The sequence below is a fragment of the Microtus oregoni genome, unplaced genomic scaffold, assembly GCF_018167655.1.
Source record: "Microtus oregoni isolate MIOR12 unplaced genomic scaffold, Mior012 000013F_ref0000133, whole genome shotgun sequence".
Taxonomy (NCBI): domain Eukaryota; kingdom Metazoa; phylum Chordata; class Mammalia; order Rodentia; family Cricetidae; genus Microtus; species Microtus oregoni.
In genome coordinates, this window is record NW_024543072.1 from 32,006,343 (window position 1) to 32,150,521 (window position 144,179).

The 144,179-nt window shown below is 46.0% G+C and overlaps 1 protein-coding gene and 1 long non-coding RNA gene across 2 annotated transcripts; one reads left to right on the forward strand and one right to left on the reverse strand.

Moving 5' to 3' along the window:
* Positions 1–10,414: 10,414 nt before the first annotated feature.
* On the reverse strand, positions 10,415–99,033 carry Fam78b (family with sequence similarity 78 member B). The gene is made up of 3 exons (XM_041662939.1): positions 98,129–99,033; positions 22,114–23,009; positions 10,415–13,520 (listed from the first exon to the last, which is right to left on the reverse strand). Exons 1-2 carry the CDS (start codon positions 98,389–98,391, stop codon positions 22,487–22,489), a joined length of 786 nt encoding a protein of 261 aa, XP_041518873.1. The 5' UTR covers positions 98,392–99,033; the 3' UTR covers positions 10,415–13,520; positions 22,114–22,486.
* A 12,747-nt stretch (positions 99,034–111,780) lies between these two features.
* On the forward strand, positions 111,781–114,947 carry LOC121455288. Its single transcript, XR_005975469.1, has 4 exons — positions 111,781–111,823; positions 112,136–112,199; positions 114,100–114,264; positions 114,904–114,947. It is a non-coding gene; the product is annotated as an uncharacterized LOC121455288 (long non-coding RNA).
* Positions 114,948–144,179: the final 29,232 nt, after the last annotated feature.

Genomic DNA, 144,179 nt, shown 5'->3' on the forward strand with positions numbered 1-144,179 from the left:
TATATCTACACACATCTAGAAAATATTAACTAACATAACTACAAACTTGACAATTATTTATGATTATCCATCAACAACCTATATTTCCTAATTATACATTACATTTTAATAATGAACTACACAATCACAATACCTTAATAAAGATCAGAAATACATATACATATAACAAAATTGACCGTAAATCTCTAACAATAAAGCAAAATCTATACTAATGCAAATTATTCATACCTATATCATATCCCCCTTTAAATGTAAAAGAACATTTATAAACATTTTTTTGGGAATATGGGCGCAGTTATTTCTCTCCAAACTGCTTCCTGCTGAATGGGGGCATCATTAATTAGGTCATTCATGGTATAACCTGTGTGCTAGTTTCATCTCAGTTGGCAGTTGAGCGAAGCAATTTTCTGAAGGTGTTCACACCAACCCTTCAGGAGGGCGTGGTCCATCATACCAAATTGAAATAGAAGAAATGAACAGGGTCTCATCCTCTGTGAAAACAAAATAAGAAACTCCTTTCCAAAGCATCATGTCCTTAGATCCAAATTTCAAAGTCAAGGCATCAAAATATCTATGTTGGATTAGTTCAGCAGCATTTATAAATAAATATCTTTTAGCATCTGTTGCTCCTTCCTCAGCATTTAAATAATTTAAAGAGAGCATAATAGCATACAGTATCAAAATTCTCTGTGTATTTTCCATCTTTGTGCAGCTTTGTTTTAACCTCTATTTTGTTTATTTTTACTTTTAACTCTTTGCTTTTTGAGACAGGTTCTCTGTATCTTTGACCTGAAGTAACTCTGTAGACTAGGCTGTCCTTGAACTCTCAGAGATCCACCTGTCTCTGCCTCCCAGGCATTGGGATTAAAGGTGTACACTAGGACACCTTGAACTCACAGAGAACTGTTTGTCTCTGCCTTCTAGGCACTGGGATTAAAGGCATGTGCTACCACACCTTGAAGTCACAGAGGTCAATCTCCCTCTGCCTTTCAAGTGTTGGGATTAAAGGTGTGTACTACCACACACAACAACTCTCTTCCTTTTTTTTTTGTTTTTTACTTTAAGAACTTCAACTTTTAGCCTGCATATATTTTTAACACACTGTAAATCATTTAAACATTTTCTTTGTCTTTGGCACTCTCTTTACTGTATCTCTCTGTGTTTTTTTGATCACATGAGTCTTTAATTTACCAAGCAATCTCAGTAGGACTAAAGCCGTGGCTTTGACGGCTGGATCCAGCCCATTCCTTAGCTTTCCAGCCTCATGGCTGAGGTACTGGCTGTAGCCATGTTTACTGCTACAACTCTATGGCATTTCAAGGTCCCTGCCAGCAAGCGAGCTTCAGCAGCCTGTGCTTGCAAACCGCACGAACCACCTGCGTAAAAGTGTCAGAGTTTGCCCTGGCAGGACAGCCCAGAAAGCTGGCATTTTTAAATGGCGCAGCTTTTTTCCTGCTACAGCTGAAAACCGAAAAGCACGCCTTCAGCTTTTTGTCAACACCATTTAAGTGTTTCGTGGCAGGACCTCTTAATGAGCTGCAGGGTTTTGCAGCTAAAGCTGAGTCGGGAAGCTTCTCTTAGATGAGAGCGCTTGCTTGCCTCTAGCAAGCAGAGTGCCACAAATGCTTTAAAACCAGAGTTCACGCTGGCAGCACAGCCCCAAGAAGCTGCACTTTAAAATGACACAGCGTTTTTTCTGCTGCTGTTGCCGAATCAGGAAATCTCTCTACAGCACTCCACCTTTTTTTTTTCATTTAATCACTGCTTGGCCCATTTCTATCTAGCCTCTTCTAGGCTAATTCTCACATATTAATTTAGCCCATTTCTAATCATCTGTGTAGCGCGCCTAGGTGCGCTTACCGGGAAGATTCTAGCCTATGTCCATCCTGGGTCGGAGCTTCATCGCGTGCGTCTGCCTGGGAGCTGGGAGCATTGCGTCTCTCTGAGGCGTCTGCTCCCAAGAGGAGAGCTGTGGAGTCTGAGCTCACTTCCTCTTCCTCCCAGCGTTCTGTTCTGTTTACTCCTCCCACCTATCTTCTAACCAATGAGGGCCAAGCAGTTTCTTTTTATTTATGATGAATGACCTGCCTTCATCATCCTACCCTTCTACCAGATGCTAGTTCCTAGGGGTATCCTATACTTCTACCAGATGCTGGTTCCTAGAGGTATTCTACCCTTCTACCAAATGCTGGTTCCTAGGGGGTATTTCAACCCTCTACCAGATGCTGGTTCCTAGGGGTATCCTATCCCTCTACCAGATGCTGGTCACAGGCTCACCTTTAGGCACCCATTTAATGCCTTGACATTTAGAAGAAAGTGCCAGTAGTTGACCCAGTAGGTGCTGTGGGACTGAGGGGGGCAGTCTTCTTTTGTTCTCCTGATACTGGGAACCCGCTGATGTTTTTTTTTTTATTATTAAGAAAAGAAGAAAAAAAAACATAAACAAAAAACAAGTTTCCACCTCCTCCCAGCCTCCCATTTCCCTCCCCCTCCTCCCACCCTTCTCCCCCTCCTCCCACCCTTCTACCCCTCCCCCCACTCCTCTCCCCCTTCCTCTCCAGTCCACAGAGCAGTCCAGGTTCCCTGCCCTGTGGTAAGTCCTAGGTCCTCCCCCCTCCGTCCATATCTAGGAAGGTGAACATCCAAACTGGCTAGGCTTCCACAAAGCCAGCACATTAAGTAGGATCAAAACCCCGTGCCATTGTCCTTGGCGTCTCATCAGCCCTCATTGTTCGCCATGTTCAGAGAGTCCGGTTTTATCCCATGCTTTTTCGGTCACAGTCCAGCTGGCCTTGGTGAGCTCCCAGTAGATCAGCTCCACTGTCTCAGTGGGTGGGTGCACGCCTCGTGGTCCCGACTTCTTTGCTCATGTTCTCCCTCCTTCTGCTCCTCATTGGGACCTTGGGAGCTCAGTCCAGTGCTCCAGTGTGGGTCTCTGTCTCTGTCTCCATCCATCACCAGATGAAGGTTCTATGATGATATGCAAGATATTCGTCAGTATTGCTCTCGGATAGGGTCATTTCAGGTTCCCAATCCTCAGCTACCCAAGGAACTAACTGGGAACCTCATGTTGGGCACTTGGGAGCCCCTCTAGGGTCAAATCTCTTGCTCACCCTAAAGTGGTTCCCTTAACTAAGAATTGTGGTTCCGTGCTCCCCTATCCACCTTTCCTTTATCCCAATTCTCCTGATTCCCCAAATCCCCCCTCCTTCCCTTCTACCTTTTCTCTCCCCATCTCCCCTTACCCCCATCCCACCCCACCCCCAAGATCCTAATTTTCTCCCCGGCAATTGGGTCTACTTCCCTTAGCCAAGAGGATAACTATATGTTTTTCCTTGGGTTCACCTTCTTACTTAGCTTCTTTAGGTTCACCTATTGTAGACTCCGTGGCCCTAATTTATGGCTAGAAACCAATTATGAGCGAGTACATCCCATGTTCATCTTTTTGGGTCTGGGACACCTCACTCAGGATAGTGTTTTCTATTTCCATCCATTTGCCTGCAAAATTCGAGAAGTCATTGTTTTTTACCGCAGCGTAGTACTCTAGCGTGTATATATTCCATACTTTCTTCATCCATTCTTCCATTGAAGGGCATCTAGGTTGTTTCCAGGTTCCAACCTACTGATTGGGAGAAGATCTTCACCAACCCCACAACAGACAAAGGTCTGATCTCCAAAATATATAAAGAACTCAAGAAACTAGACTTTAAAATGCTAATTAACCCAATTAAAAAATGGGGCACTGAACTGAACAGAGAATTCTCAGCAGAGGAAGTTCAAATGGCCAAAAGACACTTAAAGTCGTGCTCAACTTCCTTAGCAATCAGGGAAATGCAAATCAAAACAACTTTGAGATATCATCTTACACCTGTCAGAATGGCTAAAGTCAAAAACACCAAGGATAACCTTTGCTGGAGAGGCTGTGGAGGAACGGGTACCCTCATCCATTGCTGGTGGGAATGCCATCTTGTGCAACCACTGTGGAAGTCAGTGTTTCGGTTTCTCAGGAAATTCGGGATCAACTTACCCCTGGACCCAGCAATACCACTCCTGGGAATATACCCAAGAGATGCTCTATCATATGACAAAAGCATTTGTTCAAGTATGTTCACCGCTGATGTTTTTAAACTGAACTCCCTTCCCCTTACTGCCCTGAGAGCCTTCTTGCTATATTCGGTGGTCTTTTCCTAGTGTGGTGGAGCAACAAGAGCTAACGAGAGGCCCAAGATTTCCCTGTTCACAGCTTCTAGTGTCTACCTGCCTGAACTCAGCTGCTAGAAGGTGCTTTGTTGGCGGGACCGGAAGAGGCCGCACCAGCGTGTGCACTCTGTGAGCACTGGTTCCTTTTCTTTCCTCTGGGCCTCTTGAAATCGGGTCATCTGGTTCCTGAGTGACTCTTCCTCCCATACTCGCTGTCACCTGGGAATGATTCTGATTTTATTCTATCAACTATGAGACTTCCCAGCACTCACTTCCTGCCTTTGGGGGGAAATGAGGATTGTATGGCAGGAGCCTTCCCAGGAACAAACTGTGAAGGGCTAGACTAGGGAGGAAAAATACCATAGCGAACCAGTGGGATTAGTGCTAGGCAGGGCATTTTCCTAAGGATGCATCTCTTTGTAGAGGCACAAGCTAGCCTGGAGTTTCCTTACAAATCAACCATCCTAGAATTGACTCAGAAGACAAGATTTTTTTTTGGGGGGGGGCTGCAGTGTGGGGGCATATCAACCTTTGTTGGCACTTAGCAGAAGAATCAGAGACCCCGGGAGGCCTGATCCAGCCTCAGCACCCACTGTCTGAGAGTCTGAGGACAGAAAGATGCTTGGGTGCGGCCAGGGTCCAGTCTTTGACCACATGACCACAAGCGGGCTTGTGGATGAGTTGGGGAATCTATTGACTCTGACTTGAGTCATGTATATACTCATATACAATATTCTGTCTGTGTGTATGCCCGCTGGCCAGAAGAGGGCACCAGACCTCATTACAGATGGTTGTCAGCCACCGTGTGGTTGCTGGGAATTGAACTCAGGACCTTTGGAAGAGCAGGCAAATGCTCTTAACCTCTGAGCTATCTCTCCAGCCCCCTCAGTGGTATATCTTTATGTTAGTGGTGTTTATGGGGTGCAGATGGGGGCAATGACTGGGGATTTCACACCCAACACGAGGTGACACCTTTAGATACCCATTTAACACCTTGGGATTTAGACGAAAGAGCCAGTAGTTAATCCAGAAATTGTCTGTGTCCTGTGGGTTTCTATTCTGGGTGGGGCGAGGGTGTTAGGAAGGGGGAAGCTCACATTCTCCATCAGTTGCCATTCTCTTCACCATCTTAAAACCGTAACAGAAGCCACCAACAGTTTCACTCGGAGACCATTTCTCTGTCTTTCCACAGTGATAGAAAACAACAAAGACCGTTTCTCGGGAATGAGTAATTGCTATAGCACAGACTCGGCAGTTGGTTAGCGATAAAGACAAAGTCCAGCACTGGGAGGAAAGAGTGCCTTTAGACTACATCTTGTCTCGGGCTGGGATATGGATTTCCAATTTGGAGACTCGGGTCGCCATGACTTTCAGTATCTCCCGTGCCCTGTTTGCTTGTTTCCAGAGTTCCTTCATCTCTGCCTCTCCCCTTCCTCTATCCTGGCCATCCTCTCTGAGAATGAAACCAGCCACTGTGTTCCTTTTCATCTTTGTCTACGGCATGGGCATGCTTCCTTTCTAATTTCTCTTGAAATCTTGATCAGAAGGAACCTGAGTCAGGTGGTGAAGACATGTTATACATCCCCAAGCTGGCGGGATGACAATGAGGCTGACTTACCCCTGTGCAGTCGCATACTCTGCCTTTGGGGAGAAAAGAGCAGGTGACCTTTGGCAGTGCTGTGAAGACGAACTTTACTTTCGTATTTCTTTGCAATAAGTCTGCTTTTTTTTTTCTTTCCCCTTTTCCCCTTTTTTTGCAGTATAATATAATGTTTTGAAGGCTACAATATCTCTCTCAGAGAAACTCGCTAAATTTCAGGACCCTGTCAGAGAGCAGAATTGGTTTTCCTTCTTAGAATTTGTTTCTTCCAAGCCTGTCCAGACGCCGGGCTGTCTTATTTGGCAGCTTAGACGGATGGACTTGGTACCAGCTGCCTTTCAGCATAATACGGCTCTGGTGACTGGAGGAGCAAAGCGGAAGCAGGCTTCTGCAAAAGCACAGTGCGTTCTGTTGGATGCTCTCGGCTCCACTCACTTCTCAGGGAACCGTCACCTGTGAAGTCCTTTGCTCCACTCTTCGCTGCTGTGAGAAGTGCTTAGAGACTCCTAACAAGGGCCATGCTTCCTCAATATATTTAGGGCAATTATGCACATACTTTTAGAAAATACCTTGGGAGTGGGCTTGCTTTGAATCCATGTGAATCAGATAATTAGTTTAAAGACAGGAAATATATACTGTTTTAATTTTTTCTGGCTTGACTAAGGATTGCTTTGGGAGTTTGTGTATAGCATGTTTTAAAACCAGCTCCTTTTAATTATATTTATTTACTTAATGACTCACAGATAGTAGGTAAGTGGCATTTTGAGATAGCCCACGGAGCTGCCCCAAAGCCTCACGCTTGTTCTGTGTCTTATAATTCATATCAGAATTTCATATCTTGTCTTACCTTATGTTTGCAGGGAGCCCATCCATGTTTTACACACCTAGTAAGAAACCATATCGGGTTTCAATTTTAGAACGCTAGGCTAGCGCTCCACCCACTGGGCTACATCCCTAGCCTGGGTTCTCAATTCTAGATCTTCTGGAACTGTGGCTTACGCTCTTTCCCACTGCACTGGGTAAAGTCATACAGTAGAGTCACAGCAGCCATAGTGGGATCCTTGCTCTGACACTCAGCAGATGTGTGACTTTGGCAAAGTCACCTTGTCTCTCTCTCAGCTGCAGTAAAAGGAGTCTCCATGGGTTTCCGCAACAGTAAGAGCAATGAACTTGGCTCTGCTTCGGAATCTGGGATGTGAAGAGCTGAGGCTTCTGTGGCCTAGGAAGCCCATGCCTGCAGAGGTTAAGAGGGAGGCCTGAGGAGGCTAGAGCCATTCAAGTAGTGGTTTTATTTGACAGCTACTTTGAATAGAATCCAGACAGAGTATCACCTGGCAGGAACTTCCCCAGTCCTCTCCTTTCCCCTTACCTGCCCTTTCTTCCCCTCCTATACTTTCTATTTTAATTTTCTTATTGTATTGATTTTCTTTTTCTTCCCCTCAGAGGGACAGATTCTGTTTACTTGGCAGTCAGATAGAAGGGGGTCCTTTCACTCTGCAGGTCACACCAGGAGCCTTTAATTATGCAAATGTAGGCTCCCTTGGAGAAGGGGAGCATGTGGGACAGGGAAGAACAGGATTAATTTGCCAAGGGAACCTGGGGCATTCTGGGAGTCGAGGAATGGCAGCTCAATTTGTCTTTCCAAGGTTTGAAGCTGGGCTGGACATTAGAGTCTCCCAGGGGCCTGGGTCTGGGCTCAGAGCCTAGGAAATATGGTGAGGTGGTTGTACTGGGGAGGGGAAGGGTTCAGGCTTTTGACCTGATGAAATGCAGTCCTGGCCCTCTTAACACCCTGTGCTTTGGCAACAGTGACTGGCCTAGTGGCTTGCTCAGCCAGTGTCCTGACATCCTGACTGTTGTGAACTGCTGTCTGCTTCAGGCCGGAGTCAGAGGAAGCACCGGTTAGCATGAACAGTTGGCTAGATTCTATTTTGGGGAACATGGTGGTGAGTGGGTAAAACAACTTCAGAAAGGGATTGATTGTGTTTTCTGCTATGAGAAGGTAGGAAGGTTTCAGTAATTAGTATGTTACATACTTTATGCGATCAGATTTGTAGCTCAAGATGCTTAGGCGTGTTATATCACTCCCTCATGGAGAATATTCTATCTTTGCGTTCCCAAGTATCTTCTTTCTATGTAGCCAGCTTAGTTCTGAAAATCAGAAACATTCGTGCTCCCTCTCCCAGGTCACCAGAGTTCAATACAAGCTTCAAGGTTCTTTTAAAATGGGGAACAAATACAACTTCTATTTCCAGTTTACACTAACAGTCGCACGTCTCTCTAGCTCTCACGCCTACAGAAGAGCTTTGTACACATACATTCTACAGTGAGACTCATGATGGCTGGGCCACTCTTTGGTGCTTAGAATGAATGAACTAAGGAAAACTACCAATGTCCTTTAAAGTGTGTGTGTGTGTGTGTGTGTGTGTGTGTGTGTGTGTGTGCTGGTGCCAAAAATCAAACGTAAGGCCTTATACTTACCTAGCAGGTGTCCTTTCATGGGTGGTGGCCTTCAGATCATGCTTTATGACAGGGATGATGCCGGACTCCCTTCTCTAAGTTGTCTGTGGAACTGCTTTCTACAGAGTAGAGCATGTGTTACTCTGCTGACTTGGGCGGGGTGGGGCTGTCTTAAAAACACAAATGCTTCGTGGAGCAATGGAGGCTTACCCCTTTAATCCCATAATTTGGGAGGCAGAAGGAGGAGGGCTTCTGGCCTCTGAGTTTGAGGTCAGTCTGGTCTACAGATCTGCAGAGTTCCAGGACAGCCAGGGCTACAAAAAGAAACCCTGTCTTGAAAAACAAAACAAAGCAAAAATGAGTACAAATGTTTAAATCTACTCCCTCATCCATTTGAGTTCATAATTTTGTCTGACAGAGGCGTGATGGAGGTTAGTAGAAACGATTATCTTTTTCTCTTAATCTGTGTCTCCTTGCTTGTGAGGGGGGTTGAGGAAGAGAGGAAGGGAGGGAGGGGAAGAAGAGAGGGAGGGAGGGAGGGAGAGAGAGAGAGAGAGAGAGAGAGAGAGAATGAATATTAATTAATGGCTCTCAGTCTTCTTAAAACTGCTGGCCCCAGAGAAGAGTCATGCCTCTTGTGGAAAATAACCATGACAGATTTGACTAAAAGAGAGAGCAGCTCTTACCTGGATGACACCAGCCACTTAACCAGCCAGCAATGCAAGAACAAGGTGCAGGTGGTTGGGAGAGGTAGGGGAGAGGCCTGGTAGAGCTAGGGACTTCAGTTACTTCCCAACTACACTGACTTCTCAGGATCCAAGTGTATGTTAGGGCTTCACTGCCAACTCTGCCCTTCCACTCTTGCTTAGAGGATATCTGACCTTTTAAAAATTCAACTGTGAGAGAGAAGGCAACGGTGCAGAAACTTAACTGCCTGCCTGGACTCAATCGTTTCAAAATAACTGGGTTTGGGTTAGCTCCTTGGATGGCAAAGGTTCAGCTAAACTTTGTATGCGTGTGTGTGTGTGTGTGTGTGTGAGAGAGAGAGAGAGAGAGAGAGAGAGAGAGAGAGAGAGAGAGAGAGGCTGACCAAGGTACTCTAAGAAGGAGTGGTAGTGAGAAAGAGGTGAAGGGCAATTTCTGTGATATTCTTCCAACTTCTCCTCCCTGAATCAGAGACTAGAATAGTGGTATGGGCTGATTGTATGTTCTCCTCCCCAAATCCAAATGCTTAAATCCTAAGTCCTAGGATGATGATGTCAGAGGTGGGAGAGGTGGGGCGTTGAGAGGCGATTAAGTCATGATAATGGAGTACTTGTGATCTAAATTAGTGCCCTTGTGAAGAGGCCTGAAGGAGCCTGTTCACTCTTATATGTGAGCACAGGAGAAGGCTGTCAATGGACCAGCACCTGGGTCCTTAGCAGACCCTAAGTGTGCAGGGAACTTGATCTTGGACTTCTCAACCTTTAGGACTGTGAGAAATAATTGTGTGTGTGTGTGTGTGTGTGTGTGTGTGTGTATAAGCCACCTAGTAAGTGGCATTTTGTTACGGCAGCCTTAGCAGATGAAGACCAATAATGTATCCTCAGGAAGAAGGGGGAATATATTTCTTTTCCTTGCTCAGAACGTCTATGTTTATTTCTCCTTGTAAAACTGCTCAGTGAATGGAATCTGGTTGCAGTATGTGGCCTTCATTGGCAGAGCTTTGTTAAGTATACAGAGCCTGACTCTTGTGCCTCTCCTCTATATATCCCAAAGCTTGTATGTACCTGGAGCCTTCCCTTGGTTTTATGAAAAATTGGGTACTAAATAATAAACAAAAAATTATTTTATTTTTGGGGAAGTGTATCTCCTTCCTTCTTCCCTCTTCCTCTCTCTTTCCTCCCTCCCTCCCCTTCCCTCTCTGTGCATGTGTGTGCATGTATGTGTGTCTGGGTGCCTGGAGAGGTCTGAAAGGTGTCAGATCCCCTAGAGCTCGAGCTACAGGTAGCCGTGGATCACCTGACATGGGTGCTGGGAACTGATCTCTGATCCCCTTGGAGAGTAACAAGTGCTCTTAACCCCTGAGCCATCTTCCAAACCCTCAAATCCCCCACCTCCTCAGTACTAAATCTTTAAGGACCCAATTAAAGAAAAAAAAATATACTTGTTGTCATTGTTGAATACATACTGTATTTAACTTTTTTTTTAATCCCAGAGAAGTGAGATGCAACATCCACTTGAGTTTATGTAACATCCAAAGACTGACAACTCAGAATTTCCTAATTAAAGTCATTGTTAAGGCACTCTGCAGAGCCAGCTTTCATCTCTTCCTTTGTGGCGTTATTCTTCAAACTGTAGCAGAATACCTGGCTTCTCTGTCTTCAGCGACACACATACATGCTCATGCTCTTAGCCTCCACTTCTGTCCTTGACGACACCAAAAACAACACAATTTTAAGGAAGAAAATCCATTTAGGGGGGAAACAAGGCGAGAGCAGAGAGGACATGTACACATTAATTAACTGATAGGCCAGTAGCAGAAAAGAGAAGGAGCAGGAAGGAAATGGAACAGGGTGCGGTAGACCAGATGGTTGGTGGCCAGTGAAAAAATAGGCTGCATTTCCCAATGAGGTTTAAACTAATTTAGCTGGTTCCTTTTTACATTTTTTTTATTATTTTAAAGATGGGTCCAATGCAAGGGAGGTATTCCAAAATTATGGGATGTGGATGTAGGTAAGTGTGCTTGCTCATGCTCATGTACTTATGAGCTGACTTTAAAGATAGGTACGGGGAAGGGGAGGCTCTAAAATGCCCTCCTGAGATAAAAATAATCTCTCTTACTGGCCCACTTCTGCACCTGGAATTCCCAGCATTCAAGCTATTCCTTCAGATTAAGGCATCGTCTATAGCCCCAATGAAAAGGTAAATGTCACCTAAGAAGTGTAACACTCAACTCTTTAGCACCCACCGACTGAACCGTTTTCTATCAGAGAGCAGGACCCTGAGAGATGGGACTTGGTGCAGGACAGTCTGATTAAAAGGGCAAGACGGCATGGTGCTATGAATGCAGGAGAAATCTACTTGCTCTGGGAAGCTGCTAAGGAGGCGGGGCACAAAAACAGACTCTGTCTATGCTGGGGCACTCTCTTGTGCATACAGCATACACACTCTCTAACACACCCAACAGTTCTTAGACATTACAGCATTCTGCAGGGAGCACTACTATGGCGTTCACTTGGGCCCTCGAGGAAAGGTGCTCAGGGAATCCGCCGAGTGCAAGACAGCACAAGTTCTTGATTGTTTTCAGGTAAAGTTCTATACTGTAAAGTGGAAGTTCAGCATCTTCAAAGGTCCACGTCGTTTATATGAAGGCGGTACACAGCACATACACACACACACAGACACATACACACACACACACGCAGACGCACACATGTGCGCGTGCACGCACACACCCCTTCACTTATATATTCATTGTTTGAGAACTCGTCAACGTGAGAGGTGAGAAGTCTCTAGTCATCTATGATTTGGAGGCTGGAGCGGGCAGGTTGCTGTCAGGTTATTGGGTAAGGGACTGTTGGGGGACAATACTTTCCTGTTACGGATGACCCTTTCCTGTCACCAGTGGGCCCTCGGGTAATTCAGGTTGCTCTGCAGAAACAGCCAACCCTTGGGTTATAAAGACCGGAATAAGCTTTGCCTCAAAATTGGGACAGAGAGGCAGGGAAACCCATGGAACCTTCAGGCTCTTGGAGGGAGGCATGTGTGGTGGTGGTGGGGGGATGTGCAGATGGAAGGTGAACTTGGGCAGGGGACGAGCATTTGCTTCTAGAGGGCAAATGCAAGCATCAGCCTCAGGTGTGACTCTCGGGACCAGTCAACCTTTGGGTCTGCTCAGGTTGATGGTGCCAGTGGGGAGAAGGTGTAACGAGGAAAAAGAACTGGAGCAATGGGGACTCTAGAGAAAGCTTGTGAACTAAAGGAGGAAGGGGTCTTGGAGGTGAACAGGGATGTAGAAGGGTGTTTTTTTCCTATCAACTGCATTGACAAGTTAGAATCATCTGGGTTCCTCAGAAGACCTCGGCTGCTCAGCTCCTTGGAGCCTCTAGGACGGATAACTGAGATGGGAATCAGGTGCGTGGGTTTGAGCTCCTGACCCAGCGCTAACGTGCATCTGGTGTCAAACATTCTGCACCAGAGCGGAAGGAGAGATCCAGTGTTAACAGTCAGGCTGGAGCCTGCTGCTCAGTCTTGCACGGGTTTGTGAAGGAGCAGAAGGGAAAAGAGTGCAAAAGCAGGAAGGGGGTTGGAAGACGCTGACTTTCCGTCTGGTTAGCTGGACCTGTGCTGATTCGTGGGGCTGGATTGCTTGCTACTAGCTGGTAGTTTCTGATCCCATTTTGGGTTGAAAAGCTGGCTGGGGTGGAAGTATTTGGGACTAGGGAGAAGAATTTTCCTCTCTCTTTTTTTTTTTTTGTGGCTTCAAAGAGGAATCATTTACTGTGCTCTGTAGGGGTCGGCAAGACAGATCTGGGGCTGATGTTTGAGAGAGGGAAGTAGATTTCCTGATGTCTAATAAATATAGATCCCATAAATAAATAAATAAATTGGGAAGAATACCAATAAATAAAACAATCAAGAAAACAACATAGACAACTTTTGCCCTGTTGGGGGAAATTCTGCTCTCACTCCACTGATCCTGGTGACGTGAGGGCTGCTCTTGGACATCCGAAGGCACTAAGCCTGTCCATGGTAGGGCGAACAGTTGCCTTCCAAAGACCGTAGAGAAACCTCAGAGGATGATTGACATTGGCTATCCACATAGAGAAGAGTGAGGAGAAGGGGAGATAGATATTCTCCTTGTTTCCCACCAAAAGTGTGGGGTGAGGAGGCAGGCTTGGGAGCCAGGGCTGGGCCGTGTGGGGTCTCTTCAGTCCAGGATGGCCAGCCTTGTCCTTGGGAGGCTTCACGTGGAAGGAGGGGATGAGCAGGAGGTGCGGGCGAACTCGATTTTTCCACACACAAAAGCTGCAGCAGGCACAACTTCCATTTTAACAAAGCTCCTCCATGAGCCAACCAGCTGGCCTGGCTGGACACACGCGGTGGGGAGAGGAGGTACTGGTCACAGGATGGGAGGCAAGATGGCACTCTTTTCAAATAGGAAATCAGCTGTCCAGGGCGTCAGCTTCTAGCGCCACCAGCCATTGCTCATATCCTCCTCCTCAGTGTCTTGCCGTGTGGTTCTGTATGCTGGGCTTGCCTTGTCCTACTAGGAGACCTGCATGTGGACAAGGAAACATGTAAACAGTGCACATTGAGATAGTGGCCAAGGAAACACCATTCCTTAAAAGCAGACATTCATAATTCAAGCTTTGTAAGTAGATTTTCAAATGGATAATAGCTTGAATTTTGTGCAAAGTTCTGAGCATCTTCATCTACACATCTCTATAAAGGAGGTCTGTAACTTTCATCTATTTTTAAAAGATTAAAAACTAAAGCAGTGTGAAGGGATCTCAGGTCACTTGTGTGTTTAGTCCATTGGGAAAGCACAAAGAACTACAGAAATGGGTGGACATTCCAGCAGGGCCCCTTAGAATTCCGGGTGCAGGAACCAGACTGACTGGAGACCTGGGTGTAAACCAGGATTTCTGTCATTGACTCAGGACAATTGCCAAAGCCTTCGTCTTCACTATGTGTCTATATCATGCCATTTGAAGCTCTCAATCAAAGTTTCTTTAGGAAGAAAATATACACCAGCTGGTTTTTTTTTTTTTTTTTTTTTTTTTTTTTTTGTGGGCATGTGTATCTACCACTTAACAGCTGAAGTCCTAAAAAAGTGGGTGGACCCAATTTTAAAAAATAAAACAGAAAGCATTTTTGAATGCACAAAGGGAGCTGTTCTTAGGTAAAGTAGATGTTGTGAATCCTTTTCTTTCTTTCCTGAACTTTTGTTTGGTGTATGTGTGTGTATATATATGTCACATATATGTCAGAGTGCACGTTTGTGTGTGTGTACACTTGTGTATGTGTATTATATGTGTGTGGGTGTATATGTGTGCACCTAAGTGCAGAGGTTACAGGTCTATTTTGGGTGTCTTTCTCAGGAGTTCTACACCTTGTTTTTAGAGACAGGATCTCTCTCTCTCTCTCTCTCTGAGCCTGGAGCTCACTAGTCAAGCTAAACAGGCTAGTCAGCAAACTAGCCAGTGATTGTCCCCTCTGCCACTCCACTCCAACGTTGCATATAGATACATGCTGCCTGTCTGGGTTTTGGTGGGTGTTTGGGATCTGACCTCAAGTCCTCATGCCTGTGCATCAAGCACTTCACCCAGGGAGCCACCTCCCCAGTCACTTGTCTAGATTTTGTGTGTGCTGGACTTGCTCACAGGATCGCTAGGGTGCAAATGTTTTTATAATTCCACATTTAAATAATGTCATTGCCTTTTCTGATTATATATATTATATGGCTTCAGTTTAGGAAGTTATGTAGTCAGTTAAGTAAACTTGTCTTAACACTCTGAAATTAGAAGATAAACCCATTTCATATACAAACAGGGACTTGGTCTAAGATATGTTTTAGAAAGCAGCCCTCTCTGTACCCCGTTCACCAGAATAGCAGCCATGCCTTTTGGCATCTGTAAATGCAGGAATGTGATTAGTCAGAATAGGTCAGAGGTGCCGAGTGTGCCAGACTCTGCCAGCCCTTGGTACCTGACCTGGCAAAGAAGAACAAACATGGTGAGGTGGGGAGGAGGTTGGGTACAAGGTAAGCAGATGTGAGCAGAGGCCTAAGCCGAACTCACAGTCTACTTGGTGATCACAGAGCACACCACACAGATGCTCATGAACGAAAGTCACATCACCATGGAGACTGCCTCACTAATCATGCTCTTTATGATTTATTATTTATATTAATCCATATATCGTTAGTCTATTAATTCTATCATATATTATATAAAAGCAATTTAAAAACAGCATAATTTTTGTATAGAAAATATTGTAAGTGTGTAGTTTACTTTTGTCTACTAGTTTTCCTAAGGCAAGACACAAGCAACCCAGTTAAGTTTGCTCTGTTAAGTGTGCTTTCATAAACACTTGTGGGGTGCACATGGCACTGACAAGGGGCCTCCTTCTTATGCCACAGACAAATACGTCAAGGTCAGCATGACATCAATACGAAATCAGGGCCCAGGAGCCCAGTCCCCTGGTCTCCTGTACCAATGAATAATATATTTGGGATATAGAGAGCTGGGTGGAAATAATCTACTAAAGGCAAAAAGACAAGATCATTTTTTTTTCTGTAACAAGCTCATAATTAAACTGACTGTAAAGCTGTTTACTCTTGTATACAAAATGTCCTGTTTCTCTTTTCATGGATGTACTCAAAGAAGGAATGCTTTGATTTTATTAGTGGCTCTTGGGACTAGAAGTTTTTTTTGTTTTTTTTTGTTTTTTTTTTCCATTTAAGAAGATCCATGGAAGTTTTTATTTTCTCGAGACAGGGTTTCTCTTTGTAGCCCTGGTGCTCCTGGAATTCACCTTGTAGACCTGGCTGGCCTCGAACCAAAGAGATCCACCTGCCTCTGCTTCCCAAGTGCTGGGATTGAAGGTGTGCACCACCACTGCCCAGCAAGATCCATGGAATTCTTTAGGTGAGATAGTCCTTAGTTTTCTGGTGTGTGTGTGTGTGTGTGTGTGTGTGTGTGTGTACATGCGTATGTGCAAGCAGACGAAGGTAGCGGTGGCAGCGTCTCTACCTCCGTTCTTCTGATATGCATGTGCACAGTCTTTTCTCTCTGATTAATTAGAAGTAATAGCCTTCCTTAGCTTCTGGTATGTGAGAGAGTAAAGTGGGAAATAATTTAATTGGCTGTCTTGCTTTCAAAGCCCAGTTTAATGAAATAGTTCTCAGCCTGAAGTGCATGCATTATCCTTCCTGTTATTTTTACAATTAGCGTGTCATTGGATCACATTTGGGTGGAATATTCTAATTGGTTCCTAGGGTGGGGGCACAGCAGATGGAGAGATAACCCGATTGCTGGGGTGTGTACTGTGCTTTCATTAGGACAGTGTGCCTGAGAAGTCTTGTCCTGTCACTTATCTTAGGCATGAGAGAGGGGTCATACCAGTCTCTAAAAATTGTAGACTGTTTGATGCACCCATTGGGTACAGAGATGACTCTGAGACACTTTACAAGGTCCTGGGCTACCTCCCAATGCATGACCCAGTGGCACAAGGACCGCCTTCTATAGTTTCCTATGTGCACTGTCCCACTGAGGGCACGGATTCTGTTTTGCCAAGTATGTAGGAAATACTTGTAGAAAGACGTGCTGGAAGAATGAGCATTTGGAGAATCCCATGATACCTTCCCTGCTTTGCTCTTCTGTGTGGACAGCAGAGAGTTAGAGGTAGATGTGAAGCGGGGCCGAGAGTAAGGAGCAAGCCAGGCACCAAAGGCAAACACCAAGAAGGTTTGCTCTTGCAGGGGCATGTGAGCACACAGGCCTGAGTGTGAGTGCCTTCTTAAATTCTACGTGTCCTAGTACCTTGCTTGCCTCACCTTCACCCTAGGTCTGGCAACTAACAAAGCATCCTGTTCTCCTTTTTATCTCCTCCTTGTTCCAGTAATGCTGGGCCTCAACCAGCCCTCAGTCAGCCCCAGATTCAACAATGTTACCATTTAAATATCTCACAGCACTGTCTGTATCCCTTACAATCCTCAGTAGCACTGGGTTCTGCTTGTGTCTTGGCTCTGTGTCTGGTTCTTTCTTCTTCACTGTACAGTTGTGACATATGTATCTTCCATACCCCCTGGTATTTCTGAAACAGCACTCAGCTGTTTTAAGGATCAACCCACTTTTTCTAGGTAAGCTGAAGACAAACATGGGCCTAGAGGCAAAAGAAGCTCGATGCTTGGCCATGTGTTCCACTGCCTAGAGCCTGGATCTGTATTTGTCTTGGAAAGAGGAGTTGGTTCTTTGAGGGAGCATCCTTTGGCCCAGCTGGGAGAAAGGAATAATTGAGGCATGGAATAGGGACTGGGACAGGCTTAAAGACAACTGTGCAGCGGGGCCAAAAGAGACCATAAAGAAAGGGGTCACTATAGGCAGATGTAGAGAGAAGACAGAACCAGCCATACCTCCACCATTGTGAGATAGCCTGGGATATGTTGTGTATATACAGGGTGAGGGGAAGTACTTCCTCATTTTATCTCCTTCAAGATGGCAGGTCTGTAAAACCACCTGCAAACTTTAAGGACTTAGCCAAAACTGTAGGGACAGAAAGGCCAGTAGAGACCCAAGAAAAGATTTAAACATGTATGTGTGTGTATATATAGAATATATATAAATATTGAATATATATATACACACACATACCCCTCTGTGCTATGTGACCACAAATGAGGAAAATACAGCTGTTCTGGGATGACTTTTGTGGTCATTTCAACCCAGCCAGTTGTGCTGGGATTTTCCATCTGGCCCTGTCCTGACACTTTGCCACTTGTCTCCTCAAGGAGGAGTTTTAGCTACCTACAGGACCATGTGGCCTTCTCGTCTTTTTCTTTTCTGCCCCTGCCTGGGGATAGTCCTCTTTTAGCCAGGTGGCCAATGCTGGGGAGAGCTGAGAGATCCCCAACCTTCCCAGAGATCAGGCTTTGCTCTGCAGGGACTGAATGAGGTTTTGGGTTTCCAAGCTGATGGAACATGAAGGTCGGCTCACCAGCTGCAGCCCATGTGCTACTGATCCAACAAACAATGTCTTACATCAGACAATGCCTCGCTGAGACACTGGAGTGTTTCAGAGATCACGCCAGTGTCTACTGAGGCTAGCCATGGGCTTTGTTATAGGAGAGCATATGCCTAACTCGGGGATCAATGATACCATGTTTCCCCATAGGAATTCCTATAGAAGTGCTTGGGAATGGTCAGATAAACCTTGGCAACTCTCTGGGAAGCTTTCTATAGGCAGATGTCCTACCAGAAAAATGGGGACCAGATGTACTCCAGATCTCAAAAGAAATTAATGACAATAAGACTCTGGGGTAAAAATATCTGTGTGCTTGCTCACTGAGCTTGTTCACTCGGCTCCTGTTCTATCTAAGGATCATTTAGGCTTAATTATAGAGTTCAGGCATTCATTGGGTTTTTGATTAATTTTCTTTTCAGCCTGGAAAGTGTGTGAGTGTGGTAGGTCTTTGTCCGTGCGTGTGCGTGCGGGTATATGTGTGCGTTTATATCTTTCTTTGCAACTCAGTTGGGAGCTGGCTCTAGCGATGTTTAATTGCGCCCTCTATTCTTAACAAGAACACTCAATGTGCCAAGAAGGCCTTGGAAAGCCATTGTTTTCACTGCCTCCGCCCCATGGGCTGCTCCTGGCAGGCATTGAGGGACCGCGGGTGGCAGGGCAGTGCTCAGCTGGGACCTCGGCTATAGGATGCATGCTTCCTGTCTGTCTTTGTACTTGTGTTTAAGGGATTCGGAGACTAGGGGAACGGCTTTTCCTACTCCATTAATTACAAGTGACAGCCACCTCCCCCACACCACAGTCCCTGACAGGCGTTTTTCTGGGCCAACCTCCCTGGGGATTACAAGGCTCTTTGAGGAAGCAAACAGCTTTCATTCTCTCATTTTTAATGACTCCACTTGGTGGGTAGGGGAGGACTACATGGCCGTGCAGATGACAGTGACCTGCCTTCTCCTTTTCTTTCTTCTCCTTTGTGCTAAGGGGTAAACTAAGGGACAGCACCATATAGAGGGAGAAAATGGGGGTTTGAGCCAAAAGGCCCAGTTTGAATCCTGGCTTTTGGCATTTTTCCTGTTTGTGTGCCTGTGGATACATCATTTACCCTCTTTGGTCTCAACTTGCTATTTGTAAGATGAGGACAATAACACCACCACCATCACCACTGAATGACACTTCTTACGATGACTGTGGATGAGAAAACGCGTGTGGAAGCCTTTTGCAAAATCTTTTATAAATCATTGCTATTTTATTTTACTATGCAGAGTTTTTCTTAGACCATGACTTTGGCCTTTGAGGTATTCATTGTGTGTGTGTGGGGATCCAAAATGATTCATTGACTGGAAGGCAGACAGGGGACCAGCCTCCAGCCTCCCATGTGTTGTGGATGGCATCAATGACCTGCCGATGTGGTATGCAATCAGCAGAGAACAGATTAAGGGTTCACTATCAAAACAGCTGTCACAGATAGAAAGTAATCTGGAATATTCCTTTTTTTGACATAACGGAAAGGGTTCTGGACCCGATTGTTTTTAATTTCTCGGCTAATTGATTTGTGGGTGAATGATTCTGGAACAATGGCAGTGTTTCTGGCTGGAGTCGAGGAAAGACCCCAGGTCCCAGGCAATGTGTCTGTATTGTAAGCTGTGGTCTGGGAGACTCAGGCCTGTGCTGATGAGCTTTGTGATCCTGAATAGTTGACCTAATTTAAATGGGCCTCAATTTCCTTGGAGATCATAGACTAGAGGATCTCAAGGGTGACCTCATTTAAGGATTTAAGACCTGATGAAATGTTCTTCCAAATACAGGAGGTTTTAAACTGTTGTGTCACTAAGAAACTATGACCCAAATATAAAGTCCAAATATAGTTTAGAGACCACCCAACTCACACCAAAGGCTCAGAGCGAGTCTGTTTGAAACTGATGTCGTCTGGCATCAGACCCCCGTTCTCAAGGGACATGCAGGCTGATGGGAAAATGCAGGTGACCCCCGGCAGAGATCTCAAGGTTAACTCTCTTCTGTAAGAGAGCCCTTTGTTTGGCAATATCCTGACTAAGCTAAAAGTCAATGATCCACAGACAGAGAGAAAGGGGGTCATCTCCTTGTAAAACAATGGTAACTTTAACATAATTGGCTATTGGGTAATTGAGTGTTCTACCAGGTTGACTTCAGGACTGAGAGAGAGAGTTTAGAGAAGTAACAAATGACAGCGGTAAAGCATATTTGCATAGTGATTTTACCTTTTATAAGCCCTTCTCACATATTTCTTCTCAATTGTTATTACATCATTCCCCAGGAAACCACCTGGGGGTAGTTTATTTTAAAAATCTGAATTGATTCTTTTTAAGTAGGAATAAGCTTAGGTAAGCATGCTGCACCTTGCTTTATAAGTATAGACAGGTCTTTGAAAAGCTATATTTTATGGAAATATAATTGTGTGACTCATATCTTAATGTGCTAGGGACATTTAAAGACTGAAACCTCGCATAGGATTTTTAATATAAACGCTTTCTTATTCATCTGTTGTTACAATTTTAGATGTGGAAAGAAAAATCAGGTTTTCTTAAAGTGGGGCTATGTGGCTTGGATTCCAAGATCAGCATCCACTGCCCCAAATCTCATAAAAGTGGCATCTAATTCAATGAGGGAGAGATTGGAGCTTCTTGTGTCAGCACGGAAAATAAGCAGCTTTAGTCTTCAGCTTGTAGCTCTCTGAGGTCAGCTCTGCCATAAAGAAGGAGGGAAGCATGGGAAAGGACAGAGAAAATAACAAAAATAACAGCTGAATTATTTCTAAATAGAAGAGTCTTTGCAACTCACAGATGGGCATTAATGTGTTGTTATAAATGACTTGCCATCAATTACTAGTCTATGAGAGAGGAGCTGATGGCTGGGGCGTGAAGTTAGTGCTATATAATTTTGAGTCGCATCCTCTGGGACTAGAGCATAAAAGCAATTAAACTACAGTGCATTTTAAACAAAAGCAATGGACAAGCCTTCCCAGTTCACATTCTCTGTCCCCAAACTCTAGCAGGCTTGGGGTCAATGACAGAATCGGTATAATGGCTCCAGACTTGGAATCTCACACTTCTGAAATTAAGCTTGAAGAATTTACTTATTCAATGTACAGCATTGTGAGAGTTCTGTAGTTTGTTCTCCCGGCGAGTTTTGGAACAAAGAGGGCTCCATCTCACAACCTGCACTACTGAGATTAACAAGGAAAGCTCTTTTCTAGGAGGGGGCGATTTAGGCTGAAAGGGTTGGAAATCTTACCACTGTACATACTTGGAAACTCATTAAAAAGTTTTACACAGCTGGATTAAGGACATCTGGCTTCCCACCTTTATTGGCTGGATCTCAGTGATACAAGTTTGCTTAAAGAAAATGCCCAGATTTTCACTAAAGAAGTAAGAAACACTTCCTCCCTACAGCTGGACAAGAAGTTAAAGCTGAAGCTTTGTAAGTATAGTTGAAGTTAACCTATGTGGACTTATGGTGTACATACTATGTGTGTTTAAAGGCCATGGATGAACATTCAGGCACTACTGGCAAGACTTGTTGTTATGATCTCTGAATACTGGTGTGTGAGAATACATGTGCATGCACAGACGTGTACACTTCCTGTGCCCAAACAAGTCAGAGATTAAAACTCGAAAGTATCTTTCTCATTTGTGGAGATGTTCCCGAAACCCTGCAATGACAGGAGGCTGTACATCTTTGTAAACCAAGGGCTGGTGAGGAATCTGTAGTTGTAAACAAAGTCACAGACTGAGGCACTAAAAAACCCGGGAGGGACCCAGTGCCACAGTTACTGCAGAAAACAGGAACTACATAGCCAATACTGTGACTAACACTTAGAATGAACCATCTCTTTGGAACGAGAGTGTATGGAAGCAGCCAGTCTCCACTAGGGCTGCGGAGTCAGCACTTTGGACAGCTCCTAGGGCAGCTCTGAGACAGAGTGTTTACTTGTTCCCCTCCTTCCAGAGAACGTGCTGACGATCTGATCATCAACTAATATTTGATATTAATCTGTAGCAACAACTTCTTCTCTCTCCCCATCACCCAGTATCTTTCACCCAACTCCCCAACACCCTCCAGTCACACACGGGGGACTGTCTTACGAACACCTGGTGTGGATGTTTCCACGCGCGCTTCTAATTGGTTGGGAAGCAGCATCCGCCACAGGCACTGTTTAGTTTCATTTACCTCCCCTGCATCTCACAGGAAAGAAATGGTCAATAGTTCAAATAAAAGAATCATCCCGGTCAGCTGCAAAATATGGCTACTTGCATGGTAATCACAGCAAGTCTGTCAAATCAGTGATTTCTTTATTCCTAAGAGGAAGGGGCTTTTCCTAAGGGTTATGGTTCTACCACCCGAGGAGCAGCTGGACTCTTCACAAGCAGCTGCAGAGGCTGGCAAACCAAGAGGTCTGCTTTGGCTCAGAAACTCAGTTTGGCTCCTGCCACCCCTGGCAACACACAGCTGGGCAGTCCGCTTCTACTTAGGAGGTATCACCACCAGGGGCGGCCCCCGCTTGGGCCTCCACATGAGGACCTGGGCATCATTGGCATTGGGCTTCACGAGTGCGTTAGGGGGGATGGGTTCCATCCGGCTCAGAACCCGGGGCTGCTCCTGCTGAGTCCTGCCCACTAGCCGGGCCCGTTGCCCCAACAGTTGAAGAGGGTCCACTTCAATGTCCACTCTCATCCTCCACTTGATGGTCTGCAGAATGATCTTCTCCTTGGTGGTGGTGTTCATGGCTACCAGCCAGGTGGTAAAACTTTGGTCCCTCTTGATCCTGGTGAGAAGTGGCACGTTGCTGTCACTCACTGGCACTGCCCATGTCACGCTGGGGTAAAAGTTATCATTCATGCTGACGGAGAACCTGGAGATCTTGTTGGTGGGGCCAACCAGGGTCACAGTCTCTGTGGTGTTCCCGTACCAGGGGTAGCTCACCCCGTCTGAATCACTGATGGCTTTTACTCTCCCTTCCCTCAGATCAGGCAGTTCCCAGCTTGACCTGGCAAAGCAGAAGGGACACACAAGAAGAGGATGAATGAATTTTTTTTTTTAAAGTTGGACAGGTGCCCATCACTTTACTAACACAGACAAATTGGGCAAAATGGGAAATTGGGAGGGGGAATTTAGGCCATAAAGTTATACGCTGGGCTGTATCAGGATTAAATGAGAAAAAAATAACCAATCAAATTGAAATTAAAAATAAAACGCAGTTCCAAAGTAAGTTAAATAAAAGCCTAGCTGACCCAATGGAAAAGCCCAAAGGAACATCAATGAGACCACCAATAGTTATCTGCTCATTGGGATGGTTGAGAAGAGCGGTGCAGAGGTCACCCATGACAGGATGCACATTCATGGGGAGAATGTGTTTGAATAAGGTTTGACACCCAGAACAGGTGATACAAAATTTAACTTGAAAGGATGGAACAGAAGGAGAAGAGAGGAGGGGTAAAAGAGGTGAGGGTCAACATTATATTAATTTCTTAGAAAAGCCACAGTAATAGAATATCTATTCAACAGAGCATCTTTAAATTCTACCATGAAACCAAACTAGCACTCAGAAAACAGGTCAAAGAAAAGCCATGATGGAGCACTGGCTACTTTCCCCCTAAAGCTAACATGCTTTGTGGGAACCGCTATGGCTGGCAGCTCACGTGCTGCTCTCCCCTGGGCTTAGTGTCCTGGAATCTTTATCGCCATGATTGTGACCTTGGCATTCTGAGTACCTGTTTACTCTTCCTGTCCATTTCCCATCCTTACACAGAATGACAGAGGAGCACATGTGGCCATTCTTAGCCCACGTATCTCCTCCCAGGGTATGTTGTGTATATCAATGATAATCATAATGATCATGACTGATAGTTACAGAGCACCTACCTCATCCCAACCACAGTGTTATGTACTCTGTTATCACAGTTTATGTTCAAAAGATTCCACACTGTAACTGGATTTTCTTTTCTTTCTGTCTTTTTTTTTCCAAGAGAGGGTAGAGGTTTAAAAGCATTGGTATATATCGTGTCCTATAGATTCTACAGACTCTAAGAGGTTAGATTGTCTTACTCTGGAGTCTGTGATTTTGATCATTGTATCATACTACTTCCAAGTACCCATGGTAAAGAAAACCTATGCTGTACAATGATCTAACTAACAGCCCCTAGCACAGTCATGGGGCATTTGACTGGACCCTAATAGTGACATTCTACGTATTTCCACCCCCGGAACCAGGAACGACAGCAATGCTTGGCAATAATGCTTATAAGTCAATAATTAAAGAATGGTGAGTTTTCCATTTATTAGCTAAGAGGTGATGGCCTTGTTTGATATACAGTTCTTCCTCTCCAGAGATAACAGAAGATCTGGCAGGGCTTACCCAAATGGTAGAAAAGGGAGTTACTTGCTCAAGCTGACACTGATGATGTCTCAGCATCCCCTACTAGGGAACATGGAAACACTGCTGCTTCTGGCTACCCCCACGGTACTTTCTATGCCAGTCACCCCAGCATAAGTGAAGGGAAGGCTGGACCGCCTGGGGAGGAGGTGAGCCCGCAGCTGCAAGAGGCTTTTCTCTTGTCTTCATGCCCTCGATGACTGTTGAGAATAATTGTAGTGTATTATGGTTGGCAGAAGCTAAGTGACAGAAACTGACCTGATACAAAGTCGAAGAGAGCTCATCTTACTGTGCATGCTGGTGTGCTGTGCCAGGCGGAGCCCCCAGATCTATCTGTAGCTCCCAGGCTACCCTCCCTCCCTCCCTCCTTTCCTTCCTTCTTTCTTTCTTTTCTTTTCAAGACAGGGTCTCCCCATATAGCCCTAGCTGTCTCTGAACTTGCTATGTAGACCAGGCTGGCTTTGAACTCAGAGATCTGTGTGCTTCTGCCTCCTGGGATTAAGAGTGTTCACCACCATGCCTGGGGGCACTTCTAATATATATTCCTCTCCTGGCTCTCTTTGAAATTCATGAACTCTTTTTAAAACCAACTGTTGTCACACACATATATATTCCTAAATACAGTGGTATATATATTTATATATTCACATTTTACTGTACAGAAATGAGTGTGTTGTTTGAGTGTAATATAATTATGCATGAGTTAGCATGGTAGAGAACCAACTGGCTAATCTGCTTGCTGGGTTCATGTAATGACAACATTGGAGTCATTGTGTCCCAACTAAGGGGCCAAGACAATGTCATCACTAGATATTATTTCCAAACCTCAGTTTTTATTTTTCTTAGTAGTCATTGTGACACTTTCTGAGTGGCTGGGGGACAGGCATTCCCAGCAGTGCCAGATCAGGCTTGCTCCCTGCCCCTCTCACAGCCAACTCTGCTGTGTCCAGTCTGGAGAACTCTGTTTCCAGTGGATGTGCTTCTTATTCCACTACAATGCTGACCTTTTCGGGACTGTGTACCCTGATGGTCAATCCAATTCCTTTGGCTATGATGGAGTTACAATTTACATTTTGCCTTTATCTCCCTGCCCAGAGCCAAGGGCAGAGACCTGAGACCACACTCTCGAGGACAGCCAGGTTGGAAGATAATCAAATTTAGTTTGGTTCCAGGTTTTCTCACAAATGGAGATGGTGTAATGAGGAGCACAAGTGTGCCTGTCTCAGAAAAGAAGGAAGAGAGTGGCCTCATAGGATGCTCTGGAATGCATGTATATCCTGAGCTTCTTAACCACCACACCCCAGCAAGAATGTATCTGGCAGAGCATAGGCTTGGCCTTGTGACCTTAGCAGGCTACACTTCTGTCTCATTTTGCTCCTGTCTTACAGTTGCTAAAGCTCAAAGTGGATCTCTCCTACAGCCCCATGGAGCCAATATCTACCTCCATCATGGAGGGGTGGCTTAACTTAGGAAATAACCAAACTCATCAAGAGTAAAACCTAGTGAAGGAGAATGGCTTTCTATCAGAAAATTATTGCATTTTTATTTCTTATATGAAAATTAGATATTTATTCCCAGACAGTGGCTTGAAAGAGCCTGGCCTATAAAATGCATAACTGGTTTATGTAGAAGATGAGATGGCAATGGTTTTCCCAGAGGTCCTTTTTAAGTTTCAACAGTGGTCGCCTGGAGTCCCTTGGTGGGTGTTAAGAGGATGTCTGTGATCAGGATGCTGAAGCACTTCAGATCCCGCATGGTCCAAACAGAACTCCCCATCACCACCTCAGAGCTGGACCTTCCCCTCTCTGCTACATCCAACCTTTCAGGTCAGAAGTGAGGGCTGTATTTGACCTTCCCACCCCTCACAGAGACCACCACAGCCGCCACTCAGCATCTTGTGACTTTTGCCGCACAAGTCTTGTGTGGATTTACTTCCTTTTCTCTGTCTACTGCTCACAGCTTTCACATAATCCAAGCCTTTAGCATCTCTCCTAAACGGTCTACTGTCGTGCCCCACTAACTGTGTTCAATGCTGATCCCCACCCCCCTGCCCACCGCCACTTCATCGCATAAGTTCTCAAACTTGTTTGCTCTATACATAAAACGTTTCTATGACTCTTTTACATGAAAATCACTGGGTCACTCATAGGATAAAATCTGAGTTCCTTACTGGCACAAATCTGGCTCAACGTGACCTGTCCTCTCTGATCCCACGTACACTGCTGTTTTTCTCCTTCACTCCTTAGCTCCTGCCGCACCCTTTGCTCACACTGCTCTTCCTCCTAATAAAAATCCCCTGTATCTATCCACTCGCCCGCTGGAACTCATCATGAGCCACTCCCCCACAGGAGGAGCACGATTCCCACCATTGACAGGTGCCAGATTCCATCTTAACTTTTAGTTTTTATGTCTCTTTCTTCATTAGACGTCAGTTTCCTGGGAACTGTGGCTTACTTTTGAATCCGCACCTAGCACATAGCTGGCATGCAACTAAAACTTACTATTTCCTGGATGGATCCACTTCCGTGATTGTATGAGCACCACAAACCAGATTCAGTCTGTTAAACACCGCCCCACCTCAGACAGAGAGACAATATGAACTTAGGAGGAAGGATGGGGAGCGAGGTCTGAACCTGGGAGGAATTAGGTCTGGGAGGGAGTAGAAAAGGTAAATATAATCAGAATACATTGTATGCATCTCAAAGAATTAATAAAATATATTCTAAAACCTTAATATTTCTCAAAGGATTAAATATTGTATTTGGATCATTTTCATGCCTTCATGTGTGGGGCTTAATAGAACTTGCACACGACAGAACCTTTTATCACAGCTCTACACTTTAGATACTTGCTCGCTTCTAAAACCCCAACATCTATTATTCATCTAGAATCTATAATTAGGATAGCTGCACACCTTGCACTGAAAGTTATTTGTCTTCGGGGGAGGCGAGCCACACTTGAAATGAGTGAATTAGTAAGCATGAATGTATTTCAGAGACTATTTTTGCCAGCACACAGCAAACATATGAAAACGAGTAGCAAAACTCCCAAGTGCGACCGGCTCCGGATGTGTAGAGATCCACAAAGGCAGAAGAGCTGGGGAGGCTCTGCAGAGGGAATGGGTTACCAGAGCTAAAGTCAAGCCTTCTCAGCTGGGAGGTTTCATCAAAGGCCAGGGTAACATCAAGCATGCGACAGAATGTCCAGGAAACAGAAGGGACAACTTGGGGAAGTGAACGGAGGAAAGAGTGAGAATGGAGCGGTGGCTAGGGTGGCCTCGGCTAGATGGGTGTCTTGAATAATGGGCTTTGGCATTCAGACTTCATCTGAGCAGCGGAGGGACTTGCACTGGAGGCTGCTGTGCCAGGGATGGTCAGGTTCCTCAAAGGAGAATTTGCGTGTTGGAGGGAGAGAGAGTTGGGATGAGTAGGAACATTTGCAACGCGGTAGGTAATATCTATTGATTATCTCTCTCTCTCTCTCTCTCTCTCTCTCTCTCTCTCTCTCTCTCTATTTTATTTTGAGACAGGGTCTCATGCAGTCCAGGCTAGACAAGATCATGCTGTGTATGATCTATGGATATCCCTCAACTGTGGATCCTCCTGCCCCAAGTGCTCAGATTATACAAGCGCTCTATCACTGAGCCTGGCTTACAGAATCTATAAGGAGCCTTCACCCAGGCTGAAGGTAAGGGAGGGGTACATCACAAAGCCACTAACTACCGAGGCAGATCCTCTCAGCTTTGGGGCCAATCACGTAGTACAGACACAAGAAGGGAGACAAACCCAAAGTGTCAGTCAGATGGGCCGAGACTGCATATGTCTATAGTGTTTATAGAGGGAACACGCTTGTGGTCTGTCTTTGACATCTTATCCTCATCTTTGAGCTCACCCCTAATGAGGTTTTAGGATTTAAACCTCCCAACTTCTCCACGGAAGAGCGAGACAGGGCCAAGCTTGCTGTGTCCTTTGCTCAGAATGCAGTGGCAGGGACATGGCGTATCTATGACACTCTTGGTTCATCCCTAGCTTACTCCTCTCTCCCAGGGTTCTCTGCTGGTCTTGCCGCACCTCTTAACAGTTAAACTTTGGAAAGCTCCATCATTTGTTCTTTCCTTTCCGTCTCTTTACGGTTTCTTAGGATCTTGCGGACCTCAGGCAAATCATTCTGTCAGCCTCAGGCTCCTCATGTGTAAAATGGGAAGAAAAAAAAGCTCCTGGCAATCCCTTTGTCTGAGAGTTATCGTAAGAATAGGACAGAGTGTTGGCGTATGCACGAACGCTTTGTAAAGTACACCGTTCTCTGCCTGTATTAGTTATTATCTCACTCCTCGCTTTCTCCCACGACCTTTCTCTTCACTGTGATAAACAGTGTTTTCATTTTAAACAATCAGCCATTGACCCAAAGCTCCCAGCTAACGTGCCCGCCAATGCGCCTAATAATGAAAACATCGATTATGGCAACCTTCACGCTTTCCGTCTCTCTTTTAGAAGAAGCAGATCTCAACCCCACAGCTCACACTAAACATTTCCCTCAAATGAGCTGTCCCTGAGCACACTCTGACCTGGCCAGTGTCCCCAGTGTGAACTAGGGCCTGGACCGGGCAGCTTCTCCAAGAAGGACCACTCTCCACTCCTAATCCCGGGAAACCACTGAGGAGGTTGGGGCTGGGTAGCAGGGCTGGACAGGAAACTTGTTCAGTATCCAGCTAGGGAGGGTCAGAACTGGATGGCAAACAGAGGTCTGATTCTAAATTCCCCGCTTTCTCACAGGGCCTCTCCGGTGCTCAATGGCCCCAGACTCCTGGGCGTAGTAGTCATGGACGACCGAGACTGATGTGCACTGGTGTGGCCACATCAGCATCAAATACCGAGACATTCTCTCCTCCTCCTCACCGGGCCTTTTTCCTGGCTACCCAGGTTTACCTAAGCTTCCTTAGGTAACTGACCAACTTCAAGGGTTAATACAGGCAGAGCAGAGGGACACCACCATCCTCGTCTCCCTGTGAGGCTGAGATCAGTTCTGACAATGTCACCCCCTCACAGCTGACTGCAACATCCTCACTACTGGTACAGTTGTCGAACCACTGCGTGGAGCCTGGTCTTTAAAGGGTTAACCAGCTGCTGAGGCGAGGTGGGTAGTGAGGGGCTCAGACCCTCGCCCTTAACCTTTGCTGATGGAGCGATCATTCTGTGGAAGAGAATGGCACCCACTCTGAGGACTAAACTTTCCTACACAGGGTGTTGAAGACAGCACTGCGCTTCCCACCCAGGAGCCTCAGGCTCTCTGCCATCTCTGGTTCTGTAGCACCGCTTGCTCCAAACTCCACCCTGACAGGATCTGGCCTTAGTCCTTGTCAGGCTACTGAAGAGAAGAGAGGTATGGAGCAGGTGAGGGCTTGGCTCAGGGCTGTGGCGAAGGGGGCTGAGGTGGGGGGGGGGGCGGGGGCAACCACCCAGCCAAGGCACTGTGTGTCTCCAGATGAGTCACAAATCCCTCTGCCTCTGAGCAGCCACTCAACTTCTCAGCCACCAATTCCCAGCCCTGGCCCTGGCCCTGGCCCGTGTCCCAGTTCTCGGATGGTTTGCACCATGATTGCAGAGTAAGTTTTAAAATTAGGATTTTCCTCATTCTGCATTGTTTATGTCAGACTCCGAGAAGCCTGTAAACACCACCCGCCCACCGCCTGTTCTGCCTCCTTCCTTTCTGACCACATCCGCTTCTCTTTGGCACACAGGCAGACATTTTTTCCCCCCTTCTATGGCAGAAAAGAAAATTTCCCATGTTTTCCAAGATTCCACAGTCCTGGCAGAGGCCTCATGTTTAAGTGGAGGCTTCTCTCATTTCCCACCCTCATGCTCGGTTCTACTGACTTTCTCTAGCACCACACCTCCGGACGCGTTTATTCTTTAGTATGTGGAATCGTCTAGCCCACCTGGGACTCTACGGTCTCTGCTGACTTCTCTGTTTGACAGCGCTGCCATCTCAGGTCAGAGGCCAGTTTTCTGGGTCACGTCTAAGGATGGTTTGCCTCTGATTTCAGTGCTAAGCTTCTTGGAGCAGAGCACCCTTTCTTCCCATCAGCTGCACAAACTGGCAGCCTTGCTCATGGAAGGGTGCTTAGTCATGCCTGCAGGGCAATTCTGAGACCCAGCCTGTGTATCTTACAAGGACCATGCCCACAGGCCACACAACAAGCCCTTTTGGTCACTTAACATGGTCCCTTAACATGCACAAAGCTTAATGGTTGACAAGGAGTGATTCTTCCCCAGTCCTCAAGGAGCTCTAAGCCCATGGGGTGATGCTCTTTCAAAGAAGTAAAGCACTGTTCATGCATTGGTGCTGTGTGAGCCAAGAGGAGGCCATGGCTGGCACATCACAGGTGCTTGACAAGTGGGTACGAATATGTATGTTGTTCTTTTCAAATCAGTGTCGACTAACTGTGCCTGAGAGCCCCTGAAAGGAACTTTCTTCCCCTCACGCAGATGGAATTGGAGTGTTTCACTTTCCTCTGGAGGAGGTGGAAGGAGGGTAAACAGCCTCACCTTATGTATTATTCAGTGGGGACGCTGAAAAAGAGAAACGACCCAGTCATGGAATAAGAAGAAGACACATTTCTTTCAAATTCTTTTCACAAGGTTTTGGTGAGTACTTAACTTTGTTCCAACACTATGTTCAACTTTGTGAGTGACACAGACAATTTAGAAGACACACACACACACACACACACACACAAATACACACACACTTGCCCTCACTCACACTACAAACACCTTACAGGGGAAAGGTTACTCTCCTAAAACCGAGGTATGCTCAAAGACTATTGTTCATTTCTTTCTAGAGACTCCTGAGCTCGGACTCCCTGGTAAGCTCTTTCGCTCTGAATTTTCTCTCGCATCCAAGGGGGCAGAATACACACCCTAATGGGTAAGTCCTGGGTTAGCGCCTCTGTACTTTGATGCAAGACTTTGGTCATTGTGCTGACAGAGGTGGGTTCTGAGGACCACAATAGGCGTTGTGACTTCCAATAAAGACATGTGGTGTCTGTCCCCAAGAGATAAGCTGTCCATCTTATAACAAGATTCCACACAACTGGCTCTCCTGGGCTCCAGGGCCTCTGGGGTCCAGGGGACATCCCTGGGCCCAGGTGTCTAATGACTGTCCTCTCCAGGCTTCTAGTCCCTTGTCCCTTCAAAGTTTTCTGGACCGTCTGCAGCTGAGATGATGCTGTGGCCCTGAGTTCTGATGAATTTCTCTAAGTGCCAGATGTTGGATGGAGGTACCACTTCTGCCTGTGTACTATCCGGATCCCTGAAGTCAAGCTTCTCCTAGAGTCCCTGATATAATCTAGGGATCCATAGCTCTTAACTATGACACTCAACTTACTTGAATTCCCACCCCCTACTTTTGGTACTTGGTCACTAACTGGGAGGAGATGCGGCTCATTTATTTGCTTTTACAACATCCACGTGGGATTCCTGGTATGAAATCCTTTGGCGGGTCCTTAGAAGTGGACATTGTGGGGTCTCCCCATTTACCCTGCTGTAGTTTGCTGACACAGTCTGGGTCTGCAATCTCACTGCCTGCTTAAGCATAGAGCATTTGCTGTGGAACTCTTTATAAAGGTATGGCTAGGGTTTTGTGGTTGAATGCAATGGTCCCAATCATCTGTTGGTGACAATGAACACAGCGAGAATGGTTAGAGGTGGGCTCTGAGCAACCCTTAGGGGAAGGGGAGCCACTTTGTCAAGCCTTGACACCTGGACCTAAACTGCATTAGCTTTAAAAGCTGAGGTCAGAATGTGTTTCTTCAGATTAGCTGGACCAGAAGTACTTGTGATTTCCCCCAACTGATTAAGAAGAGCAAATCTTCAAAGCCAAGAACGTATTGATGAAGACACAGTTGTCAGATCTCCAGATGCAAAGGGAGCCATTAGACGTTTATGCACTGAATAAACAAAGCAGAGCAGTTTCCTGGACCCCCAGATGGCAGCAGGGGAGCAGGGACACCACTAGAACAGGACAGAGTTTTCACCCTTCTCCTGCTTCAGTGGCCATCAGTGATCCAGGGAGAAGTGACCACTACTAGGCCATGCTCACTGTCACTGTGCTTAAACCAAGCTTCTCTGAACATAGCCACAGGAGGCTCACAGATCGCCTGGCTGCTCTATACCATGGGGAAGAGAGGTGATGCCCCCCTCGTGTCCTTGCCACCCCCCTTATGGAAAGGACAAAGTGGGTCAGGCTCCGTCAAGAGACATTTGTTTTCGGGCAAACAGAGTGGGGAAAGGATGAGCAAAAAGTCTGGAGGGCCAGAATAGAGCCTGGCAAACTCTAGTTCTGGGTCCCCAAGTCAAGGGTGGCCCTGAGGAGGGACAAGATCTGCGGACCTTGGGGTCAAGGAGTTTAGGCTGAGGCTCCTTGGCCTCAGTGGTCTAGCAGACTTCCAATGTCTGGAAGCCAAGAAACGAAGTCAAAGTCAGAGAAATCTGTTTACTGGCACAAGAACAAGGCTGAGGGAACCACAGAGCTAAATATCTGTGGTTACTAAGTTGAGATCATCAGGGCAGATAGAGGGCAGAACCCTCAAAAGTCAGGTATTACGATATTGCCACTACTGATATTTACTGGAGGCTACCATGTGCCACGCATCCTACTAAATGGTCCACACAACAACTTTACAGCAGGCATGTCGCTATGTTTTCTTTCATAAGGGAGCTGAAGCTCGGGAAAATCCGCTCAACGATGTCACAAAGTAAGGATGCGGCAGAGATGGGAGTGGCCTGACACAGACTCAGCAGCCCCCTAGACACACTCTTCGGTCAGTATCAAAGGCTGTCACAGCCACTCCAGGCCTGGGCCCTCTAACCTTATCTTTCCCCACCATCCCCGAAGCACTGATTCACCTTCATAGGAAGTGTTAGAGCTGAGGCATGTTCCCAGGGGAGGCCAGTGCTCCTGGGAACATTTCCTGTGTCACTGGTACCAAAGGTGGGAGGGTGGAAGGTGTTTCAGTTCCAGGCTGATTGGTACCCAGGAGGGAAAGGAGGGTGTAGGAAGGGGCTGGGCTCATGCATGCGTACTTCAGAGCAAGGCAGGCATGGGGAAACAGAAGGATGGAGGTCTAATGGCAGAGATTTGAAAACCAGGCTTTATTGTTTTCATTAGCTTTCCACTTGGTGTTCGCAGCATGTAGCACTTCGCTGTCTGCTGGGCAGGGCCACAGATGTGAGTGAGGGATCATTGGCTGCAGCACAGCCTGGGCAGGAACTACCAGGGGGCTCACATCTGTGCGTGCCCTGATGACAGAACCATGGTAGTGTCCCATCAGCACCCAGAGTGGGTACATGGTTACAGTGGGCAGAGGCTGGGGGGCCACCCTGACACACAGGCAGGGAATTTAGATGGGAGGCCCTGGCAGCTATTGCAGATGCAAATGGCTCAGGGACTTGCTCTCTCTCACTTAATCTACTGTGACACCCTTGGTGGCTACTCTAGTGCCACCCCCATCTTGCGAAGGAGGAAACCGGGCCTGAGAGAGCTTGCGTGATGTCTAGGATGACAGCTGGAGTTAAGTCACTGTGGCAGTATCCTCATTCATGCGTTTGCAAAGCCCCCAGGGAGGGAAACTAGCGTTCCTTAAGCCCACCATCCTTCACCCACTGCGCCATGCTGGCGGCTTACTTGGTGCTCCACAGTTCTGGTGGGTGGGGGCAAAGCTAGCCTTGTCTTGCAAATGCTGTAGCTTGGGTGGAGGGGGGACAGGTGACTTTGGTCCACTGGCTCAGCTGTGTCAGAGCTGAGACTCAGATCCACGAGGGAGACCCCCACATGACTGACACAGCTTTCCATTTCTACAAGCTGCATTATTTATTCGCGTCCTCCCATCCGCTATGCTTGTGGATCGATGGGCTCAGCCCTTTAACAAGCAATTATTTAAGCTCTATGTGTCCAAGGTGGTATGTGGAGAGGGACACAAAGATGCCCGTGACCTGATTCCTGGCAGGCGTAGGTCCTGTATCAGTGACCACAGAGAATGGACGGATGAGAGGTGTGCTAGGAAGACAAGAGGAGGTTCTGGGTGCCAGGCACAGCAGGCTACATCAGTGTGTGCTGCTGCTCCACTCCCTGGGGTTCAGAGGTAGTCAGCTCTTAGTAAGAGCCAGGCTGCAGGTTCTCTGAGCCCATTCTGCTCGCCTTCAAAGGCTCAGGGCGCTGGCTTTTGTCCTTGGGTGGATCATCTCTGCTCTGGTGATTCTGGTGTCAGTGTGGGAGCCAGCAGGGGAGTCAGCAGGCAACACAGGTCTCCAGAACCTCGCACTATTTAGATGTTATATTGAAATCAGGACCGCCTTCAGTGGGGGCCCATCAAACTGCGGAGGGAATTTGAGGCACACCAGCATGCCAGGACACCTGCAAGATGCTTTTTTCTACTTATGTCTCCCCTGGGGACTGTGTGCAGACCATGCTGGGTGGGGCAGAAACAGTGTTGGCTTCGGAAACAGTACTGGGTCTGTGTTCTGGCCTGTTACTAGGCTATATAACTTTATCACTGAGGCTTTACCCAGCCTCAATGTCCTAAGCTGATAAAACAGGATAGTATTGTCCTCTTACAGGGCACCATGTGACACAGTGGAGTGTTAGATTATGCATATGATTCTCAGGCTTTATCAAGTGGTGTCCAGCCGTGTGGACAGGCCATCCCCACCACTTGATTCTTTCTTATGGGCTTTCTAGTTTCCTTTCTTCCTGATTCTGGAGGGCTGTGTGCTTTATCCCACAGCACGTGGTTACCCTAGGGTGGGAGGCGGAGGGAGTGACAAGGAACTAATCTGAAATTGGGCTGGGCAGGTGACCTTCCCAGTGTGCGTCTCCTGAAAGATTTCTTATTGTCACCAGAGCACAGCACAAGCCCTTAATTTGTTCCTCAGAGACCTGCACAGTCTAGTTCCCGACAACACCCCTGGCTTCTTCTCCTTTCACGCTCTCCCATGCTCTCAGCACTCTCCTGCCGTTGGCTTCTCACACAGTTCTTGTACAAGTCAACCTCTGCCCCAGGGCCTTTGTGTGTGCCCCAAAGTACCCTTTCCCTGCCGCTCAATTGGTTAACAGTGAGCAATCCATGGGTAAGTGTGAGTTGAAGTGTTAAGAATCACTTCCTCTGGGGCACCTTCCTTGATCCACCTACCTTTATCTTTCTACACTGAAATAAATTAGGTCTCTTTTAGAACTCCATATTTTTCTGATTTGTGCACCCAAATGCCATTTCTAGTTACACAGTAGAGTATAAATACACCCATTTATAGCTTACTGTCTGTTTCCTCTGGGGGAAATATGGCAGAGACCATTGGGGAAGCAATGGGGTCAGCGAAGAAGGGCAGCATGGTAGTGCAGGCAGGGCAGCAGGGACTCGGAGGGAATGACAGTAAGAAGTCCGAGAGTGGGCTGTGTGCCTTTAAGGCTTTGGGGCACAGTTATGAAGGTGGCTGTGCTGTGAGATTCCAAGAAGACAGCAGGTGGGGAGCCCTTAGCGATGCTGAAGTGAGGGGCATCTAGCATTTTCTGAGAACTCAGAAACAGGCAGAAAGCAGGAGAGGGCTCCATGGAGGGGTCTGACATCATCCGTATGGGATGGATGGTCCTGAATCACAGTTATCTGAGAGGACAAGAACTTCAGCAGTGCCCCTTGGACTCAGGAGGAGGGAGTTGTCTGGGGGAGACAGGACTTTGCTAACAGCAGAGTACAGGGGTTCAGGGCCAATAGCCTCCTTTCATTTGCAGTCGGCAGCCCTCGGCTAGACCCCTAGATCCCATTCCTGCTGTCTAGGAACCACACCAAGTCCCTGGTTCTCCCGGCAGCAATTAGAAAACTGAGCAGCAGAGGCAGGGGAGGACAGAAAGCCAAACCGGAAGCTGGTAATTGCCGACTGCAGAAGCAGCTGGTTAAAATGAAAGAGTTCAGACCCAGGTTAGTTATATAAAGCCCTTCTCATCCTTCCCAGAGTCCTGTAGTTCCCCTCAAATGTCCACTCTAGGGTCATGAATTCTCAGCCCACATTAGAATTGGAAAATAGAGAACTCTCCTACACACACACACACACATGCACGCACACACACACATACACACGCCACTTTTTAGGCCTCCTGTACACACAACCAGAAGTGATTTCTCTATATCTCCAGGCAGAGGCCAACAAGACCACTAAGACCATCTGCTTTTCTCATTGATAGATGGGCTTGCAACTCTGGACAGGCCGAGAGCAACACTGCTCCCCTGAAAATAATCCCTTACTCAGCTATGAGCACAGGCTGAAAGGTGCAAGCCAGCAGGGCAATGGGTGTCACGAAGCCAGTACTCCAATGCCAATGTAGTGAGAGTCATTTAAGATCAAAAGGTTGCCAAGCCCTTCTTTGGCTACAACCAACTCTACTGGAGAGAATATAGGCCCAGTCAAAATGAGTAATACAGAAAAGCGCTTCAGAGAGAGGGTTCATTTGACACCAGCTCACTGATTCTTGATTCCTTACAATGCGCTTGGCATCCGTGTATGTGAGGCACCCCAAGACTCATGAGACAGTGTTCTTGCTCTGACAGAGAACCTCCCTTATCTGGAGAGCAAAGACTTATAGAAATCACATAAATACAACATAAGCTATTTGGGGACAGAGGTATCAGGGTGGATCAGCAGCAAAAGGGCCTGGGCAGCTGGAAGGACAGGATGTCTGTGACAATCACCACAGTCTGTGTTGACCAAGAGCTCACGCTGCACAGGCACTGTCTGTCCACCCATCTTCCGACAAGCTGCTCCTGAGGAACTCTCACTGAGGTCCTACAGCATCTGTACTCCCATTATGTCTGTTTATAGCGGAGTGAGGTTTGGGGACGTAAAGGACCCAGCCTTGACCAACAGAGAATTTGAATACAGGCTGACTGTCTACTGAGCAAACCCTGATGTAGAATGAGCAGGAGACAAGAGCAACACACAGTGTCTTAGGCAGAGAGGGTAAAAGAGCTTTCTCTATTAACTGAATGCAAAGTTGGTTCAAGAAGGAAAGAACAGGCAGAGTGGGAAATGGTGGCCATGACAACGCCCCAGCCTGTGTGGCTGGGTGGTCCAGAAGGTGCAATCAAAGTGTAAGTCTGGCCGGGCGGTGGTGGCGCACGCCTTTAATCCCAGCTCTCGGGAGGCAGAGGCAGGCGGATCTCTGGGAGTTCGAGGCCAGCCTGGTCTACAAGAGCTAGTTCCAGGACAGGAACCAAAAGCTACGGAGAAACCCTGTCTCGAAAAATCAAAAAAAAAAAAAAGTGCAAGTCTGTTGGGGTCCCACCATCTTTCCTGCTATGGAGATGCTTCCCCCTTACTTGGTGACTGAATGAAAGAGAAAAGAATTCAAACCCAACACTCACTTTTACATTCCATAAAATATTCTCCACTTTCACAAGAAGTCCACAAAGTAGCTATTATGTTCTTAATCTAACAGAAGAGAAACCAAAGCTCAGAAAGGTTGAGGATTCATAAGGATGCAGACAAGGCTCGAACTCGTGTCTATAAGCTACTGTGCTTTCCATTGGCCTCTCTTGATTTTCGCTGAGTTAAGACCACAGAGAACCTGGACACTGTGGTCTGAACGGTGGAGCCATCACTATTTTCTGCAGAACAAAAGAGTTGGTACCTTGACCTATTTGAGGTCTTTCTTCTAAAGAATTTTCCAGAACTTGGGTCACAAGGAGATCGGTCCAAACCGCCTGTAATATACTTGATAAATATGAGGCAGAAATAATTAGCTAATTAGTTACTATCATCAGTGGTTATCATCTGAGTCAATCCAGGCAAGCACTGATGTGGAGTATGAAAGGCTATGGAAAATGTCCCATGGAGAGTGAGCTACCCTGGCCTGGCAAGTGTGCAGCCTGAACCACAGCCCCGACTCACCCTCCCAGTTGCCTTTTTTTAATCCAAGGGCTTCTTCAAAGGCACCTAGGCTAGGGCTCTCAGCATCCTGCTCCCCCACAAGGTCCTTCCTTGCCTCTTCTGTCCTAGAGACCCTTCACCTTAGATCCATTTTGGCTCTCCGTCTACTCTCTAGTTATGACTTCCTGAAATCTGTTCCTGTCATCTAGAATACAGACTCTTGTCCTTGTTACTCTGTATGCCTGAAATATAAGTCATCTTTGCCTATAGACAACTCCAATCCTGACCCTTGGTGCTCAAGGGTATGGGCTCACCACCTTCTCAGAGTAAATTTTGCAGTGTGCCACAACTTTTAGTTCCAACCATTTCAAATATACTCTTTTAAACTTGGTGACAGCTGACGGACTACTATTCTGTATTAATAGCTTAGAGAGATGCTATTCTCACACATGTTTTAAAGTTTCATTATTTATTTACGTGTATGGATGCATGTTTGTGAGTGTGTCCATGGAGGTCAGAGAGGTATTGACTCCTTGAAACTGGAGCTACAGGCAGTTGTGAGTTGTCTAGTATGGATGCTGAGAATCAAAATCAGGTCTTCTATAAAAACAATATGTGCTCTTAACCACTGAGCAATTTTGCCAGCCCATAATATACATTTTTGGTGAATGAAGGACCATGCTTGTTTCATCTTTTCAACAATTTTCACCATCCTGTTTTGCAGACAAGCGCCTTGGATCTTGGAGATATTGTAACTTACCACTAAGTGGTCAGGTTCTGAGTTCCCAAATCTATGTTCTTTCAATTGTGCTTGTAAACTCAGTAACAGGAAAGGGTATGTGAAGCAAGAATTCAATGTACACAAACATCATTTCCTTAAAAGGAGCATCGGGAAGAGCATCATTTGAATGGAATATGTAAATAAGCACCCATTCATTTCTCCTGTTTTATATTTTTCCTGATTTATATTAGTTCTTTGAGAATGTCATACAATGTATTTCATGATTTCCATTCTTTTCCCCAGTTCTTTCCAGATCCATCCCATTCCTTACTCAACTTGCGTCTTTTCTTCAATCCTTTAAGTATAACTGGTACTGATTACATATTCTTGAATGTGTGGCCTTTCCTGGCGCATGGTTGACATACCAAGGGTCACACTGTTAAATGCATTATATTTAGAGGCTGGGTGGTATATTATTTGCCAAGCATGTCTGTGAGGTCCTAGGTTTGATTCACAGCATATGCACACACACACACACACACACACACACACACACACGCACAACCACACACGCGCACACACATAATAAATAAATAAATAAGTAAATAAAAAGAATAAAATGTCCCCCTCTCTCTCTGTCCACTTTCCTGAAGTGGGCATGTCAATTTGTGAGAACTGCCCAGAACAGGTATTAGGCACATGGGTAGGATTACATGGACAAGTTGTATCTTCACTATGGGCATAGATTGTGGTTGTGAACTGCAGGGGGAAACTGTGATGGCCTTAACGTCTCATTTCCAACCACCATTCAAGGGCCTTCTCTTCCCATTGCTTTTAGATGGACACAGGGGCAGGGAGCATCTTTGTTTCCTTTATTTCCTTCTCTTTCTGAGCTAACATGTTGGACCCTCTGAGACCTATGGCTCACAAGGTGGGGGGCATTTGAAGGCTTTCTATAACATAGTATCCTTTTAGCCCTTCTCACATGTGAAGGCTCTAAGAGACTGAGCCTGTGCTAGATTAACAGAGGACAGATCCATGAGAGAAAAGTGTGTCAAAGCAATTCCTGGCAGGATAAAAGATCAGCCGAGGCTTCTCAGGGACCCGTGAATGGCAGACAAAGAGTCACGTGGGACACACTTTCTATTATATTTTTAAAGAATGTGACAAAATTAGCAGGTATAGACTGGGCATTGGAGGAAATGCAAGCATTGATTGATTTTTTAGGATGTGAGTTGTTTCTCAATAGCCCTTGACTGATGGAGATAATCTAAGACAGGGCTATCACAAAGGGAACTTAGTTCACACAGGAATGTGGAAGGATGTAGAGAGGACATCTGGGTGTGGTGTTGGGCTCATGTTTTATGGAGCCAAAGGGGTGCAGGGAATGGGGCAGAGGGGCTTAGTCTAACATTAATATCCCAGTGGAATCCTAGAGAGAAGCCATCAGGGTGGGCCTGTGCTTAGGATGCCAGAAGAGAAGGGTCTCAAGTAAGGGGCAGTGATAGGGAGATAGGGATGATGACCATCATGTGGGTCCCAACAGAGAGGAGAGTTGCCGTCCAGAGAAAAAGATATAAGCAGGTGGTCATCATTCTGCATGGGGACAGGCACGCAGGTTGTGTCCTATACTCTGGATAGAAATGGGCTCTATGCTATGGCATGATTCTTGCCAGGCTGTGTGCATGCGATGCCGATCCCTGCACCCTGGCAGAGTGTCACAGCAGGCATTATCCAATCAAAGTGGACCCAGAACTGCCCTTGGCAACGCTGCATTGTGTTGAGATTGGTCTACGAGTTCACGCTGTCATGTTTTGTCAGGGCAGATTTTTCTCAGGACTGTTAGTGCAGGAGTCTGCTGTAGAGTGTGTGTGTGGGGGGGGGGGGGTGAGCTAGGCCTTAATTTTTCCTCGGTGAATATTTTGACCTTGCATGAATGCCCCTTGTGAACCAGAATGGTCATACATGCTGAAGGGGACTCTGAGAGGAGCAGGAGAGTGGGGGAAGGGTAACAGTGAGGCTGAGCTATGGCCACCCTCTCTGGCATTACAGCAGCAGCAGGGTTAGTCACTGAGGTCAACAGCTCCATTCAATGCTAGAGGGAGCATCTTACATCCACACGGCCCCTCACTTCAATCCCGAGAACAGCCCTTCTACACTGTGTAGCTGATCAGATCCACTTCATGTGCAGACAGTTACGGATTCGCAAAGCTTCAGCCTAGGATGTTTTGACTTTCTGATGGTGCAACAGCGATCAGAATTCAACGGAGACTAAACTCTTCCTGGGCTAGCAATACACAGGTGATGTTCTCACAATGCTCGGCTGGGTAGCGGCAGTGAGCAACCAACCACACGTGGAAAGGCCTGACAACCTACGGCGTGCTGCTGAGCTGCAGTGCTCAGTAGGTTAGACATATTAAGTACTTTTAGGAAACTTATGATAAACTCAGAATGGCTGTATCAAAGGGCTGAGACGATGGCTCATTTGGTAGCTTGCTGCTGGACCTGACTTTGAATCCCTAGCACTCAAGTAAGAGCTGGCATGGTACATGCACCTGTAACCTTAGTGACAGCCTCGTTGGATCAGCCAGCTTCAGAACTGGTGAGAGACTTTAAGAGAGAGAACATTAAGCAGGCCATAGGTTGAGGTGCATCAGTGGAAACAAACAAGTTCAGGGTGCTGAAGAGACTTGTCCAAGGTAACTAAGTCAACTGGTGGCTGAGCAGGCAGATCTCCATGACATTCAGGACACCCCTGCATCAGGTTTAGGCATTGTCAACTCTGTGTGCCTGTGCTACCCTCCAGGAGCAACTCTCTTGACACAAAGCATGCAGAGACTCCGGAAGCCCATTCTGGGACTGCGAGCTTCCTCCATTCCCAAAGGGACCTCTGTCCCAGAGATTTCCCTTCCTTCTAGTGGGGAAAACTTGACACATAAGCCTCTCTCGCCACCCCAGTGGTGACAGGCCTGAGCAGCCCCTACAAACGTAGGTAAGGCAAGCAGGCCAGTTGCAGGAGGATTTGGACTGTTGACGAGTTATTTAGGTAAACAAGGGAGCAGTCAGGACCAGGACAGACTGAAGGACACATAGACTGGTGGAACAGAGGCTCAGGTTTATGTGGGGGCAATTCTGGGGCTTGGGAAGTCCAAAGCCTCCAAGGGAAGGGAATGAGGGTATTGGCGCCATTTTCCACAGGTTCCCAATAGCCGGAACCCCAGACTCAGGCACTGTGCTGTCAGAGGATGCTTACTCTTCTGCCTTTTCTGTGAACCACACGGTCCCTGATCCTTGAGTCTCTTCTTCTCAGTAATGCCTAGACCAGAGGTGGGGCAGCAGAAAAGGGACAGAGACATGTCCAAGTGACAGACCCAGTCAGCGAGGCACAGACTCTCCCAGGGAGGCCCTTTAGGCCTGGGGCATATGAGCCCACCATTCAGGGGTGACACTCCCCTGGGAGAGAGGAGCAAGGTGCAGGCTTCGGAGGACAAATGTGGAGGTAATCAGATGCAAAATGGCAGGAAGCTGCAGGCAGAAGTTACTCCCCAGCCGGAAACGGCAACACCTAAAAATACTGAGCTGTGGTTCTCCCAGGAATGCGCAGCAGCCCACACTCAATCTAGAATGGCTTGGGGATTATTGGTTAGAGTAAATAAAGAAGATCATCTAAGCAACATAACCATAGGTTTTTAGCTTAAAATGACATCTGGTACCAACATATTGTCTGTCTCTGAGCAACTCCAATTGCCTTTCGTCCCAGGAGTCTCTTCTGCTCGCAGCAAATTATCCATCCTGAGTTGCCCCAGCCCGTGGGAAGAACATACGTGTGAATTTCAGCTTTCTCTTAGGTCTTGGTCATACCGGTCAGCGTATGGTTTGCCCACTCTGCAGTGGTAGGGCAGGGCACTTGGTCTGTTCACTTTGTGGTGGTCAGCTCACAGCAGCGAGGCCAGCCATGCCTCCATCAGCTTTCCAAGACAACAGCCTTAGAGGCTCACCCTGGCTGACTGGTGGCGTTTTCTTCAAGGAGGGGAATTCTCCTCCTGATAGATCTAATCTGTTTCTACAGTGACCCACGGGTGTGACCCAGGGTGAGCTTAACATTTCCTTCCGCTGTCGGCTCATCGGTAAAGCAGGGAACACCTTCAACTGCCTAAAAAAGCAAAAAGACTGCTCTGACATCCTGTTTTCCCTTCCTAAGCCTGTTACCTGTCCCCAGGAGCTGGCCCTCGCCCTGCATACCTGCCTGTGACAGGCAGGTCACTCAATTCTACTCCTTCCGGCTCACTTTTGATTCCGAAGCCCAGCTGGTTTCCAGCCTGGAGTCCTAGGATCCAGAGAAGACAAGGAACTGCCTTCAAAGGAAAGGGAAGCTAGGTTTATTACTGGCCCTGACCTCATTATTCCCGGAGCCTCGTGAAACGCAGACTTCAGATCCTCGCTTTGCACAGCTGGCCATCTCTGAAGAGTCAGGCAGTCCGAGACTGCAACTGATTTCTTCTGACAATTTGGCATTTATTCATTACCTGATACCACTGGGAGAGATGAGCAATCACTGGCTCTTCCTCTCATGCTAGGCTGCCCAAAGCCCACTCATAGCTAACTCCCCTGTCTCCTTATTGATTGCCCAACACAGGAGCATCGGGGACACCCCATGTGCACAACCACAGGGGGCCAGATGGCAACAGTGACTTTAGTTGCCAGGAAACTCGAGACAGAGTCACAGGGGAACAACTGAAAATCTCCAGCTTTGGAGAGAAGAGAGTGTGGCTCCGACCAGCAGACTCCAGTTCTGACCTCTCATCCGGCAGTGTGCAGAGAGGCTGAGTACGTTAGGAACTCTGCAGCAGACGGACCAAGAAGTCAGAGTGGTCTTAGGGTAAGTTGTGAATGGAGTCCTCCTAAGTGTGAGCTGATCCTGGCACTGTGCCCAGCTTTGGAAGGTCCTGAGTCCTATACATCCGCATAGGAGTTAGAAAAACCTCAAAAGTTCCCATCACCAAATATAAACAAGCATGCGGGAGCTGCGATAAAGGAAATAAGAGTCTGAACGATCAGTGCATGTGTGTGCGTGCGTGTGCGTGAGTACATATGCATACGTCAGGAGGCTAGAGGTTGCTGTCGTGTATCCCCACCCTCTCTCTACACCTCATCTTTTTGATTCAGGGTCTATCATTGAGCTCAGAATGCCCCTATTGGCTAGACCAGCTTGGCAGTGAGCTCTGAGACCTGCCTGTCTCCACCTCCTCCGAAGGCGAGGCTCAGCTTTTACATGGGTGCTGGGGATCTCAGGTCCTTGTGCTTGTGCGGCAGGCGCTTCACCAATCTAAGATACCCCTCCAGTCCTGGAACCATCGATCAGTTTTAACAAACAAATTCCTAGGGTGGAAGGTGTATGGCTTCTGTGAGAAGGAGAGAAGTAGAGGGACCACTGTATACCAGGGTCTTCTGGCCATCCTAAAAACACTGGCCCAGACCAGGTCCTGTTGTTATCTCTCCTGGGTAAAGCAACTATGAGGTCCAGGTAGCTGGGCTCTAGCAGGATCTGATAGCCTCTCTTCTTTATGGAAGAGTCCTCAGATTTATGGAATTTGTGAGAACTCTCTCCGAGTCAGTAGCAGGGCAGAAGGGCACTGCTAAGCTGGAGTTCCTATTTGTTCTCCGCACCCCAGCCGGCAGGTCCCTGATTTCTGAGCTTGGGTATCTTTCACACGATCTCACCAAGGGTGGAGTGAAACCTAGAAATCTCAGAAGTGTCCAGACCTCCCTGCCACAGAGGTGGAATAGCTGTCTACCACGTGGACAGGTGGACTCCTCTGGTCTGTGGTCAGTGTTTCAGCCTGGCTAAGGATCTGCTGTGGAAATACAAGAAGTCTCTTGATCTTTTTATAATTAACTAGGAATATAACTTCTTTTTGGACACTTTGAATGGAAGAAAAGTCAAACTCCTAAGGTCAAAGAGCATGTGCTATAACAGAAAACGTCTGACTGGAATGTTTTCTGCAGAAGGCTCTTTTGAGGGTGACTGGTGAATGTGGGGTCATCAGAGTTCACAACACGATTCCTGGCACATGATAGAATTTGCTTAATAAATGTCCAATATTATCTAATTTCCTCTAACATTTAAGATATACCGAGTCACAGGCCAGGGCTCTTGGCTACTCTCGGATTGCTTTGTAACCTGTGGTTCTCCATGCTTTATTACTTTCGGGCTAAATTTCTATCCAGGTCATGGTGCTTTTGCCTAAGAGAATATAAATTAAGTGCAATAAGTTGCATGATCCAGGCTTTCAAAGACTTTATTAACATCGGGAGACATTATTCAGTGCGGTGGCCTCCCAGGCTACAATATTGCAATTTTGTCCCAAGGCAGGTGGGATTCTCTGGTATTGCTGCCTCTGTCTAAATTCTTAGGGTGTAACTCTCCCGTGCTTCCGAATGTCTCTTTCAGCTCATTCATTCCTACCTTTTAGGTAGACTTACTAGAGATGAGTGTGTTATTTATTATATTTCTATTATAATTGTGCTCACAAGCCTGATCTCTGGACAGACTGACCCAAAACAGCCAGTGGCTGAGGGAAAGCCAGGCGTGAGCCTGCAGCCGGGTCTATGGCTCCAGCCTATTCTTTTCCTTCTTCTGATCTCCACGTCACCCTGTTTATGATGAAGGTTTTGGGGTAAACAGTCTATAGGAGCTGAGAAGAGAAATCTGGGAGCTTGAGAAGGGGCTTCGTCTCAGGCTGTGCTTTCCAGTGTGTTGAGACCCAGCTTCGGATCTCCCGGTATCGCCTCAGCTCAGATGGATCTTTGAAAGGTCATCCATGGAGCTGTGACTGCTGGACTCTTCTGAGCAAAGACAGCATATGCTAACTTCCCACGCCTGCCACTCCCTTCTCCGCTATTTAAGGAGTGGAGCTGCCACTGGAAGGGCCGGTCAGGGGATTGCCTAAACTTCTGTCCTCAAACAGAGTGCATGGGGTTATGAGTACTGGGCCACCCAAAGTTCTCGGAGCATTTCTTACATGCCTGCCATGTGCTAACTACTCCTTGTAACAGTCACCCCACTTCACCTTCCCACCACCTGCTTGAGGTACATGTCTGGGTTACTGGCATTTTAGAGACATGGAAATTGAGGCCTATGGGGATTTCATAATTTACCCAAAGTTATACCATTAACGAGTGCCACACTGGGATCTAAGCCCTCAGATCCTCGCATCTCTAATAATCTTGGGAAAACAACTTAAAGTTGGCTAAGTTAGAGACATGAGAGATTTTAAACAACCACTTTCCAATTGAAGAAATGAAAACACAGAAATTCCTTAGTATGCCCGGTTCAGCTGACGGTCATGCAGCTGAATGATGATCAATGACCCCTAGACCCTAGGTATTCTCTTTTGGGAGGTGTGGGGAGGGGATAGAGGTGGGAAGCGGCCAGTAGATAGTCAAGCTGACCCTCTCCAGGGCCTCTAGACCAAATGGGCTGCCCTAGTCAGGGCTCGCTTTAAGTAGGTCCTCGATTTGAAACCCTTCTCCTAAGTAGGGGATTGCCCGCTCCAGACTTGCAGAGGCATGCGCAGTGGGGAGATAAGACGGGCGCTGCAATCCTTCCTCTCTGCCTGCAGTGTCCAGGTTACTGCTCCAGTTTCCTTAGGTGTGAAGACAGGGCTCACAGCCACTTCACAGAGTGATAAAGATGAAATGTGTGATGTGAGAACACTGAAGCTTTTACAAACCTCAGTAATTAAGTCCATAACTAAATGTGTTTCCATGAGGGTGTGGATAACAGTTAGGATTCCAAGTATACTTGATCACTGAATGAGGAATTTAATAAACGATCTTCCAGTTAGATGGGTGTGTATGCAGTATTAGAAACTCAAGAGTTCTGTTTGTTCTTTCAGCTGGCTGCAAGGACTGGGACGGGGCCTGTCTGCCTTGGATCTCTCCAGCTGCCATTCTGCACACCGAGCAGCCCAGCAGTCAATGACTTGGTGTCGCGATTCAGTGGGACCCGCATGTGAACGAATATGGCTATCTGTCCCACGATGGGGTTGGGATGGGGGTGGGAGGGCGGGAAAGAGGCCACCACCTCACAGCGGTGTCAGACTCCAAACCAGTAAAGACCACACCCAGGGCAAAAGGAGGCAGCCTATCCAAACCGCAAATGAGGCCGACCACATCCGATCTCCCACACAGCTTAAAGGCACAGATTAATTATTTTTTGTGTCTCTATGTGTATGTGCATGTGTGAAGGCTGCCCGTGTGTGTGTGTGTGTGTGTGTGTGTGTGTGCAGAAGTTGGAAATAACCTTGGGTGGTATTTCCCAGTTGCCTTTTTCTTTTAAAGAAAAAAAAACCTATCTTTTTTTTTTCATTTTACATACCAATTCCAGTTCCCACTGAGTTGTCTTAAAACACATAGTGTGCTTTAGGGGTCTCCCATGGGCCTGTGGCTCACCCATTAGTGCCACGGGGGTCCACGTCTCACTCCGTCACCTGTTTGAAGGACTGTCCTCAGCCTAGCAGGGCTTGCTAAGCATTGAAAAGCAAGAAACAACAAAACAAAGCAGACAGAAACACTCAGATCCCATCTATTCTCTCACTATTCAGCCAGCAGCCTCTCTGTGTATACTATGCCGGGCACCTTTGGGAGGCATGAATAAAATATAAAAGTACTATTGCACATTTGAAATTTCAAGGTAGTCACGCACACAGAGTCTACCCAATTCTCAAAACAAACTGATGGATTTTAACGCCCACTTCGAGGCTGGGAAACTAAAGCTCAGAAAGAGCGTCCTAAGACACAGTTATGAAATGGCAGAGTTTGGGCTAAGTTTCACTCATTCACCAGCTCATTCTCTAGTAAACGGCTGAGATCTTTCAGGATTGATTTTTGTGGCTGTTTGGCAGAAGATTGTCAACTTTTGACAAAGACTGGCCTTTAGAAAGCCATGTGTGAAGTTTGAACACCCTACATCTCCCCAAAAGTTGAAACAAATTCTGAACTAATTTCCAAAAAGAAAAGAAGACCTGCCCTTTAAGCAGGGAACTTTGGTGTCTGGGGAGGTGTCTAGGTAGGAGACTCCCAGCAGGACTTAAAACAATGTGGTCTGTGGTAGTGTGAGCATAATTAGTCCCATAAGCTCAGAGGGAATGGCAGTATTGAAAGCTGTGACCTTGCTGAAGTAGGTGTGGCCTTGTTGAAGGGAGTGTGTCTCTGTGGGGGAGGGCTTTGAGGTCTCCTATGCTCAGGCTACACCTAGTTCAGACCACTTCCTGCTGCCTGTGGGATCAAGATGTAGCTCCTTCTCCACTCTCGGCTCCTCCTCCAGCACCATGTCTGCCTGCACGACACCATGCCCTGCCGCGATGATAACAGACCAAACCTCTGAAAGTGCAAACCACCCAGCTAAATGTTTTCTTTATATGCCGTGCTCATGGCTTCTCTTCACAGCAAAAGAATACTGACTGAGACGCGGTCCAGCCTGCATTTTAACAGAGTAGGGGTGAGGGGTGAGGGGGAGGCAGCCATGGGAAGCCATGGAGCCTGCCTGGGGGGTGGGGGAAAACCACAATCTAAGATTCTCTATTTTAAAAGGCAACACTGTAAGTTTAGATTCTTTGTTTTAGGTTTTACTGCTGTCCATTTTCTCCCCAAACTCAGAAACCACAGTGATGCCAGCGAGCACCTCCCGTGTCTGACACAGCATCTCTCAGGGGTTCCTGGTGCCCAGGGACACAGTCTGGTCTTGGAGTCTTTTTGTATAACTTTTACTTTTTTGAAATTAAAATACAATTTTATCATTTTGGCTCTTTCATTCCCTCCCTCCAGTGTGCTCTCTTAATCGTTCTCAAACACATGGCCTCTTTTTCTATAATATATATATATATATATATAAAATATATGTGTGTGTGTGTGTGTGTGTGTGTACATTTGTTCTTAAATATATCACCACGACTAACCCATCCGATGCAATGTTATTTGTATGTATATAATCTCAGTGCTGATCGTTTGGGTAGTCAGTTGGGGTGCTCGTCCCTAGAGAAGAGTATTTCTCCTGCTTCCAGCGTTCCTTAGTTGTCTGGAGTTCTTTACTAAGGTCACAGGTCACAGTCTGGTCTTGCAGAAGAAGTTCCCTTTAGCGTTCTCCACTTGACAACAGAGAGGAGAGTCTCAAATTTCAGGAAGGTGGAGGGAAATGCAAACAGTGACAGAGCAGTTTCTGGCTACTCCATGATGGGACCGTGTGACCTGACATCCCCTCTACAAGATGCCTGTTGGGTGCAGGCATTGCTCTAAGCTCTAGGGTCAGAGCGGTGAATAAAGCCCCTTCTCCCTGGGAGGTCTTATCTGCAGACAACTAACCAAGGCAATGAGAAATGGAGCTGCTTTCTAGACCGAAGAGCGAAGATGGCTTCTTTGCCATGTTAAATGAGTGCTGAGGAAGAGAAGGGACATCTGGTGACAGATGTTCCCAGTACATGGAGGTGCGAATGCTATGGCGTGCCCCTGAGGCCAGCTTAGGGAAGGTGGGGAGAGGTGAAGTCAAAGAGGTAGCGAGCACAGCAGTGGAGCAGACACTCTGAGACCCTGGAAGCATTTGCTGTATCTTCTATGAGCCTGTCAACCATTCTCAGTGTCTGGGGACGCAAAGATGAACAAACCATGGCCCTGACTTCATGCATCTCATGATCCAACAAGGGATGATAGGCGAAGAAGGAGATGGACTGAGGACCCTCTGGCAAGTACTGGGGTGTTTGGAGGGGCTCAGAGCTTGGGCAGGGCTTCCAGATTAAACATTGTAGGGACAGCAATGGCATGGCGCCGAGTGACTGTGCTCCACAGCCAGAGTTTCCCTCTTTTCCTCTTGGTCTAATCTTCATCTTCCTGAGGTTCAACTCCCTCACACACAAAAGAGGTCGGCAAGACTTTTCTGAAGAGAAAATAAGGTCAAGGTGTGAAGATGCTTTGAGGACTGCTCATCCTCGATAAATGTGCTACCCTTGCTATCATCTCACTGTCCACCCACGACCCCGTCGGAGCATGTGCACAGGCAGAGGTACACACTCCTCACATATCCTCATGGATCTATCCAGGCTGGTCACCTGCTCTATAAGTTTCTGCTCTCAGGCTTCTTCTCTCAGGGCCGGGTGGTTTCTGCGCACACTCTAGCTCTCAGTGGAGCGACTGGAGACACCACTGCTGTGATATCTACCATAATAGTTAACTGGAATTGCTCAAACATGTGTGCCTCATCCTCTTTGCATGTGGGTGCCTCATGATCTCCAACAAGAACCCCAAGTGTTCCTCAGGCTGCAGGTGTTTGGCTATTTGTACTGCCGTTTGTCTGCATTTGGGAGTGGGATGCTGTTTCTATTATAAGCCAGGCATGGCTCAGGCCAGAGCTGTGTTTTTCTATAGCTAGAGGCACTCAGCCAAGGGAAGAAGAATTTGCACTCTCTATAAAGAAGGTCCATTTCAGGAGTAAATTTCCATCGGCATATTGGCCAGGTCAGAGTGTCAAACGCAACAACTCCCAACAATGCAGTTGGAATGATACATGAGCCACCTCTCTCTTCTGGAGTCCCTTCAGGTAAGAGTCTCCTTCCTCAACCCAAGACTTATCCATCCCACCTTGCACTGCGCTTTCTCTCTGTCAAAGCTGTCCCATAGTAAGTCTACTTCCTTGGCGGAGATGCCTACTCTTAGCTTATAGGAAAACAGCGGCTAGGCTCGAGAACTTGAGGACTCTCTTCAGGTCCCAATGACAATCTGTAAAGAGGAACGCTGAAATGGAAGAGTCCGAGATCTCTCCGATCTTGAGCCTTCTGGACTTCACAGCCCTTTGTCACTGATGGCAGGGCCCTGCCACCTACCCTCGACTATGTCTCTTGACCCATGCCCTTCGTCTTTGACCTTGGCTTTTGTATGCTCTTTCTTTTTTCCTGGTAACTCCCTGGGTAAGACTTGTGTCTTACTTTGCACTTTGGATCATGGGGAGCATGTTGTTTGCCATTGGTGCTCAGTAAATACGACAACAGATTAATAGGCTTCCAGATAGCACATTTTCCTTCCTTCGTTTAGAGGAGCAGCCATTACAGACCTGGCATCCCCGTATCACGTTCCCTCATCAGCACAAGCTGCTGTTTCTCTGATAGGCTAATAACAGTAAGTATCCATTTACTGCCATCTGAGAAACGCTACTCCAAGGGCCTCCACTTCATTCCAGTCTTAATGGTATTTATTTTTCTATGGATGCATTCTTGTATTAGCATAGATTTTTGTTGGGAGGCAGCTAGTTGTTTTATTCATGCAGGAATGGCTGAACTGTAGGCACACAGTGGAATGCACAGGAGTTCTGACTGGCCTGGAAAGAGTGGACTTCAAATACCTGAGAGGTATTAAATATTCCAGTCCTCCACTCTGGGCAAACTGAGGCCACCAAAGTAGCTTCTGGGTGTCTGGAAAGAGTACATAAGATAGGTCCTTTGGGGTCTGCTAGACAGGAATGCAGCTAGTACAGGCAGGCAGCACTATAATACTGTCCCCCACCCCCAAGACTCAGCAGAGAAGAGTAAGCCTAGTACAAGGCAATTGGTGGGGTGGTAACTAGGTTAGTGTGAAGGAGATGGAGCTGAGGCTTCAGGGGTTCAGCAGGAAGACAGCAGCCTTGTCCATGGTAGGAGGAGTAGGCAGAACAAAGGAGGAGGCGCAGCTAAGACCGTGAAGAAAGGTCATCAAGAAGCTGGTTCTGCCTTCATTAAGTCCTTGGACAGGTGGGTGGGGGTAGATGGAGTGTCTGTGGCTCAAGATGAGACACTCACTGTGATAAATACTCATAGCCAGAGAGTTGTTGAGGAATTTCTAGCGGGGAAAGTGCTTGGGACTTCATGACCTCTAAGGGCATCAGCGCTCTAACATTTTAGAAAGTTCAACACCAAGAAAGTTGTGGGTCACACAGTAAATAAAAGAACTGATAATTTTACACCTAAATAATTTTTTAAAAAGGCTTCATAAGATAAAATTCCTTAACTTTAAGAAAGAATCTTATGGTTATGCAATCCAGGCGTTGGCAGAGTATGGCCTGCGGTCAGTTTTTATGAATTAAGTTCCATTCGTGCACAGCCATGGCCAACCACTTGGCTATCTTGGACTGCTTTTATGTCACAGGGACAGAGCTGGGCAGTTTCGACAGAAAGCATATGGGTCCTGGAGCCTAAGACATGGTATTATCTGGCTCTCCGGCTTTGGTCTCATCTAACTCCCTGATTTTGCAGGCAAGGAAACTATCACTGACCAAGTAAAATAAATTAGTTTAGGCGAGCTGGTTGGTGACTGAGTCAGGATGAGAAGCAGGGCATTGTCGCTTGGGGCGTGTGTGTCTGTGTGTGTGTGTCTCTGTGTGTTTGTGTGTGACTCCACATTGGCTCCCCGTGTCCCATTCCTGGATGCTTTGAGCATGGGCATCTCCCCAGATCATGTGCACTGTGACTTTTTACAGACCGGGAGGCCAAGAGGCTGAGGTGAACTGACAGGCCCGGGGTCACCACCACACTTGTCCACTCGGCACAGGACAGGCCCTGACCTCGAGAAGGAACCATGATGTATGGGTGAAGGAACTCAGGCGAGGAAGACAGGGAGCAAGCGCTTCCAAGAGCTCTGCAGACAAGAACTCCTTGGCTCCCTGAGCCCCTCCCAGCATTAGCATTCACCTCTGCTAGCCAACAAAAGGACACATTTACAACTGTCTGAAGCTCCACTGGAGAACATTCTCCACAGGTTTCCAGGGAAATTACTCCAAGCAGTCCTAATGGGTTAAGACGATTTTTAACACACCTACTTGTCTTCAGCTCCTCCGGCAGCATCTGTTACAGACAGAAACATCCAAGAGCCTGATATTTACCTTTCTCTGAAACAAGAGACTCCAAAGGGAATGGCATGAAGGGGGACAACGAGCCCTCACCGCCCACAATCACATCTAAAAGAACAAATGGCCAACCTGAGGCCCACGATGGGCTTCTGTCTTCCGAGCGTGAGATTTCCCAGAGTGATGAGAATCAATCAGACCTCCAGAATAATCTCCAACTATCCAGGACTGTACACCGTCCTCCCAGCTGCCCCCAGGAGGCTTCTGCATCCTCCTGCATAGTCAGACACCTTCTCATTGTCAGCCTCCTTAGGTTACCGAGCATCTTTCTTAGACAGACAGGAATGAATATTCACAGACGTGATTAAAGTACATTAACAGTCTGAACATATGTGGCTGAGAGAAAAAGGCAAGTCAGAAGTGCTCACACGAGACCCCGCCCCGCACACCCCCTAAGCCTCAACAAAGCAATACACTTCATTGAACATGCCTGTGCTATCCTGGGTCAAAGAACTCTTGCCCAGCTCAGACATAAGCTTTCATTTCAAGGGTGACATTTTGCAGCCACGGAGGGAGGAAAGTTGAGGCTGACAGAGAAGATGAGTAGCCCTGCTAGGGGCTCAGCTACTGAATCTCCTGTTACCTGTCCCTCAGCACTCTGCCTTCCGCTCCCACAAATCAGCTCCTCTCAACAGAAAGATGCACTGGGCATGGCACTGAGGATGGAAGACAAACAGCATTTTTACGTTTACATTTGCTGGAAGTCTATGCCCGGTGCTGGCACTAGAGCTTTGTATAAGCTGTTTCTTTACATCCTCACACAGCCGCGAGGTCAGCAGCACTGTTCTCATTTTACATATACAGTGCCCACCCATCAAAGTCAGCTAAGCGCTGCAGAGACATGGAAGGAGCCAATGGTGGAAGGGGGCATCCAGTCCCACGGCATCACCTCCCACCTTAGAGATGTTCTTTCTCTGGGGTTGCGGAATGACCGTGTCTCTTGCCCAATCAGCAGGGTGTCCAGCAGCTCCAGGAACGGACACTGAGCCACAGACACACTCAGTGCATGTACAGCAACTGAAACAGAACACGCAGAGACTCAAGAACATTTGTGGAGTCAAGGCAGAGGAGTGGACCACGAAAGCACAACTGATTTTCCTGGAGATACTCTTGTTTATGTCGGTGAGAACTGAGCATGGCGGGGATACTGCCAGCTGCAGAGAAAACCGCGTTCATTTGGGACATGAAGAGGTGTCCCTGAGAGACTTTGCAAAGGAAGTTTAAGACAGAAAGCCAACAAAGTCCTTGCCTGACCAGGACTGGGGGCGGGAGTGGGAGGGGCTAAGAGCTGCTTCTGTGAGCAGGAGTGGGTTGGTGCCATCTGATCTTTAACTCAGACTCCATGAACTAAGGAGATGGGTCCTGTCTGCAAACACTGTTTCCAACCCTTCCTGCCCTGTCTACCTGAGCAAAGCGAGCAGGAGGAGGAAGCGAGCACACACTTTGGTGCAGGAATAGGGTCACTTCCAGGTGGGAGGCTTTCTCATCTCATTTTTCACCAGCATCAGGATGAGCTCATATGGTCTTGGCCAAGAATAAAACAATCCCACCTATCATATGCCTTTATATTTAAAGGCTATCAATTTAGCCTAACAGTTGCTAAATTTGTGACAGTCCCCTACCTCAACAACTATCTTTGTTTCTGACCAGCACTGAAATATAGCATCCTGAGTTTATGAGGAGCTACACAGAAATGAACACGTGGACACCTCCATCCTCAAGAAGCCACGAACTCGCCGTGGGACACAGACGTCTACAGGGTCAGACAGCGCCACACTCCGACCTCCTGACACCTCCATCCTCAAGGAGCCACGTACTCGCCGTGGGACATAGACATCTACAGGATCAGACAGTGCCACACTCCGACCTCCTGACATATTCTAGGCCATTGAGAGCTCACAAGGCAGTAGGGACCACTTTAACAACCACCCAGAAAAATATCCATATGGGTTCTGGAACTCTAATCTGTTTACGTGGCAGATTCCAAGATCCTAGCTGCCACTGAGGAATGGTCTAGAAGAATGGTTTGGGGGCCTTCAGAACTTCAAATCCCATGAAAACAGTCATAGAAGAGGGCTACAGTGGAGCTCTCTGAAGCATGGGGCCAGGACAAGCATAAGATGAGCTCTAAGCTTTGCTAATACTCATCATACATTGTATATTAAAGATGCTTATCACTGACAGTTGCCCTAAGCTAGTTAGATGTGTTAAGTTACCCAAACCGGAGTGGGTGTCAAGGAAAATGCCACTCACCCGATACTTACACACGTGTTAAGTTCATAGGACTTTGTAAAATATTACTGCTCGTGTTTTCCAGAGGAGGAGCTTACAGCTCAGTGGGTGAGCAACTACACAGAATTCTTCAGTGATGGAGCTAGGTCCTTCCTCCTATTCACACACTACACTCCCTCTACATGGGGTTCAACTCATCTTTAGGACACAGTTTCTATTGCAGCTTCTCAGTGCTCAGGCCTGAAGACAACTCCCAGCTGGACTGCCTGCTGTACAGTTGTGGCCTACCCGTGTGGCTGTCCAGAACCTCTCTTTGCCAGAGTCCCACTCTGACTACTTCGCTGACTCATGAGTGAGTTTCCTGGCTCTAAGCATGGATTCGCTGACACGCCACTTTGGGAAACTGGAGGTAAGTGCTCAGCTGGGGCAAAGCGTGGGATTCCCATGGGAGGACACTCGTGGCTGGACACCATAGCTGACAACCAGAAGATTGCTCAGCGCAGGGCACTGGAGAGTCTGAAGCAAGAGATAAACCTCGGATGAGCAGGGCTTCCGGCACTGAGCGATGGAAGCTGCCCTTGTCCTGGAGAGAAGTATGAGTCAAAGACAAAGTGCTGTTGCACCTGAGGTAGGTCCTCCTGGGCGCCTAACTCACCCCAAAACAGAGTGGATGCCAAGGAAAATGCCACCCACCTAATTTTTTATATACATTTTGTAAGGCTCATCATCCAATAACAAACAAGCCAGTTCACAGCTTAGACATTAGCAGACTTCAGAATGGAGACTGGCTGCAACCTATTCACTCCAAACAACAACAACAACAACAACAACAACAACAACAACGGTGGACGAGGGCGTGTGCTGTGAGTTCTAGGTTTGGATTCAAATCCTCATCCACTCCCTTAGCAGGTGTGTGGTGTTATCTACAATATCGGCTCCCCCTGAACCCTGGCTTCCTTACATGGAAACGTCTTACAGGATTACTGCAAGAATGGAAAGAAAGACATCTCTGGGGTATAAAAGATGCATTTAAAATGTTACGTTCTCCCTCGTAGGCCCTTTCTATCTTCTGCATTCCCCTCCTTGAGGCTCTGCCAGGGGTTATCTTCAAGAATCTGTGGAGAGGGTTGTTTACAGCTGACAGCGATCCTGTTTTCTCTGAGGCAAGCATGGCCAGGCTACAGAAGGCAGGCATAAAAACCACAGGGGGAGGGCCTATTCTGGGCACGGAATGCTCTCAGGAAGGCAGAACCAGACAAATAAATCTAAGAGAAATCTTTCAGTGGAGGAGATATCAAAGCAATAAGGGCTGGTCTCTGACCTACAAGGTGACACTGAGGTGTGGCAGGCAGGCGTGGACAGACTACAAGGAGAGAGCAGGACTTGGCTGCCTCTGCCCACTCCCTGCTTCCGGGACCTGACCTCTTCCAGGCCCAGGCCACCTCAGAGGGCCCTCAGCTTCACAGATGCAAACACAGCTGTCAAGGAATCTTGGCTTGGTTGCCTTACTCCATCTTAGCACCTCCTTGACATTTCCCAGAGCATCCCCTTCTCTGTTTGTTTCATAGGTTTTTCTCTCCTGGACAATGGACAATGGCTCCTACCCAGGTCCCCACCTTCAGCCTCTCTTTCTCTTAGACTTACTTCGCACTGCTGCTAGAGTGACAGCTCCAAAACGTTCAGCTGACCCCAGTTTAAGCCCCTCCCACAGCTCCGTGGTGCATAAAGGACGAGATCCACACTCCTCAGTCTACTAGTTATGTCTTTTTCAAGCAGAGATGTAAGAAATCAGATTGAAGAAACTTTTGTTTAAAAAAAGCTTTGTTGGCAGGACACTGGGAACTTTCATAGCACAGAAGGAAGATACACAGGGACTTTCCTGAAAGGGACAATCACAGGGCTCTTGGGAGCTCAAGGGCCAGGCCTAGGATAAGGGCAAAGGCCTCCCATGGCCCCAAACCACTCTTCCCAATAACCCGCCATAAGGGTCGAGCTGCATGCTGCTGCCGTTCTGGCAGAAACCCCAGTGAACATGACTGGCCAGATCAAGCCGTGTTTCCTTTCCATATTGAGGACAACACAATGAAAGAATGCCATGGGCTGGTACCTGGGTTCCCAGGCTGGGCCTTGTCCGGAGTCGGGGAGGGGAGTGGAATCAGGGCTAAAGAGGTCAAGAGGTGCTGAGATGATAAAAACCAAGCTTGCCACGGTCTGACCTTGAGACATCTTTGCCCCCCACCCCCTGCTCCCTACCCTGAAGGTGACACCACTGTGGTGCCAGGGCCTGCCTAGTGACTCACCTCCTTCTGCCTAGTATGGTTTCTTTGCTTGGATATACTTGGATACACACACACACACACACACACACACACACACACACACGTCATCCTTAGAGATTCAGTATATGGTCATCTTCCAAGAGCAGTCCCTAGGCTCCGAGACTAGATCAAGTATCTTCTGGGGGAGCTCCCAGTACACCCGTGTGCCTTTATTGTAGTTGCTACAGGATACCAAGGAACAACGGGAGGAGAATGGTAGTAAAAGCAAACACAAGGCACACTCACTATAGACCAAGCCATGCTCTGGGCACTGGATACACTTTAATTGAAATTCGTTTATTTCCCTTAACAGTATGCGCTCTTTCAGTCCCAGTTTCTGGAGGTAGGGAACTGAGGTCAGGTGGGCCACATACTTTTCTGAGACCACAAAGCCAACAGTAGAACCACAGTGGCTCTGAGTCTGCACTCTAGAACTCACTCAGCAGGCCCCAGTCTGCCCATTTGGCCTATGAGAAAGGGCTTATGACAGCCGGCCTCATACTTCCTGGTGCTAACTGAGGCACTCACACAACACTGACAGAATGAAATGGAATCTTCACTGGGCAGCAGGAGGAGGAAAGAGGAAGAAGCGGCCAGTTGGGCCCATGGGAATTAGACTTTTAGGGGCTGTCGGAGGAATAGGTCACAGAAGTCTAGTCCCAAACTGGCTGTCCTTGCAAACTTGGTATAAGCAGCGTCGTAGGACGTCAAATAAGCCACCTAGAGCCCTACACCCTTCAAGGTCACCTCTGTGGAAATGTCCCTTTCTAACACAGCCACTCCTCTTCACTTCCCCCACCCCTGTTCCAACTTCCATTCAGATCCTTAAAGCAGCAGGGATGGCGCCTCCAGTGGCGGCATGAAAAGGAAGTTTCTTCAGGGAGCTGTCACTGCTGCAGCTTCCGTGTGCACCCGCTGGGGTGCTGCTCACTAGGGCCCTGGCTTTCCTTGACTGAGTTTCACTTTTCCTTCAGTTGCCAGACTTGTTGGCCATCAGGTCAGCAGGCCAGCAGCCAGGCTGTGTTGCGGCAATAAGTTTCTTTTTTTTTTCTTTTTTAAATATGTATTTATATTTATGTATACAATATTCTTTCTGCATGTATGCCCGAAGGCCAGAAGAGGGCACCAGACCTCATTACAGATGGTTGTGAGTCACCATGTGGTTGCTGGGAATTGAGCTCAGGACCTTTGGAAGAGCAGGCAATGCTCTTAACCGCTGAGCCATCTCACCAGACCCTGGCAATAAGTTTCTAATGCTAACTTAGTTTCTCTAGTTGCCATGGAGACTCATTCTAATAATCTGCCTCAGCGTTCTTCCTCCATGGACTCCACATCAGCTCTTGCCTCCAGGTTCCGGCCCTAACTTCCTTCGCTGATAGACTATGACTTGGAAGTGTAAGCAAAGTAAACCCTTTCCTCTCCAAGTCACCTTTCAGTCATGGTATTTCATCACACCAAAGGAACCCTAACTAAGACAGTATCCACATATGCATATCTGGGGATCATTCTAGGCAAAATGCTAAGGGTGAGAATGCTTCCTGGGGTGCTTAGGGAAAGGACAGGGGTTAGTGAGGCCAGGAAGGAGTGGAGATGGGGGAAGATGAGGATAAGGTGTGATTTGGGGCCATATCATGTAGGGTGTGAAATGCATCATTGTTCTATTATACGGGACACAATGTAAGTGCCACTATGAGTCCCCTTTTACTGATGGGGAAAATGGGGTGGGGAGAGGCTATATGTTCGTCTCCTTCAAGGTGACATGACATACACATATCAGAGTAGGCAGTGAACCTAAGTCCAGGCTCACGTTTTCATCTCAAGATATGCCTCCTAAGACATGGCAAGCCAAGAAGTGATGTCTGCTCCTATCAAGCAAATGAAGCTGCACAGGACATGAGGCTCAGAACGTTTTGAACTGGAAAGAATCTCAGAGATCTAATTCTGGTGAGATGGAAGAAAGACTTCAAGGCTCAAGCCCGGTCTGCCTTCCTCTAGTTGGGTGACATACAACATGGTCTTTGGCTGCCAGTTCTCCTACTTTGCAATAAAGACAATCATTCCAACATTATAGGAGTGGGAAGATGAGATTAAATGATCAGCGTGCAAGGGCTCTGAACATGCTGGCAGCTCCTCTTTCACTTCCCGTGTCCCTCCCCGGCTTCTACCAGCGATAGTCCCTGACCGTCATCAAGTAGCCGGACAGAGACAGGGCATATATGGATAGTCTCCATTCCGATCACCACCTCCAATGGGGTGCTTGGTCCTGAGGTTAGGGAGACTGCACCCAAGACCAACTTTCCCCCAAGGCACTCAGAATTCGATACTCTGCATCCCTCTGGCCTTAAGACTTCATGGTCTCTGTCTCACCAGGCGGAACTTAACTTACAGCCTGTCTGAAGAGTTAGAGACACATGCTAGACGATCCATAAATTATCAGTTGGTATTTGTTGGTACCAAAAAATGTACAGCCAGTTTGAACAGATGTTGGTAAAGATAACTTTGGAATGGAAGAGAAGACATGTTTAGTTCACAGGACTGTCTGACCACTCCTTGAGGTTGAGGGTGGTAAGTAAGTTCTTACACAGAGCTCCTGCTGGGTAGACCTGAAGGCCACAGGAAGTTCCTGGAACCAGACCTAATCTGTGACTGCCCTGGCTATCAGGCGGTAAATGGATCCACACAGACTTATTTGGTTCGCAACAAGGATTATTTTAGAAACCACTAGTAACAGATAAGCAATTGTAGTACTTGATAAAAGCAACCTGTGAAAGTGTCCTCAGGAGTACAAACCTAATAGTAAACACTGGGAAATTCCTAAGAAATGGAAGCTGAGAACACAGGAACTGAAGGATGTGTGCACACTGAGGGCCAGAAAAGTTAAATGTACAAGTTTGATACCCGAATCAGGCCTGTTAACAGAAGCTGACTTTTCTTTAGCATTTCAGTGCCTTAACCTTCTATCTATTGTGTGTGTGTGCGCGCGCGCGCGCGCGCGTGTGTGTGTGTGTGTGTGTACCACAGTCCACACATGGATGCAGGTCTGAGGACAATTTGTGGAAATTAGTTCCCTCCCTCTGCCATGCGGGTCCTTCGGACTGAACGCAGGTTGTCACACTTGGTGGCAAGTGCCTTCACTAGCTGGACCATCTGACTCACCCTGCCTCTCCTTTTATTTACATATTAATTCATTTATTTTACTCATTCATCAATTTTATTCACTTAGTTCATCTCTCCCGGATTTACTTTTCGCTCCACGCAGTCCCTAATAACCATAGAGCACAGCAGAGGGAGCCTGTGGAAAGAGATGGAAAGAAAACACAGGATGAGGTGGTGGTGAGAAGTGGTGAGCAGGCACAGCCTTGGTCTGGTCTTCCATGGTCACCGTCACCCTTTAAGAAGCAGGGAGATATTGCCTGTATCAGGTCCCATTGTTATAGGATGGGCTGGTATTGGTGAAGATGCTCACAGAGCTGTGGAGAGCTACCCATGGAGAAGCCGGTCTGTGGATATGAGCTGGAGTAGAGATTTCACACCTGGAGTGGGAATGGAGTGGGGGGCAGGTCCTCGGGTTCTCCTCCCTCTGTTCCACTGGGAGCAGACACGACACAGGGTCTGTGAATAAGCATGGTGAGGAATGATGGCTTTCCTCCTGGGGGTGGACCCAGTGGTACACCGAGTATCTATCCCTCGGGTTGGAGGGTGACTATGTTTATCGGGTGGACGATGGATGGGTGTTCTGGGAGTCATCACCGTGACTGTCCCTCCTTTAGTATATTTAAGGAGCTCAGCACTGTATCACATGCAATGTCAGAATGAAGTAACAAAGACTGGGGGAGGTAAGGCAAGGTTCCTTGGAACAACAATGGACGAAAGTCAAGTCACCTACTGAGAAGACAGAATGGAAATGTGACCAAAGAGTCCCTGGGAAGGATGGGAGCCTTTTGCCAGAACACAAACGTGGGATCTGCCTCATGCTCTCTGAAGTCCAGGCCGTAACTTGCTGTCTGGCTGTGTGAACGTAGAGGGAAGCCCAGCTGTAGCAATTTAGTGCCTGGAACCCTGCTGGGGATACACTCACTCCTGTGCTGAGGATACATTCCTGAGCTGGGGACCGACTCAGAGGTTCCTGATGTGTTGCTAGAACGTTAGGAAATGCCTATGGCACATACGCCACATGCAGTTCTGTCCTTGCTGTCCACTCAGTGAAATCTGACTTCTCTCTATATTCATAGAGAACAGGGGAAGGATCCAGATGAGCTGTTTTCCACTCCAAAACAAAACAAACAAACCATCCCGAATGCTACTTTTTGAGGATCCTATAACTAGATCCTCTCCCACCCCAGGAAAAAACAAATCTCTGAGAAAAACCCTCACACTCTCTCACAGGAAGTACAGGCGACTTATCAGACATGGGTGTGGAAAAGTCCAGAAACCCCCTAGTTTAATGTTGCTCCCTGGCTCATGTCCACTGCTTAAAGTTCCTGACTCCTGGCTCTTCTTGTCTACTGTTCTATGGGAACCCCTTTCTCAGGGACTCAGATTTACAATCTTACCCTTCTCCTCTCTTTGCTCCTCTCCAACCCTGGTTAGCTTGTCTTAGCTTGTCTTCACTTTACCTGTTGAATCAGGTTGTCATTATGTGGTAACTGGCTTCCCCTCATCCCTGCTCACTCGGTTCCTCCTACCTATCAGATTTTGACCACACCGCTCTGCTGCTCAGGAACAATCTCCCACAAGCACACCATCCAAACCTGGCATCGGAGCAGTCATGAACTGGCCACGAGGTCTACCCTCCTGCTGATCCTCTGTGCTCTCTACCCCAGACCATGCTACTCTTCTGCCTCAATCACCTACAGACTATACTGCCCACCTCAACAAAAGGTCCTGCTTGCCCCTCAGGACCCATCCCAAACACCACCTTTCTACAGGGAGCCTTTTTTCCCTGCTCCCCAAGCACTTACTTTGTCTTACACCTGCACACTTTGTATTTTAGTCACTTTTGTTGAAATATTCCTCCCCTAAGAATGTATCAGCCAAGAAAACAGGCACCATTACTTTGTGACTCTCCACACAGAGTGGCTCTTCCATAATTTTGTTGAAAATATTTTCTGGGCCTTTGAGCTGTGACTCTTCTCCTTCTTCTATTCCTATTATTCTTAGGTTTGGTTTTTTTATTGTGTCCCATAGTTCCTGAATGTTTTGTGTTGAGAATTTGTTGGCTTTGCTGTTTTCTTTGATCTGTTCGTTTATTTTCTCTATGGTGTCCTCAGCATCTGAGAGTCTTTCTTCTAGCTCTTGTATTCTATTGATTATGCTTGTTTCTGTAGACTCTGCTCGTTGGCCTAGATTTTCCATATCCAGCTGGTCCTCAGTTTGTATTTTCTTCTTTGCAGAGTGGCTCTTAAATACATTAAAAGGGAGACGCTTCCTTGAACTGCATAACACAGAGGCTTATCAAGTTACCTTCTGGACCAGGGAAGGATTTGGTGTGAAAAATGGCTCTCTTCTTGTTTTTATAACAGTGCATACCCAAACCGGAGAAAACTAAGATGCTGGAGGAAGAGGAGGAAAACCACCAGGATGTGTTTCCTCATGCTGAGAATGAATGTATCTCCATAAACCTATGAGTTAGGACAGTCCACCTGGGGCAGCTTGACTGCCGGGGTCCTTGGTAAAGTCTGGCAATGCTTGCTGTTGCACCAGGAAGGTGCTATTTGCATTTACGGGGAGTGGTCAGGGATGCCGCTGACCATCTGACAATGGAGAGGACAGCCGACACAGCACAAATAAACTTATCAGGCCAAAATGTCAAAAATGGTAATGGCAAGAAACCTTGAATTCATGTTAAACAGCATTAACTTCACTCCAGGTGAAGAAACTGAGGCACAATTGCACCTCTTTCCCAGGGGAACAGCTAACAGGAGTGAGAACTAACATTTGAATCTCTGAGTGTTTTTCCTCCTAGGTCATGTTTCCACCTGCATAATCTGATGTCATGGCAGGAACCAGAAGTGTCACACCTGATGAAGAATACTATCATTGTTCAGCTCGGTAGATGTCAAAGTGGCCACAGGTCACAGGGTGCAGGCAGAGGAACTTGGCGTACTATCTCCTCCCCTAGGTGTTTGTTCCAGCTCCTTCCAACTGAACAGGACAGTGGGAGTGGCCATACTAGAAGGTCAGAGCACAGCTAAGTCTCATTCTAGTGGGCCAGAGAAAGGGAAAAAGCCCCGCAAAGGATGGGTATGGGACCTTCCAGCATGGGTGACTTTGCTGTGAGGCCTGGTGTGAGAAAGAAGAGGCCGAGGGTCACAAGCACCTTTCAGTACCTGCAGGGCAGTCATGTGGACCTGCAGATGGCATCCTGAGAGGCTCTGGTGGGTAGGACTTGGCTTCATGCTGTGCTTGAGTTTGATAAGAATGAGAACTGTCTAAAATGGCACAAGACTCCGGCCCCTGGGCTCAGGGTGATCTGCGTGACTGCTAAGGAACAATAAAGAAGGCCCGAATCAGAAACTTCTAATATCTTGTTACATTTTTTGAAAGCAAAAAGTAGATTACGCTGTGTGCTAATAGCAGGGCTTGAGATGAAGCCACAACAGCAAGCCTCAGCAGGTGATGAAACTTGGAATGTCCTACCCCGAAATGGTGGGGACTCTGCAGAATGCAGAAGACCCGGGCGCAGTGAAAAATTGCCCTCAAGTGGAAAGCCTGCTTTCCTGTGAGGCAGAACGCCAGGAAAGATGAAAAACAAACCAGTTTTTTTTTTTTTAATTCCCAATTAAAAAACTTGTCAGAAGCCAGGCACGATGGTGCACACCTTTAATCTCAGGACTCTGGAGGCAGAGGCAGGCAAAGCTCTGTGAATTTGGGAACAGCCTGGTCTGCATAGCAAGATCCAAGCCATCCAGGGATGCAAGTAAGACGGTGTCTCAACGAAAGAAAACAACAACAACAACAACAACAACAACAACAAACTCTCAAGAAAACAAAAATAACAAATTAAAAACCTCTCAACTTGTCAGGAAATGTCTCTACAATAAGAACAGGTTATAAAGACTGAGCATGTATCAGTCACCATTATGAAACACGATTATCACAAAAGGAATATGACAGGTTTGGGGGTATCCTGTCATGGCTGCTGTGTATCAAGCCATCCACATGAAAAGCTTAAGGGTCCTTTGTTCTGTATTTGTTATTCAGAGGTCATCCTAAACTTACCCATCCCCCAACATCCACAGTATGAAGATCAGGCTCTGCTGGGCTTGACCAATACTGATTGTCTAAGTTCAAAATCCGGTGGTGTGATTTAACACAACTATACTGGGCATGCCATTTAACTTTCCCTGCAGTTTTCTACTTGACTGCTAGGGATCCAGTGAGAGGCTTGGGGAGAACACAAAGTAGAGAGTACACCCAGCACCACGTGTGGAGTAAAGGGTAGCAAAGGCCAGCCGTCAGAATACATGGCTCCCCGTATATTATCCTCCTCCATGTAGACTTCCTCCACCCCTAATTGATTAACTGTCGCTCTCTCATATCAGATCATCCCGCCAGATTAGACAAAGATTCTCATGTTTGGATGAAGTACCAAAGTTCAAAAGCCACTTTCCTCCAGTTGTTTCTGTAAAGGAAGCACCCACTACATGATCCAATCAGGTTTTCTTAGTTCTGCACAGCTCTTTTAATATTTTTAAATAATTTGCAGTTGTACTACCAGTTCAACATAAAGAAAGAATTGCTTCATGGCATGCGACGACTCTCCAAGACCATGAGAGGTAAAAGTAGTTTGTAAGAGTGGAGACCCAGGGATTCTGGAGTCTTTATTCTCTGCAGTAGGATGCCCTGCTGCCAGCAGACTCTCCTTTGAGAAGATGGAAATCTAGTTACAGTGTGGCTACAATGTCCCTGGCTATAATTGTGCATTCATCCTCACTGAACAGGTTTGGGACATTCAGTGTGAGAGCTAGAAGGATCAGGACACAAGAATTCAAGTCCTACCCAATGGGAAATGTTTACCTCCTATACCTTTGACCCAAGACTACATAGAACCAGACAACCCTGGGGAAAGAAGGATTTGTTGGTCTGTTAGCCTTGATGTAGAAGCCAGTAGGTCTGCAGCAGATACGACCGAGGCAGAGTCTAGCGCCCCAGATGCCTAACATTCTACAGTGCAAAGCTGCCCCGTCTTAGTTAAGCTTTCTGGAGTATGGGAGCAATCTCTGTGGCCAGTCTCAGGTCATGGAAATCTGTTGAGAACTCTAAGCTTCCATTAAAAAGGAAAGGGTGGGTTGTTTGTTAAACTGGCGATATGTTGGAGGGGCACTGCTCACTTAGTGCGGATGGCAAAGCAGCTCCTTTTCCTTATGAGATGCTTTCCACTAGAGGCCAAATCTGTTTCTTCCCAAGGCTTCTTGGGTGGATACAAGGGCTGAGCATAGCCCAGCTGTGGGCCCCGATCTGCAGCTGCATGCCACAACCCGAGACTCCTTACAAGGGCTGCTTTGCAGTCAGGAGGGCTCACAGCAGGGATGAAGCTTGCTGCTGCACAGGCCTTAGGTTAAGTGTTAACACTTTCTGAGATGAATCTGAGGGCATTCTCTAAAAGAACCTGCAATTTGCCTACTCCACCAGCAGGCGGCAGCAAAACAGATTAAACTGCGAGAATGTTTCATGTCAAGATCGCCCCCAGATTCCACAAATATGTAATGATTTCCAGTGATTAATTAAAAGACAGGCAACTTTTGAAGAGAAATCTTGAAAAAAAATTGAACCTAGGCATAATATGGAACACTGCATCTGACGTTCAGGGGTTAGAATGTATTATACCTGACTTAATTAGAATGTGTCCCTGTGTGGCTGCAGGATGCAGCCTGTGACCCTCCTATGCTACTTCCTTCATCTATGCTCTCTCTTGGTAACAACCCTTTCATCTCAGGGGTCCCTAAATGAGTGCATGTAACATTTACTTCGGCCACCAATGGGTCCACCAGTACTAAATGAAGCAGCAGGAGGATATAATGATTAGAGATGCCCCAATGGGGACTAAGCATTAAACAGAAAACCACTTAGTTGCAGAGATGGAATTTGAGCTTGAGTTTCCTGTCTTATGGTTAGGCTGATCATTCTAAAACATTCTAAAGTCACTTCAGAGTCCTGAAGGAATGGCCATTTAAAAGATCAGCACACTGAGGGGGAGAGACAGACAGCAAGAGCAAGTGGAGTAAAGAGACCAAACAGACATAAGAACAGCGGAGCCTGAATATCTTGAAGTAGCTCAGTAGGTCAGACAGCAGTCACTGCCTCCCGTTCTGTCCCGGAAGGCGGCATCAGGATGGCCCTGGGAGAACACGGGTGACTTAGCTACAATGCTAACTTTAAAAATGTAGAAAATGTCCCAAGTCTCCTTTAATAACCCAGTTTATAGCTGTCATCCGTGACTTTCTCTGAAAGTTCATTCCTGGGGTCTATTTATAACCCCAGCCCATACTGCTACTTAGAAGAACGATTTTCACACGCTGACTACCTGTGGCGTAAAGTACTACTTCCTTCTATTTGGCCTTAAAACCGTCGAGCTCTCTGGCTTCGCGCAGCAGGGCAGGATGAGAAGCCATTAACATCCTTCACCTGAAGAATTATTTTTAAAGAAGCTAATTAAGCCGACAATGAAAACAGGCATAATACTATGCAAACACATTAATTAGGCCAATTTTGAGGTTCCAACAAGTGTCCTGGAAAAGTTCAGTCCGTTTACACGAAGCCGACAATGAAAACAGGCATAATACTATGCAAACACATTAATTAGGCCAATTTTGAGGTTCCAACAAGTGTCCTGGAAAAGTTCAGTCCGTTTACACGGTCTAACTTTCCCCAGCTGATTTCCACTTGGAACCTACTTCAGCACGGGCCTAGTTTATTTCTGAACCAGAAAAAGAAAGATGGCAATGAGTGGGGCAGAGAGCCAAAGAACATAGCTAAAATATACTGGCGGTGACTCCTGAAAATGAATTCTTTTGTTTTCAAAGTTCAAAGCTCTCAGAACAACTAACTACACTTTGGTTCATACTGGATAGAGCTAGCCAACTCCAATATCTAAAAAGGGTAGATGGACTGCCAGGAGCCACCCTCTGGAAGGAAGACCCACCCAGACTCCCTGCTCATCAAGTTTTGTTTCCCCTGTGGAGGACTAAGACTCAGTTGGGTGTTGGTCTGCTTGGCCCAACAGTCAGGGACATGTTGGGTGAAAATGTTTTCCTTATCCATGCAAAGACAGAACAGTCAGAAGGCATTCTTAAGTCTTAGTTTGCGGTCAGGGCAGGAGAGGGATGGAAGCAGATCCCAGCCAGAGAGAATTCCTAGTGGAACAGTTTCCACCATGGTCTGCTTCTGATTCCCTGCCTCACCCAACGCAGATGCAGGAACAGGGTGTGAAACTCTGTCCTATGACTTTGCCAAGTGAAGAAGGGAAGCCAAGGTCTAGATGAGCTTTCTCCCCACTGAACAGATATGTTCTGTTGTTGGGAAGAGAGAGAGAGAGAGAGAGAGAGAGAGAGAGAGCGCAAAGGCTAACATTCAAGTATTTTAGAATCAGTACAGAGAAAGTCTATTATCCAAGGTTGGTTTTGATATATTAAAAGATCTAGTCTCCCAAGACCTATGAAATCCCAAGAGGTCCCTGCCTCTCAAGCTGTGGAGGAAGGGGTGTGGGAACGTGGCAAACCTTTTTTCAAAGGGCTTTTTAAAAGGAGTCTTGTCACTCACCAATACTCTAGGTATGCTAAGCACAGTGTCTTAACCGGAGCTTGCCAGTAATTTGCTTGTCTACGGGACCAGCTGGGAACTAACCCAGGACACTGGAGATGTAACAGCAAAGGCTGTAAGGATTCTGATGCATGCAGGGCGTCAGAAACTTAATAAGAGTTCAATCTTTTAGCGATGCCTGAATTCACAGCATGGCTTTTCCCAAGGAGTGCCAAGTGCTTTAAAGATGACACGTTAATCTTCACAGAGCCTGGTAATGGAAAGCCTGTGCCTGCAGGGACAGGGTGAGGGCTGCGGAAGCTGACTTCTCGCTGTGTGCTGACTTCTGAGAGCGTGGCAGTGATGTGGAGAGCAGGACAGCTGTCTCCAGGCGCCCCATCTCTCGGCCCTCTCAACTGCTGCTGTCCCTGCCAACTCTAAGTCCCAGAGTAGTAGGAATCGGGCCCCCCACGCTTCTCCCCTTTTAAGCAGCAGCACCTTATCAGTAAGCAAAGCAAAGAATAAAGACATGAAAAAGCAGATAAGCAAGGAAGGGGAGCAAGAGGATCCGCCAAAAGAAAGATGATGAACAGGGCATAACATGGTCTGCCCAGTGGGCCATACTGTAGGCACCTGCGCAGCACCAGAGACAGCTTGGTGAGATCCTAAGGCCCTGTGTGTTAGCACAGAGCCTGGCACAGAATGGACACACAACCAGGTCTGCCAAGGGAATGACCAGTACTGCACTTTACAGTTTAGAAAAGTATTCATCCACCGTAACTGTGTACTTTCCCCAACTATATCCCCTGACACACAAGAAAACGTAAGTTTATAATGGCCAGGAAAGGGGCCTGTCCTGAGGCCTTCTCATTTCCAGGCTGTTTATTGAAAAGAAGCATTCTAGAATGACCTGGAGAAAGTGTGAGCTCCACTTGCCTGTTCTCACTTTTCTCTTCCTTTCAGCTCACTTCTGTTGGTTCTTCAACCCAATTGTCCAACTCTTGTGGTCTCTTTCTTCAGCTTGAGACTTACAATGACTCAACATAAAATCAGTTTCCTCAAGCCAGGGATGGGAGCGCAAAACCTTTAATCCCCAAAGAGACAGATGGACAACATTTACCTCGATGAGATGCTGCCCAGAGTGGAGATCATAATTTGAGTTGGGAATGTTAGAACTTAATATATCATTCATCTGAACTAGTCTTATACGCATGCAATTATAGGACTCACAGGAACTAACAGGGTTGCTTGATCTAGCCAGCCACTAGAAATGGATCATAAGTAGTAGTTATGTCTTTGAACACTGTTATGGTTTGAATAGAAACTATCTCCCTCCCTCAAAGATTTGTGGAGTGAAGGCTTGACCTATGATTTAACATTTCCCAAGTGGGGTTTGAAGGGGAAGCTGGAAAAAGCACTAAACTCACCAGTAAGATCGGTGAGTTGTATTTATAACTAAAGCACAGGAGGTCGGTCACTGGAGGCATGCCTTTAAAGGGACTATTTTGCTCTCTGTCTGTTTCTCTGTCTGTGTCTCTCTCTGCCTCTCTGTCTCTATCTCTGTTTCTCTCTCCTTTCTAGATGCCATCAAGTCATCAGCCTTTTCCATTGCAAACTCCTGCCACCATGATAATCTATCTTGCTTCAAGACCAAAGCAACAGAACCAGCCAACTGTGGATGGAAGCTTCTGAAACTAGGAGCCCAAATTAGAAAATTAATCTCTTAAATAATATTCCTAGGTATCTTTCACACTGAGAGAAAGCTAGTACAGAAAGTTGGTAACAGGAACGGGGTGGTTGCTGTGATAGTATTACCTGATGATGTGGTTAGGAAGCTTCTGGAACTGGTTTGTAGATGACATTTGGAAGTTTAGATAAGGTGGCTAAAATGTTAAAATGCCATTAACAGAACTTAACAGTCTATTCTGATGGCACTCAGGTCAAAATTCTGAGAAGAATATAAACAACAAAGGCTATGCTCGTAAGATTTCAGAAAGAAATACGGACTTTACTGGAAATTAGATCAGAGCCATTATGTTTTATAGTTTGAAAGACATTTATCTATTTTTTATTTGTGTCCTCAGACTTTGCAGGATACAGAATTTAAAGATGATGGGTTAGCCTGATAGAGGAAATTTGAAGACACCAAAGCATTTAGGCTGTGGCATGGGTATTGCTAGCTGCTTTTAGCAAGGTTTACAATGAGAACTGAAAGCAAAATCAGAGCACAATAATGTGAAAACCTTACAGTTTGGCTAGAGAAGAAATACCAGTAATGTTGGTGCTGAAGAAACAATTCCATTGTGAGGAGCCCAGTAATGTGTGCTAGGACACTGGGCAGGACACCCGAGATCATCTCAGCAACTGCTAAGCCTGTACAAGTATAAACTCTTTAGAAAGACTGTGTGAGAAAAGTGCTTCACTACTTTCCTTAGATGGGGGTGCCTCAAACGATGCTACTGTAGGATTCATCTCTTTGTGTTACCATTCTGGCACTTGTGGGTTCATATAACCATGGACCAAGCAGATTTAGATTCTGCATAAACTGGAAGCAGACCCTGATGCTATTCCCCCTGATGCTTATTTGGCAGGAAAACAGAATGCAAGACTTACAGCATAATGGAAGTTCTCACCAGGAGTTCAAAGTAAGGCAACAATGCAGCATGATTAGAGTCCTTGATGGAAGCTCCTGAGTAGGCAGGATTGAAGCTGAAGCTGCAGCGAAGACCCCAGGAAGTTAAGAGATGCCAGGAGCACATAATGTCCTTGAGAAAAGCCACAGGAAGCAAGTGGAGCCAGTCCAAAGGGAATGGCCATCTGGGCTGCAGTCAGCAAGGCCACATAGGTGTGGCTGTTCAAGCACTTTGCAGCTTATATCACAACTATATGTTGAAGCTTATATCACAACTGTATATAGGATTATTGTTTGCACTGTGTGGTCTAATCTTGCTTTGGCCTTACTTCTCCTTGCTGTTTTCTCATTCTTCCCTTTGGGAATGGAAACATTTACCCTGTGTCTACCGGGTCTATAGGTGGTGGTTTGAATGAGAATGTCCCCCATCGGCTTCTGTATTTGAATGCTTGGTCCACAGTTGGTAGAACTGTTTGGAAAGGATGAGGAGGTGTGGCCTTGTTGGGAGAGGCATGTCCCTGGGGGCAGGCTTGGAGGTTTCAGAAGCTCATGCCATTTCTAGTCACTACTGTCTCTGCCCTGTTGTTGTCTTAACAGGTGGGCTCTCAGCTACTGCTCGAGCGCCATGCTTGCCTGCCTGCAGCCATGCTCCCCATCATGATGGTCACAGACTCGCCTTTTGAAACTGTAAACCCAAGGAACCATTTCCTCCTTAAGTTGCATTGGTCACAGAGTCTTAGCACAGCGGTAGAAAAGTTACAGGCACAAAGGTAATAGTTGCCATGCGTCGCTAAGAAGCCTTGGACTTTTGAGCAATGCGGGAACTATTACACCTTTGGGGACCTTTGGATATAGGACAAATGCATTTTATATTATGAGATATCATGAGTCTTTGGGGTCCAAGAGCAGATGGTATCGTTTGGATATAAAGTATTCTCCAGAATTAGGTAATTGAAGGCTTGGTTTTTGATGCAGGAATGTTCAGAGAAGGGAATTTGAGAGTGACTGGATTACGAAAGCACTGATCTCATCACGGTATTAATCTATTGAGCTCCAAGCTGGATTGGCTATTATTTGTACGGTCTAACTGGAGGAAGTAGGCCATGGCGGCTGCCCTTGAGGAGTGCATTTTCCTCCAGATTTGTTTTCTTTATCCTTTTACTTTACTGCTTCCTGGCTGGAGGAGGTGACCAGCCTCTTCCAGCTAAAGCTCTCATCACTGTGATACTCCACCTTGCCTCAGGCCTACAGCAGTGAAACCAGGTGATCTTGGGCCAAGCCTGAGAAACCATGAGCCAAAACCATATTTGGTTAATAAAAGTAGATTTTCTCAGGTTACAATGACAGAACATTGACTAATGAGCTCACGGAAACCCCACACTGAGGGTCTGTCAAGTTTCTTTCCATTGGGCTCACTCATTTCTGGATAATCTCATTTCATTAGAATGTAAATTCCTAAAAGGTAAGGATTTTTTTGGTGTTTTCCTCATATCTTCCTTGCTATTGCCCAGAAGAGTGCATTCCATGGCAGCCACTCAAAAAATATTTGTTGAATGAATTAATAATTGGTCTTGTATACAGTCCTTGGGGCCTTTCAAAAAACCTAATCCTTTTCATCTTCAACATGACAGCCCCTAAAATAATATGAGACAGCTGTCATGCTCCCCAAGTCATCTCCTTCCCTGACAAAACATTTATAGTTCCCTGAAAATTATGTGAAGAAAATCCAGACCCTCTATCTTATTGGAGCTTCAGAATCACAGAGCATCAGGGGACACGGGGAAGCCTTCTCTCACCAACACTCTCATTCTGAAGAGAAGAAAACGGAGCTGTATGGAAGGAGAAGCCTACCTAGGTTGACTGTTGAGGGAAAGATGGGGCAATATAAGAAACAGAGTGATAGGCTCCACACTACAGAAACTTTGTAGGGAAAACAAATCTGAGATCAAGGCCTTTACAATCTTTGTGATGCTGTTCACGAAGGTAGCAGAGTTCTTTAATATAGCCCAAACCAAACCACTAGAGATTTAGATGCAGTCAAACATGAGAGAGAGAGAGAAAGAGAGAGAGAGAGAGAGAGCGAAAGAAAGAAACACAGGACCCTCCACATGCTTAGCATATGCCCCCACCAGTGAGTTACACTCCCAGTTCAACACTGGACTCATTTTCATCCATCAGACACAATGACCATGTGCTATGACCCACACTGGACTTTCAGAAGGCTAAGTTGAAAAACAAAAGTCTCTACATTTGGCATTTACAGTCCACAGTCCCACAAACTGACCATAATGGTCTGAGGATGCCAGAAGGTAACAGAGGAGAAGTCCCTATGTCAGACAATGTTTCCTGGCAGAGGCAGCAGCATTTGAACTTCTGCCTAGGATAGTGTCCTGGCTAGTTTTATGCCAACTTGATCCAAGCTAGAGTTATGTAAAATGAGGGAACTTCCATCAGAATAAGACCCAGCTGTAAGGCATTTTCTTTATTAGTGATTGATGGGGTAGAGCCTGGCCCACGCAGATGGTGACATCCCTGGGCTGATGGTCCTAGGTGCTTTAAAAAAGCAGGCCCAGCAAAGGTATCAGGAGCAAGCCAGTAAGCAGCCCTCCTCCATGGCCTCTGCTTCAGCTCCTGCCTCCAGGTCCCTGTCCTGTCTGAGTTCCTGTCCTGGCTTCCTTCAATGATGGACTGCAATGTGGAAGTAGAGGTCAAATAAACCCTTTCTCCCCATGGAGTTTCGCTGTACAATAGAAACCTTAACTAAGGTAGGTCTGTGAATTGCTTTTACTTGCATGTATCCAGCGTGCAGCTGGAAGAGGAGGCTGCAGGCTGGCCTTAATCAGACTAGTGAATCCAAGAGGGTACTCTTCCTATGGACACCACCAGCCAGGTCTGAACTGCCTCAGAAGTACCCTAGTACAGTCTTTCTGAGGGCCTTCCCTTTCTGTTACATCTTCATGGAACGTCAAGTTGGGCTGCTGTGTTCTGGAGATGGAGGAAGGAGGCAATGAATCTTTGCATTGCTGGAGGCCCTATGAGAGGTGGGGTTTGCTGAAGGTCATGCAGAATGAGGAGGGAGGTAGAATGGGTTTCTAGGCAGTTGTCTTTGGAAGACTGCTTTAAGTAAATAGGAAAGAGTTTAGAGTACTTCTGACACATCATGGTGAGGCTGCACTCTTCTGAGTTACGAGAGAGGCTTTCTAGTGGCAGTATGGCCATTCCAGGAGCAGAAGCACAGCTCTCTCCCGCTGCCAGCCCTCCACCGCGCAGGCTGCATCCCGTTCCTTTCCCATAGCCTGATCCACTGCTAACCTACGGCTGTGAAGTAACACACTCTGCAGGACGAAGAAAGCTAACTCGCTTGGAAAGGGCCACCTCTAGCATGACAGTCACTCGGGCGGATGAAGACTGAACAGGGACGGTGGACATGCAAACCCAACTGCAGACATCATTAGTGGCTAGAAATGGTGACTATAAATCTCAGAATCCAGACGGCCGCTGAAAGAGCTCAGGACTTTCAAGGAAAACAGCAGTTAGGGCCACTAATAAATCTGAATCTTGTCGTCTTAACTAAGCCAGAAGACAGACAGAGGAGCCACCATCTACACCAGGGAAGAGTGATGGGCCTGATGTGCAGGGGACCTCATCTTTGTACCCCTAGCTGATGCTGTCAAGGCAATGCATCGTATCTTCCAGTGAAGTGGTGGGAGAATGACTAATTAAAGGATGCCGAGGTGCTCTCAGAGCACGTTTAATGGTAAAACACAGCAAAATAGCTACACGGGGCATGAGCGGTATCTACCCTAACCACTGGGCTTCTGCTTGTCTGTACTATGGAGGGGAAAGGTCTTGGAGTTTACACAATGGCTTCTTATGGTTATGTTTGCTTTTAAAACAACCCCGTGAGAAAGGTGTTACCACCATGCAGCCATTTTTTTTTTTCAAATTAAGAAGCCATGGTTTAAAGGAAGCAAGCACTTTACTCATAGTTCACAGGCAAGTAACAGGCTACCTGTGACTATAATCTGCTCTTTGGAAAACAAACCCTCTTCTAAGAAAAAATGAATTAGGGGAACATTAAATTTCTAAAAAAAAAAATGTGTGTCCCCTTTCAGTAGTCAGGCATGCTCCCTGGACACAAACAGCTGGTGTGGAGGTGAACACGCACAAGAGAGGTCCCTGCATGACACCGCCAGGATGGTCTACTCGAGGCGAGAGGCTAAGAACTGAGGTCATCTGTCTATTAGGGACACAGAGCTGATGATCTCTCACAGCAGACACAGCCAACATGCAAGTGTGTCACAGGGAGACAGACACAAACAATGGGACAAGCGGTGATCCTGGGGGCATGAACATCACACGACTGTACTCTGCTTATGGAACAAGACACCCTGCATGTTCTAGTCACACAGGTCAGCCAGCCACCGGAAGAAAACAGAATAGCCTTCCCTTCCTGCAGGCTTTCAGCCCACTGTATACCCTTCATCGACGGGAGCCTTTATTAATCTACTCTTAAATATTTACTTTGTGCTGGGAGCTGGGCTCATAACAGGTACTCAAGAAGCATTTTTGCAATTTGCAAATGTAATATCTTTATTCCCACTTTCCATGGCAGAAAAGTTGCAGCGTGGAGGCGTTATGGTGGTGTAGATCGAGGTGAAGTGTGACTGACAGACACAGGACAGCTACCTCTGACTATTCTGACTGCTACCTGGACGCAGAGTTTGTGACAACTTGCATTGTCCTCTGTGGACACCTGATGGGCACAGCTGTTCATGCTAGGTACATCCAGCTCTGGAGGAAGACTACTGCTCTGGAGATGGTGGGGAGGAGGGGAGGAAGGGAGGAGAGGAGGCAGGTGAACAGCAGCTGGTTGCCTGTGAAAAGCTGCACTGCTCTCTCTCTGCATGGCCCAGCAGACAGATCAACAGTGACAGATTCTGAGTTTCCTGGGCCTTAGCACATCTCCTTAAAAGGTCAGACTGGCTTTGGGATGATCAGCTCTGCTCTGACCTCAGTCATGCATGTCGCATGGAAGAGGTAAGTTGTCCTGTGCACTGGATACCTACATAGGTCACTAAGGGACACTGTGCAGTGAATGGAAACATAAATAGGTAGGGACTAGACTTCACTTAAGGAAAGTTCCAATATTCCGAACAACTTAGGTCTATTGGGGTGATGTGGCCCTTGGCTCAAAGAAGTGGATTAGCCTTATGATTAATCCCCTGAGCACGACAATCCAGGAAAGGTGGGTAGTGGACAGAGGGTTTCACTGAGAAAATGATCATGTTTGTGGCCCCCATCAGGCTCCAGAATCCAACCTGGGTAGCAACACATGTTTTCTCAGTCCCAGGAGACCTTCTAGAATAGATGTGGTTCCGTTTATAGCACAATAGTATCTGAGGGTACAGAGCCCAGGAACTCCAAGAGTATGTAGACTTTGGAGTCAGATCATTGAATTTAGGCCCCAGCTCTTAAAGGTTGAAAAGTCTTTAGGCAAATCATTTAATCTATGTGTGAATGTGTGTGTGTGTGTGTGTGTGTGTGTGCATGCAGTTCATGTGTGTGTGTTGGCCCTGTGCCCAACAGCCCACAAAGCACCTCTGCAGTGGCTATCCAAACCCTTTAGTGCATGTGGTAGAGGAGGGTTGGGAATATGGAGAGGGGGCAGTGTGCTGAGGAGCTGAAGCAGATGGGCCACAGCCTGCCCCTGGCCCTCCCATAAAAGGAAAAGGGTGCAGTTTCATTAAGAGGTAATGATGAGGCAGATCAAAGAGCTGACAAAAGGCACAGCAGAAATCTTCTGCTCAAATAGAAGTTACAGAAACCAGGTTTCTTTGGGGATGAAGGAAGAGATGACACATACTCCCAAACTCAAGATTGCCTGACAGTTGAGAGAGGAGGGAAGAGAGAGAGAGAGAGAGAGAGAGAGAGAGAGAGAGAGGAGAGAGGAGAGAGGAGAGAAAGGGAGGGAGAGAGGGAGGGAGGGGGAGGGAGAAAAAGGAGAGAGAGAGGGAGGGGGAGGGAGGGAGAGAAAGGAGAGAGAGAGGAAGGGGGGAAGGAGAGAGGGAGGGAGGGGGAGGGAGAGGAGAGAGAGGGAGGGAGGAAAAGAGAGAGGGGAGGGAGGAGAAAGAGAGGAAGGGACAGAAAGGGAGAGAGAGAGGAGAGGAGAGGGAGGGAGAGAGAAGAGAGAGAGGGAGGGAGGGAGAGAGAGAAAGGGAGGAGAGAGAGAGGGAGGGAGAGAGAGAGAAAGGGGGAGAGGGAAGGAGGGAAAGAGAGAGGGAGAGAGAGAGGGAGAGGGGGAGAGAGAGAGAGAGAGAGAGAGAGAGAGATATTTTAGATCTGGGCTTAGTTCTTTTGAATGGGAGCAAGCTGCAAGCAAGGGAGGAGGGGTCTAGGAGTGGTCTAATCCTCCTTATGAATGATCCTGATGTGGGTGTCATGGAAATGAAATCAACAGGTGGCAATAAATTTGTAGGAAGTGAAAGCCTTTTAAATCCAGAGTCACAGGAACCCTTAAACTGCTTCTAGGCAAGGGAGGCACCTGAGCACGAAATATCTCTGAAAGGATTAGCCCAAGTCTGATCTGCCTCCTTCCAAAGGTGAGAGGCAGGGATGGGGAGGCAGTGGCTGGTGTCCTCCTGATGGAGCAGGGAGGATCAGCGAGTGATCAGGTGGGTGGGTGGAGAGAGAGGTCTCCATTCATCTTAACAGGCTTTGCGCCTGATAGACAGGGCGTGGGTGGCTGTTTATCTTTGAAATCCCAGCTATTTTCTTGAGTAAAGAGGTGTAAACTAACTTCCTCTGGGGCACATCTCCAGTTGCAGTAGGGCACATCAAAGGTACAGAGGCTCATCACCATTCCTTCCTAGGAGAAACCTTTCTCCCTTCGTCCTGGTACTGACCAGAGGCTTCTCTGTGGACCCATTCTTCCCATAAAGAGGCAACCCCTCTTCTTGTCCTTGTTCATGAAGAAGTTTGGGGTTTCTCTGAGGCTTCAGGAGTAGAGTGGAATGTGGGAGAACTTCTTAATTTCATTTTGAAGGCACATGCCTGCCCTCATACCCACTTCTTTGCATCTCAAACCACAATGGTTAATTTTAATTGTCAGCTGGTTGGAGTTTAGAATTACTATGGAAATAAACATCTGGGCATTCTGTGAGGGAGTTTATTGATTCGGGTAGCTGAGATGGGATGTCCAACCCTAAATGTGGGAGGTGCTATTCAGGGGGCTGGGTATTGGACTGAAGAAAAGGAGAATGAGAGCCGACAATCAGCACTCAGTACTTTCTGTTTGTTGCTTAGGTTTTTTTTTTTTTTCTACTTGACACAGGCTAAAGTCATCTGGAAAGAGGAAACCTCAACTGAGAAAATGTCCCCAGTGAATCAGCCTGCAGGCAAACCTGTGGGGCATTTTCTTGATTAACGATTGCTGGAGGAGGGCCCAGTTCGCTGCGCATGGCACCATCCCTAGGCAGGTGCTCCTGGGTTGTAAAAGAAAGCAGGCTGAGCAAGGCACTTGAGGAGCAAGCCTGTGAGCAGCGTCCTTCCATGGTTTCTGCTTCAGTTCCTACCTTCAGGTTCCTACTTTTGAGTTCCTACCTTGGCCTCCCTCGGAGGACTGTGACTCAGGGCGCATAAATCAAATTGCTTTTGGCTAAGTTGCCTTTGGCCACGGCTTTAGTCACAGGAACAGAACGAAGTCTAGGAACCTCTGCTTCCCGAATTGTAGATGCGACACGAGCAGCTGTGTCAAGCTCCTGCACCGTCATCTCCCTACCGTGATAGACTGTTCCTCAGGCTGGGAGCCCAGCAACACCTTTCTTCCTTAAGTCACTCTGATCAGGTATTTTGTTAGAGACAAGAAAAGTAACCGAACACAATCTATACCAAAGAGAACAGAAAGGAGGCTGGAGAAATGCTCTCTAATGGAAAGAGTTCGCTGTAGTCGTCACTGCTAAGGCTAGCCCTTAAGGCTGAACTGCTCTCCGACACACACAGATTCAGAAAGCCCAGATGCAGGAGTCACCACCTCTGCTCCTGACTCCTCTCACTTCCGTCAAAGCGGCTCCAGACTCATCTACACAATTTGGAGGGCTGCCCCATACAACACAGACCCGGGGGGGTGGAGATTTGACATCGAGGAACTTTTGTTATCCCACGTCACTGCCCAATCCAGCCTTCTAGAGTATGCCTGGCATCTTCCATCCCAGCACTCTGCAAGCTGATGCCCGAGGCCATCCACGCACTCTGTCTAGCCTTTAACAGGGAAGGAGGTTTCTCAGTAGACACTGGGAACACAGCACAGAGACATTCACTTGCCTCTGGGTTGCAGGAAGGAAGACATGAGTCAGATATTTCTCCAAAGTCCCTTCTAGCTGCTTTATGAGGCGAAGGTAGGCCACGATGTATTTCCTTAGCCAAAGTCAGCAAAATGTCCAGTCTTGCAACTTCTACAGATTCAGAGACAAGCTCACGGCAGACACATTCTTGGCATTCAGGGAAGCCCATTCAAGCTTTCCAAAGAAAAGGTGACTAACGCCTTTTTCTTTTTTTCTTTCTTTTTTTTTTTTTTTTTTTTTGGTTTTTCGAGATAGGGTTTCTCTGTGGCTTTGGAGCCTGTCCTGGAACTAGCTCTATAGACCAGGCTGGTCTCGAACTCACAGAGATCCGCTTACCTCTGCCTCCCGAGTGCTGGGATTAAAGGCGTGCGCCACCATCGCCCGGCTAACGCCTTTTTCTTAAGCTGGTATTCAGATTCAGAACCTGAAGGCTAGTGGGAGAATGTAGGCAAGTGGTGGGCAGTGAGGCAGAGACACTTTGTTAGTCTGTTGTCTGCTCTCCTGGGTCTTGGACAAATCATAAAACTTCTCAGAGCCTCAGCCTCAGTTTCTTCATGTGCAATAGAGATGTTACCTTCCCTGCGCTCCTCATACAGCCATGGAGAGGAGCAAAGGGAAGGCAGCAGAAGAATGCATGCTAGGAACACAGGACCTCGGTGAAGGACGAGAATCAGCATGGCTTGGCTGGTTTACTATCTTCCAAACCGAGGATAATGCAGGGGGTTTGGGCCTCAGAGTTCACTATGATCACCATTTTTTTTTTCAAAGACTTTTGACCCCAAGGATTAATTTCTGTTCTTCATCATGGCTTTATGGTTCTTGAGGACACCAAGTGCTATGTTTATCTACTTCTGAGTTAAATTTACAGATTTCCATTGTTCCTCCCCCCCCCCACCATGCTTAGAATAGCGGTTACTATAAATCTTAAAGATATTTGATAAAATAATGAATAAGGATCAACTGATGGGCTACTTAGCACACTTAGGATGATGTGGTTCTCTGGGCATACACAGGGATGGAAAGAAAGTGCGTTGTTTTTATTTACTGGTGTTAGAAGATTCAGTTACCAGCAACAGTGCTCTGAGATCCGTGCTTTGCTGTACCAAAAGCAAAGATATGAAGTTAAGAGGGCGGGAGGCTGAAGCCTATGAAGTTCCCAAGATGGTTTAGAAAGGAAGTTAGAGAACGCACAGTGGGTCAGGGTGTACATAAGCTAAGGCTCACACTCAGTGCCTAGAAGGCATCAATCCTAGGAGACATAGCAGTCAAGTTCTTGGCCAGTGGTTCTCGACCTTCCTAGTGCTGTTACCCTTTAATGCAGTTCCTCATGTTGTGGTCACCTCCAACTGTTGTGGAATATTTGTGTATACTGTATAAAGATGTGTCTCTGCCTAAGGTGCCTTCTGATTGGCCCAATAAAAGAGTTGAATGGCCAATGGGTATGCAGGAGAGGATAGATGGGATTTCTGGGGAGAGAGAGGAAGAGGAGGAAAGAGAGGAATCTAGGTGCATGGATTTCTCCAGCAGGCTCAGAGCAAACCGGATGTGCTGTATTGAGGAAAGGTAAAAGCCACCTGACAAAATGTAGATTAATAGAAGGTTAATTTGAGTTATAAGAGCTAGTTAGGGACAAGTCCAAGCTAAAGGCTAAGCTTTCATAATTAGTAAGAATTCTCTCTGTTGTTATTTGGGGGCTGGCGATTCAAAATCCAAAGAAAAAGCTTGCTACACTCAACATAAAATCATTTTCCTTGCTAACTCAGAACTGTAATTTTGCTATTATGAATTGTAAATGTAAATGTCTGGTACACAGGATATCTCGTATATAGTTCCTGTGAAAGGGTTGTTCAACCCTTGAAGGAGTCATGACCCACAGAGAACCACTGATCTTGATAAAGGTAGCAGCAACTAACTTTGGCTTGGGCTTCTCTCCGAGCCAGAAGGAGGCTGCAGGTCATCTTCACTATCCATTTCAGATCTCTCATCTCTTTCTCTATTCTGTACTCAGGCTCAGTTTGCCACTTTATTCTTTTTTACGGCCTATAGTTTCTTTTAGGCCTGATGCCATGGTCCTCACACCACCCAAATCACACATAAAAGCTATCAGGGTTCCCAGAATCCTGAGCTTTTATTTAGTTGATTCTTGCCTGGCTAGATTCACGAGAGAACAGGTCTAAGATGTTCAAAAGAGCCCAGCTCTGGAAAGATGCGTAGCAGGGAAGGAAGCTGAACTCAGTATGACACAGGGAAACCTGCTAGACATTAGGATAGGAAAGTTTGTGCCTGCACAGTGATAATGGCAGATAGCCTTAGGGCTGTCGAGGGTCAGAAATGAACTCTCTTATTGGCATGCTGTGGTTTGCCATGCCAGGATAGTAACTTCTAGGTGGGATTAGTGAGCAGGGGGAATGGTAAGGTCCTTCCAGAGCTGTGGATGACTTAGGCTTGAGCTTTTGAGCCAAGTGAAAATCATAATAATATTGCAAGGAACTGGCAAGATTCCTCTTGCAGAAGCTGGATGCAAAGGTATACATACATAGTGTGTCAAGGTCTTCATGAGTCGATTGGGTTATCTTGTTCAGGGTGGTCTTCCCTAACTGGGAAGCTCATGGTGGATGTGCTTATATTAAGTACTTGGGTGCATACCTAGGTAATTCCAAACCAGTCAGATGATTCATAGCATGAAAATTTACCCAACACAGTTTCTGGGCTATAATATATAGTGTATATGTGTGTGTGTGTGTGTGTGTGTGTGTGTGTGTGTGTGTGTGTAATAAATGCTTGTCTGTCTATTCTTTTTTAGGGGAGGATGTGGAAGATTATTTGCTAGAGCATAGAAAACTGAAGAAAATGACACCCCTTGGTGTCCATCTTTTCTTTAAAAAGTTTAACAAAACATTGCATCTACAGTGGCTCTGGTACTGTTTGAAGCACTCTGTAAATGTTAACTCATTTAATCTTGCCAACAAGTTTATGAAGTAGGACCATTACTATTTATTCTTCTAGATGGGAAAGCAAAGGCAGAGAGGTTAGTAAGTAGTTGGGGTAGGATTCGAACCTACTTACTGAGATTCCTTGGCCCATGCTTTCTATATGTTGTCTCCTATGAAGGAGAATCAGGGGTAATGAATTCTTGACTGTTGGCTTCTGGATCTCATGCTCGTCTCTACTGAGCCACACCCTTCTGATAACTTAGACCTCTAACTTTAACAGCGGTGGTTACTCAGTACTGTGTTCTGCCTACCAGGAAACCTCTGAGGGATACATGGGAGACTACGAGAGGCCCAGAGAGCTGAAACTTAAGGAACTTAATGCCTTAGTGATTTTGGAGCTTTTGGCTTGTAGATGAATCTTGAATACATTTTGTACAGTTTCAATTTGGGAAGAGTGTTTGTAATGGTTTTGTTTGAAATGTTCCAACTATTGGCTGTTTACAGTGTTTTCAAATCTTACTTACAATTTGATATTTACTTTTTTTTCCCCTCAAAGATAAACACCCATATGCTTGGTGATCCGGTGTTCATTTCGAATTCTTTCAGTGCAAGCTTGGAAAAATTACACCATCTTTCAAAAGCCCCCATTTCTTTGCATATGGAATGGAGGTACTATGAATTTGAATGAGCTTTAAATGAGTTAAAATTTGTGTAAACAGTTAGCATCTCTTTCTCTTCTTCTTTCCCTCCTCTTCCTTGTTCTGAATTTTGCTTGTTACTAAGTATTGGTGACAGATACTTTACAGTTCAGATTCTTTTAATCGAGACTGAATGAGAGGGGACAACCCATTCTGTGTCTTTGAACCAAGAGGCACAGACAAAAATGAAAATGGGGTCTAAGATCTTTTCTCCCCATACAGTTAATTGTTTATTAGGCTGGGTCATTCCTACAGACTTTGTCAACCATGATAAAGTGGGTTTCTAAGAGAAATGTTAACATTAATGAAAATGAAATGAACTTAATTAAATATTTCAAAACACAGACTTTTACAAGAAGCTCCATCATTTGAAGATTTCTTAGTTTTTTTTTTTTTTGAGTGACCTTGGGAAGTTCACCTTCTTTTTAATCTGTTTCCTTACCTTTGATATAAAGGAATTGCACTAAGATCTCTGGTCCTTTAGCTTCTGAAGCCCCCCCCCCCCCCCCCTAGCTATTTAAGGGGACACTCAGTGTGGAATCCAATGGGGAGTGTGAGTACTTCCTCACTGCACAAACCCGTCTGTTAAATTCTTGCTGAACCTTGGTTTGCCCACTGGTTCTATGAAAAAAGGTAATTCCATATCCAACCTCTAACAGCGCGTAGGGGTTCCATAGAACCAACACATGCAAGCAACTCTACGAGTCCTGGTTACTGCCTGGCCTCTTAGCTTGTTTCTTTGCCTGTTTGCTCATTTGTTTATGAGAGTGTAGGTTTATACGGCTCCAACAAACCTGAGATCTCCGCATGCATCCCAGAATAACCCAGCACAGGATTCCTGTGCTCTGCTCCCCTGCCCCGCATAGAGACAGATCATCAAGTGCCAAGCTGACTTTAGGCATGTGTGCCTCCTCAGGGGTCCCTGGTTGCATCTTCCAAATGGCAGGGAATTTGCCTCCTGGTCCTAGTTTCTATCCCCACCCCCCTCCTCTGCTGGTCTTTCTCGGAGCCATCTGGAAAAGAAGGAAGCAGACAAGCTCCTGCCTGCCTGAAGCCAAATGCCAGTGCAAAATGAGCCCTTGATGCAAGGCCAGAGAGCAGGTGCAGTAAAACTTGAAGCCAGCTGCTGGTGTCTCTGACATTCCAGGGAGACACTGAGGGTTGCTGGGCTTCAGTAGGGCCTGGAGGCATCTTAGGAATGCAGGTTCCTTTCTAGAAGAATCTTCTGGCTTGCCATAGTAATCTAGGCCTTACAGTATGTGTACAGTTGGGTGACAAAGATCATTGTCATTCATCAGAGTCCTTCATCATTGTCATTCATCAGAGCAAAAGTAGATCTGCTGAGGCATCAGTATGCCTCTGTGGGTTGTGTCAAGTGCACGGTGGGGTAATTTGCTGGGCTCCTTTGACCTTGGCCTCAGTCAGAAGTCTCCTGGTACCTTGGCTCTCATTTCAATTCTGAATACAGAATGCTGAGACACAGTACTTCTTTTAAGAGTGCTGCCAAACACAAATTTATTTAAAAAATATTCACTCAATCCAGAAAGAGTAATCACTAAAAGCTAACTTCTGCCCATAACTGAGTAATGATGAATCTAGTAAGCAAACCATAATAAGCTAAATATCTTGGAAAATCTTCCCATTACAAATTTCTTCTTAATGCATGGTTAAGTTTGCAAAACAAATTCCTTGGAGTCAAAAGTGAAGCAAAAACTGAAAGCTCAAATCATAAGACTCATCCTAAAAAAAAAAACAAAACAAAAGTAAAAACAGAAAAAGGAGTCATGGACACTCTAGAATAGGGAGACACTTCACCAGATCTTCATAACTGGCAGTCCAAGAAAATAGAATCATCTAGAACATAGAACATCTGTGCAGAGCAAAGTTTTCTAGACAGAATCATCTAGAACATAGACCATCTGTGCAGTGCAACATTTTCAAGATACAATCATCTAGAACACAGAATACCACTACAAGAATTTCAAGATAGAATCATCAAGAACATAGAACACCTGTGTAGTGCAACATTTTCAAGATAGACTCATCTAGACCACAAAATACCACCGCAACATTTTCAAGATAGAATCATCTAGAACATAGAACATCTGCACAACATTTTCAAGATGGAATCATCTAAAACACAGAATCCCTCTGCAACATTTTCAACAAGTTGAATCTTCTACACAGCTTCTTTTAAAACATCTACAGAAACAACTCCGAACCATGTGGAAGGTTGATGCTGTAACCCAGAGGCAAGACTGTGATCTAGTTTGGAACTTAGAGGCCAAGGAGCTTCACCAGCTTTGTGCTGGGTCATGTGAGTCAGCTTCAGACACTCAAGACAGGAAGCACTCAAGTCTTAAAAGCCCTAGAATTTAAGTGCTACCTTGTAAACTGGTCTTTGCTCTTGAACTCCAGAAATATCTAGCTCTTGACCTATCCCCACGGACATAAAGTGGGTGTTTCACCCATGTCTTTCTGTCTGGCCATTCTACCAGTTTAACCAGCAATATTTATACTAGAATATTGTCCAGTGTTTGTGCTTATGGAAAAAGGCAAAGCTTGACTTAAATCCCCCTCTTCCTCTTTGCTTTCTCCTTGGATTCCAAACCCTTCCTACTCCGAGTCCTCAACACTATGGTCCAATCTGGGGGATTCAGAACTAGAGTTTCACAGGTAAATTTCTTTAAAGATCATTCCGGAGTGAGTTTTCTTCTGGAAAGCAGCTGCCCTCCAATGCTACCAGGGAATGTGTGGACTCTGTAGTTCATGGGCTTCCAGCAGGGCAGAAGATCCTGCTTTCAGGGTGTGTGGTGTTGCTGCTTGGGTTGTGGCCCCCTCTGCATTTGTCTCTCAACCTCAGGTGGGTGAATCCAAGGGAGGGAACCAACGAAAAGTCAGAGGATTCAGGAGACCCAATAGGCCTAAGAGTCTGAAAAGGTGACAGGTCCGAAGAAAGCGGCGGGTGGGAGCTAGACAGAGAGAAATTGTGACACACATATACACACACACACACACACACACACACACAAAACAGATCGAGCAGATCTTGACAAAAACGTTCGGGAGCCTGGCAGCAGACAGTAGCAAATCACAGGCTAACCAGACTTCAGGGGCTCTTGGAGTAACGGGACCTGTAAGAACCACGTCGCATAGGTGGTGTGAGTGGGGGTCTAAGTTGCCCATGAGCTCTGAGGCTGCCTCCTCCTCCAGGGAAGGCAGGAACCAGGACTTAGTGCAGATGTTGAGAGTGGCGTGGAAGAGGGTCAAGTACGGGAGGCTGATCACCTGACGTAGCCCTGGATTTCTAGCGTCCTCATGAGATGTGGCCTGAAAAGGCACAGATGACAGTTCGGGAGTTGTGAGATGCTGCTGGGAGGTCTATACTTTCCCTTCTGAAGGGGTTCCTCTATACTCATCTTAGGTCCCCAAAAGACCAAAGCACAAGAGAGTGGCCTGGACCTGTTCTTCTCAGCCCACTTCCATTAGAGTAAGCAGACATAGCATTATTAGGTCCCTATACTAAAACCCCTTAACACAAAAAGAAAATGTTAAAAAATAAATGAAGCCCAACTAAAGTCCACAACACCGACAGAGTCCCCAGGCTGCTAGGATATCCCTGTCAGACTACCCCCGATCTGTTCTGCTCTCCAGAGCCTCCCAGCTGAGCCCTGCTGTCAGGGGAGGGCCCTTGGCCCCCTCACAATCTGTCATCTTTGACACCACTTGGATCTTGTTTCTTTTGGAGCTGCCAGGGGAAGATGAGGATACCATGCCTGTCTGTGGGCAGGGAGCCAGGAGGAAGGACCGTGATCGCCATCAGCACCTGGGCTGGGTGGGGGTAGCTACGGGACGGCTGGAGAACAGGGGTTCTGAGTTGCTGGGCATCCCAGCTGAGTCCCAGTCTCTCCATACGTCCAGCCTCTCTTGGCTGCCAAGACCTCCTATTTCCTGCCATCTGTGATGGGTGTCTCTGGGGAGACCCTCTCCTTTCTAGCTTGCTAATCACTGTGTACAGACACTGGCACGAGGCTGGTCTCTGCTCCTGGCAATTGTGCAGACATCCCTTGGGCTGATCTGAGCTTCCTTCTGTGCTGCCAAGGGACTTGACTCCTCCTATGCTCTGTCTGCTTCCTCTCTGATATAGGTGATGCTTCTGCCAGCTGACCTGGACTCTCCTCAAACAAAGGTGTGTGTGTGTGTGTGTGTGTGTGTGTGTGTGTGTGTGTGTGTAAAATCAGAAGGTAAAAGCCCGTTTGCTGACTTACAAACTCAAAGAGCAGTGGGGAGGCCCAGGAATGGGAAACATCAGCAATGGCATCGGGCAGGCCTGGGTTCGAATCCTGGTTCTCATTCACACTCTCACCCTGCTCTTCTCTGGGCTTCAGCGTGCATGTCTGTAAGGTGTGCTTCTGGGGTACATAATTTACTATGCTGTTTACCATCTGGCCAGGCAAAGAGGATTCTGCTGAACCACCACTTGCATATTTTCTAGCTATTTCCCTGGTTGTCAGTTTAAACCTGGCTATGAACCAGAGCTGGCTGTGGAAGGAGATGGAGGAGCAAGGAGTACTGACTCAGGTGCTCACATGCTTGGGTCTCTTCCTAAGACCTTGATCTCATTAGCACCAGATCCTGACCAGCTGAATGAACTAGGCAGCCGGATGCAAGAACACTAGGCATAACCAATTTGGTTTAAACATGCTGTTTCTCAGGTTTCCTTAGCAAGCAATCAGACATTTTCTAGGACATCCAATGTTCATTCACCCATCCACTCATTCACCCATCTATCCATCCACCCACCCATCCATCCATTCCCTCCTTCCACCCATCCACCCATCCATCCATCCATCCCTCCATCTATCCACCCATCCATCCATCCCTCCATCTATTCATCCACCCATCCATCCATCCATCCCTCCATCTATCCACCCATCCATCCCTCCATCCCTCCATCTATTCATCCATCCATCCATCCATCCCTCCCTCCATCTATCCATCCCTCCATCTATCCATCCATCCATCCATCCCTCCCTCCCTCCATCTATCCATCCCTCCATCTATCCACCCACCCATCCATCCATCCCTCCATCCATCCATTTTTTCAACTCTTCCGAACAGCTCATCATAGTCATTAGAATTAGTTTTATCTGTTCCTAATTATGCCTCTTTCACTAGTTGCCCAATGCTAGACATGACACCTGAACCTCTTCATTCCTATTTCATTATTTTATTCCGAGGAAAACAATGGTTTTCAGAGGCCATGCACATAAAACACTTGGCACCAGGTAAGCCTTCAGCAAATGGCTCTGTAATCACTAAGTTGGGTAAGTTGGTTATGGTTGCACAGGGATACATGCAAGGGAGATACTTGTCAGTCACTCAAAGTGTCCATAGAAAAGGCTGGCTCCCTGGTTCCAAAGGCCAAAGTTCCTCCTCTTCAGCAGGAGCTTTCGGTTTAGTTTGGTGGCACCAATCTCTTTTCTTCTCTAAACAATGTGAAGATGGTTCATGAAAACTTGGAAGAGTTGAGTCATTTAAAACAATCAGTTCTTGAATCGATTTTCCTAGCTCAGGTGTGGTGGAGACTGCCATTTTGGAATGGAGGCTCATAGTATGATTCTCATGGTAAAACAAAACAGAGAGAGATGAAAGAGAGGGAGAGAGAGAGAGAGAGAGAGAGAGCAGGTCTGATCCTGTTTCCTCATAGAACCAGCATCTCTGATCCCCATGAAGCTTCTCCTTCCTCTCACAGTCCAGTTCCTGACACCCCCTCACTCCTTACCCCCATGGCAGAGGGCAACGCAAGATCTAATTTACCAGTCTCTGGTAGCTCTCAGCTTTGCTGGAGCCTGTTCCCTGCACCACTCATTCCCTGGCAGCCCTGGCTTCTCTGCCCCTTCAGGATGCTGCCGTGGCTGCTGACTGAGGATGTCGATTTACTGTTTCCCATTAGCCAGACCTCTGATGGCCGTTGAGTGCTGGAGCCCGACATAGGCTCACAAGCCCGCTGGGAAAGGTCGGGCCCCAGGGGTTTAAGCCAGTGGAGGCTGCAGAGGCAGGACTGACACAGCCACCCCACTCATGGACCATCAGACCATCAGACAGCCTTATTTACTCTGTGTTTCTCTGACAGCCTGAAATTCCTCATTGCATTTGTTGAACACATTTAGATGTTCCTGTTTTCTGCTCTCTGGTTTTCGTAGACTATAAATGACGTCTCTAAACAAGCTGAGAACAAGCAACACACATACACACAGTGCTGAGGATAGTTTCTCCCAAGCCCAACTCCTGTGCACTTGTGGGAGGACACTGGGGAAGAGTGTGGAGGATCACACACCTGGCCTGCTTCCACCAGTATTTGTCAAGATGACCTTGGACACATTATGGCAGCTCTCTGAGCCTCTACTTGCTTGTCTAAAATAGGGAATAACTATTGTCCCAAAATCTGTTTCATGATTATTGTAAGGTCAATTATGGGACACCCCCTTACAGATAGATGAAATTGTGCAAAGGGCTTGGAAAGAATGACAAACAAAAATAGTTGAAGACATAAATGATTTTAAATGCTGTCTTCTCTCTTCTCTAGAATGAAAAACTCATGACTTTTTAGGCAACAAAAAGCAGGGCTCTGTCCCTAACTACTTGCATGGGGTACACTGTAGCTTCTTAAATACAAGTAAGTGAAGCTATGACCCAGGGAGGCTTCTGGGTAGGGCCAGAGGCCCTCTTGAGGATGTGGCTAAGCTTTGGGGTTCAGGTTCAGGAATTCAAAGCAGGGTCCTGAATGCTGTCTAGAGAGCAACTGGGAAGTGACTTTTTGGTGGAATGGGGGTGTCTTCTTCACTTGCCTCTCAACATGAGTGGAAAACATGCCCTTTGAGGTACAAAATGAGCCTTTCCTCCCTCCTCTAGGTCTGGAGAAGACTTCTAGGCAGACACCCGTGTCAGGGGTCCCCTCAAAGCTCTAAGTTATTCTCTCTGCCAAGGGCCCAGGGCCACAGTTCCTTAAGGCTTATCACCGTCTAGTATAACATGAACCGATAAGCTATAATCAAACTAACGTGTACACAGCATACCACACAGAGTTTAGAATCCCTTTCCACAGTTTTCATCTCAGTTGATTCCTAACTCTAGACATGATTGCTCATTTATGTACAAGCAGACTAGACACTGAATTTGGAGGATCCTGCCAAAGGTCTCAGAGCTGGCGCTGGAACCCAGGTTTTCTGACTCGGGTTCTGTGCTGGAGAGCCAGCAGCTAGATCTTAAGCTGGCATGGTGACTAGTTCCAATTGGTGTGCCTCCTGGAGCTTAATTGGAAGCAGGGTCCACCCACTAGCACTGGTCTGATGGGCTTTAATGAAAGGGATAGCCCAAGAATTGTAGAACCCAGAAACATGTCTGAATACCTAAGGGTAGAGTCACCAGAAAACATTCTCTCCCCGCTTCTCCCCCCAGGTCATCCATAGGACCACAGGGGAGCTGTAGGCCCAGAGCTAAACTCTGCAGCCTGGCCACTGTGGGGAATCTGGGAGCCGGAGATGGTACCTCTGTTCCCAGAAGATGAACTCTGGCATGGATGGAGCTCCTACCCTCCTACGAAGATGTGATTCTTACTATTATAACTTTCTCTCTGGGAGGGGGGGACATGAGATGGAGACTCAAAGATATTTGCTACCACGCTCTCTGAACTCAATTCCAAATTATCAAGGAAATGCACAAATCAGTAAAAAAACAGCAAGACTAAGTTCATTATTTTTATTTAGCAGAGCAAGTCTGGAGAACCTCCTTCCTGGAAGGCAAAGTGGTCCATTAGAAAAGGAAGGGCCACGGAACAACAGGCTTGCTTCCTGGCCGGGTCTCAGGCAGGTTGCTGATTTTCCCTGTACCTTGTACTAGGAGAACCGTCTTTTCAGGATAAGGCTTATATGAGACTACATATGAAAGACGCTCAGTATTGTGGCACATACACAGGCCTCTAACATGTAGAACATGTGTTAGCTTGTGATCCTTCCCTTCTCAAGCAAATCCACCAGATTATCTAGGCACTCTTCCGTGTGGACCATTCTCTCCACACATCACCACCTGATTTGTACTGAAATCCATCACAACTATGGGATCCGTTCTTAAACACCATCTTGATTTGAGCCTGAAAGAATGAGAGGCAATGTACCCCACAATACCTCTGTGGGTGCTTATCTCACAATGTGGGTATCTCTGCTGTTGGAGTTCAGGCTCTGGCCCCTTCCTCCCAGAGACTCTCAGCTCTACGTGCGCTCTTCCCCCTCTCTAATATTCACCCGGATGCTCTTCTGCTTATTTCCCCTTGCTTTTTTTCTTCTTAAAGAGATCCATAACAATCAGCTGCTAAACTGTAGCCACTTCCTGCTTAGTGTTAACAGAACAGAAACGGTGGCCTCTGTCATCCCTGAAAACTTTCCCTAATGCAACAATGTAGACAAGAGAAGCAGCCTGGGAAGATGGAACCTGATGCCTCCTCAGACCTGCCCCAAAAGACATCATGTACTCCTGCTGCCCAGTGGAAGGTCACTTGTGTCCTGCAGTCCAGTGCCCTCAAATGACCCTCTCCCTGTTTCCCCTCTTCCCACCATGGCCAGGCAGCCACAGTCTGGCACCCAGGCACAAAGCACATCTTGTTTCCTTCCTTCTACCTTTCCCTAATCACGTGTGTACTCTCTATCCCTTTGGGAGTTGGCTTTATCTACAGTGAGCTTAATGCTTTGCTGATAAAACCAGTTAATCCTCTGCTGCTCCTCTTTTGCAGAGATGGAGGAGATTAGAGGAAAAGGGCTAGGCCATCTCCCCTTCAAGGGCACGCAGGACACGAGCTTGCTTTCCACCTGATGCTCTAGACTAGGGTCCCCGAAGAGACTGTCACGGGAAGGGATCATGGGTAACGGTCCAGCAGCCTGGAGGAGACTCAGTAGATTCCTCTGACAAATGGCTGATCTGGTTTTGAAGAGCAAAATGCTCAAAGAAGCCATGCCTAACAGTGAGGGCCACCCTCTCAGCCACCCTGTGACAAAAAAGCAAGCACTAGCTAAGGGGGACACGACTCAACCAGGCATGACCTTTATGTCACCATTCCCACAGATCCTGGGATGTGCAGAATCAGGGGTTCAGGTGGAGCAACGGGTTCCACGCCAAGCTTCTGTGGGTGGGCACCGAGGGCCACTCTGTAGCAGGTAGGTGACATGAGAGAGAGGTTTCAGCATTTGATGACCAGAACACAGAAGGGAGGTGGGGGAGGGGAAAGATCCAAGGCCGATACTGAGAAACAGACCTTCCAGTGAAGTCTAACAGAACACAATGGACACCAAAGCATGGGGGAGTGAGGCTGTGTGCTACTGTCAAGCATTCCCTCGGGTGTCAGGAGTTTCGTGGATTAGACTGAGGGTTCACATGTAAAGCTAATTTTGAAGAGACATGATCTGTTGAAGGGGACACCGGTGATTTAAAGTGATAAAAATGGCTCATATATTTAGCAAGATCACATGCTTTCTGACTATTATCTATGGTCCCGGCAGTTTTCATGGAGAACACAACAGATATAATATCCACTTTCATGATCCATGTAACAAGTTAAGTGAACCGCTACACTCGCCCTTGCTATAAAGTATAGGAACAGGGCATTATGGAGGAGCAGAACTGGAGAACCTCATTGAAACTGTGAAGTCAATGATGGATTCTGAGGGGCAGTTGAGATTTGAATGATGAGCAGGAACTAGGTAGAACAGGGTAGGCAGGTGGAGCATTTCAGACAGAGGCCAGCCTGGGGTGAAGCTCTGAGTCGAGTTAGTTCCACTGAAGACCTGGATATGGCTGACATGGTTTAAGAACAGAAATCCCGAGTGGGAAGTGGTTTATACTTTGTATACCCACTGTGCCAAAAGTTACAAAAAAGTTTAAGCAGTGTTAAACACACTTAAACCTGTGTTTATAGTGTATCTTTGCTGGCCATGTGGGAAGAGACTGAGGGGAGGGGGAGAAGAACAAGGATGGAGGGGAAGTTCAGTCGAAAAGCACAAGATGACAGCCACCAATACACAGAAATGGCTGCACCACAGGTATGGAGAGTGGGGTCAGTAGGTCTCATGGTAGCCTGGATGTGTGGAGGAATCTCTGGAACGATACAGAGATGTTCTAGCTTTCTGTAATGCAGGGAGTGGAGCTATTCTTTATGAAGACAGGCAAGGATTGCGGACGCAGAAACTTGGCAAATGCTTCAGTGGAGATCAACCGTTTATGAGCCAAGCTGGGTGCGGTGCAGCCCTGTAACCTCAGTGTGCAGGAGGTCATAGCAGGATTGCCATAGATTCCAGGCCAGCTTGGGCCTCACCGTGAGCACCAGACCACGTAGGGCTACATGGCACAATAATTCTCAAAAGACTAAGCAACAACAACATCATCAAAAGAGATAAAAAGAAAGTAACTTAAGTGTGGAAGTCTTAAGCCTGAGATTCCTTTCCAACAGTCAAGCAGAGCCACACACAGATACGTGTATGTACCTGGCTGCATACCAGAGAGAGCATCTGCTGTTACTAGGATGGATGGAATTACCAGGAGAAAGCACAGAATGAGAAGAGAAATATGCATTTTGAATAACATAGAGTAAGATTTAAGGTAAGACAGAGGCCAGAGCAGTTGGAAAGAGTGTGGATGCTAAAATCTGAGAGTAATTAATTAACTATGACAGAAAGATGTCAGCCACCCGGAAAAGTGAGTGTCTTTCAAAGCAGGTCTATTGGAGTTAGAAACATGGAAATTAAAAACTCAAATGGAGCATGTTTCTCAATGGATAGAGAGCAGCGTGGATGGGAGTGAGCAGGTCTAGATGGGAGGCTAGTGAGATGCTCGCCAGCTGCAGCAGAGATACAGTGGAGAACTAGCAGACTCTCTTGAAGGTGAGCTATGACCTCCTAAATTTCACCCAAGCTAAAGCTCTCCAGATTGGCTGGTCTGAGCTGATCATGGAAGATTCCCTTTACAATCCTAGAAGACAATGTAGACAAGAGGTTCTCTACCCACAGCCTTTCCCTGATCTCAGCTTCACCTCACCCATTCCTGGCAAGAGAGCTCTCTTCCTGTTCAAACCTCACCCAGGAAATCTCTTGGATTGAGGACTTGGGGCTGTTCTTCTGCCTCTGCTGGACAGTTTCTGCACACCCAAGAGGTAGGAAGAAGGCACAGAGAAACTCCTACCATCCCCTGGTGATGAAGAGCTGACCTTAACTTTCCCTTTTCTAGACCTTATGTGATGCTTCCCAAGAAGCCCCAACTACCTGCGAGATTCCAGCCACTGCCGTCTGTGCACACTCCACACAGCCTAGTCCTTGCCATCTACAACACTTTCTTCCCCTGCCCCCGAACCTCTTGTTTCTCTGTTTTGGTGAATGTTCCCATATTGTAGAGACCATCTAGAGACACTGTGCCTTCAGAAAACCCTTCCTGGTTCTTCTTCTCAAGGCATTTTTCTCACCCCCTGCACAGTACTGGTTTCCCTGGTGCGAGGGAGTGAGGAGGCCACTACAAAAGCCATTGTTTGCTCTGTGGTGCTTGTAAGTCAGGACACCTGGTAAGTATGTGTTCACTGGGGGCTGACGGGGAAAGCCAGCAGCTCTTCTTGATGGAGGAGGAAGACTGAACATTCTACTGAAGACCGCATTAACCAGACTCATCAGACTCAAGTCAGAAAGAAGGAAGAGCCACAAGTGGTCACCTGGCTCGTCATAGTCACTTGGGGAAATACTAAGTCACTTAAGTTCAAGTTCAAATTACATCATCGTCGCCATCAATGACTTCAAATGTTCCTTTAGAAGTCTTCCCTTGAATATGGAAATTAAATCCACTTTGGGATTCCATCCCACTCCGGTCAGAATGGCTATGATCAAGGGAAAACGATGACAATAAATGCTGGCAAGGATGTGGAGAAGGAGGACCCCATATTCAGTATTGGTGGGAGTGTAAACCTAGTATATCCATGATGGAAGTCAGTATGGCACTGTCTAAAAAGAATTAAAATAGAACTACTATATGAACTACCATACCATGCAATACCACACCATACCATACCATACCATAGAATAGAACCACCGCGTCACTCCTAGGCATATACCCAGAGGATTCTATATCCAGCTACAGAGATATCTGCATATCCATGTCTGTTGCTGCATTATTCACAAGAAAAAGGAAATGGAACTAGCTCAGAAGTCCATCAGCAGAAGGATGGAGAATGAGAACGTGGTGCATACACCCAGTGGAATTTTACTTAACCATTAGGAGAAATAAAATTATGGAATCTGCAAGAAAATGGATGGATCCACAAAGGATCATTTTAAAGTAAGTGTCCTGGACTCAGAAAGACAAAACCAAAACAAAACAAGCCTCCAAAACAACTACAACCCCTCCCCAAATTCTCATGTTCTCTCTTATAGACTATGAAACTTAGGTAGGAGGCCACAAGAGGGGAACAAGAACTATTGAGAAAAAGGGGGAAAGGTCAAAAGGTCAGATGTAACAGGAAGGTAGAAAGGAGGCTACAGGGGTCAAAAGGCACAGGAAGGGAAGAGGACTAGTGGGGAGCGGGCAAAAAGAAACAGTGGCAAAAATTTTGTTTGAAAAATGCCATAATGAAACCTAATTCTATGCTCTCCCTCCCTGGAGGAAGTTCAACATTTAAAGCACAAAGCCATGTTCTCTTTCAATCCTGGAACCAGACATTTCTTGCTGTTTTAGCTGTGGGTTTCGTACTGCACAATTCTTTCCAAAATCTCAAAAGGGCACCCTTCTAACCCAAACTTCGCTGGGCCGTGCTTCTGTGGCAGAATGCTGGACTGGAGTGAAAATCCAGCCTGCAGTGTCTGCCACTCATGGCACTGATGAAAGCAGTCAGGACAACCAAAAAGCAGGCGACAGTGACTTCTGTGCCATACAAGTTCCCATTAAAAAGTTTACATTGGCAAAGTTTTCAGTGCCTAAATATTCTGTAGAAACTGGTTCAGTAACGTCTAGGCTCCAAAGTGGCCCTAAACACATAGCAATTATTACAACCACAAAGAGATCAGTTGACTCTGGATACAAATCTATAATAATGCAATTTATGATTTCTTGGGGACTGTTCTTGCTTCTCTGCAAGAACAACACAGAAGCCAGCAATCTTAAAATATCGAAAGTAGAAGTTAAATGAAACAAGCAAAATCATTCCAAACCCAAATGTAAGAATTCAGTAGGGTATGTCAAGGTACTATATTGTAAGGAATTTATGCCTGTGCAAACTGATTCCAAGGTAGACACACCCTCCCATAGACAGAAGGAAGTTCTGCTATCATACGTTTACAGCTCAACTTGACTTCCTTGGCAGGATATATTTTATAGAAGAAATTAGCATATATATGTATATTATATATATATATATATATATATATATGCTTTGTATTTACTGATTTGCAAGGGACTTGAGGCCACAGAGGTCACTCCTGTGTAGTCATGGGAAATGTGGGACTGTTCCTGCTCAGTTCCTCCATGCTCCCTTTACTAAGGGATTCACGCTTTGTGACTGTCTCCAGAAAGATTACTGCCCCCCTCCCCCCCAATCAGGGTGAGGCCAGGGGCATCAGATAGATGGCCTCTTCCCTAGCCAGGTTTTCTCTTACTTGGGTGAAAAGAGTGAGTTTCAAACAGGCCCAAGCAAAACAAACATTTCTAACACACACGTGTAAAGAAAAAAAACCCACTCTTTTCAGGTTGTGTCTTTTTAGATGGAATGATTCACCCAAAAAAAATATGTCTCCCATTTCTCTCACTTCCGGAGAGACAAGAACACAGTGTGCTTAGGCATACTGCAAAGCAGGGTTCACATTTCTTCACCACCAACCAGTTTTCTCCACTGAGCTTTTATGCTTAAAGAGCAAAGTGCAAACTCTGGGAGGAAAAGGAAACAAAACGATCTGTCAAAATTCCTCTTAGCACCTATGACTAGTGTTAACTTACATACTCTGAGAGTGCAAGAAAAAGCCCCAAGACGGCTGCTAAAAAGATGATTTGACCTTTTAAAACGCGAACTCCCCCATCCCATATCCATTTTAAATAGGTAAATCTTGAAATTTTAGACTTAAGAAGTGAAATGAGGTTGGATTTCCAGAAAAGGGGTTTCCCTAAAGGCTACAATCTGATAATTAGGGTGTTCTAGACTCACGCTGTAATAGGAGGCAGAATGCAGGCCCCAAATCTCCTAGCCACCTATGGTCGCCAAGTGCACGGAGTCTCGTTCTGAAAAGGGACTGGAGGGCAGACGAAAATTTAGTAAGTAAAAAAGTCTAGAACGCGACCTCCCAAAGCCTGCGGTTCCAGGGCAGGATGTCTGCCCCTGGTGGCGGCAGAGCCCTGGCGATCTAGGTGCACCCGCAGCTGACAAACCCTCAGCGCGCACCAACCAGCGCTGCTGAAGGAAGTTGGAGAGCTCCCAGCCAGCTGACTGGATTCGGCGGTGGGCGCCTGGGAATCCCTACCAGCGCTGCAATTAGGAAAGTTTTGAAAAGTAAAGACCCCAGACAGTTGAAAAGACTCATCCTTTCCTTGAGCCTAAGAAACATCTCGTGCCGCACCAACCGGCTGCTAGCACAAGGCCACCAGTTCCGCCTGGCCCGGGAACCTTCCAGCTTCCCACCGCCCCAGAATTGGTCCTTGGGGTGCGTCGCCAGAGAGGCTCTCTGCCGGGCTGGAGGTTCCAGACCAAGATACCGCCATGCTCCCTGGCCTGGGGGGCGATGGCAGAATCTCTTACTTCCACTCGGACACCCTGTACCTTCTCTTTCAAGCCCGCCAGGTTTTCTCCAAAGGACGCACGACACAGACCATGCGCCCCCGGCACTCCATTCCTCTCCCCAAACTCTTCCAGGGGAGACACACAAGCACAAACTGTGTCCCCCAAACTCCCATGACACTCGCCAACCACCCCATCTTTGCCTCTCGAACCCTCCCAGTTGCGTTCTTCCTGCCCCTCACTATCCTCCTCGCCTTTCTGAGGAAGTCAGAAGCAAAGAACAAGAAAATGCCTTCGCTAGGAGCCTCCCGTCACCCGCCCTGTCACTGAAACAAAAGCGCAGGGAGGAGGGAGGTGGGTGGGGAGGCGAGAGGAAGGTTCAGAGAGAGATGGGGACAACGATAAGAGGGGCTGGGGAGGGGGCCGGAATGGAGAGCGGAGAGAGAGGGGCCAGGACCCCGCTCCCCGCGCCGCGTGGCGTGGCCGGTCGCTTACATGCCCAGGTCGCTGTAGGTGTTGAAGAACTCCATCTGGTTGCACGCCTGGATCCAGCCCACCACCCAGGTCTCGTGGCGGGGGATGGGGGGCATGACCACGCGGGCCGAGGCTTTGAAGTAAGGGGTCTTGTAGCGCAGGACGATGGGCGAGGTCTCCTCGATGCGCGTGGGGCACTGGTCGATGGTGGCGCACACATCGTACACCACGATGTTCTCGCGCCGGATCCGCGCCTTGCAGGTGATGCTTTGGATACAGCCCATCCTGCCGCCCGGCGCCGGCGCGGCGCGGCGTGGGGCAGCGCGGGGGCCCGGCGCGGGCAGCCGCGGGCGCCCGTCACGCCGGCATGGCGACGCGCCGCTCGCTCCCGGTCCAGCTCAGCTAGCGCCTAAGAGCGAGGAGCCGCCGCCGCCGCGGGGCATCCTCCGGGGAAGCCCCCTCCCCTTCCGCGCGCTGGGTCGCGGCTGCCCCGACGCCCGCCCACGCCCGCCTCCTCGCTCTAGCAAGGGCGCGCGGAGCGTGCGCTCCTAGGAGGCGGCGGGCGCTCTCGCCGGCACCCGCGCCTCGGCGGAGGGCAGGGAGGGGAGCGGCGCTGCGAGGAGTGCTGCCCACCCCGGGCCGGAGCCCCCCGCCCTTCGCCGGAGAGGAGGCGGCGGTGGCGGCGGCGGCATGGAGCTGCGAGAGGGTGGCGGCGGCAGCGCCCGGTCTGTTTCCGTGGCGGCAGCAGCAGCAGCAGCCGCCGCCGCCGCCGCTGCATGAACCTCTGCACCGCGGCTGCCCCCCGCGTGCAGCGCACCCAGCGGCGGGCGAGCGGGCGGCCCGAGCGGCAGGCGGAGGCAGGCGGAGGCAGGCGGCGGCGGCCGAGACCGCGCTCCCTCCGCCCCTCCCGGGAGTCGGACAGCGCCCACACTCCTGCACCCGGCTTCGGGGGCGTGGGGGCCGCCAGGGCGTCGTAGCCCTGGGTGAAGAGCTCGGCGGGCTAGGGCTGCGGGGGACGCGCTCCGCGGAAGGGACTGGCTGTACGCCATGAGTTTGTCCCTCTTCGGCTGCCGTCCGGGTTGGGGGGGGGGGGTAGTGTGCAAGGGTGGGGGTGTTTAAAGGGCCGCTAGCTCCCGGGCGGGGCCCAGCACGTGGGGCTGAGGGGGGCGGGGACCCCGATAGGTGGCGCCCCGCAAGTGGTAGTGGGGTGCAGACACGGGACCCTATGTGTTGGGTGGGGCAAAGAGGGCGCGGCGCCGCTGTTCAGAAACCTGTGGGAAGCACAGCCGGGTTAGGGACTCCTGGAGGAGAGAACGTTTGAGGCAGCTGAGGGGCTGGAGAATCAGCTTTATCTGAGATTTATTTGTGATACAGTTTGCTATAGTTGGGCGTGACCTCCTCCAGTATCCTATCCGGAGAAAGGCTGAAGTGTGGGCTCCAGCAGCGGTACTAGATGGATTTACCTCTTTCCCTGGCCCTCCTTTCCCTCTAGTTACTAGAGTCTAGGAGAAGATTTTCTTCGCCCCATTGTATTGAGAGTGGGTACCTGAGAAATCCCGCTGGAGGCTGACAAAGTCACCCAAATGCCAGTGTTAGTCAAAGCGCAAGCTCAGCTTCCTCGTGGCCTGCTTTCATCCAACCTCTCCACACCCCCTAACATACTCTTTCATCAGAACAACACACACCGGGGATTGAAGCTCCTTGGGAAACATTGTCTTTTCAATGTCTCGCATCCCAAGACAGGTTGTGCTTAGCACGATCATTTAGCTAGATCAGAATGTTTAGCTGCCTTCCTAATGTTACCTAAGGCCTGTTACATACAAGGGGAAGTTCCGGACAGTATGGAACCGGGAGGATTAAAGAATAGTAAACCATTCAGGACACAGAAATCTGGGAGTCTCAGGGATCCTTTCTTGTCTTTGCTTCTTTGGAAGTTGCATAGTGAACAACACATGGTCACTGTGATCTCAGGCATCAAAGAGGAAGAATATTTATTTATTTATCTATTTATTTTACTGTGCATCTTCTCACATCGTTTAGAACCAGCAGCTTCTTTCCGCTTTTTTCCTTCTCTTTCATGATCATTGCACATTCCTGGATCTGGTACTCAAGTGAACTCCTCTAACAAACCCCCGGAGCCTGCTGGGGTTAGCCCTTGGTTAGGGCAGGATATGATGAGTAATGTAAAAGTTGCCCGAGATCTGAAAGCAGCCTTCATCCTTGTCTTAGCTTTTCTGACACTTTGGGTCGCTTTGTTTTCTTCTTTGATGACATGGTCCATTTTCTGATGTCGCCGAAGACCTCAATCACTGGTCCTTTTATTCAGCAAACACTTCCTGGTGGCTTGGCGGTAGCCAAGTATTGTGCTAGGTACTAGAGACTCGGAGCTGAAGGAAACCCCTGGTTTACTCGAGATGGTAAATCTGCTAACAAGTTAAAGTCGTCTGTGAGGCTGCTGTAATAAGAATATATACCCAGTGCCACGGGGGGGGGGGGGCAGACAGGAGAGCCACTGAGATTTGTAGACAGCTCTACTCAAAAATGACAATTGAATTTGCTCCTGAAGGACTGATGGAGGCTGGCCAAGAAGAGCTCAGTGTGAGGGGAGACAGAGAAGAGAGTGTCAAGAGCAAATGCATAGAGATGTGAGAGAACCTGGGCGCAGTTGGGGAGGAGCAGCTGGTAGTCCATGTATTTCTCAGTGTTACGTGTGGGCGGTGGGCGTCACATCTCTGTCCCCAAGCCGGTTATTGATCTTTAGAAGGAGCCGATGAGAGCAAGTTCACAGTTTTGGGCAGGGCGGGGCGGGGATGACGACTCTGTATCACTGTGGAGACTAGATCCAGGCAAGATTTCAGGATCTGTGATGCCAGATGATTTGGCCTGGAGTTAGGGGAGAGCTATGGGGCTGCAGAGGCCTGGCTGCATCTGAGAGTCATTAGGAGGAAAATTTGATTACTCAGTGATTGATTAGTGTTAGAGAGAGGTCTGGGCCACCTATTGGGTTTTCCAGCTTTGGCAATCAAGCACGTGATCAGAAGACAAAGGTAGGAGTATTGGGGGGGGGTGTGAGTCAAATCATGTTAGGTTGGAGGTGCTCCAGAGCTTGTTTGGGGGAGGGAGCCAGAGTTGGTGTTTTCGTGGTTATTCCCTTCTAGGAATAGACTCAGAGGAAAACATGCAGCTGGAGAATCAGGTTATCTTTCTCATTTGGATAATTTGTCGGTCTGTGGTTGTGCGGATAAATGTCTCCATTGTCTTCTGGCAGCACAAGCCAAGATGCCATAGATGGGAAGGGCATGTTAGCTGTCTTCAACTTGTAGAAAAACTGTGTAAGGGGGAATCTTTTTATTTTCAAAACCCAACCTGAGACTTTATTGTGTCTAGTAGAGTGCCAATAAAATCTATTATCTGCAGACTTTGTTCTGGGACTCCCTGGAAGCACTCACCCGTGACCTTGGTGCGTTTCCAGAATCATGAATGTCATCATGACATACACTTTCAACCATAAATACAGTAAGCTGTAGTCATAAAATGTAAGGAGTTTTTTCAGACTCTTAATGGTTCTATAAATATGGGATTATGATATTTTCTAAAGGTACTTAAATAAAAATTGCAATTTCAAATAAACTTATTTCATTACATTGTATTGTTACCTTATCAACCGCATCATTAACTGAGTCTGCAAGAAAAAAAAAAGAGTCAGTGTGCAACTTCCTGTGCAAATGTCAAAGAAGAGCATAAATGAACTGTATGGGGACACAAATGCCAGGTGTTCAGTGAGGTCCACACACTGCATAGGTGCCCGGCAGGGACTCCTTAGCCTCCTGGAAGCCCATTCGAATTTATGTCTCAGCAAATTACTTCACGACATGGACCTTTCAGGACATCCAGTGGGGACTGTTCCCCTCTCCCAGCTGCTGGTCGTTAAGTGGCAGCGCACCTGTACCAGGAGCGCAGACGAAGCACTCACAGGTTCAACGGCTTCTCTGTGAGGCTCTGCCATGTTTCCCTCTCCCCTTTCTGCTGTTGGGGATCTACCCTAGGACCGCTGAATTCTAGGCAAGTGCCCTGCTTCTGCACTACACCCAGGCCCTCTTGGGTTTCTCTTTCCATGTTTGCACATGAGTCTCCCTTGCCTCCGGCAGCACCACACACCTGCCTTTGCTGGTGGCCTTCATGCGGTTCACGGTGTTTGCTCACGCTATCTTTTGAAGCAGGCAGTCTCCTCTTCAGGAGAACGTGCCCTCAGACTCTGTCACCCAGTTCAGTGTCTGGTATTCAGTCAGCATTTACAAACTAAATCTGTTCTTGGAAATACGATGAAACCTTATTTCCTATCCCTTCCCGACAACCTCTGCAAGCTCTATTACCTACAGTAAAGATGCCTTTGGGTCCTGATTCTTTCTCATCCCACTAGGTTTTCAGTATGATCGCCTGATGCTAATTGATGCTCTTTATCTTTGAGCACTGTACGTTGTCGGAAAGATTATCAATTCTGGGTACCCAAACTTGGAAAAACTCCAGTGACAAGACTTTGACAACAATCACTCCTTATGCATAACTTCATTGGAGCTCATTCTCTGGGTGCGGCACACAAATGCTCCTTTGTAGCCCAAGCTTGTGATGTTTCGGGTAGGACAGAGGTCCTCAGTTCCCTAGCTGGGGCCCTCCAGCATGCTCCAAGGGATTCCAGCTTGGGTTCCTCAGCTGCAGTGACCCTGTGCTCTTGACTTTTCCCAAGGGGGGGATCTCTGACTTTACTTTTCCTATTGATTGAGTCATTGCTCATTGTCAAGCATGCCTTTTAGAAATTACGGGTTACAAAGGCCTATCTTCTTGTGAACCTTGGCAGGAATTTCCAGAAACTGAAGAACAGACTACCAAGAGTTGAGAAATTGTCTCTGAAACTGTTAAAAAGGGAGACAGATTCCAATCTGGCTGCGATGGTCTGAAGACAGGCAGGCAAGGGGCTAGATAAAGCATAGGGAAAGAGAGGCACAGTTCCATGTAGTTTTATAACTTTGTGGACTGTGCCTTTAGGGCCAGAGTGACCAGATTTTCTTCTAGGCGGGATAAAAAAGCTCAGCATGGACTGTCCCATGATCATAGACTCAGGCTTTACTACATCACTTAGCCTGAGATACAGGGCTGCTCAAACAGTCTCCAGCTCTCTGTTACCCTGGGCTCCATAAAGCTCGCAGGGATGTGCTCTGGCTTCTCCCTGTGCTGCCAAAGGTCCTGTTCCTGACATTTTTTTTTTTTTTTTGAGACAGGATTTCTCTGTAGCTTTGGAGCCTGTCCTAGAACTAGCTCTGTAGACCAGGCTGGCCTGGAACTCACAGATTCGCCTGCCTCTGCCTCCCGAGTGCTGGGATTAAAGGTGTGCGCCACCATCGCACGGCTGTTTCTGACACTCTTAAAACCCTTTTCTTGTTTCTTACGAGCACACATTATTTCCCTCCTCCAAGCCCAGACTCTTACTCCCTGTTGATTTCCCTCGGTTTCTGACCATTTCCTAAGGGGCTCTCCTGGAGTCTCTCAGGACTTTCATCCATGATATTGGACTTGGCTGTTATTGTCACGGTGCCTTCTGTGTTTGTCCCTCCAGCCAGGCATTTCTTTTCCATTGCAGGCAAGTGCTCCACTCTACCTGCTAGATGTTCAAGTGTCGTGACACCCTGCTGTATTAATGAATTGATATTCTCTTCCAGTTGGCTACTGTCTCCTCTGATAACTGTTTCTGGCTGAAGTTCCCAGTGTCTCCTCAGTATTGAAACCCTAAACTAATCTAGATTCCTCTATCTCCATTCCCCGATTCTTCTAGCTCATCAGACTTCTGTCAGGGACAAACAAGACACAGGCTGGTAGGACACTGAGAACCCACCCTGACTTTCCTGCCCTCTGTCTCTCCATTTCCCACCCACCCTAGCCCTCGTCTCAAACAGATGCCCCGCCTTTCCTGTAAGAGCCCCTTTCTCCATTTTAGCTAGGCCCCGTCCTTTGACTGTGTGCTCCATCCCTACCCTGTGAAGGCTGCTTGACTGAATATGTTGGGCAATGTGAGGTGTAGGCAAGCAGAAAACCCACAATCCATGCCTGTAGGAATGTCAAGAGTGATCAGACCACCACAGAGAAGAAGCCTCCAGCGACAGCTCCTTCATTTTTTTAATTTCATTTCCAAATTTGAAGGGGTAAGCTATAAACTAGTTATACAGATGTGGCCTTGGTGGGATGGCCACTTACAGATAGCTCTAGGTTTGTAGACAACCTCAGTAGAGGCAGATACCTTCTTTAAATCCCCTTGGGCTATTCACGTTCCCTGTCCTCGTCATTCCACCCCTCTTCCTGCACCACTAGGCTTTTCAGCCAAACACTAACCGTGGACAAACATGCATTACCATGACTGCTCCTCATGAATCAGGTGGTGAGATTTAGCTTTAGGATTTTCCAGCTCCATGCTCAGCAATGACACCTCTGTATCTGCTCCTCATTAGCAGTGGAGATAGGAGGCCACCCACTCCTCCGAGACTTAGCCATGCCAGGGAAGCCTCAACTTCTGGCTGAACGTGACCTAGAGCCTCACAGACACAGTGTTCATTTGAGTCTGGTCCTGGCCACGGTCTCCATCCCCACCTCCCACCCTCACGTCTAGCAGCAGCTTCTTTCTGACTCTTCTGAGCCACTTAGTTGGTTTTCCCTCGTTTCTCTTTCTCCAGTAACCCCAAACTATTACCCGTATGTGCAAGTGTACATATTCATATGTGAAACATGAGTTCCATTTTGGGGTGTCTTCCTCAATTTCTCCCCATCTTATTTTTTTTGAGAGAGGATCTCTTATTGAATTTGGAACTCACTGAGGTGGCAGGATTGGCTGGATAGTGAGCTCGGGGATCGGTTTCTGTCTTTATAGTGCCAAGGTTAGCTGATCCGCCCAGCTTTTTCTGCTGGGGATCTGAAGGTCTTCATAATTGTAAGCAGACACCTTACCAACTGAGACCCCCTAAACTATTTTTTATACTGTAACTGACAAGGATCTTTTTTTAAAAAAAAGTTCAATTTTTAAAAACAATTACATTGCTTATTTTGAAAAAAAAAATCTACAAATACATTTCAATGATTTTCCACTGCTTTGGAGACCTCTGCTGAGATCCTTCATGATGTGGCTCCTGGCTGCCTATCTGCCTCCCCATGCACCATCTTCTGTCTTTTCTATTCCATCCGGACATTTTCCCTAGTCCATGTTGTTGACTGACTCAAGCTACATCTGAAGGTTCTGTTTCCTGATAGATCCTTCTTCCTTCTTGTCCTTTCCAATCTCTGACCTCCAGCCTCTGCCCTTCACTTAGCTAACTCAGCCTTTGAAGCTTAACCCACCAATGCCACACCCATTTTAATTTCCTAGACCCAGCTGGGAATCACCGTGGTGGGCTCCTGATGGTCCCACATCTCTTTCTCACCTCAGCATCCTATGACTTGATTATTTAATTATGACTTATCTTTCTTGCAAAGTTAGAAGCTCTGTAATGGTAGAGATATTTTTTAAAAATCTTCTATTGCTTCTCTAGCTTTTATAACAATGACGGGTAAATAGTTGCCAGTCTGCGGACAGCCTAGGCTATATCGTGAGACTCTGTTAGGAAAAAAAAGCCCCACAAGGATCTCAGTCTAGGCTAAGTAAATACAACATAAAGGTGGCAATTTTTGTGAACCTTTACCATTGGTGTTTGTAATTATATTTTATTACTGCTGCAAACTATTGGTTTATGAACAGAAAGAAAACCCAAATCACATTATAATAAAGGAAATGAGCAGTGTAGAGAAAAAAAATACACAGAAGGGAAAAGAGAAAACCCGAGATTCTCTTTAAATTAAGTATTGTATTTACCGGAATAGAAACTAATTTTATCTGAATCAGTTCAATAACTATCATCTACAGTGGAGGCGAAATATCATTAGTGTTCACACTTCCTGAGGAAAGTGAGGAGAACGCTCAGAATCCTGTACTGACACGAGACAAACCCTGCGCAGGTCACACATTGCAATTCTATTTCACAGACCTCCCGTGGAGCTGGATGGAGAAGTCCATGCTGTTTCCCTAAAATGTTCGAAACACAATTGATTGTATCTTAAAATAGGACCGCAGCCCAGCACCAGGAACAGTAATGGAAAATGGTGTCTCAGAGGCTTTGTGTCTTTCAGTTAACAAGGAATCAGCGGTAAAGTCCAAGGCCCTCTCCCCCCTTCCATCCAGGTCTAGGAAGGTGTGCATTCAAACAGATTAGGCTCCCCAAAAGCCAGTACATGCAGTAGGATCCAAATCTGGTATCATCATTGGCTCCTCAGTCCGCCCTCATTGTCAGCCACATTCAGAGAGTCCGATTTGAATACACCCTGACTTCTCTTAGGACTGCAGAGCGAGGAGGAGGGGGAGTGGGGGGAAGTGGGAGGGAAATGGGAGGATGGGAGTAGGTGGAAATTTTTAATTAATAAATAAAAAAACAAAAAAATGCAAAAAAAAAAAAAAAAGAATCAGCGGTGACATGAACTCCTTTGGACACCTCAGTTTCCCCGTTTGTACTCACAGTTAAAAATAGCCATCTTCATGGCTGTCTCTGGACACCCCCCCCCCCCATTTTATCATAGGAAATGCCTTGACAGCTAGTTAGTATCTTGCTGAGGGCCACAACTCTTCCAGGGGTGTTGCCTTTTCTCACCCACAGCACACCCGCATTTACTTGGGTTATTGCAGAGAATTTAAGACCCAGATTTGTTTGTTTTAGTTTCTTTAAGCTGCTACTAAGGGTTCCCAGATGAACGAACATGAATTTTGAGAGTGGGACGAGAACAGAGCAAGAAAACAAAGGAGAGGTCACGAGTATTGTAACAAATACTGAGGGTCATCAGTTTACAAAAAGAGGTTTACTTCGACTCAGGATTGGTGAGTCTGTTGCTTTTGGTTTGTGGCAAAGCAGCGTGACATATCAACAGGGAAACTTGGAGTAAAGTCAGGGGCTCAAGAGTTTGGCCTTTGAAGGGACAGTTAAGATCCAAATATAGCTTCTCCCAAAATGAATGGGGAAATCTATCCCTTGCAAAGAAGTCCTGAGGCTCGGTTTTAAGAGGTTTATTTAGACACACCACACACACACACACACACACACACACACACGAGCTACTCTGTTTCTCCAAATTTGAACCAATATTCCTTACACTAAAAAGTGCTTCCCCCTCTCTTTCTTCCTCCTGCCCTCTAGCTTAAAGAATAACATTGAGTTCATGTCTGAATCGATTTCAATTCTAGGATAAAGATGCAGGAACAATTATGACTGCCAGTAGAGGTCAAGTGTTCAGAAGTGACATGAAGACAAATTCAGAGAAGACTGGAGAGCTGAAGTTCCCTAACAGTGACAGAAATCTTACAAAGGGGAATGGGTTTTCTGTGGGCTTGTGTTGGGCACTTGAGCCAACGCAATTCTTCCTCAAGGTGAAGGGAGACACACAAAACGGGGGAAGTACAAAACACAGCACAAAAGCAGACTTCTTGACAAGCCCTTCCTCTTGGAGTGAGTACCTTCGTTACCGCAGGCAACCGCCTTGGGATAATTTCTTTCTGTGGCTTCTCTATACATATGACACATGTGGAAGGCTTTGTAAGTGCCTCGCGTCACCATTGTAAGGGGCTTTAATGCACAGTCTGAGTGTCCCCAGATGTGGGTGCTAGTGATGGTTAATCCTGCCTGTCAACCGGATGCATCTGAAATCACCTGAAGCACAGCTTTGGGGAACCCCCAAGAGGGATTTTCTTGACCATGTTATCTGAAGCAGGAATGCCATCCTACATGTGGGAGGCACCTTCTATGATCTTTCTAGATAGAAAGGCATGAATGAAGGAAGCTTTGCTTTTTGCTTTCTGACTTTTGGCCCTCGCTCCCACTGGCAAATTCATCTGTTCCATTGCTGTGGAATTCATTCACCAATACTAACTCTATTTTTTGGGGGGGGTGAGATATTAAAATAAACTGAAGCCCACCGACAATCCAGGAACCTTCCAGGTCTTTAGTGCCAAATTAGGACTTAAGAGGTGTCCAGCTTCATGGAATGAGCAGTTCATTCCTGGTCTTTCCAACTTGAGACAGCCATTGGTGGACTACCCAGACCATACCTTGTAAGTCAGTCTAATAAATTCTTCATATGTATTTATATTATATCACTTCCATCCCCTTAGGAAACCCCGACTAATACAGGACTCAATTTTCTGTTTTGCACTGTAATATACAAAGGTGTTCCTTTGTTCTTCGTGTGTGTTGGGGATCAAGGACCACCCATCAGGAAAGCATCTCTCTGAAGATGCTGTAGTACTAGTCTGAGGAAATAAAGAGCAGATCTGAGGAATTTGGCAGAGGTGTAAAGAGACTGAACAATTTGATGGCTGTAAAGGAAGAAATTACAATATGGCATCAAACAAGTGAGAAAATAAGTAATCAGTGGGAGGAAATGCAGATCATTTTTTGGACGGAGTGATGCGGCCTGAATAACAGAACCTGCAGGCAGTTCTCAGGGTGAGAAATAGAGGCAGAAAAGGAAGAAGACTTCTCTTCACAGTGACATGGAAGCAATGGGGCAGTTGAGTAAAGATAAAAAGAAAAAAGCAGAAACATTGATGAGGGAACTGGCACAATGAGATACACATCAAACAAGAACAGAGGGACAGACCACTCAGGAACACTGGACAGGATCGGTGATTCCTGACCATCACTGAGGTGGATCACATGATTATGGTCGACCTCGTGGGCTGTGTCTTGAGTTGAGAGAGTGGCTAGGATATGTGAATCAGGAAAGACTCAGGGGTAGTTGGCCTGTTGAGTTGTAGCTAATCAATTTTAATTCAGATACTCTTTTTCATTTTCTTTAAATTAGCCCTTAAGGAAGGGAATAAAAGAGGTAGCCTGCTTGCCTGGAAGTAAAAGCAAAGTCTAGGGACCAAAGGGTTAACTGGGGTTGTTATGGGCTGAGTAGACTTGCAGCAATTCAATTGTTGCAAAAGTCATGCAGAGGGCAGAGAACAGAAATAGAGATGGAACGCACAGAGCCCAAGGCAAGTGCAAAAGTCCTTTTAATTTCTGTTCTCTGTAGGTAGGGGTGGGGCTGCAGCACATGCCAGAAGGAGCAGACAGAGTGGAGGACCAGTGAATGAGCCCGCTGGAGATGGGTACAGCTCTGCTGCATCCCACACCAGACTCTTAGGCAGATATTTCTTCCTTCCTGGGCCTCAGTTTTCTCACCAGAGAAATAGACTTGACCACACCCTCCCTAGAGTCTCAGATAGAATGGTATGAATAATTTGGCATGGTGAGCCTATGAACTTAAGCAAACTATGGGATGTATTTTTGAGTGAGAAGGTGACATGTTTGGTTTTGGAACCCTTCTAGTCTCCAGGGAGGACTGTTTATTTCTTTTGAATTAGTCCTCTCTGTGCCCCCAGAACACTGGATTTTATCTCTAGAAATTACCAACTATTCAATAGATACAAATCAACAAATGCATATGCAGAACCTACCATACTCCAGGCACTGTGCTAGGCATTTAGTCTCAAAGATGCCTTGAGTAACACTTTCTTCTTGTTGGAGTTCATCGTCTAGAAAAAAGAACAGTTAATAGAAATTGATGCCATAGTAGAGAAGTCCTAATAGAGTGTGGTAGAAAGATAGGGGAGGTGGGGAGGAGGAGCCTGAGGCAGAGCCCCGGGGCACATCTGCTCCAGATCAGTAAGAGATGTTCACAAGAAGCGGTAAGAGAAGACTTCTGTGGCAGAGCCTGAGCTTGTCGAAGCAGGTGGGGTGCTTCGTGAGGTCAGAAACAGAGAGATAGCAACTGTGGGTGAAGCCTGAGTTGAGGGAAAGATAAGGGTGACATATGATGTTGTTGGATGTCAAACCCATTAGAGGAATTTGGGACACGGGAAAGCACTGGGGTTTGAACACATCATAGCCTTCCTGGGATAAATTGCACTTAGTCACGATGACTTGTCCTTTCCTATATTGTTAAAAATGGGCTTGCTAATTTGGTAATGGTTTTGTGGGTTTCTTTACGGTAATGTTATGGTTTGTTTGGGCTGTTAAGATAGCGCTGGCCCCACGGAATAAGTTGGAAATGTCCTTCCCAGGTATTAGTTTTGCACTATTGCTTATAACAGATTATCACAAATTTAGTGGCTTCAAAGAATGAAAACACGCTAGATGTGGTGGTGTGTGTCTATAAGCTACTGGAGAGGCTGAAGGAGGACAACTAGTTTTGGGCCAGCCTGGGCTATACCCTGAGTTCGGCCTAGACTGTAGTGAGCTTGAGTTCTTCAAACCCCAACAGACCTAACAGAGAACTCTCAACAGACAAATCTCAAACGACTAAAAGACACTTAAGGAAATGCTCAACATCCTTAGCCATAACTTCCAGGGACCACAACATGGGCATCCAGAAGAGACTATTATTCTGCCTGCTATAGTAATTTTCAATTTTCGAAAGTGTTTGTATTGTATAGAACCGATAGCATTAGCCAGAGAAGTTACTGGGCCTGGAGTTTTCTTTCTGGAAAGTTTTGTTTCAAATGTGATTTCTTCAATATTTGTAGGATTAAAAAGAAAACTTGAATTTGAGACAGGGTCTTGTTAAATTGTCCAAGCTATCCTTGAGTTTGCTCCTTCTTCCCCAGCCTCTTGATTAGCTGGAATTATAGGTATGAACCATCATACCCAGTTGTATTGTAAAAACTGGTTCATGGCTCTCTTTTCCAAGCTCATGATTTCGGTTACCCACTTTACCAGGCGGGAAAATAATTATCATAGGAGTATCATGGTCCTTGTCTCATGATTTTGCCATCCATACTATTTCCAGGTCTGTCTCTGTTGATGGATGTTTCCCCTGTGGCCCCTGTGGATGGTCGTTTGCAGTTTGTATGTCTGACAACTTTTCACCGAGTGTCCAACACATTATATTTCAGGTTCTTGGGTGGGTGCTGAAGCTTTGTGCTCCTTTAATGCCCTTGTGGTATGTTCTAAGCAGTTGTTAGGGATCGAATAGTACCATGATCCTTTTGAGGCTTGCTTTCGGATTTGGTTGAGACCAGTCAACATTCAACATAGGGCTAACTTGGCAATGTTCTCTTGAATAGTGTTCCTTATAGCCCGTGCTTTGTAGGGTTCTCTGCTCTGTTTGAAATATAAATAAGTCCCAGTCCTGGGATAGCTTCAGGAATTTTTTTTTTCCATTTGGGCCTTTCTCCTGCCTCAGGTGGTTTTCTCATACACAAGTGCTAATCAGCACAGGCGGCCCTCTGTATCCTTCCATTCCATGTCTACAGATTTATTTATCCTTGTACAGAGCATATTGTTAAAAAGTTGTATTTATATTAAATTGTGTAGTGATCTTTTGTTTCCCTCTCACTGCTCTTTAAACAATTCAATGTAACAGTGATTCACACAGCAAATGGGTTGTAATATGTGTAAGTGGCCTAGTAATGAGCTAAGCTTATCAGAGCATTGTGTAGGCTACACTCACGTGAACTATGCTATTTTACATGTCGGACTCAAGCATTCTTAGATGTTAATGTCTGTGGGGTTTCCTGGAACCAATTCACCATGGAGGCCATGGAGCAACTGTATTTAGTCACTTATCCAGGCGAAGTCCTTTGTCGATCTCCACAGGTTTCTCACTGAGCAGGTAAATTGTGTTAGTCGGTCACCTATCACTATAATGAAAAAGCTTGAGATAAACCACTTACGATGAGGGAGGATTTGCTTTCGCTCAGAGTTTTAGAAGTTAAGGCCACAGTCTTTTGGTTCCATCGCTTTTGGGCCTGGAGCAAGGCAGAACACCATGGCGGGGAGAGTGTAGCCACTTAGCTCATGGTGGCCAGAGAGTGGAGGGAAAGGGAGCAAGAGATTGAGTGAAGCCCCGATGACCCCTTTGTAAATATAGGCCTTTGAGGAACATTCTAGACACAAACTCTAAACCATCTGTTCTCTTTGACAGCTTGCTCAATGAAATCTCGCTGCTTTGGGCTTCTTAAACACAGGACTCCACCTCTTCAGTTCAGGTAAATCCTTTTACGCAGGAGATCTCCAATCAACTTTCCAGGCCTGGACATAAGACGTATTTAGTGCTCACTTATTTTATTCCTCCTTTCTTTTTTAAAAATTGTATAATGCTTGAAAAAATCTTTTTCAATAGACTGTGTTCAGTTTTGATGTTTCATAAGGGTGGTGATTTGGGTCATCTTTAGTCCACCTTGTTGGAAGCAGAAGCTGATATAAAACATCTTAGGGCGAGATTACTAAAGGACCTCATTTAAAGAGAGTATCAAATTCAAAAGAACAAGGCCGTGGCTGTAAGAAATGAAACTGTGGAGGCCTGGAGTAGGTGGGGAACATTAAGATATTTTCAACGTGCCTAAACTGTGCACACTCAGCTCTGCCTGCCTCATGCCAGAAGTGCATACTGGGCCCTGCTGAAAGCTTGTGTAGAGCCGGGCAGGAGAGTGTTGGCTCCGCTGGGAGCTGCAGCACGACCTTACTCAGAGTTGTAGGGAACCAAGTGCTCATGGACCCCCTGATCATCGTGTGTTTGCCTGGTTTCTGTGAAGACCACTTCTGCCCATGTTTCCAGGGAAACAGACCCAAGCTCAGGAGGCCTCTCCTCACCTAAACATTAACCCGTGACTCAGACAAGAAGCCATTTTGCCAGGACTCACAAATGCCTCTTAGAATGACGCTTCATTCTTCAGCAAGATGGCTTTCTTTCCTCGGGATGATTCAGATTTTTCTGGCATGGAGAGACTCTGGGAGCTGGGGAATAAGGACCAGGAATCTTCCTGTGCTGCAGAGGGATGGAGAGTCCAATGGGCCGAGTGTCCCCAGTGACTGCCCTCAGAGGGAAAAGATGGGAATGATTATCACGAGGAATCTGGCCAAATGACCTAGAAGATCGTACTCTATTTCTCCTTGGGCCTCAGGCCACTCCTTTGTGGTCTCTTTTTTCAGAGGCAGTCTGGAGTAGCTGACTGGAAGATGTAGAAAGGGGGTGTCCGGCTGCACCTGCCAAGCAAGCTCTCGCATCCCCGAGTGACCGTGAAGGTCTTTGTGTCATGGCAAACTGTAATTGCTTCTCTAACAATGACAGATTGTCACAGCCATGACAGACTCCAGGTGTCATCTCTGTGAACATGACACGAAATGATATGGGCACAGATGTCCCCAATACTTCAGCCCAATTGACTTTAATGCCACATATAGGTCAGGGGACACAATAGGCATACAGTCCGTACTCTCTGAATGCATAAGTTTCATATTGCCGTGGCCTTGGAGAGGACCACATGCTCAGAGGCTGTACTGGCTGCGTGTGCCAACAACGTACTGTATAAAATTGACAATACTTCACGTGCCACAGTGAGTTCTCCAATCTGGGGAGACTTATCCTATAAAGAATGAAGTTGTAACATTTTCAATTATCCCAGCTCCCAAGTTCTAGGGATAGGGGTGTTCTTAGTTCCAGCTTTGTCTTTCACAGTAACCCTCCGAAGCAATATTTGTTTTCCTATTTATGGGGTGTTCCCTGCACTCGTAAATCTCACTTCCCCAAGGGAAAAAAATCAGATTCTTTGCATTTTCACCTCTGGAAATATCTGTAGATTCAAGTTCTACCAATTACATTCATTGATGGGAGAGTTTGGTGGGGGAAAAAGGCAAGGGAGGAAATGAGGACGGAGACTATTTTCTGATCAATCAGTGTGACTTTTCTGATCAATCAACATGATTTTCTGATCAGTCAGCATGACTGTGAGCATTGAAGGCAGAATTTTAGGCTTCCAGAGCCCAACATTAGTGGCCCAGTGTGGTCCAAGTGTCATCCCTGGCCATGATGCTTCCAAGCCTGGCCTTCTGGGTGATTTTATCAGCCAATCATATATTTTAATAATTTCTTTTCTTCCTTGACTAAAGTAGCCAGAACATTCTGCTGTGTGGAACTGAGGCTCTGACAGATACAGTTCTCAACTGCTTCCTTTGGCCATTGGCTGCAAATCAAGCTAATTTCTACTCTGGCCGAAAGTAAGAGCTCTGAGGAGTAGCTGGGTCAGAATGAGCGAGCAGATCCCAAACCTGCAGGTAGGAGTGACTGGGGATCTCACTCCTAAAAATCCCCTCTGCAGTTTCTGAATGCTCTAGCCTCTGGAAGTCTGTCCTAGTAGCTTATTGCTTGGCTGTGTCACCTCTCTTTTCTTCCTCCTTAAGGACACATGTATGCTGAGGCCAGAGATGTGTGATCTTCCAAGATCTTTCTTTCTCTTATCTCACAGTCACCAACTTGTAGAATTTTACATCACCGCTATTGTGTAAATGCTTTGCCTTTTCTTCTTCCCCATAGCTGCTTTCCTGGTATTGTATTTGTCCTGCCCTCAGCCCCAATAGATTTTGGACCATTTCCCAGGATACCGAATTTCATCATGTCCTTACCTTATTGTAACTGTTTGAATAAGAATGGTCCATGTATTTGAATACTTGGCCCTTGTGTACTTAAATCTTTGGTCCCCTGTTGGTGAAACTGTTTGGGAAGGGTTAGGGTGTGCAGTCTTGTTGGAGGAGGTGTGTCATTGAGGGTGGATTTCAAGGTTTCAAAAGCCCATGCCATTATCAGTTACCTCTCTCTCTCTCTCTCTCTCTCCCCCTCCCTCCCTCCCTCACTCCCTCCCTCCCTCTCGCTCCCTCCTTCTCCCTCCCCCTCCCCCCTCTCTTTTGCGATGTAAGCTCTCAGCTACTGCTCCAGCACCATGCCTGCCTGCATACTGCCATGCTCCCTGCTATGATGGCCGTGGACTTACTCTCTCAAACTGTAAGCCTCCATAAACTCTTCTACAAGCTGTTTTGGTTTTAGTGTCTTATTACAACAATAGAAGAGTAACTAAGACACCCCTCTGGGAGGAAATCCTTCCGCAGAAAAATGAATGCCCAAGCTGCATTGTGGTCTTGACACCATGAATGTTTTCAACTAATCTCCTACTCGTCCTCATTTCCTGTGTCCCGCCACCCACCAGCCTCCAAACACTGGGCTCGCATCAGTGCCTCATAGACTGCATGACTGTCTCTTCTTGAAAGGTCCTGTATGACATCATGCATTTGACACACACCTACTCACTCTTCAAGATTTCATGAGAATACCACCAACTCTGGGGAAATGCTCTTTCATTTCCAGCAAAGTGTGGCACTTCGTGTTGTGTTTCCAAAGTGCCTTCCTATAGCACTGTACTTCCGTGATGCTGTGATTGTTGTTTACATATTTATCTTCTCAGCGGAGACAGAACATGTGAGACACAGGGCCAGAGTCCTCTTCACCTTTGTGTGCCTGACATTTGGGGTTTCTACGGGTGTTTATAAAATTAATCAGCAACAAAACCAACAGCAAGAGAGAACCATGAAAGCATTGGTAACTTTCATTTCACATTGTTAACTGTTATTAAAGATTTAGATTTATTATGTACAGAGATGTTTTGTCTGCATGTATGTATGTACACCACATGAATGCCTGATACCCAAGGAGGCCAGAAGAGGGCATCTGATCCCTGAGAAGTGGCATTACAGGCATTTAATAGCTGTCATGTTTGTGGTGAGAACCGAACCCAGGCAAGTGTTCTTAACCTCAGAACCATTTCTGTTGCCTCTAGAAACAATTGTTAAAGTCACATGATTGTCACATTATTAGCCACAGCCGTCTCTTCTCTCCTGGGCCACAAGGATTTCTTCCTGCACGGGAAGCTAGAGGCAGACCTGGAGAAGGAAAGCAGACACCTGCCGCTTTACACACACCTAAGTATCTGGAAGAGCAATTAATACGGAGCTCACTATAGTTAGGGAGTAACTAATGGCTCAGTGTGGGCATCTAGCACAACGATGCTTTCCCCCTTCTCCAATGCAAGCAATGGTCATTAAGTTGAGGATGTTCAAAATGGCTGGAAACTGGGAGGGAGGCATTTCAGACACCACGTGCGCTTAAAAGGCACTGCTGCTTGTGGGTGGCCTTCATTTCGGTCACTAACTAGGATGGCAGAGGCAAGCATTTGCCAACCCCTGCCAGCCAAGGAGAGGCAGGGGACTGAAGGCAGGCCTACTCTAATGCACGCACACAAATGTCTTGGAGGAAAGGAAATTACACTTGGAGAGCAAACAGATTTAGAAGGAAGCAGGTAATCATTCACATGGCAGAAAATACCCTTCGCCATACAAAAGGAGCCCCCACAGGGCACTTTTAAATGGGAAATGCCTTGGGAGCACTTAAAATACCATCGAGTTGATAAGGAATCAATTAAGAACTAATTCTTTCAGAAACCAATCTATTGCACAATTGGGGGCACCTTCAAGCAGCAGCTCCCTCCTTTGTTTTGGTCTCAACATTTTTGTTGTTAGAAACGTCTACAGAGTAATAACGTTCAAAGGCAGGTGCATAGTTAGGGTCAGGAGATAAGGGTTTGAACTGGTTTTGGACCACGCTATCTGAGCCCAGGCAAACATCAGCCTGTGTTCATAGATGGAACTGGGGCCAGCAATCTTAAGGGTAAGAAGCCAATGTTGGGATAAGTGTGCAGTGATCTGTAACACGGGTGATGATTCACGGGTGTGCTCTTTTTCTAGGACCGCCATAACAAATGACCACAGGTGGAATGGCTTAAGCAGCAGAAATGCTTCTTATATTTCTGGAGAGTAGACATCTGTGTTAGCCTATCCATGCCTCTCTTCTAATTTCTGGTAGTTTGTTGGCAATCCTTGGTGTTCTCTGGCTTCCGCTGGGCCACCGCAGTCTCTGACGGCATCACCATATGCTATTTTCTTTGTGTGTATTATCGGCACAACTCTGTCTTAACTGATGGCATTTGCAGTGACCCTGTTTCCAAGGAGGGCCACATTCTGAACTACTAGGGTTAGAACTTTGGCATCCAAGTTTGGAAGCAGACACAGCTCAAACTAGCAACAGTCTGGTCTAAAGTCCCTGAAATGAGTTATCGCTGCGGTGAGACATTTTGTTTTTCTTGGTTGAGATATTGTTAAATGAAATGTGCTTTTATAGAGACAATAAGTCACAAAGAGAAGCCCTTGTTAGTAGAAACTAAGGCAAAGAAGAAGCTTTAATAGAAGAAAACCTGGGTAGCAGCTTGGACAGTAGCTCCATTGATTTTTCTTTTAACCTCACTATCTTTCTGTATTCCTCCCACTTTAAGGGCCAGAGAGTACCACACTCAGCTGGTTACATCCTCTGTTGTGTGACCCTGTTCCTGTGGAGATGTAAACAAACATCTACTCACCCCAGATAGGGAACCAAGGACAGACCAAAGTCAGGGTACCACCGAAGTCCAACTTGGTGTTGTACTGATCCGGTGAATTTTATTGGGGTTATTGAAAAAATATGGGTGAGCGGTTACTTATAAGAGCAAAATGACTTGGACAGCTCCATCACCAAAAGTTTACCCCCACGTATGTGACAGCCAATGAAAGCTGGAAACCTAGAATGCATGCATAATGGGTATGAGACTGTCCCTTTCTGGAACCTCAACTTATCTGAGCTCCTTCTAGGTAATCTGGCAGGTCTTGTCTCCTTCCAGGTAGCCTGGCTGGTCTGACCATCTTTTAGGTGGGTCAGCTTGTCTGGAAGCCTTGTAGGCAGTTCATTTTGTTTGGGATGGTCTCTCAGCGGTTTTTACTGCTTATATATGCTTGGGGAGGTAGGGGCCTAATAAACCTGCCCAGTTCCAGGGGTTTCCTGAAGTCTGTGAGAGGTTCACTCCCTCGGCCTAATGAGCTTCCCTCCAAGATGGAGGGCTCTGTCTCAGGAAATCGCTACACAGCATCTTTACCATGTGGAGGAGGACAAGGAGGCCGGGTGCTCATTACCTCACAATTCCTTCTTTGCAGGGAGATTTCTCATCTCCTGCGGAAACATGCTTCAATCAGAGGGAGTTAGTGCTCTGCCTCCCAGCGCCCTCCCAAAACACATAAGAGCAACGAATCGGTCACTTCTTTCCAAGTGTGGTTACCAATAAACTCCAAAAAACAAAACAACAAAAAAACCAACCCCCTCAAAAAACCCTAACTGGTAACTGGTGTTGCTGTCCTGAAGATTCTCTTACTGTTGGTTAGCTGGAGGTCTGAAGGTCAGAGACTAGAAGAAATGACTTTGAGGGTATAGCTGTTGGCACTTTGGTCCCTATATGATGACCCTAGGATGCTGCAGCAGGATGGCTGTAGTAACCGCCCTGTTTGTTCTCTCTCTCCATACCCATGCATTTGATAATGGCCTCCCACACTTCTTCTTGGCATAGCCATAGAACCTGTTTTGACCAAATAACTTGACGGCAGGCAGCTTTGTTCTCTTGCTCTTCTTGCATCCTCTGCCATGGCTACCAAGCTATCAAGCTCAGCTGTCTACTGGAGGAAGAGACACTCCAACTGGAGACAACTGGCTCAGTCATGCTTACTTCATCACCCCGCTCAACCCTCAGCTGCTCAGATATCTGGGTGAGCCCAGCTGATATTAGCAGAGCATAGGTTAAGGGCAGAATGACCCAGCTGCACCCAGCAAACACTGTAGAGTATCAAACTTGTGCACTGAAATATGTTGTTGTTGTTTTTTTTGAAGGGTTTGGTATTTATGCAGGGTTGTCTCACTGTAAGCTACTCGGTTTGGGGACAGCTTGTTATATAACAAAAACTTTCCCATGAGAGTATTTCCCCAGATTTTTTTTCTAGTACTGGTGAAAGCCCGCGTGTAAGGTGTCTTAACGTCAGTTTTCTAAACAGCAAGGCGACACTGGGAGAACTTCACTAGGACAAGGCATGCATCACTCGTCTTGCCTTTCTGCCTCTGGAAAGAACAGGATTTGGAATTTATTAAAAGCAACAGTGATAATATCTAAAATTCCCAGTGTCTTCTCACAATAAGGATGCATTTGTCTCCCATGTTGTAGTTTGTGTGTGTGTGTTTTTTAATCTTGCACATCTGTGGTCAGCTGCAAAGAAGGCTGAGGGCTGTCTAAACTTAGCTGGCTCAGCAGAGATGGCTCATTCCAATTCCATCTTTCAGAAAATTCATCTTTCAGAAGATTCGTTTGAACTTGATCGTGTTTACATATATCCATGAAGAGATCCAGGGATCATGATGGCTAACTTCATGCTGTCAACTCGATTAGACCACAGGATGTCCAAGAATCTCATTAAATATTAGTTCTGTGAGAGTGTGTCTTAAAGAGACCAGCAAAAAATAAAAAAATGTTGTGTTGAGGAAGAGGTTTAGCATCCCCAGTGTGGGAGGATCTTATCTAGTCTGCTAAGGGCTAAAGTAAAAGAAAAGTATGGAGGAAGAGAAGATTCTCTGGTTTCACATCTGAAAGTGTGGCCAGGAGCATCAATCTTCTCACGGTTCTCTGGCCTTTGTACCACCAGCTTTGCTGAATCCCACCTCACAGGACTCCTCAGTTTTTGTAACTCTGTGAGCCAAGATTGCGTAACCAACCTACTCACACGTGTGCCTATATGTTTTTCCAGTTTATGGATGTGTGCATTCACCAATATGTATATTTACAGGTGTGTATATCCATCCTATTCCATGTCTCTCTGGAACCCTAGTGCAGGGGTCCAGGCTCCTTCCTCCAAGTCTTCCAACACATGCCCTGCATTCATCCGGCAGACACAGAAAGAAAACAAGTAGGGGCAATCCGGCGGGACTTGTTTCAGGCACCAGTCGAGGGTGGCATTAATCACTTTCTCTCCATCCCACTGGCGGCAGTTAGTCTAGATGCAATAGAGTTAAGATCATGATCTAGCAGTATGTCAAAGAAAAAGAGAGAGAAAAGGTCAGATACCGTGGAGAACTGGCAGTCCAAGCAACAGCGCACTGACTCAATCCTTGGGTGACCAGCTGGGCTTCTCCAAGCTAATTTAACTTGCTGACAAAGCAGGAGAGATGGAGTGCCGTGGACCATTGCTATGAGAACTGAATGAGATTCTCTCTGTAAAGCCCCTCATGTGAGACCCGGCCTAGAGGAAGTGGTGAAAATACTAGTTCTTGTTTTGATTGTTGTATGATATGAGACTGTGTGGGAGAGGTAATGGGAAGCAACGTTGCTCCACATTGGTTGTTCAGCTGTGACTAAGAGAACTCCAGTCTGTCTCTTCATTCTGACTGACAGCCGTTTACTCTGGGGAAACTGAGGCATGTCAGTGCCATCTCACTGTGCAACTGCGTTTGAGACTGTCTAGCACAGCAAGGCCAGTGGGGATGGTTCACCATGGGCACAGATGATATTTGGACACATTTCTGAGGAGAATTTTGAAAAAAAAATTGAAATTTTTATTTGCTTGCAAGTTTTATAATAAAGTTTATTTAAAAGAAAAAAGATTTAAAAAGAAAGTGAAGCCAGCTGAAATTTTGTATGTTTAAAAATTATCAATATGTACCACAATAGTTTTAAAATGGCCCTACCTAAAAGAAAATATTTTGTTTTCTGAAGAATAAGCAATTACTAAAGAGTTGTAATGGTATAATATAAACTATAGTTGGTCCCTAATAGGAGAGGTATCAACTATATACTTTGGTTTTGAAAGTACATTAAAATAGATAAACTGTGAAGCCAACCTAGGTGTCCAACAACAGAAAACGGACAAGGAAAATGTGTTACACACACAACAAGGTTTTCTAAAATCCGTAAAGAACTAAGTTATGCTGCTAGCAGGGAAATGGGTATAACTGTAGATAATCATATTAAGTAATTTAAATCAGTCTTAGGTATATATCAAGAAGGGAACATCAAGGAAGAGGGGGCAGAAAGATTATAAGAACTAGTGGACCAGGGTATCTGTTGTAAAGATGGTGTCTTCTATAAAAAACAGGGATGCTGGGCTCATAGGATCTCAAGTATATGGTCACCTAAATAAGCCTGGCACCATTAAGACAGCTGACATGCCAACACTGTTGAGGAAAATCTCACAAGGCCCTACACTTAGATGAAGAGCTATAGTCTATCATGGCTGTGGAGAGAGGGAGAATGAGTCTTGTCCAGGGATGAGGCCCCTGATAGGTTATTCAGTCCCAAAGTGGTCATCACTAATTGCATATACAGAGGAGCAAACACACACACACACACACACACACACAAACACACACACACACACAATATATAACAATAGTTAAAAGGAAGAGCTCATGAATTTGAGATGGAGTAAGGGGGACACAGGAGGAGTTGGAGGGAGGAGAAAGATGGATGGGCAGAAATGATGTAACAGCTCTCTTCTGTAAAATTTTCAAAAAATTAAAAAAGTTAGACATTAAAACTATTCTAAAAGACAAATGAAAAAAGAAAGGAAAATATTGTTTATCTCATTTGTGGTTCCCAGATTTTATGTAAATACACAAATCTCCCCCTCCCACATACATGCTCACGTATACACACGCACATACATGACATGGGAGTAGAAGTAAAATTGTCTGGGGTACCAAAAAAAACCAACAGGAAGAAGGAGGGGCTGAGGGAAGGGAGGACAGGGGGTGCAAGGATTGAATATACAGAACACAATATATGCAAGTAAGCAACTTGGAACACACAAAAGAAACGATAAAAATACATTAAAGAGGCATCTGGATCTCAGATTCATTTGAGCATGGTTTTCAAATGCTGTTTCATTGTTTTAAACTTTGAGGCATAAAACAATCGGTCACTCGGCATGACAGAGCCAAAGCCACCCAAGCATGCTGTCCTTGTCATAGTATTGTTCATTTCCAATTTCTGCCTTAAATACAGGACTTCTGGACCCACGAGTGATGAAAGGCAGATGCTTCTTCAGAGGGCCTGGAGGATGCTGAGATGTTACCAAGTTATCGGTGAGGCACCGAGTTCATTTCCATATACAGTGCCTGTTTGAAGCATAAGTAATGGAATTTTATTACTTTGCTTGGTGGGTAGGTGATAATGAATCTCCAGTGGGTGTGAAGTTAGGCTCGGTGCCTTGTGCTCTATCCCAGGAGCACTTCCTCTCTACTGTGACTCTTGGGTTGTCTAGAAGTATGACGACAGCCTCAGGAAGAAGTCCGATGAGGCAGTTCTCTGGAATTCCAACCCTCGGTCGCAGACGTTTATCATGGGACACACATGGATGCACGTGGCAGCATCCTGGATTCGTACCTTCCTGGGTTACCTGTCTGCTTCCCGACACTCATTTGCTGCCCATAGCCCATACAATAACCCTGTTAATTTATCCTCTGATCCAAACGAGTGAGTGTAATTCTGGGTGGATCTCCATCCATTACTGCTTTCCGAGCTGCCTCGCAGTCCTACGTTTTTATGTTAATGGCGCCATTTTCTCCCAACCTTGTGATTTTTCACATTCTATATTTCACCCAGCTCTCTCCTTCGGGTCCACCTTGGGTTAGACTCAAATCAGTTTCCAATCCACACCCCCACAGCCTGTCTCTATACTCCTGCTAAATGAACACCTCAAACATCACTTTATCATGTCACGGGTCCCCGGAGCGGAGGCTTCCTGCCACTGTTGCTTCAAGGCCACTTGTAGGGATGCTGGAGTCGATAGCGTGGAGATGCCTAACTTTCAGCTAAAACTTCTTCCTTAGGTCTAAGGGTGCGCCTGATTCCCCGGGGTGAAAGAGGTAAGTGGATCCAAAGGAGCTCCATTTTCTCCTCCATGCCAATGCAGAGGCTCAATACACACTCCTTGGATTGAGACCAGACCTTTGTATTGAAGATGGCACTGAGAGATGAACAACAAAGTTGATGGTTATGGCTTCTGGAGGTGTCATTTCCAGAGACCTCCTGTAAGGTGCAGCTGGAACTCTTGCTTTAACAGCATAGAGAGGAATTTCAAAATGACTCAATTGCTGCAATTAATCGAAACAAATTTAATGTATATTTAAGCTCAGTATTTTTTTGGGGGGGGGACTTAGGAAGAGGATAGTAGCATGGATCCTAGAGTGGGCACAGGCTTTTCAATAGAATTGCATTTAAATCTCTCTCTCTCTCTCTCTCTCTCTCTCTCTCTCTCTCTCTCTCTCACGCACACACACACACACACACACACACACACACACACACTACAGGTCTACACGATGATGAGATAAAAAAAACAAATTGGAAAAAGGTCAAAGGAATTCTTATAATCCATAGGCCATAAGGATGTTGAGACATGTTTTGACTATAAACATGGATCATAATTTGTTTGTGAGATTCCCCTGATTTTAGCCAACATAGATGAGAGGATTCTTTTTCATATCATATTCTCATATTTCTCATATAGTCTCAGTTTCTAAACTGGCTTAGTATATGAAAACATAACAACCTCTAAGCATCATATTTTGCCCATGATCACACACTGATTTATGGCAGGGGGTTGCCAGCATCTGTGTTAGTAAACTGTCCTAAAATTCAGTGGCTAAAACCAAGTGTTTTATTGCTTTTGTATGGTTATGGTTGACCCCACAGACAGTTTATATGCCAGGATCTCTGTTGTTCTCTTGGATAGGGGTAGCGAGTGGAGTTTTAGCTGGGTTATTAGATCTGCTGGACCTCTTTTTCTCTCCTATCAGTCTCAGGGCCTTTCCCTCTCTGCATGGCCTCCATGTCATCCTGAAGGGTGGTCTCTGAACAGTGACTGCCAGACTTCTTACCCAGAGGCTCAGTCTCTGAAAAAGTGAAGCAAATGGAGGCTTTCAGTGGTACATGACTCCCACTAGCCAGTGGAGTGTCAGTCCCTCCAGGTACAGCCACGTCATTGCATCAAGTCCTAGGGCAAGTGGGAGAGGAATCTGCATAAAGTAATAGACGTGGAGGTCATGGCCTGTTGACACCACCTTTCTGATTCATGTCTTCTCATACGAAAAGCTCCCTCACTTTTGCAAACCTCGTGCTGTGTGAAATCAGGCGAAAGTTCAGGATCACAACGCAACATGGTTGAGTCTCCTTATGTGCACTTCCTCTTAGGGACAAAGATCAAGGAAGGGAATAATCTATGTGTCCCCCCCCCCCCCCATTTGCCACTACCGAGCAGTGAAAGAGTCAGGAAACTACTGTGTTCTCTCTTCCAAAGGAGGAGGAAGGGGATTACAGCAATTCTGAAATCCAGGCTGGCGGAGTCCCTGATTTCTTCCACTTAAGTCAAGGGACGCTCTGTGTTCATACCTCCCTTTTGATTTCTGGGATTATTCCTCTCAGCTCTTGGTTTCAACCTCTGGACTTTGGGTCTCATCTCTGAGTCATTCTTCCTGTCTCTAAAGAATGGTACGTGCTAGCAAGTAGATGACTCTAAGCCTGCTTGCTCCACAGGAAGAGGGAGGGCAAACATCAATGAACCATCTCTCCTCAGACTCATTCTTTCGTCGCTGCCTCAGGCATTGAGTCATAGGTTTGCCCTGTGATCTGCTTTAACCAGCGGAATATTCCAGATGTCCCAGCTCTAGCTCAAAAGCTTGAGAAGACCTGCTAGCTTCTGATTTTGTGCTTTGGAAGACTTAACCCCATGTGAGATGTGTGTCTACCTCACTGGACTGACTCCACAGAGAGTCCACATAGGGGGTGGTGGTGGTGGGTGAAAAACAACGTGGAGGGAAAGTTACCATAGCCCCTTGGTCTCCAGATAACTTACTGTCAACTGACATATGCTGCTTATCACAAGAGAGAAGGAAGAGACCCCAAAGAACTTCCTATAGGACACAGTCATCCCATGGAATGATGAGAAAAGAAAGTAGCTGTTGTCTGAGACTGTTAATCTGGGATGCTTTGTTTTATACCAACAAATAATCTAGATGTATATATGCATTCATTCAAAGTTACTGTGCCCGGTGCTGCTAGGCCCAAGTGGATGCAAATTCAATATAGGTCCTGGCCTCCATCCTGTTGATATAGGCTAGTGATGAATCTGGGCAAATAGAATTATTTCAATTTTATATTTTAAGGACAAGGGGTTTTTGCCCAGAATGTATTTTTGTTGACTCTGTTTGGAATTATCACTCTGAGATTTGTTGTATTTTTCATTTCCTTCAAGTTAGGGTTTTAGAACAGTAAAGCCACCTGAGCTTTCGCAGATAGAATTCGATTTAACAAATATTTTCCGAGTGCTTACGTATATGCGCTTCTTTTGTGTATGTTTTTTCAAGTCTGTCTCCTCAGGTGAGATTGGCTTGAAAATCAGGTGCTGTTTTCCATCCGACATCCATTAGCTTGCCTGGGTATGGCTGTCCCGAGTTACTCAGGGATCCGTTTTTGCCTAGTAGCATATATTCCTGTACTATTATGCCTCCCCTGGCTGTTCTCTTAATGCTACAGAAGGAATCACGTTCAGTCGTTCAGTGTCTAAATGACCTAATTAGCAATAGTTTCCCTACTCTTGCTTTATAATCCCCTGTCTCCATTTGGACTTCCTCCTCATTGGCCTTGTCTTTCTCTCTGAGTCTTACTCAACACACTGCTAATGAGTTCGTGTTCCATTGCTGGCCCTCCGTGGATTGCTGTTGAAAGTCTCTTTGCCTTAATTATAGGGTACGGGTGTCTCTTCTCGTCTTTTCCTGCTGGACTCTGCTATCTCTGAAGCTCCAGTCACGTACCTTTTGTCTTTTTTTTTTTTTTTTTTTTTTGCAGGGACAGAGGCTATGAAGCAGGAAGTCCAGGTGGAGACCACCTGGTTCCGCAGATGGACGAACTTTAGACTAGAAAAGCAAGAGGCTTGTTCAAAGAGTGACAACCAGGGCCAGACCCACTTCTCCAAACCAAGGAGATTTGACTTCAGTCCTTGGATAGGTGCACTATGGAGGTGCAGCACAGTAATGCGACTGCCCAACTGAAGATTAATAGATGATCTGATTAAGCCTTAATTAATGAAGTACCTGCTCTGTTCTTAATCTTGAGATAAAAAGCGGAGGAAAATGTGAGAAAAAAGGAAAAAATAGTGGATTCAGAAATTGTACTATGCATAACAATAAGTCATAATTTTAGGGTTTAGAATTTTGGTCAATGCTCTTATACTTTTATGAATTTATGCAATAATTATTTGTTTGACACCAGCTGTATATGTATAAAAGCAGGTACATTCACACTGTGCCATGTCCTTATAAATGTCTTTAATATGCACTTAGCTTCAAGTTTCATGCTTGTGCCACCATACCATAGACTGATAGTTTTGGAGGGAAAATTGTGATGTAGTATTTAAATAGAAACTTATCCTCACATTTGGTCTTGTAGTCCTTAGACTCATCAGAACATAGTATATAGTAGAAGTCTTTAGACCCAAATGCATTTGGGGGCCATGCAGTTAATACAGGTAAATAAATGAGGCTGGGTGTTACACAGATAAAGTGCCAGGTCTATGACTGCCTGGAGACCACACATCACCTTTAAAGAAGCAGTGGCCAACCCACATTAGGTTATATTTCTATGTAAGAATTTCAAGGCCAATAATTCCAGAACTTCGGAACTTTTAAGAAATTCTATATATCTCAATTTAACTTTCAAAACACTGGTAATGATTTGGAAGACTTAAAGCCATTTCATGGTCCACATTAAAGTTGTTTGCTGGATTCATAAGCAATTTGTCTACTACTTGGTATATATCCCTTCCCCATAACTATTTGGTATATATCCATCCCTTCCCCATGTTCAGAGATGCTCTCATCTCCCAGTAATTCTGCAAGTAAATGACAGGGGCTATGAGTTCAGGCAACACTCAATTATTTGCCTTATCAGTCTCTACCTGATGTCTCTGAGAAAATCAAAGTTCTTTGTTATGGTTGAAGAGGGAGCAACAGCTGCCTTTAAGAGAACCACAGAAGGATTGCCTTTGCTTAGTTTCTGTTATTTTAAAAAATGTATTAATCGAGGATGGAGATATGGATTAATGGTTAAGAGCACTATTTACTTTTTGAGGACCCAGGTTCAATTCCCAGCACCCACATGGCAGCTAACAACTGTTTGAGTCTCCAATTCCAGGGGGTCCTGTTCTCGCCTAAACAGGCACTGCACACATGTGGTACACAGACATTCAGGTAAACACCCATACACACAATATTTTTTAAAATAAATCTCAAAAGTTGTATTGGTTATCTCAATGCTGTCACATGCTTGCAGTTCCAGCCTCCAGGAGGCTGAGGAAGGCTGGGAAGGAGGATCTAGACTTTGAGGCCAGCCTGGACTATATAAACAGGGACACTGTGTCAGAACCAAAACAGGTTAACAGTAAAACAAAATATCCCATCACTAAGAAAATTATCTATTCTGGAAATTAACTTCTCTAGAAATTAAAATTTAGGATTGGCTTTGCCACTTAATGAGTGTGGTAGATACGAGTTCTTTTATGGACCATGCTAATGAACAGAAACCTTTTTATCTTGAACCATAGTACTATTTTAAATCCTAATAAGAAGCATCTGGTGTCTACTCAAGCTGTGCAGTTCAAGGTTGTCAATTGTCTCCTACACTTCAAGTCTAATTTCATGGTCCTATTGCTTGTCTTACTTCATTTCCTTAATTGTCCAATATTTACAGAGAACATTCTAGGCATCAGATAGGCTATAAACCCTAAAAATACAACACTGAATAAAACAAAGATGATCTATTCTTTCACAAGGTCCACTTTCTGTTTGGGGCTAGAGAGACAATAGCTTAGCACAGAGTGAATAAACTGCTTGGTTTCAAATGTAGACAACACGATGAACAGAGTAAAATACAGAAATAAGGAGTGAGGCAAGGCTTTTCTGCAAAGTCATGGGGCGGAGACCTGCGGATGAACCGTGCACAGCAATTCAAAAACATCTGGGCAGAGGGATCCAATCAGGGAAAAGCCTTGGGGCCAAAGACTAGAGGCGCGGGATGGATGTGATGTGTTCCTGGGTCAGAGAACAAACTTGTTTGAGCAGAATGGCTAACCTGCCCTCTTTGCAGCCTTCCACAGTAGTTACAACTCTAATACTGGCTTCCTTTCTGGATCTTTGAGATTCTAAACCTGGGGTGCTACTTGCTCTCTCCAAGGTGCTGAAAACGATAGTCCCTTCTAGGAGATCTTACTGGCTTCCAGAGCTTCATTAGTTACTCCAGCGTTATGTTCATGAGCACGGCAGCTTATGATGTCTTGGAAAATGTGATATGTATCGAGAGAGGAAGCTCACTGTATTGGTAGTTTTCTTTTTCCTGGAACTCGGGGATGGTTTTCAGTAATAGTCAGAAAGATAATTAGCTGAACTAAAGTGACCAAGGTTATCATTGCTACCTGATAGTCTATTCAATGGATGGATAGGGTGTATATATGTAAGTACACACACACACACACACACACACACACACACACACACACACACACAGACCCACACACACAGTGGAGAGTGAATATAAGTGTTCAGGGTAATAATAGCAAAATATCCGACTAGACTAGAATAGCTTGGGCATATGGTACCATTTACTGAGACTCAGGAAACCAGAGAGCCAGGAGGCATTTGGATGCAAAAAAGAGTAAGTGGGTACTCAGAAAAAAGGGGGTTAAGGAGTACTTGTATCCAAAGATGAATTCTATCAGGAGAATTCCCCTTAGTGCTCTCTGAGATTGGAATTCCAAATAAAGTTTCTGATTAGACATGATTGCACCGAAAAGATGGTCCTAAATTGTATTAGGGTTTTCTAGAGGAGCAGAACTGATAAAATGAGCACACACACACACACACACACACACACACTCACACACACACGACTTATTAGAGAGGCTTCCAGGTTGTGGTCCTGTTAGTCCAACAATCGCTATATATCAACAGAAGGTACAAGGCTGGATATCTCAGCTGGTCTTCAATGTTTGCTGAAATCCTGAAGAAGTAAGCTTTGATACCTGCAAAGGGATGAACTTGCCAGTGAGCTTCCTTCTTCAATGTTCTTTATATAGCCCAGCAGATTGTGTGGCCAAGATTAAAGGGGATCTTCCCATTTCAAATGATTTAATTAAGAAGATTTCCTCACATGTCTACCTAACCACTTGGGTTTTAGTTCATTCCAGATGTAGCCCAGTTGACAATCAAGGAAAACCATCATATAAGTGGTATTGGCGACTATCATTCTTCAACACCAGATAAAAGGATTTTAATACTTAGTCTAGAAACTTATCTATGCTAACAGGATTACTTCTTAAAGTCAGAAGGCTCCAAAATGTATTAAAGTCAAATGTTTGAAAAGGTAAAACCTACAGCAATTCCCTGAGGCATGTAGATCAGTATGATCCAGGTAAGTGGATTTTGTGAGCGTCTCTGGGTGTTTGGAAGATTGGAGCACAGGTGGTGGACACAACCATCATTATATACTGGATAGTGTTCATCAATCATTAAACAAAATTTACTAGGCACGTACCATGTGCCAGGTATTGTTCTGGGGCATAGGGGTACTGAGATAAACCAGGCAGAGTTCTTTCCATTGTTTTGCTTTAAACTACTATATTTTTTCCTAACTGATAGATATTAAAAAATTATTTGTTGATGTTTTAGGTGTGTGTGTGTGTGTGTATGCGTGCACAAGCACGTGCATTTGTGTGTGTGCACACATGTGTTCTATTAGCAAGTCATTATCTCATCAGAGAGTCCTAGGACTTGTCGAAGAACAAAGTTACAAGTGTCTTATTTATTTTTCTGTTCCTGTGATGCCATATTCTAATGAAAGCAACTCAAAGAGGTAAGGGTTGACTTTGGCTTACAGTTCAAGTGAGAGCCATCATGAACGGGAAGTCAAGGCAGCAAGGGCTTGAAGCAGCTGGTCCCATTACATCCCTCACTAAGAAGAAGAGAACGACAAATGTTTGTGCTCATCTCCCATTCTCCTCCTCATAGACACCAGGACCACATCCGAGGGACGGTGTTGCCAACTTTTAGGGTGGGTCCTCCACATCGATTCACCCAATTAAGACATCCTTTCCCAAGCAGGCCAGTGATGATGAAGTTGACAACCGACTGCTAACTATTATGAGTTAAAGGTGCAAACTGCATAGATTCTTTTATTCTGGAGCCAGGAAACCATTTAACATATAAAATAGTATGAGTGTTCAAATGGAACCAAACGGGGTTTAAAGAAAGTTGAAACAAAACCAAAAGCAGCTTGGTTATTTCAAAGTCATTTTCCATATAATAAGAGGATAGAGACTTGAAAAGTAGGAAGTCATGGTAGTATATACTGGATTATTTCACGCCACCTTTTGGGGACACAAAGATTAAGGAACAAGGGACTTCATTATCATATCAAATAAAATTGCTCTGTATGGGAAATTTGACTCCATGTCTCTAATCTCAGTTTCAGCCTGGTGCCTCAAAACTTTAGCATTAGCATCTCCATCTTTATTTAGAGTATGGCCCAAAACAATGGCCTGAAATTTCTATTAAACAGACTTGAAGAGTCTCACTGTAGGTCACTTTGAAGAGGAAAGTTTGGCAGCAGCCACAAGCTGCTTTATATTGTTAAGAATTTGTTCCAGTTGAAACAGTTTTCTAGGTTATTACTTATGAATCCTGTCACTGGGATCTCTGATAACGCAGCTCCAGGGCCCATGTTCTGGCATTTTGATGGAATGACTTTATTTTCTCCTCCCTGGGCACCAGGTGCCACTTGCTAAAAACAGCAGAGGATTGAATCTCTCTTGAAGGCTCCTTGTAACCCTGCAGAAAATATGACCCAAGTTGGCCTTGGTTCTTCGTCCATAATCCTCTCCTCTCCTCTCCTCTCCTCTCCTCTCCTCTCCTCTCCTCTCCTCTCCTCTCCTCTCCTCCTCTCTTCTTCTTCTTCTTCTTCTTCTTCTTCTTCTTCTTCTTCTTCTTCTTCCTCTCTCTCTCTCTCTCTCTCTCTCTCTCTCTCTCTCTCTCTCTGTGTGTGTGTGTGTGTGTGTGAGAGAGAGAGAGAGAGAGAGAGAGAGAGAGAGAGAGAGAGAGAGTCAGTCCACTCAAGCTGTCGGGCTTGTGCGGCACGTGTTCTATCCATGGAGCCGTCTTGCCCACCTAAGTCATGATACTTTCCTACATTACTAAGTAGTGATATTAAATCAGGCTTACTCGTCACTCCTGTGAGATAGTAGAATCTAGTGGTTAAGGCTCAGATCTGTTCCTTGTTAATTCAATGGTTTTGGACAAGTTTACTGATCTCTTTGAATCTGTTTCTTTACTCATGAAAGAGATACAAAAACATTACCTATTTTGCACAGTTTCTGGAGGGGCAAATGACTATCAGTAAAGTGCTTCCCCGTGCTTATTGTATGGAAAACGTGTTCCCGATCAAGTGTTTGCTTCCTTGTTCCTGCAATGGCCACATTAGCTTTGCAGCTCTTTTTAGCTTTGTTCGTACAGTCATGGCACCTGAGCCAACTGAAAACTATATTTAGCAAATGGAGAGATAGCATGGACTCAAGAATACAAGAAATTGAAGAACCTGAATTTTAAAAAAAATTTCAAGGCGGGGTTTTCTGGGGTTTGTGTGTGTGGGTTGCATGTGCACATGCCTGCGCACACACATGGCTGTATACAAGCACTCACACATACACATGTGCAGAGGTCAGAGGATAGCTTGCAGGAGTTGGTTCTCTGCCGGATTTATGACTGAGACTCTGACCTTTTGACTAACTGATGATTTTGGATGGACTCTTTGTTGATAGTTGCATTAGTGATGCTGCTAACCAGATGAACAAGTAGACGTCCCATTTATACTCACAAGCCAACAGAAACTCTCAAGTCTCTCACCTTTATAACCAACAACGAGACAGCCAACTAAACATTTCAATAAAGTTTTTCTGTTTTAGGTCATAGTCAGGTTTCTTAAGAGTTGTTCACACAGCCGGATGTGGTGGAATATGCCTTTAACCCCAGCGCTTGGCAGACAAAGGTAGCCTGGTCTCTGTGAATTTGAGGCCAACCTGGTCCACATAGAGCATACAAGTATATCCAGGACTACACAGTAAGATCATCTCTCGAAAATGGTTGTCTAATTAATTTTTAATACATTCCCACGTATGTTTTCTTAATAAAACATAGAAACAGTTTTCTGATCTCTACTCTTGATTATACCATCTGCTTAAAATGAAAGTTACCCATTTGTTAAAAAAACTAAAGGAGACCTTTTGGACCTCTTCCTTAACTTGTGGCTACCGAGAGAAGACAAATGACCTTCATGGATGATGAGTAATTCTTTCAAGTTTGAGGCCAGACAGAGTGATTCTTGATTCGAACATCAAAATCGCCATTCAAGGAAGTTTTGCTCTGCTGAAAACATCCCATATTCAGATGCAAATGTGAATTATTCACGTAATCAGGGAAACTGGGTCTACTAAAATATCTTGCTGTGACACGAGAAGCCAGAAAGTGAAGTCTGATGACAGGAGCACAATGAGAGCACAAAGCAATCTGTTGCTTTGTTCTCGTGTGAAGCGATGGTGGGGTGCACACCTGTGGCCATCGACCTGATGGGTCCTGATGCAATCCAGACCATTGTCTAGCCCTTCCACCCTCGCCCAATCAAAACGCATTTGTCCTGTGTTATGTACCATCAAACCTGCCTTTGTTTAGGGCCTTCTGCAGGGACCCAAGGAAAACGCTGAAGGTAGTCATTTACATCCCAACAGACATGTTCATGGGACAGGTTCAGGGACACAGGCAATGTCTTTGGTAAGGGGAACATTTTTTTTTCTTAGATATGCCCCCCCCCCCCCCAGTGGAGTTGCACTACCTAGTGATATGGGATTTGGGGTGAAGTTGCTCCCCTGAGCTGCGATGGAACATGGAGGTTTGTCACTCGCAGAGGATGTCGAGATCACTAAATGGGGGTAGGCGTGAGTGGGGACGCTGCTCAGTAGATCCCGAACAGCAGCGGCAGTGGAGCAGAGCGAACACTTATTGGAGAATCGGGGAGCTTAGTTTCCCTGGGTTTTGTGACTCAGGGCAAGCCTCCTCCTTGTTACTGTCAGTTGTAAAATGAAGAACTGGGACTGGATTAGACTCCTCCGTCCCTCCGTCCCTCCGTCCCTCCGTCCCTCCCTCCCTCCCTTCCCACTTCCTTTCCATGCTATGGAGCAGAACTAGGGTCTATTATATGTTAGGTAGTTACTCTTCTACACTGAGCTGCACTCTCCCCAGCCTAGACTAGATAACAACTAGATGATATCTAAGGTCATCTTTAGTGCAATAATTCTAAAAATCATCTTTTCAAAATCTCTCCTGACTATAGCTCTTTCAACTTCCGTGTCTTACTTATCTTTACCTTGCCTAGTTTTCCCACCACTTTGCTTCTTATCTCTGTATCTCTTTGCTTACTTTCTGGCCTGTTTACTCTGTGTTAACTTCAAGAAATATGTATTTTAAAAGCCAATCATCTTTTTCTTTGGAGATAGCACATCTCCCTGCTAGGTCATGGCAGAGCAATCACGTGGCAAGCTCAAAAATGTATCTAGAATATTCACTCATATAAAGCCAAGCTTTCTTCAGTTTGAACCCTCGGCCCCCTTCAGAGGTTGCTTACTGATGCTTGTGTGAAATGTCAGTTGGGTAGCCAGGTTTAAATCAGATCATTTAACTAGGCTACAGGGCCTTGTGGGGAGTGGGCTAGTTTTCCCAGGCCTCTGCTCTAAGAATGAATTCTCTAGAGCTCTTCTGACACTATGGTTAATGTAATAGAATACTGTTTTTTTTCTTGCTGTAGTCCCTCAAACCCAAGCTGTCAGGGGGTTGGGGCCTCTGCCAGGCAAAGGTGATCTGCCAGTTGAACATGCCAACAAGTATCATACTTTTTTTTTTCTTAGTGTTCAATTAACATTAACACCACGAGGTTTTTTCAAAACACAAAAAGAAAAGCCCTGACTAGTATTACTAAAAATAATAATAATAATTTTAGTAATACTAAAAATAGACCAAGTAAATTAAGAATATAGCAATGGGGGCCTCTTAGGGCCGATAGAAAGAACACTGGTTACATTTAATAGCAGAGACATTGGGTAAGTTTTTGAGTATGCCTCAGATATTTCACAGGGTATCTGAAATGCGAAATGAATCAGGCTTCCTGTATTCTCTTTGTTATACGTCGCTATCCCATTCCTCAAAATAGAGTAAGATCACCAAGAATCACATCAGCAAAGGGGATGATAAGAGGCATTTTGAGGGTGCTTTCAAAACCCTAAGATGCTGCGGTCACCAAGCTCAAGTCCCATATCTACCCAATTCATCAGAGAAGTTCAAGGGGAGAAATGAAAAGCACTTAAAGACATTGAAGGACTCAGAAAATATGTTCTTTATCAATTTTATAGACAGTTTCCCAGGATATGTTCCAGTTTAAGCATGGAGTGCCTCACAAGGAGACACAGGGTTCATGAAAGGGCCGTTTGGGTCCAGAAAAGCAGAGAAGTGGTTCTGGAAAGGCAACTGGTACAAACTAGATGTGGTTGTGCATGCTTGCAACCCCAGCACTGGAGAAGCTGAGACAAGAAGACTACTACAACTTCGAGGCTAGCCTGGGCTACATGGCAAGATCATATCTTGAAACACCAAATCAAGTCAAACAAAATGACAACAATCAAAACAAATAAATAAAAACTGAACAAACAAAACATGACGGGAAATGGCTTGCACTGGGCAAAGCCAAGGTATCCAGTAAGATTGTTTAATTGTGAATGAAATAATACATTCAAATCAGCCTAAATACAAACCAAGGGTAGGGAGTGCTCCCTGACTAAATGGTTCAAGGATTAACAAGGGTCCAGACTCCCAATGGCTTCCTGACCTGACACCATTGAGTTTGCCCCAAGGTTACCCCTTTCTGTCTCACAAGATGATTGACAGAAGCAACCCGAGTAGCCACTTCTTTTCTCGCATCTCTGGAGAGACTGACTGACTGGATTTCCTTTCATGTATGTAGGGGAAGCCCAGCCCAACGGGGTGTGTTCGCCTCGGGCTAATGTTTATGTATAAATCTGGTGGGCGTGAGCCCTGCCGGTCCCTTTTGTATTTCCTGCCCATCGCGGGATCCCTGGTGTTGTAAGCTATCCCTTCATTAAATTATGCTGTTTCATATTAAGCTAGCCTGGTTATTACGCCACATCAATTAGGGGTACTTTCAAAAAAAAGGGGGGGATTAACTAGTTTGATGGGATGATTGGTATTTGTGAATTACTGTTTTTAGAAAATTGTATTGGTACTAATTATTGTATATTGATATATTGAATGTGAGTGCTTCTACCTCTATTGTATAAGAGTATGTTTATGCCTCTGTCTATATTGTATTGATATATTTACCATATTGCAATGTACATTTCTACCTCTGATACATTTGGTATGTAATGACATTGTTTACAGTTGGAGATCATTATCCTCATATATTGCACAGTTGTTTATTCTCTTAGTCTTCAAGTTAGATGGGTATTGAGAATTATATGCTTGTCATATTTATATTTAGGATAATCAGGGTTTTTAGATACATAGAGATTATATTTAGTATAGATAGTATAATCTTCAACCTCTTTGAAGAACTGTAAAAAATGGCCTTTAATCTAACCTAGAATTCCATGCCAATGAGACACAATCACTCCTGGCAACACCGCTCTACTCCCGAGAGAAAGTTGAGCACCAAAGACATTCCACTGGGAGCTTGTCTTTTTCTTGGCAGAACTGGCCTTTGGGTTAAGAAAAGCCCATACCTCAACTACTGACAAAGATACAAAGTATGCATAAGTGGATAAAACAGGATTGTCTTATCTTGCCAAGACAGGGTAGGATAGTTCTAAGAAAGTTCCTTGCCTTTAATAATGGTATGTAAGTTATGTTAAGTTTTAGCCAAAGTTGGTTGACTCAACATTACTAACGAGACTTTGGGTGATTGCCCAGGTAGTCAGTTGTCTCTGTCATTTGTTGCACATTTTGGAAATTTCTCGTTTGTTCTTCCTGGTTGTTTAAGTAATATTACTTTCCTTCTCAGATCTTTGACAAAGTTAAAGATTAGATAACTGTAGTTACTCTCTACATTATTTAGACTCCTTGAGATAAAATGTTTAGCAAAACTTTTGTTATATGTTTCTTGCTCAATATTGTTTGTTATTTGTAATTTTATATTTATTATTTGTTCCTATTGTATATAGTTGTATTTGGTTTGGTTCTGTCTTATTTAGACAAAAGGGGGAGAAGTAGGGGAAGCCTAGCCCAATGGGGTGTGTTTGCCTCGGGCTAATGTTTATGTATAAATCTGGTGGGCGTGAGCCCTGCCGGTCCCTTTTATATTTCTTGCCCATCGCTGGATCCCTGGTGTTGTAAGCTATTCCTTCATTAAATTTTGCTGCTTCATATTAAGCTAGCCTGGTTATTACGCCGCATCACATGTAGGCTCTCCTCACATCTCGTTCACCCCACTGGCCTTGGCTGCCCACTCCTGGAAGAGCCTCTAGCAAAGAGATGCAGTAGCCTCAATCCTTTGCCTTAGTGCCCATACTGTGCCAGGCACTGTCCTAGGCACTGAGGACAAAGCAGAAGATAAAAAAGACAAAACTGACCATCTTAACAGGTGAGTGGCTCATGCCCATAAATACAGCGCACCCAAGAGAGGCAAGGAGAGCACACGTTTGGGGACAGTTTTGTCTGTTTGGAGAGTTCAAAGCCACCAGGGCTATATAAGATCCAGTGTCAAATAAGTGAACAAATGAATGAATAATTTTGAGTGGACATATGGAAGTACACACACACACACACACACACACACACACACACACACACGCACGCACGCACCCAAACCCCCTGTCTTTCCTTTATAGAGCTTACACGGAGATTAGATAATACATCAGGTATGGAGGTAAAATGTCTGTGTGTGGAGGGGTGGTGTGTGCTAGTTAGTTGAATCAACAGAGGGAATGGGTAGTGCTGGGAAAAATTATTCAGTAAGAATTTAAATCTTGCGTATCTCTGTTTATCTGTTATAGAAGGGACCTGGGAGCCAGCCACGCTCTCCACTACAGGACAGCCAGTTCAGAAGCCAGACAAGAGTGACTCTAGGAGACCGGCCTGGGGGAAAAGGAGGACTTGGGATGGTACCGGATATGACAGAAAATTTAGGAATTGGGTTATGATCAGGAGAGACCAAAGCAGGTGTGATGGGTCATGCACTCACAGTCATTTAAATAATGATGAAAATGCTGTCATTCTAGAATAAGCTGATAGAGAAAGCATGGTCCCAATTCGAGTCAGGACCAGTCTAAAACCATCCATGTGCTCTCTGCAACCAATGGAATGTGAGGAGAAATTATCTACAACAAGCGAAATAAATGTGTGCTACTTACCAAATCTCTAAGGTAAGCAAACCACTGAGCTATCTGTCTCTTTTGCCTAAGGCTAGCCTCTAAATACTGAAAACCAAATATCTGTACATGAAGGAGCTAAGCGGAGGCTCATGAATATATCAGGAAGTAGCAGAGGGCAGAGGGAGGTAATGAACATGAGCTACACAATCTACCAACATACTCATACAGACTATCAGAAGAGCTACAACGTGTCTGTGTAACTATAAAAGGAACATTCTGAAAAGTTAGTGAGTTGACTTTAGAGGCAAAGACTGAAGATGGAAGTGAAAGGCAAACTTTTATTTCTTAATTAGTCCCTTGGCAAAGGTTTTGAACTGTGTACATCCATCACTTTGACTTGATGAGGTGTCTGCTCTCCAATCTGGAACTTCTTTCCTTAATTCTAAAAAGCAAAGCGTTCATTATGGAAAACTTGGCCTTGGTAGTAGAGATGGAGCTCCTGCCTAGTACCTAAAAGACCCTGGAGTTGACCCCCTCGCCCAATAAATAAGGAAAGAAACACACAAACCAACAAAAATACACACATCATTCTTAAAAGATGGGTGTGTTTTCACTGTCTTTAAAACTGATTGTATTCATGCACAGCTGTGATGATGTGGAGTAGCAAGGCGTTTTGATGAATCCAAATTCTCCAGTCTAAACTAATTAGCTTAGGTTCTGGAGATAATTTGTATCATTTCAAATCTCCCTCCGGACTGAAAATCAGGATGCAAACAAACCTGGTGTGGCAGTCTTTATGTTGGAGACTCGACAAACATAAGGAGCCGCCCTGCGAGCCCATCCGTCAAGGAAAGTAGGCCCAAGTGCAGGAAGTCAAGTTCAGGCTGGAGTGACGCAGGCACCAAGAGCTATTAACTGTGAGACTATAAGACAGCAATTAATGGCAGGTGTTTTGTTTCTGGAGGCATTAAAACCCTGTATAATCAAGACACGTGTTCACGGACCATCCCCACCTCTGGCCATGTCGCCTATCCCCCTGCCATCCTCACTTCATGGCCATGGCTACCCTGATCTGGTGAATTCCAGAGGCTTCCCTGAGCTTCCTCCCATCTTTGTGCATCCGCCATGCTGATCCTATTGCTTGAAAGAAATGCTTCAAATCCAATAAATTGCGAATAAAATGTTCTGGTTCCTGTGATGTGCAACGAATTCATTTGCAGGCATTCGATACTTCTTCCCTTATGTTGCTATGGAACTTGACCCCACTCTAACTCATGGTATGAATGAACTCTAGCTTGGCCCCCACATTCACCTCTAAATGGCCATGTGAACTAAGGCAAGTCACTTCTCCACTTTGCCTATAAAACAGCATCAATAATACCTATTTGTTTGTTATAAGAATTAAAATAAACAGCTACTTAGTTACTTTCTTATTGCTGGGATAGGATACCTTGAGAACAACAAGGTAGGAAAGGAAGGGTTGATTATGGTTTACCATTCTAGATGGATACAGTCCTTGATGGTGGAGACATGGGAACCGGTAGGGAAGGCATGGTGACAGGCACAGGAAGCTGTCTGATCGTACCCCACCCACACCCAGGAAGAGAAAACGAGCAGGAAAGGATCCAGGCTATAAGGCCTCAAAGCTTGCTCTATTTGTTTGCTTCTATTGCTGTGATGAAGACCATGATTGAAAGCAACCTGGGGAGGAATGGGCTTGTCTGTCTTCTAGCTTTTGGTCCATCACTAAAAGAAGTCAGAGCAAGGACACAAAGGTATGAATTTGGAGGCAGGAACTGAAGCAGAAGCCATCAAAAGATTGCTGCTTACTGGCTTGCTCCTCATGGCTTGCTCACTCCAGGACCACCTACCCTGAAGTGGTATAGCCACAATGGCTGGGGCCTCCCACATCAATCAGAAAAAAAAAAAGACCCACAGATTTGCCTTCAGGCCAATCTGATGGAGGCATTGCCTTAACAGAATAAAGCCCTCTTCCCAGAAGACCCCAGTCTGTGTCAAGTTGACAAACAAACACCCAGCATACTTGTCTCCAGTGATTCACTTCCTCCACGAAAGCTCTGCCTCCCAAAATTCCACAACCTTCCCAAACAGTGCCACCAGCAGGGGATCAAGTGTTAAGTACATCAGCCTATAGCAAGGAGTTCATAGACAAAGCACCACAAAGAATATAAGAGCCCTGGTGCAGTAGCTGGCCTATGTAAGAGCTCAGAAGGATCTGGTATCATTACCATGTGTTATTGCAACTGCTGCTTTAATGGTTGGCTCGCATATCCAGTCGCTGAGGTTAGGAATTGCAGCCGTCCATCTTCCTATCATTTGTCTTGCTGCAGAACTTGGCATATTATATGAGAGATGTTTGAACACTAAAGGAGCGAGGGACTGAAGTGTGATTGAGAATGATTGTGGCCACCTTTGTTTTTAAAACAACCATCTTCTAGGAGTCTAGTTCTGAGAGTGGGCCTTAGCGCCAAGCAAAAAGCTGGCCAGCATCAGTTCCGTGAGCCAGTATTTTTTTAATTAAAAGAAAAAAAAAATTTCCTGAATACATGTACTGATTTTAAGTCCCGAGTAAGAGCCCAAATCGTGGGAACAATGCAAAACTTGCTTCTTTTCCATAACGTTTCTCAAAGTTTCAGAAAGTTAATGCTTCTTATTGTCAAAGATTCTGGACTAACTGGGAAAACGCATTTGAAAGAGATAAGAAGACAAGAATCATAAACTAAAATTTGAATGGGTAGGTTATCAAAGTATTTTTACTTATTTATTTTTCTCTATAAAACTATGGCTAACTTTATTTTACCTTTAATATATTTTTAATTAAAAAATAATCATATCATTTTCTCTTCTGTTTCTTGCCTCCATCTCCTCCCAAGTCTCCTCCCTCCAATTCCTTGCATGTCTTTATCCCCTCACTCTCAATTTTTTTATTTTATCATTATTATTAAATTATATATATGTATATATACACACATATGCACAACTATACAAATACACCTTACTGAGTCCATTTTTGTTATTCATATGTATATGGTTTCAGGGCAGACCACTTTGTTTTGGAGAGCTTATCAGGGGCCTCATCCTTGGGAGAGGCTAATTCACCAATTGTCTATAGTTCCTTGTCCAGGGATGTAACCTCATGAGATTTTTCTCTTCTTTTTCATTAGCATGTCAATTGATAACTGTCATTGTTCAGGTCTCGTTTATGCAGCCCTTTCCATGACAGACTGCTTCATAGCAGACATCCTGATGTTCTGGCACTATTAATTTTTCTGTCCCCTCTTCTGTGATGCTCCCTGAGCCATTATTGCAGGAACTGTGATGTAGATGTCTCCTCAGGGGCTGGGTGCCCTACCATTAGTGCCCTACCATTAGCTGATCATTTCATTGTGCCTGCTTATTTTTTTTATGTTTGTTGTTGTTGTTATTGTTGTTGTTGTGTGTGTTCATGTGTGTGATGATTTCCATCTGCTGTAAAGAGACACTTTTTTGGTGAGGGGTGAGAGCTATATTTATCTGCGGATATAAGGACAAGATTTAGACTCAAGTTAGGAATTACGCTGGTTTAGCAAAGTGGCAGTAGTAGATTCTCTTCTAAGATCTCTGACCTCACTAGCCCCAGGCTTTGGCTATGATTCTAGTGCCAAGTATGATTTCCGTCCTGTTGAGTGGGCCCAAAGTCCAATTAGACAGCTGTTGGTGACCACCAATATGCGAGTGCCACTTCCCGCATCTTTATAGATGTCTTGCCATGCTGGTCAGTATTGTAGTTCACAGGCATCACGTCTGGGTTGGACTATTAATTGCTTCCTTTGCTTGCAGCTTGCATAGTATTATCAGGTACCATGGAAGCTAGACCACAGGCAGGAAAGTTTCAGGTTAGTTGCATGTCCTAAGTGGGTGGTGTCTTCGGCAATAGGGATTTACCTTCAACTTCCTAGTGGTGACCAAAAGCTATATCAATAGTCTACACTGTCATGGGAGTCATTTGGACTACAATGACCATCCGTTTCTTGTGACTGTTACTGGAGATTTTGTTAGTCTATGGTTCTTGTGGGGAACATAGTCAGTCCAAGTGGCATAATGTTCTTTAAGATTTAAGATACATACATACATACACCCACATGTATATACATATATACTTTATTATATATTCCTATATTAGTATAGATTTATATTGTAAATATATCTTAACTAGATATATATGTAGTATAATTTTAGGTAAATGTAAAACAATGAGGTTTCTTGATACTTTATGAAACAACATTGGTGTTATTTGTTTTAAAAAGTACCACTATTTGGGTTATCTATACTACTGGTCCCCCCACCATGGGATTACCACTAGTAGGCCTGGGTGACTTGTAAAGTTCAGGTTATTATTAATGCTTTTGGACTTACATAGAACAGACTTATAACCCCAGGGTTGTTAGTACGGAGGGTGTTTCTGCTCTGACTGAGTAGCTTCATCTGTCTCTGAGAACTCCATAGCTCTGATGTGCCACCATTACAATATGAAGATGCTTTAGTCTGGTTGTCAGAATATCCGACTCCACCGGCCATGCTGTGCCATGCCATGCTGGGCCATTCTGTGACATACTATGCCACGCCTTGCTATGCTGTGTTGTGCTATGCCATGCCGTGCTGTGCCAGGCTGTGCCACGCCGTCCTGTGCCATGCCATGTCATGCTGTGCCATGTGGATGCTCCAGTAGTTACTGGGGAGGATGATATTTGTCCTGCATGTCTCCAAGGTTGCTGGGCAACTCCAGTGAGTGATTTTATAAAGCACAAAATGATCTACAATACAAGGGCTTATTTTTATTAAAATTACACCTCACTTCCACGGAATGCCTGGATAAAGAAATGTTGGGAATTACAAAATGTAAAACTAGAAGGGGGGGACATTAAAAAAAAATCTAATTACTAAATGTCCCATCAATACCACAAAGAGAGGGAAACTTGAATAATTAATGACAGGAGCCCCGCGTTTAAGTATTTCAGTTTTACTGGCTTCCATCCTCTTTGCCTATCAGGAGTGGTTTATTTTTGCCATCGAATACCTATGAAACCACTGAGGCCTAACTGATGCGTGATTGATGTGGGCTCTGTTAATTATATGGCTGGGTTTTATGCACGAAACCGTATCCTTGGTTTCTCTCCCTTAATTTACCTTGGTTTAACTGTTGGTCTTAAAGCAGTTTCAGATACAGCCGCTGAATCCCAGAGCAGAGTTTTGCAACTTGAAAGGTACCTGAGTCAGTTTGGGCATCTTGAGTAGTAAAGTCGACTTGGGGGAGCTCTCGGGCTGTAAGATAGATTGCTTGGCTTTCCTTCCAGCCCTGCTGGCTCCCTCCCTGCAGCTGCTCACCGGGGCTGCTGCACATCTGTTATCATTAAAAGCATGCGTGGCATCCACGGTGACAAAAGCCTTAATTGCTTCCTGACAGTCTATCAGATGAGGCTTTAGATAGCTGGAGATGCTAACATCTGCCTGCAGTCTCCCCAGCATCTGGTACCCTTGCTGGTAGTAGCACCTGATTTTCTTCTGGGATTGCACTCACTTCTCAGGCTCTCTCTCTTATTACTCCCTGTGGTTCAATCTCATTTCTCTTGCCCCAGGGAAGGACTTGGACAAATGGAATCCCAACGGTTGGTTTCTGGATGAGCATGTGACCCAGGCTTGGCCAATGGACAGACAGGGACTTTGGTAAGAACTGTTTGAAAAAGATAACCCCACTTCTCTAGGATGAGTCCAGCTGAGGGTGAAGTCACTCCTGAGGACAGAAGAGGCTAAAGGCGGAGAGACAGGCTCTTGTCATCAGGGTTTGCATGTGTGGACTCAGCAGTGGTTAAAGACAAGCCCATAAATGCATTCCTGTATTACATGAGATAGTCACTTACAGTCAAGAGTCCTGACCTGGATGGTGAAACTGTAGCTCATCACTCTCCAGTGCAAGCAATGTAAATAGCGAATCTTAAGAAAACAGAAAGAAGTTGGAGTATAGAACACAGAGTTTAGAATTTTACACGCACACACACACACACACACACACACACACACACACACACACACCATAGCACAGCACAGCACACCACATTTGCACAGAGAAGATTTGTCTGGGTCAATTTGACATCTTTTCTTACTTAGTTACAGAGATGTGGCTGAAAAATTTCCATGGCATCTGGGTGGCAGAGAATACACTGTGTGCTCACTGGGAGACCCCGAGAGTTGCCCACCTGTTCTGTCACAGCCTCACTGTGTGCTCACTGGGAGATCCCGAGAGTTGACCCCCTACTCAGTCACAGCCTGACTGTGTGCTCACTGGGAGACCCCGAGAGTCGCCCACCTGTTCTGTCACAGCCTGACTGTGTGCTCACTGGGAGACCCCGAGAGTCGCCCCCCCTACTCAGTCACAGCCTCACTGTGTGCTCACTGGGAGACCCCAAGAGTCGCCCCCCTGTTCTGTCACAGCCTCACTGTGTGCTCACTGGGAGATCCCGAGAGTTGCCCCCCTACTCAGTCACAGCCTGACTGTGTGCTCACTGGGAGACCCCGAGAGTCACCCACCTGCTCAGTCACAGCCTGACTGTGTGCTCACTGGGAGACCCCGAGAGTCGCCCACCTGTTCTGTCACAGCCTGACTGTGTGCTCACTGGGAGACCCCGAGAGTCGCCCCCCCTACTCAGTCACAGCCTCACTGTGTGCTCACTGGGAGACCCCAAGAGTCGCCCCCCTGTTCTGTCACAGCCTCACTG

What these genes read in the sequence shown, in the direction of transcription:
- Fam78b (XM_041662939.1), bottom strand. Translation starts at nt 98,391, where the DNA reads ATGGGCTGTATCCAAAGCATCACCTGCAAGGCGCGGATCCGGCGCGAG. An exon ending in ACCTACAGCGACCTGGGCAT is followed by an intron (nt 23,010 to 98,128) that starts GTAAGCGACCGG and finishes CTGCTTTGCCAG; the next exon opens with GTCAAGCTGGGAACTGCCTG.